Here is a 144,179-nt window from a genome sequence, read left to right as displayed (position 1 = left end):
TGCTGGGGACACACACACGCTCACACACGTATACACACACACCCCACACAAACGTAGACACAACCCCCACACACACGTAGACACACACACACACACACACACACACACACACACACACACACACACACACACACACACACACACACACACACACACACACACACACACACACACACACACACACACACACACACACACACACATCCCACACACACATCCCACACACATCCCACACACACATCCCACACACACATCCCACACACACACACACACACATCCCACACACACACACACACACACGTACATATACATCCCACACACACACACACACACGTACATATACACCCACCCCACAGACACACGTACATATACACACGCACACCCCCCACCACACACGTACATACACACACACACACACCCCCCACCACACACGTACATACACACACGCACACCCCCCATCACACTCACAGAGAAGCGTATGACATCAGCGAGTATGAAAAGGAATAGTGTATGAGGAGCGGTGGAGACGGGGGGGCTGTCACATAATTAGAAGGCAGGCAGGATGCTGCACCACATGCCACGCCCCGTGGGGTTCCACCGGGCCGGAGAACACCCTGGGGGGGCGGGGGGGGGGGGCTGACTTCCTGTCAGGTGACGCCCCCTCACATCGGGTCGACGGGGGGCGGCGGGGGGAACGCCCTGGGAATATTGTACAAGGGTCCCGCTGGGTGGATGATCAAAACATATTTAGACAGCTCTGTGCGCTCCACTGGGGAGCTAAACGTGGTCCTCGTTCTCCTCGTCCCAGTCAGCTCTAGAAGACAGAGGAGGAACAGACCTTCAGAGAGCTGGGGCAGCATTGGGCCTCGTCTCCTGGAAACATCAATCGTTTCAGGGCTCCTTCCATCTCAGGACGGATCCACCGTGCGGGAGTTCATTCTCATGGTCCTTCATGAATGTTCATGAAGCGTCCTCCCCTCTAGATGAGGACCACGGTGTTCCCTGGGCAGGCCTCTCCTCTGTGAATCAGTGTGCTGCAGCAGCATGCCTCTTACCAAGCGCTGGTCTCATCTCGTACCTCTATCTTTAAGTATCTTCATGCATCATTTCATTTAGTTATTGGAGGCTCCTGTGGCTATTTCTTTACTTTACAGTGATTGGCTGTTCAAGGACCGTAGAAAGTACACTCAATGGACATTTTTAAATACCAACCGAGCAGATAAGTAGTTAATGGGCGTCAATTTTCACATTAATGTGCCATGGAGGGATATTGGTAGGATCCCGATGTTTTGCAAGAAGTACCTAACAGGCCGACGAGTATTTTGGTGATTGCCCCCAAAACGGCTCAGACTGCAATCTGTCTCTCACACACACACACACACACACACACACACACACACACACACACACACACACACACACACACACACACACACACACACACACACACACACACACACACACACACACACACACACACACACACACACACACCTTGAAGTGAATGCTGATTGATAGCATCATCTAGTTTCTGGGTTTAGGACGTGACGCTCTCCTCACTCCGTTGAATGAGGCTGTTGTGATGACGCCGCTGCAGACCTGAGGATCTGCCCTGAGGTGACTCCTCAGTATACCTTCCCCTCCCGACGGCGGCACGCAGCCCCCCGACGGGCAGATACAGACCCCGCCCCCCCCCCCCCCCCCCGTTCTGCTGAGGGAGGGCGGCGGACGGTGGGGTACCCAGAGTTCCCCGGAGGTGGTGTTTAATCATCACAGTCCGCTGGGCACTGACCCGCTAGCGCTAGCAACTGGGCTACACTGACTCCCTACACTCTTATGAGAAATGACATTGGAGACATTTTACTGTAAAAAATAATAGGGAGGGAGTAGAGAGAATACTGATTTAAGAACCGCTCAGGACCCACTGCAGCCTTGGATCTATCGGGGCTACGGTACCCCACCTTCCCCCAACTGACCCACTGCAGCCTTGGATCTATCGGGGCTACGGTACCCCACCTTCCCCCAACTGACCCACTGCAGCCTTGGATCTATCGGGGCTACGGTACCCCACCTTCCCCCACTGACCCACTGCAGCCTTGGATCTATCGGGGCTACGGTACCCCACCTTCCCCCACTGACCCACTGCAGCCTTGGATCTATCGGGGCTACGGTACCCCACCTTCCCCCACTGACCCACTGCAGCCTTGGATCTATCGGGGCTACGGTACCCCACCTTCCCCCCCTGACCCACTGCAGCCTTGGATCTATCGGGGCTACGGTACCCCACCTTCCCCCACTGACCCACTGCAGCCTTGGATCTATCGGGGCTACGGTACCCCACCTTCCCCCAACTGACCCACTGCAGCCTTGGATCTATCGGGGCTACGGTACCCCACCTTCCCCCAACTGACCCACTGCAGCCTTGGATCTATCGGGGCTACGGTACCCCACCTTCCCCCACTGACCCACTGCAGCCTTGGATCTATCGGGGCTACGGTACCCCACCTTCCCCCAACTGACCTACTTAGAAATGTAGTATTTTATTTGTGTAGAAGTCATGGAAACCAGAATATAAACGTAAACCAACCATAACAGGAGCGATCTACACACAATAACTTGTCAGGAACATTTCAAAGTCAACTAATGTGGAAGGAATCAATAGGCTGAAATGAGGTGAGATTACTATGGATTTGATGGAACATAATTTTCTGATGCTCAATACACAGCTGACAATTATGGATTTCAGTTGTCAGTCACTTTAATCAATGTTGACAGAATGTGTTGCGTCCCACATCCCATTCTACAAACGGTTCGCCTCCTCCCCCTGTTCCTACTGCCATGCTTATGTTCACTTACAATCTGTAGAGGAATATAGAGGAAACACAATGTCTTCATTACAGTGTAGCGCCCTCTAGTGGCCAGAGAGCAAGGAACGCCACTTTAAACACATGATTCTTTGGAAAACAACATGACAAAAAAAACTATTTCTAGACGAAAATGTTCTGTCTGCTGTCTGTGTGTGTTCATGATGTAGAACGTTGCTTGTGTCGTTCCATAGCACTACTATTTAACCCACTGTGTAACCCTATATCACTTTCATCCAACATATTATTTTAGGGTTTGCTGTTCCTTTAATTGCTACCTAGTTGGGAGTTAGGATTGTTTTTATGTATTTAATTCTTTGAATCAGAAAATAATATGCTTTGCCTTGTTGTATTTCTGATCAATATTAATGTTGGTGTCTGAGTAGCAGGTCAGTTTAAAACCAAACAGCCAATTAATTGCTTCATAAATCATGTCTGAGCTTCTGTTTGTTTCAACACAGAAAAAAAGATAATTGGATCCTACTAAATGTGTCACTCACAGCCCAGTCTCTGATATAGCCATCATACAACGCTACACTTGGAGATTCATGCAATGATCTCTTGAAGGCTTTAAATCAATGTCATGGGCAATGTTAGGAGTTTACATAGTTAACAATAATAATTATATTTTTTCTTTTTTCTACATCCTGAATATTTAAAAACACTTTCCACTTTCTATTTCAGAATGACTTTGTGGCGAATGTCCACGGAATGGATTATGCCTTCGGTGAGCTAAGAGATAAGAAAGGCGAGGCTTAGATACACTAGATTAGCAACCATGGCTGAACAGCAACATAAAGTGCTTGGATATAGCCCGTCGATTTGAAGTTCCTTGGGTTTGCAGAGATCAGAAATTTCTCTCCTAGGGCGTCTGAAAGGCCCTCGCAGTGCAGGAAACAAGATCCACGTTCGGAATCAGTAAGCTTGCTGCTTTTAAATCAGTGTAAAAATAGAGTCCAGCTTACAAGTAGTTACTATTTGCATAAATGAACAAAACAACCCTCAGAGTTATCTAATGTTTGAGGAAAGATCCTGCACCAAATATACACGTGGGGTTGATAGGGCTAGGGCTGGGTGGGGGGAGGTTTGGGATCTATTTAGGGACAGGGTCATTCATATCCAGGAAACATTTGAAACCACTACATGGTGGAGATATGCCATGAAAATAAAGTTTGCTTTAATGATTCAGGAAAATAAAAGGATATTGTATTGCTAAACAAAAAGTCATCAAGTCCAATGAAGGGTCATCTTTACCTTAACCACACATTGTAATCCATCTATTGTGATTGATTTTGGTTGATGAAGTTGAATTGGTTATTTTTACTGAAGATGTCAATCTTACTTACTTTACGTTTTGTGTTTACATCCCCAGTTAAGTTTTCCATCTCTTTGTCGAAGCGTCCTTCAGTACGGTCAGAGTCACCGCGTTCGCTGTGCTCTACGGCCCAGCCCTATTCCAGACTGATTTACCTCTTCATTAAAAAGTATCTGAACCTTTTACTGAGGTCTGTGCTCATTTAGAATAATTGTGAGCACAGACCATTTAGAATAATATTTAGTTTAAGAGTTCAGCCGTCGTCCATTCAAACAAAGGCTGTGGACGTGTTAACGAGCAGCTTTGGTGTACAGAACACGACATCCAATTAACATGTCCCCTAAAAGCTTTATTTATGTCGGCCACAGAGCACTGATCCCATGAGCTTCATCTACACAAGTCGGTCGGCGCGTTGCCATGGGAGCACGCCGTAGTAAACAAGGGCGATATCTTTGGAAGAATTCAAACACAAAGCACGGAAAAGATAGATGTAAAAATGTATATATTAACATTACAAATCAGCTGTTGTGTTGCTGGATGTTAAAAACAATTATTACAGCAGATATATTATCAACAGCAGATGTTTACATGTAAAAAGTTAAAATAGGAAAGTTAGTGGGTGAGTGAGTGAGTTTAAACGTGTCACTAAATTGTCAGTAAATCCACTTTTTCTTCAGGAAGGCTGCCACCCTTCACGGATGAATATAACAAACAATTGTTATCATCATTCAAAGAATGACCCCGAGCAGCTAGTTCTATGGTAGGCTCAGTACAGTGCTCTCATTTCAAATGACAACAGCACCATGATATAGCATTCAGATTGGTCCCTGCTCCTAGTGTGCAGACTGTTTAGACGATGCTGTGCTCTTTGAACACTGTTTAAGGGACCGGCATTGCAGCACTTTTAGTGAGGAAGTGGAACAGTGGGCTGCTTGTTTCTATGGTAACCCTAAGAGCGAGTGTGTGAGTGAAAACTAGGGTGCTATGGTGGGTAAGGATACTTAAGGTGAGTTTAGGATGCTGAATGGTTTGACCATTATATTTTCCCCGCTCTCTCTAATTGGTGGTGCGTGGGCCTGTCTGTGAACGCCTTTGCTTGAACACATACTGGTCGTCTGGTGTGCAGCTTGAACCGAGTTAACCCTAATTTCTAAGGTGACGTTAATGCAACCAAAAAATAAAAACCAAATACCTAATGTATGGTAGGCCTATATGAAGCAGGCCGACGGCAGACTCATGTACATCCATGGTGGCGGGCCATCGGCTGAGATCTTCAATCCCCTCCTCATCCCCCCTCTTGTTTCAAAAAGACAGCAGGGCTTTGATCTTAAGATAATACTCTAGAGAACGCAGATGCATGAATGTGAGGTGCTTCATATTTAAATTTCAGGCAGAAACTTCACTTTTAAAACTCCTAAACAGCCACCTGGATAACTTGGTGGACATGGGTCATGAATATGGATCCGCCGTCATGGACCGCAGAGACGAGTTTCCGGCTGAATCCAGGGAACACCGGGATCGTTTCTTCCCAAAACGTCGGCTCAGTTTGACATTGAGAGACGCGTGTCCCTTTCCCCGCAGTATTTGTTGTAGATTCATTGTGTGTCACAAGTGAACCGACTCGCATGCCTCTTCAATATTTGAATATCTGACGTAAGAACAAAGCCGTTTGTGAGCGTTCCCAACTCTTTTAACGTCACTTTCCATGACCTTAAAATAACGACAAGGTTGCCCTCCGCTCAGAGATGAACCACATTCAGAACATGAGCTGAAAATATCTCTCAGACATTGGCATCTATTATCTTGGGGTCATTCAGCGAAAAGTGCCAACCCCATTTTGGTATGCAGAACGAGATACCACGATTGAACTTTAGTTCTTCAACAATGTGATCTGGCTGTAAGCACTTTCAAAAGGCTAAAGTATTTCAATTTGGTGATGCATGATCTGATCTTTGCCCTGGCTAAATGCTGTGTGGGGTGACAGATGGACAAATCAGAGAAGAGGAGGCATGCAATAGCTTCAGTGGGAAGTGGCCTGAGTTGACACCACACCCAGGACCTCAGATTGGTTTGCTCCATCTCCAAGATGTATCATTCAAAGAGCATCTCAACTTGAGTGGTGACCTCACTCTTAATCCACCTGGAATAAGTCCTTTAATGGCTTCATACCATATTTTAGGAGAATACGTACAGGAATAATACACAAATGTAGTCATTATTCAAAAGGCAATCAGCATTGACATGAGTGACGCCATATTTAAAACTTATTAAAGGTAATTTTTTCTGGCAAATTGTCTCACATTACAAACACATATCTTGTTGTGATTTGATGTGTATGCTTGGAATGATCAAATAAATCTATGGCCGTTATTAACGCCATCAATCTTCTCTGCAGTTCCGATTGTTCTTTTATATTGGGGACCCTAATGGATTCTGGTTGGTTTATAAAACTGTGTTCTGTGTATTCTCCACATCATTATACTTTATTCTTTCCTTATTGTTACTGCTCCCAGCGGACTAGTCTACTTAAACCTTAAACCAAACACAACCAGGATAGATATAACGAGCACATGGTAGAACTAATGTGTAGCTCTCAGGGGAACATATCTTCAAGGATAGGTATTTTGTCTTTTAAATCAATCCAGCACTCTGTTGGTTCAGGTCGAGGGCTTTTACACACCTCTGTATAGCATAACAACACACTCTGACCTTCAGGGGGCTCCAATCTTTCACTAATCATATCATTTCTTCACACCCTGGACCATGAATGTGACTCACTGCAGCCAGGGATGCCAATAAGCCATCAGGCAATAAATAAAAGTACTATAATAGAGTTGATTGAACAAACAACTTTGCATTAATCACTACATTAACAGGTTCTCTAGGCATACAGCAGACCTACTTATTATAGGATGGCATATTATAACCCAAAAATAAGCTTAGATCACAATTTTTAGTCAACATTCTTAAATCCCAGATCGTTCTATAGTATACTATATGATGACCAATATACTACTACGAGGTTAATCCTAGGTCATTTTATGGATAATGATCGGCCAGAAGGCTCCCTGTCCCACTGAAGTGGACTGCACTAACTACAAACAGGCTAGTAGCAATCCTATCCGAGACACCTAGGCGCTCGCCTCCCCGTCTCCCATACGACGGACTAGGACTGGAATCATCCCGTCCAGTGGCGGGCCATTAACGTCCATCCATAGTCGAGATGACAGACTTGACCCATAGCATGTTACGTCAGTCGCTGCTGAGATGCCTCTCTCGCACCTGGATGCAATTCTAAGTTTCAACATCGTCTTTCCTGTCCCTAAGTTGGAGCAGTGTGTCTCCGCTCTCCAGGGAGCATGGCCAGGTCCTGACCGTGGCGTTCTCCAAACGGAAGCCGCTCCTCGCTTCGCTGGGCAGCAGCGGGTGTCCAGGGGGCTTCTTGTTATTGGGCATTTGCTGAAGTTGTCAGACAAGGGTTATATAAAACTTGATATAACTGAAGCATGAGGATCTCCCCTGATCTCTCACCAGTGAGCTCCACGCATGTGAAAGCTCTGTGGGAGGTTAAAAGTTTGGTCATCGCATGCGACTTTCCTCTGAGCATATTCACAGACGACATCAATGCACTGTTACCGTGGATACGTCTCGTTTCCGTCGTTAAGTGACGGCTCCTGCAGATCACTTAAAACATCTCTCATGCAAGCCAGGTTGAACACCAAGACCTGTCTGAGGATCCTCTCAGAGCTGAAGGGATCTCTTCCTCCAGGCTCTTTGCCAGATCCGTTGGAATTTGCAGTTTAGGAATTGTTCCCACGCAGCCAGTTTTAAAGCTATTAGCGTCGAAGTCCATGCGAGGCCTGAATACCTGACCTATTTAAAGTATTTGCATCTCCATATCTGAGATTCCTCCACTAAATAGACATTTATGTGTGTTTCAAAGTTTGTTCTATCTTTGAAACCAGTAGCGTGCGGTGACCCTAAGTTTCAGTGGGTCAGAAACTACTGGCGTATGACCTGCACCCATAAATTGTTTTTGTAATATGTATTATACAATATTTTAAATTATTATTCATATATATATATATATATGCTTCACATCATTCAGATCCGTGGTCCATATATCCCCTTGTCCTGTGCACACACTTCCTCGAAAAAGTAGACATGGGAAACAGTGTTTCTCTTTGAGCAACCACATAGACATTATTTCTTTTCATCACGATAGTTATGTTGTAAGTTTTCCCCCTATCCTTCGTTTGTTGGATAATGTTTAGGTCCGGTTTGTCTGGGCCAAGATGTTTGATTTCTACCTTCTCTTCCAATTTTAACCTCTCAAATGTTTTTTTTAACAGAAACTCAACACTGTTAATCACAGGTGCAACACAACTCGCCGTATCTGCATCTGATATGGCAACAATGAGAGATACGTGCCGAATTATTTGAATTAAAACAACAACAGTTCTAGAATATGACCATGGGGCAGACTACTTTACGATCATATAGGGGTCTTTTAGCGTGGATTGCAATTCTTGTTGCAGACTGCAGGGTTATGCGATAAGCATAAGGAGGAACGCGGTCGATGAGCTATCCTGCCCCACATTGCATCCCATGTTAAACTCAACTAGAATCACCACAAAATTTGATGTCAAGAGACCAGAAATAAATTGGAAGGCCTACAGAAACTATAGATAGTTAATATGAAATTCCCATTACTAAAAATAGACTTGGAGCCATGATTTACTGAGGATTATTTTTTTGGGAGCATGCTTTTGCAAATAGTTCGCTGCCCCACCTTCCCATATATAAGGACGGCATGCGCATTTACTGACACATGGTCAGTAGATGGATTGCGATCTGGAACCTTTCCGCTTCTGCCTTTCAATTACTTGCTTTTTTCGTCCAAACCGAGGACATATCTGTGACAATGCAACTTAGATTGTTTCTTAAGAAGCCTTCATCCAGGCCTGCCAAATTAAAACACTCATTTAAAGCTAGGGCAGGGAGAAGCCAGTAACCCCCTCCCTCCTAGCCACTTGACCTCTAAACACTAGCTTGCTAGCTTTAGCAACAGGTCTGCCTAGCCTTATGAAAAACCTGGCAGGCAGCCATGTATATAGGCCATTCAATCGTCTCAATAAGGCCGAAATAAATGTTTGGACAGGCTTATTACAGGCCTGAGGCAGCCACAGATACAAGATTGCTTTTTTTTTTTGTCAGGGCAGAAGTTTTTTTTTAATGATTGCTGTCGCGATGCTAAGGGGATTTCAACAAATACGACAAATGCTTTATGAAGAGTAGATAGAATCAGCATCCGTCCCCTCTGTTAGTTCAACCAAACGAAAGAAAACATTGTCCACCCCTCCCTCACGTCACCTGACGCAGACAAGCTGCTCAGGCCAGAGTTTGGCCCTTTAAAGTGCGACAAATGCTCCACGATGTCAGACCGTGATTGAACAGACCTCATATTTGAGCCATTCAGTTCTCGGAGTTTAATGAGCGGTGTCATCTTTTTGAGGGATAATCTTTCCTTTGAGATTATGTATGCTGTCTGGTGCCGTTTAATTATATAACCTTGTACGGCAACATTTCCTTCAGTTTTTAAGAGATTTAAACTTCCTATTGTGTGCTAGCTAAACTGTCATTATGCTTTGAGATAATGAGAGCAGTTGTGCCATTCCCCGTTCCATTAACCCATTCTTCAACTACCAAAGGTATTTTGTCAGTCAGCATGAGTGTTTTTGTGTCTTTGCTTCACCCCAGGTCCATTCTTTGATGGCCGCTCGGGGTGTCTGTCTGTCGGGGTGTCTGTCTGTCCACTGCACACTGGGCTGCACCCCAGGGAACATTAATTCCCTGGGGTAATTAATGCATCAGTCCTGATCACGGCTGGTCCACATTTTCAAAAAAGTATCTGGGAACTTCTGGACAAAACATTAGTCTTGTATTCCGACAGCTAGGCACTCAAACAACACAAGAATGGCTGCTCACATTTTTTAATCCTCAATACCGAGATAGCATACATACAAGATAGCAGCGTTGTGTTATATTAATAACTCCTGACAAGCATCGGCCAATAGGCGCTCTTGAATCACATTCACCGCAACTGCAACCAGTGCTCTCGGAGAGCCCCCCCACTCTCAGGGGAATGATGTTCAATCTTCAATCAATCAATTGTAATTTTCTCTTTGATTTAAGAAGGTATTGTCAAAACATACCTGTTGTCCAGGTGAGCTGTCGGTTGAAATGAATTGACAGGTGAAGGTCAGATGCCAGCTCCTTATTAGTTTAGTTAACAATTGCTCTCTCCAACGACTGTTAATGTGATTTTTATTATATATATATTTCAGTTTGTCTCTGTTCTCTGTTCCTTGTTATCTCTTTTCTCTGTGGGTGTTCTTTTATTAGCTTGATGGCTTCAACCTATCCAGCCTGATATCCAAGTTTTCATTAACTTAGATTGTGTCGCCTCATCATGCCAACACATTAAATCAGGTAGCTACTTGCCCATATCTGTTGATCGAGCAAGTTGTTGTTCATTGTCTCTCTTCAAATTTGATTATAATGTATTCCAATTTGTTTATACATTCATATTCTTTTAGATTGAAAGAGTGAAATCCTTCCTGTCTGAAAAACAGACCTCAATAAATCAGTAGGTATGAGGTATAGTGAGCCGAGCGGCTGGGAAGCTGTGATCCCTGGTCCAGACATCGTCTGCAGGGCCTGTATTACTACATGCAGACATCAGCCATTTCAGTCAGCAAACGCTTTCCATACTACATCCTGCCGACGTCTCCTCTATATATCGGGCTGACGTCGGCAGACCGTAAGCGTCCTATCTTGCTATCTGAGCGGGCCGTCAGTTAACTCAGAGAAGGAGATCTTCCTCTCAGTTGAGTGAAGTAGCCTGTTGGCTGATTCTGAGTCAGCCCTTAGAGGAGATCCTCACAGCGCATTCCACTCCTATAGCTGATGGATGGCTCTGCCAATTCAAACTAATTATATTCAAATAGTAGCGCTTAAGTCTAATAACTATTACATATTTTCTGTAATTTGAGAAACAGCCGTGAGTTGCTCTGGTCTAGAACAACTCAAACATGCCGAGGTGTCCGTTCTTCTTGAGCCGATGTTTTGTACCTCATTGCCCGTAACACACGATTTAAAGAGTCACGACTAAATAACGATACAGAAGGACATGGAAATATATTTTTACTTGAGTTTGTAGAGAAAGTTAGATAGATGTGCGCTGGTTGGTTGTAGAGCTTCTGATGCCATCCGAGGGGGTCTCCAGAGATCCAACATGTGGTTTCAGAATGCATTGACGGATTTATCTCCCCTGTCTTTAAACACAGCAGAATGTGAAGCACAACAGGGACGACACTACGAGGCGCTGGCGACATCCCAATAAAAAAGGAATTAGAGCAATGCAACCCAGTGGAAATAATGCCGTTGATCTTTTGTTTCTCATCAGTTTGCAACATTATCATTCAGAAGTCTCTCCAGGTGAAACTTTGTGTTTTGTTTTTGGATGATCCGGTGCATTGCCAGCTTCCAACTCTTGGCATAAGTTAGCTTAAGCTCTCAACTGCTGCTGCAGCAGCCAGACGCGTCGATGCAGCGGTGTGAACGACCCAGATTCAGCCATTTGCAAGCGATCGTTGGGAACATCTGATCTAAAAAAGGCTTTAAACAAGGAAACGCTCAAAATGGATTCCACCGTATGATCTGCCTCGTTTATAACCTCACCTTACATCAACATAACCGCTAAAAGAGCCTAATGCGATATATATAACTTCAAGTAATATAGTGTGTGGTGATTATGTACATAGCAGTGTTGCTGGAATAAAATCCAGCACTAAAAACAAGGAAAAAAGGCCACCGCTCCCAGCATAAGCAGAGGTCTTTAGTTTGTATTTGTTGTGTTGGTGTGGAGGAGGCAGTTCAGCTTATATAATGCACATCTACGCATGTTAACTGAAAACTGGAAATAATTGGCCCATTACGACTGACGAGTATCAGTGGCTCAATTACCAGCCCTCAGTGCCCTCACACAGTTCAGCCAATAGGAGTAAGGAGCCAGAGCGACATATTTAGAGGCTACCTCGTTAACGTGTGAGTGACAACCGAGCTGCTAACTCTCACACTTGGAGGGTGAGACTCGAGCAAACACCCTTCTTCACACGCTCCACACCTCCAATCTCTCAATCGATGTTGCCGCCAACTTCTTGGACAGACTCCACTAGGGCTCTCCATCAGAGGCTCGGAGACGGTGAAACCATCTGGACAGGGGCTGAGTATTAGCCTACTAACACCATTACAGCTACTGCAGCTCATGTGGTTTGGTGTGGTTCAGAGTGGATGGCGTTGCCTGATTCTCCTGTGGATGTTAACCTCATTTGTGCCTGCAGGGGTTATTCATTGATCGAAAGCTTTGCTTAATGAGGCGCCCAAACGTTATCTGCATAAGAACAAATCTACATAAGGACAGCCTTTTGTCTAATGCGGACCACATCAAACCTCATGTAACGCGATATTATAAGGTTACGATTCAGTTTAGCTTTATATGCGTTTCTTTATTACATATTACAATATTATTATGTGCCTTGTCTAGGACTTGTCACTGGTGGTGAGGTTGCCTTCCCAACGGAAGGTGTCCTTTACTGGCCTGTAAGGGGCCAGTGGGTTCAATGGCGTCATCGTCTACGGCAGCATCAAGAATCAGAATCACTTTTATCACATCTTATTGTACACGAGTCCATTCAAAGGCTTGGTTCCTCAACAGCCACATAGCAGCAATTACGAGGTTAAGTAAATAAAGATAAGTAAAAGTAAACGGTTAAATAAGTGGCAGCAGCAATGGATCACAATAATGAATAATAAAGTAAGTAATAAGAAGTAGAAAAACTAAACAGCAGTAATAATTTATAATAAGCAATGGTTGTGTCTTAGGAGTGTTCTGGGTGCACTGGGTGGAATGTACGATTTTTTCATCTGAATATTTAAAATATGTAAATAAAAATCACATTAAAAATATATATTTTACAAAGCATGCACGTGCCTTCCTTCAATTTCTGATCCACCAGACACAGGGGTTCAGAAAGGAGGTTTGGTTTGACCCGTCCATGAAGGACTGTCCAAGCAGGACCATCTCCACACCCCCGTCATCTTCAGCCTCTCAGAATGCATCACATCTAATGAGGTCCACCCGGCGGTGTTCACCGTGAGAGCCATACAGAGCGGCTGCCCAAACCACAGGCCAACATCAACACGTTCACCTGTTCTCACCTGCCGTCTGTTTCTTCAGTCACATTCAACATATTAATTGAACACTTTTTTACTTTGCTCTTGTGTGATTTTGACATGTCTCCATTAATTGCGTCTTGTGTAGAACGGCGTATCATCTAGTGTTGAAACACACGTTCCCCGGCAGCTCGCTGAACTGGTCCCGGCCGGCCTCATTAGGAGCCGCTGGTCTGAGGTCAGCAGGGGGAGACTGAGAGTGGGCCCAACGCAGAGCCACCTCTGCCCTTTAACCCCCTGACCCAGTCCCTCAAGGTCCCCTTAACCCCCTGACCCAGCCCTTAAGGTCCCCTTAACCCCCTGACCCAGCCCTTAAGGTCCCCTTAACCCCCGACCCAGTCCCTTAAGGTCCCCTTAACCCCCTGACCCAGCCCTTAAGGTCCCCTTAACCCCCTGACCCAGTCCCTTAAGGTCCCCTTAACCCCCTGACCCAGTCCCTTAAGGTCCCCTTAACCCCCTGACCCAGTCCCTTAAGGTCCCCTTAAACCCCTGACCCAGCCCTTAAGGTCCCCTTAACACCCTGACGAAGCCCTTAAGGTCCCCTTAACACCCTGACCCAGCCCTTAAGGTCCCCTTAACACCCTGACCCAGCCCTTAAGGTCCCCTTAACAACCCCTGACCCAGCCCTTAAGGTCCCTTAACCCCCCTGAACCAGCCCTTAAGGTCCCCTTAACCCCCTGAACCAGCCCTTAAGGTCCCCTTAACCCCCTGAACCAGCCCTTAAGGTCCCCTTAAACCCCTGACCCAGTCCTTAAGGTCCCCTTAACATCCTGACCCAGCCCTTAAGGTCCCCTTAACATCCCGACCCAGCCCTTAAGGTCCCCTTAACACCCTGACCCAGTCCTTAAGGTCCCCTTAACATCCTGACCCAGCCCTTAAGGTACCCTTAACATTCCGACCCAGCCCTTAAGGTCCCCTTAACATCCTGACCCAGCCCTTAAGGTCCCCTTTACATTCCGACCCAGCCCTTAAGGTCCCCTTAACACCCTGACCCAGCCCTTAAGGTCCTCTTAACATCCTGACCCAGCCCTTAAGGCCCGACTTACATATCTGCATGTGTTCTGATATCCTGGGACAGATCCTCAATGATCCTCGTCTTACTGAGTTTACTGAGTTACTAAGTTCACAATCAATTTATGGCACACTATAGTTGTTGTCATATGCTGTATTATTATTAGAGTGCCAAGCACAAAGTGCGAGGCAACCTATTGTAATTGTTAGTTCTATTATTATTATTCCGCAACGTTTGACTTACACAGCCTAAACAGCTTTTTATGAAACTTACTACAGCTGTAGAAGCTGAATCAAGATTAACAGAGAACAAATATTACACTGATTGGCACTATAGCAACAGTCCAAAAAAAGAAACTTTGAGCGGTAATTTTTTTTACTGAAAATGCAACCTCTCCACTTTGGACGGACATATTTCTGACCCCTTTCACCTACAGGCAGAAAGCCATGTAGACATTTGTCCAAGAACCTGTAACAAAATGGTGGCTGGATGTCCAAATTAGCCCAATCAATGTTAGCTGAAAAAAGGCGGGGTTAACTTGAGTCAATCATCACCAACGTATTTAAAGGTCAAAGTTAACCAGGTTCAATTTCATCAGAAAAATACGATAGGGGGCGCTAAAGCCATCAATTCAAACTTTAAAGACTCACAAATCCTCAGTCTTTTGACATAAGGTCATGAAAATTTGTTTGCCATGACCAGATCAGAGCTGAGGCTATTCCAGTGTTAAGCGTATGCAAACAAAAAAGGTCTTAATTGGTCTTCGTCAGGGTCTTCATTGTCCTCATCATGGCCTAAATGGGCTATCAGGGTCTTCATGGTCTGCGTCAGGGGTCTAAATGGCCTGGCCTTTAGGCTTGACAACCGTAAAATGCTGCTTTCAGCTTTAATTATTATTTTTATTATGAATTAATAAAGGGTTTATATATAAACCAGGTACAAATAGTAAGGACATTTGTGTTTGGTCGATTTTTTCGTTGTAACAATGCTTCTTGGCAATAAATCTTATACCGTTGGAAAGCCTAAAGCCTCCAGCTTCAGTTTGAACAGCTTATTTTGATGTTGCTATCGAATCTTATTTTGAGATTCTGCGGCCTGTACTACGAACCTCGATTGGTGGGTTAGTGATGTATGTTGCGCTCAAAGCCTGGGTTAGCTGTGAAACGAAAGTCGATCTCTTTTAGCGTCGCTGTATCACCATGGTGACTTATGCTCTCAACCAAACCTGGGCGGGAGGCAGCAGGTTTTCAGCTAAGTCTATCGGGTTTGATCGGCATGCGCAGCTTCTTAACCGCCCCTTTGAATTTGTTTTTGTTCCGTGTACTCTGTGTGTGTTAAGAAAGCAATGATGCACTGTGGCCAAGACAAATTTCCCCACGGGGACAATAAAGTTGAACCTTGACCTTGACCTTGACAATGGCGTCACCATTACTGGGTGTTCCGGTGGACCTCTGAGCCCGTATTATCGTACAGTGGTCAGTACAGGTTCTCATCAGAGGGTATTCGCTATTTGATCGTCCTTGTTGGACCTTATGTAGACAATGCTTACTGCTGCGCACTGTCTCCGTGAAAGTGGTAGAGTGGAGGTAGCGCGTCAGTCCTTCGTGCGGGGTTCACCTGCCAAGTGACGCGCATTTATGTGAAGCTTAAAAAGTCCAAATTCTCATGCATATGGAATACTTATTTACTAAAGGTTATGGAATTATATTTTTGTGATTATTTCAAACTTGAACCCATATCCTCAAGGCCGTGCTGGCACCACATCTATGTGGTGAAAGGCATGATGATAGACCGGTGATATTTGAACCCCGGTCGCTGGCATTCGGGACTTCCCGCCACTACCTCTCAGCTATGGAAAACATATGCTATACATTTCTTACATAGGGTGTATTTGAAGTGAATTCCCTAAATTACAGAATAAGGCAGGTTGGACGTTGCTTATCCATTTTGAATTCCTCATCACTCTATTGGGATTAATGGCGAACAATTCTGCATTTGACAGTTATTTTATAGACAATATGCAGAATCGTTTCACTTAAAGACATTTATATAGGCTGCTGGATCTATCCAGTTTGTAAAGGTAGTTAAAATGACGCAATAAACACCCCTTTCACGTGAACGCGCATTGAACCTAAAGCGGAAAACCTGGCTCGACTGTTCTAATCCTAAGTGAGCTTCGTAGTACCATTTAACTCAAATCGCGAGTTGCGTCTCTGTCGAGCCAGGTTTTCCCAAGAAAGCCTGGGTATCTTCAGCGAGGTTCGTAGTATACCCCACTGGTACTCCCAAAAAATGAGGCTGGTCGTCATTGGAGGCAACCTCAACGCAGAGAGATATCGAGATGAGATTCTGCAACCAGTGGCAATCCCATATCTCCACAGTCTGGGACCGAACCCTATCCTCCAAGATGACAACGCTCGCCTCCACAGGGCGGGGTTTATCAGAGACTACCTCCAGAATGTGGGAGTGGAGGGGATGGAATGGCCTGCTAGCAGTCCTGACTGCAGGCACACACAGGAGCGTCTCCACCCGTGTCACGGTCCACGGCGTGTTCTTGCGTGCTGATCCTGCCATGTTCAATAACCAATCACTATTGTTAAACGCTGATGTTATTATTTAAAGATGTCGGATGTCAGGCTCGGACGTCGCGCTCATCATGACTCGTCCAGTGGCATCACTCTCTGGCCAATCAGTGGCCAGCAGCCTGTTTACGTCACTCAAAAGTATCAGATCAGCTCTCTTGGAACCTTGACTGAGGTGAGACTAAAAAAGTACCAGGTACCTAATTTTGGTGATCGAAACACAAAAAAAGCGGGCTAAGTTGAGGCGAATTCAGCTGGTACTGTCGGTGGAGAAGGGCTATAACATGAGAGAGACCAGGGAACTAACCGGCCCAGGGAAACAAACAATTTAATGACTTTTACATCTTGAAGAGAGCAGCAAGTCTGATACGGCAGTATTGCTGTTCTTTTTTTGTCGGTCTGGAATGAACTGTGTGGTCTGTGAAATTATGGTGGCGGCCTTGTAGGCCTACTGTATATCAGAATACATCATGGGATGTTTTGTAGGTTATTCACCGCCGTTGAGAGAGTTGTAGTTCTGCAAGATGATGAATATACTGTGACCTAGGCTTATGAATACTTTGTTTTGAAACGTCTTGCATGTTTAATCGCATGTCTACCCATAAGGACGAATAATATCAAGAATTACCCTGGGGATAACAACTCAAACATTTGTAATGTTTTGGGTATGATGTTTTTCAGGTGATTTTTGATTGATCCGGATTTCAAGGAGATGAGATCATCCCATTTTTTAAATGGTGCTTGAGGTGTTGAAAATGTATTTCCAATTGAAGGAGATTTCTGTTGAAGACATTTCCTCAGAAATAATTTGGTAATATTCTCTCTCTCTCTCTGTCTAACATACAAATCCATTACTACAATTTGCCTCACATGAGACATTCTTTCAAGTGTCACATGAAAGATGTGTCCTTCATCTGGTGGTGGTCAGGGGAAGAGAAGAGATCTATCCGTACGGAACACAGTGGGAGCTGTAAACAGTGCAGCCAATTAGCATGTATGGATCTTCACCATACAGACGGTGGTGTGGCAGATGCAGACCTTGGATTTTACTTAATTTGAGTCAACTATCATAAGAAAAGTGTGTGTGTGTGTGTGTGTGTGTGTGTGTGTGTGTGTGTGTGTGTGTGTGTGTGTGTGTGTGTGTGTGTGTGTGTGTGTGTGAAAAGCTATTCTTAATTTGTAAATTTTTAAAGTAAACGTCTGGCTCCATCATTTTGCTCCAGTCTGAGGTCTATGAATGCATCATTCTGAAGGCGATGTACGTATAATCTTGTTTCAGCATGCAGTGGCTGGATGTTGGCACTTTGAATTAGATCCTTCCCCCGAAGGAGCGCAAAATTCCCGCTGTTCAGAGGAATGAAAACAGTTTTATTGAGAAGGCCAGAGGTCCAAAGTCAGCATGGACTGGAATAAATAGTTAGACTTAAAATCTGAGCCACAAACCTAGAAAGAAATAAACTTGACAAGTTAATGTTTATTCTAAAATTGTCCTTTTTAGTCATTAACATTTTCTAATACAAAGACATCCTAATGTCTAATAATCATAATTAATACAAAAATCATGTTCTTCAGACACAATTACTCGCGAATGTTTGTTGAGAAACATTGTACCTTTAGCTCTGATGTAGCCATATGTTCAGCCTGCAACTCAGAGAACATCAGCTTTGTTAATTGTCTACAGTGTAATTAGAAGCTCTGTTACATTAATACACCCTTCAGTAATTATTGAGCTGTGATTGCCTTGCTAATCTTCAGCAACAGAACCGTGTTTGAAGTGGTTTCCACGCGTCTCTCCTCTAAGCACTGCTCAGTTCTTAGGATGAACAGTAGCAGCAGCCTCTCTATCTCTACTCCCTTTATTTCATAAAGAAATAATACTTTAAATGAAACCCATGAATGACACTTGTTGAAATGAGTTGCACCTAATTCAATAAAGGTATGTGGTTGTGGAATACTAATGACCATGTGCTAAATTCATTGCCCTCAATAAAGCATCGATATTCCATCAGGTTTCATTACCCTAACCAAACCCGGGGCTGATTGTGCCTTTAGAGAACATGAGGAAAGGAATTGAGACTTATCAGGATTAAATGACGTGTATCTGGGGGTACAATGTCTGTACGTGTAACAGCCATCGTTAACATTTCAGTGTTTTGGCGTTACATTGAAGTTCAATAAAAAGTAAAAGTACTGAACCTATCCCTTCATGTGTGATGTTCACCCATGATTTAGATTTGGCATGGTTTAGATGTTAAAATACAACTAATCCTGATCATATTTTCGTGGCTTAAATGGGATGGGCACCAACCCTTATTCTCCTAAATATGAGCCTAATCCCGCACTCTTGTTTATGATGATTATTTATAGGCTTCAGGCGTTGTATTTTCCTACATATTATTCCATGTATTATTGGCATGATGTTTATTGATACTTAAAATTTTGTTTGATAGTGACTTAGACAGGGGTGTGTGTGTGTGTGTGTGTGTGTGTGTGTGTGTGTGTGTGTGTGTGTGTGTGTGTGGTGTGTGTGTGTGTGTGTGTGTGTGTGTGTGTGTGTGTGTGTGTGCCATTTTTCTACACCATAATAAACCCATGTAAACATGTCACTTAGAACAGATTTATGAACTTCAGATGATCAAGGTATGTCTGCTACTGGATATTTGCATATATGTAAATATATACTCTTCATCAACACACTGTTTGTGCAATGATAATTCTTTAATTAATATTGCATAATAGGAAATTCATCAAAGAATTTTGACTTTGCAGTCAGATCGGGAAAGGGTTTAAAGGTGCTGAGGTACACGACGGGTCACTTCCTGTTCCCGCCCCTAATGACGGGTCACTTCCTGTCCCCTCCCATCATGGGGAACGTTGAAACACAACTCAAGAGCCGCTGAGTTGAGCCGTCTCTCGGGGGAGTTAATACGCAGGATTCTTATTGGAGCATTCTGAAATGTTCTCTTAACTGAACACAAATAGCTAAATGTCTCAAAGAAGGATAACGTGGGATCAACCCATTCCTCTTTTGACAGAAGAAGAAACGGCATATTACTCTAAAGGTTGACTCGGTCTCCCTCATCCCGGTGACACCGAGTCCCTCTCCTCCAGCGCTCACCAAGAGGGAGCAGGCACTGAAGTTTATTCAGTTTTAATTCATGATACATTATAACGTGAAAACTGGAGATGGGTGTCGAGAGGGGATGACATGTGTTGATGGTGCCCAAGGCGCTTTTAATTAATGAATCATCATTGATTTGCATCTTTATTTATTTTTCACCATATGCATTGATCTCTCCCCTTTACTGGTATTCCTTTCTATATCGCCTTTGTTTTGAAACATTAAAAAATATATATAAACTAGGCACAAAAAGTAAGTAAATTTGTGTTTGGTCGATTATTTTGTTGTAACAGTGCTTTTTGGCAATAAATCTTACTGTTTGAATGGCTGAAGCCTCCCCTTCTAAATGGTACCACATGTGTAAGGAACATGCATTTGTGGGATGAGCAGCAGAGCCGAGTGTGTAGGTTGGCCCAAGAAATTTGCCAAATCTTCTCTGCCAATGCCTACAGCCTACTCTGCGATTTACTCTTGTTTGGTGGATTGGATGAATGAAGTTTGAAGAAACAAGACGTATAGGCAATTTAACAATTTATTAATTTAAGAAACGGGAGCCTCAGTAGTGTTTGGAATAACCATATAGATTGAAACAGCCTGGCACCCCCTCCTCATGCCGGTCACATCGGATGGCATCCCATTCTTCAAGCAGCATTTGCCAAGTCAGCCAACCTGGTTTTGTTGGTCACCCCAAGCTGATCCCACAACTGTTCAATGGGTTAAGGTCAGGACTGCAGGCAGGCCATTCCATCCTCTCAACTCCCACATTCTGGAGGTAGTCTCTGATAAACCCCTCTATATGGAGGCGAGCCTGGTCCTCCTGGAGGGTAGAGATGGGCCCAGACTGTGGAGATATGGGAATGCCACTGGTTGTAGAATCTCATCTCGATGTCTCTCTGCATTGAGATTGCCTCCAATATTGACAAGCCTCATATTTCCAGTGAAGGAGACGCCGCCCCACCAAAAGATGTTACTCTATCGGAGCAGCAATCAGCATAGCGTTCACTGAGTCTTCTCCACACATTGACCCTACGATCCAAATGCCGTAGGCTCAATCTCGACTCATCACTGAACATAACGTTCCTTCACATGTTCAGGTTCCAGTGCACGTGTTGCCGACACCAAAGACTGCCATTCACCAGGCCACACCGTGAGGGCAGTCATAGCAGGCCTCCTGACAGCCCTCTGTGGGGATTGGCCCGGGCTTGGCGGCGTGCAGTCTGTACCCAATTGTCTGGGCAGCATACCTGTAGTGCTGACACTGTGAGGAAACAGTCTTCTTGGGGTGTCGTCTTCTTGGGACGCCCACTTCGTGTCCTGTCTGACATCCCCCGCTATATGGAACTTGGCCTTCCCTTTGGAGATGTTACTAGAGCTCACTCCAAATAATGCCGCAACTTGGATTTGCAGAAGACTAGCTTGAAGTTGCCCTATCCCACGAGCCCTATCCAGATCAGTCAAACGTGGCATGCCGATTCTTTGAGCAGACACCTAGGCTGAGTCTCAATTCAGGGGATGCATCCTTCGAAGGCTGGATTTGAGGACCGCTTGTGTCACAGAGGGGCGTCAAGGCTGTCCCATTTCGAAGGCTCCTTCAAATGCCGCCTAGAAATGCAGCCTTCTTCTCCCGGATTTGAAGGCTCCACTGGCTGGTTCCTTCACGGCCCAACGTATCCCAAGATTCATTGCGCGTTGGTTTTTTCAGAAATGGCGTCGGAGAGAGCAGAAGCGGCAGTTGCAGCAAATTACATATTTAATGACAAAAACATTTTTTTATATTAAAATAAAGTTAAAGGGACTATTTTAAATTTGCAACTTTATTGTCAAAGTTCAATGACCTTAACACGAGCCATATAACGTTAAACTAATTAATGTTATATTCCATATTTCTCCTCCGCCGTCCGGTTAGAACCGCCGCTGTCAGGGTTGCTAGGTGACAGGAGCGGCGCGTCGTCACGCGAGGTAAATGGTGTTACCGGCTCGTTACAAACTTGAAGTGCTCCGTAGGCCAGACAGCCTCATTTAATAACGTTTGGTCGGCCTTTGGTCCGGCCTTCACGATCAACAAATGCCACACCTTCATAGACCGCGTCCTATGAAGGATGCGTCCCCTGAATTGAGACGGAGGGCCCATGCTCACAGGTGCTGCCAATCAAGTTCCCTATTTGCATCACCTGGAAGTACCAGAAGCTCAAAATAAGCTGTTTGGCATTGGCAGAGAGGATTTGGTAATTTTTTCTTGGGTGCAACCAACATACTCAGTTCTGCTGCTCATCCCACAAATGCATATTCCTTACACATGTGGTACCATTTAAAAGGGGAGGCTTCATTCTTTCCAACGGTATATGATTTATTGCCAAGAAGCATTGTTACAACAATGAAAAAATCAAATCTGTTATTTTAGCATGAAGAGGTTTAACGGTCATTCCAAACGCAAACAGTGGAGATGTGGGCAGTCGAACAAGAAGACCTAAGGCGTCCGTCAACTATCAGGAGGCCGGCCTAACGTGGTAAGGACCACACCTACGTAACACTGGTGGAAAACCTCTCGGATTGCAGTCAAAATGTAATTGCACTAATAAAATATTGGGATCTTACAGCAAATTGATGCGGAGACAATAACACAGATACTACCTTCCTGCAGTCTCCTGTGTTTAAGGAAAAGCAAAAAGAAGAAACCGACCAAGATGCCGAACAAGCCCAAACCAGACGGCAGTCTTAGTTTAGGTACTCACAAAAAGTCTGTTTGGTCCCTCAGAACCAGATGGTGTTGGGTATTTTGTTCGGTGAGGATGTCTTATGATTTTAAGAAGCCTTTCTTCGATAGATTCTAAACTAGGCACAAAAAGTAAGGAAATTTGTGTTTTGTAGATTTTTTTGTAATAATGCTTTTTTGCAAAACATTTTACACCGTTGCAAAGCCTGAGGCCTCCCCTTTTAAATGGTACCACTTGTGTAAGGAACATGCATTTGTGGAATGAGCAGCAGAGCTTTGAGTAGGTAGGTCGCGCCAAAGAAAAATGTGCCAAATCTTCTCTGCCAATGCCAAACAGCCTAGAGTGTTGGTCACTCCGGCACAAACAGCTCGCCGCAAGCTGACCCCACAACTGGGGTTTGTTTCCCAAAAGCATAGTTTTTAACTTCCTTAGCAACCTACATCTTAGGGACTCAACAGTTAATAGGAAAGTGTTCCCCCAAAAGCATTTCACCTAGGCTACATAGTAAGCTCATAGTATGGAGGAAGTTATTAAACTCCATAGTACTAGCAAGATAAGGCTTCCTGACTGTTTCCCAACATTATAGTCTGGCTGCGTCCTTAATACCCACAATACTCTCTCTCGCTGTTGTAGGTCCATATTAGGCAACATGCTTCCCGGATATTCATGGTCTCATGACCGAATTCAGTCTGTCTTGCCAGACTTCAAAAATAAAAAATCCATCATTAGAACTGAGGAAACTAGACACATCTGGCAGGGCATGAAGCGGTGGCAAAAAACAACGTGTAAATCTCAGGTCAAGTGCTCTAACCACTCAGCCATTTGCACAGAATCAGGGAGAAATGTAATTCATTCATTTATCCATATCCTAGAGAATCATTTAGACAATGCAAATTTCTCACCAAATTCATTGTTTGAATTATCTTTTTTCCATAAACGTGTCACCCGTTTGCAGCAACCATATTGAATTCATAGATAGTGCCTATGCTGACGAATACGCTAGCGTCATTAAAAATGTGTGTTACGTTTTTTCCAAACAAAGAATTATTTCCAAAATTGTTTCTAATGTTAATACAAAGGATAGGTAGGCTATACACAATCAAGTTGGCGAATATGAACCACAAGTGTATAACAAGCATGTAGTGTAAACATCAAAGTTTGAGGCTTCCACCTGTGAATGATTGAACGCCTCAGAGCAACTCTGAACTCCGCCTTCAGAAAACCCCTGTACGCTGTATTAGCTGATAAGTGCACAGCTAATCAACGAAGAGCACAGCTACGTAATGCTATTTTAGCTGGAGATTTCTGGGGAACACTTGTACTTCGGCTGCTGCATAGTACAACTGGGCTTGGTAATAAGTCGGCAAAATGCTAACGTCCTGACTGTTTTGGGAAACACACACCTGGAGAGGACTGTTGATGGCAAGTGTTTTTGTGACTTAAGTCCATAGTCTGCACAAAAAGAACACTAAAGGTGACATATCCCATTGGTGTGAAGCCACCTTTGAACAAACAAGGATAGTTGGAATTTAAACTAGTTTGGAGGCAACATCGTTGTATCCTATAGTGAGCTAGCTACTTATTAGCAATAAATGCTAACTCCATGTTCTGCTAAGGTATTTACTTTCTGCCCCAAACACCAACTGTCTCAATGGCAGAGCCTAAAAGGGATTGCACAGACGTTAACGTAACGACTGGAACCGCGGCCAGCCTCTCAGCTGTCAGCTGGACTAAACATGGACAAGGGGCTCGACTTGACAAAGGGGACTGAAGACCCTGAGAGACAGAACCAACAGCATTAGTGGTTTCTGCACCCCAGAGGCAGTGACCTCTAAACAGGAACAGACTGCTAACCCCCGGAGGCAGTGACCTCTAAACAGGAACAGACTGCTAACCCCCAGAGGCAGTGACCTCTAAACAGGAACAGACTGCTAACCCCCGGAGGCAGTGACCTCTAAACAGGAACAGACTGCTAACCCCCGGAGGCAGTGACCTCTAAACAGGAACAGACTGCTAACCCCCGGAGGCAGTGACCTCTAAACAGGAACAGACTGCTAACCCCCAGAGGCAGTGACCTCTAAACAGGAACAGACTGCTAACCCCCGGAGGCAGTGACCTCTAAACAGGAACAGACTGCTAACCCCCAGAGGCAGTTACCTCTAAACAGGAACAGACTGCTAACCCCCGGAGGCAGTGACCTCTAAACATACTTTAACCCCTAGAGGCAGTGACCTCTAAACAGGACCCACTCTCCATACTCGTTTATTATAACCCAATGTCAACTTCACATTCCCTCACATTCCCACATCTGCTGTGCTAATCTTTGATCTTTTGTCCTTCTCAATACTACAGAGTTCATTCCCCACTCAGCTCCAGTGTAACTTCTCTTTGTTTCCTCAATAACGTCTCCTCCTCAATAACCTCTCCTCCTTCTATCAACTCCATGTGACTTCTCAGCCTTCCTTTTGTTCTCGCTCCTGATTGGTTAATTGATAGCAGCTGGCCCAGCCCCACACCTGTAGGCCCTTATCAGATACTTCCTGAGACCACACACAAACTCTCCTCTGGTCTGACGCACGCACGCACGCACACACGCACGCACGCACGCACGCACGCACACAAGAACACATACACACGAGAACACACACAGGAACATGCACACACAAACAAGAACACATCAGACACACTCACACTCACACATGCATGCATTCCTACAGTACACATATTCAGCACATACACCAGAAGTATGTCACGCCCCAGGTGTTAGCAGGTCCCTGTATGCAGTATCACGTCCATGCTCTGTTCAGATGTATACGACGTAGCGCAAACATGGTGTGTACTAACCAAACCTCTTTCTTTGTGTCAATGCAAATAAAAAAACATGATTCATAATGTATAGTGTGAACATGTACAGGGTTTCTGCAGGTTCTCGAGACGAATAGATGAGGGGAAACATATGGCAAAGCACCAAGCTGCCCGTGGATTCACCTCTCTCTCTCTCTCTCTCTCTCTCTCTCTCTCTCTCTCTCTCTCTCTCTCTCTCTCTCTTTCTCTCTCTTCCCCCCCACACACACACTTGTTCACCTGTGTCAAGTGGCACAGGTGCTGAAACCAGCGTCTAGCCCGACACCGTGAGATGCAGCAGCCAGGCTGAGTGGTTCTGCAGACAGGTTTTCAACACCTTGTGGAGAGTGAGAATTGCTTTCTCTCTTCGAAGGGACGGCAGAATATACATTGACAGCTCAAGTCGTGCTAACATATGATAAGTGTTTGGTAATGTCACTTGGTGAGTGCTGCATGCAGCGCTCAACTATTGCTCATTGCTCATTGAAGGCTGCATTCTTTTTCTTTCTTATTCTCTACAAACTTTGGGACCCTACTCCTTCCACAATGAAGGTGACCTTGGGTGTTTTGAAAGGCGCCTCTAAATTAAATGTATTATTATTATTACAATGCATCCACTTTTAAAATGTCCATATTAGCTTCGAATTGGACACTACTACTATTCAAATTTCAAAATGTAGGATTTTATAATAATAATAATAATAATACATTTAATTTAGAGGCGCCTTTCAAGACACCCAAGGTCACCTTACAGAGCATATAGTCATCATAATGGAAGTCCTTCTCTGCGACTTTGCAACTCGGTACGTTTTTAACCGTTAACCTGCGTTCAAACATTTAAGCTTTAGCCCAAGGAGACTATAACAAAAGCTAAGCCTTGTGGACATCGCAGAGCCTAACAACGTCAATATTTAAACTAGAAACACAATGTCAACCTTAAGGCTCTCAAGTCACGCAATTCAACCCATGCACACGCTCACACGCCACACTTCGTATTTCTCAGGCAGAGAAATTACAAGGATAGCGACCACCAATTTGGGCCGCTATTTAACAGTGGAACAGGTAGGAATCAAATGGGTTTCCCGTACGTAGGGTAACCTCTTTTTGAGACACTTTAAAAAGGGTTAGGGTGTGTGGCGGAATTTCAAAATCGTCCGGGATTTTATTAAAGCCTCATTCATGTTCACATTGAACTTGCGTTGCGTTTCTCTGGGTCGTTCACAATTCACATCAGAAATTAGTTAGGCTACGCCCTCCCCTAATAAGTTCTGTTCGCTTTGCATTGGTGGAAGTGAGTAGGGGGAGTGGTTAGGTAGAGCCTTCAGATTGGACGGTTTAACCTACTTAGTTATCGTCATGTTTTGTATTTTTTTTCTTTTTATCATTATTGTTTTATAGGGACAAACATTAACAAATGTATCCTACTGATAAAGTTCTATCTATTGAACAGAAAGAAACACTTGGTCATACTTTACCACAGCATTGGCCTACTGAATGCCACAGATATATTTTAAGCATTGGACTGAATTCCACATAAATATATAATTATGTTTTTGCATGTTTGCAACGTTTAAAAGTTCAGGGAAAAGTATATGCCACTACTGGTGTTGCTTAAGCCAATAGCCTTTTGAGGCAGTGTTGTTTCTGAATATCAGTGTTAAGGACCAATAATGCTTACCATTAGTCCATCGCCATGTCTGTGGACACATTTGTATGCCGTCACATGTTAATATACCCCCCGCCCCCCCCACACACACCTTAAACCGTTACGGTATTTCTTGTATCACTGGCGCTAAAATGATTTGCAGATTGGAGAGTGACTGTTCAGCATTGTGCAATTGTGTCCAACCGTTGGACATGTTTTAAATGGGGTGCATGTTTACAATATTTGCTCCATTTACAACTTCAAATAGGCCTACTTTTACTAGATTTAAGCCATTAAACATGTCCTCACGTCTTAGACTATGTGGCTTTACTAGAACATGTTTCAACCTCACTTTGCGCTCCAGCACCGCCTGGTTTTCTGCAGGAAATCCATTTTCTAGTTTCATATATTACTAAAAAAAAGCTAGTTCACTCAAATAAACAGATTGTTTGAAATGTTGCCTCTGTCCTATTCAGCGCACTCTATATCCAGAGACATCACTACGCAATGAAAAGCTGTGATGCATTATGAATTCATGAAACAAATAATCTAAATGTAACATTAATGTTGAAGGAAGGTGATTATAATTCCTCTAATTATAGCTTGAGTCTGAGGTGAACCAAATCCATATTAAGGAGATAAAGAGATTAAGTCTGCAATAAATGAATGATTAGCTTCCTACACAATGTCAACCATGCAGTCTCTCCTAATGGACTGAATTAAATCTGATTGTTCTGTCTTTTTGGATTACAGCATCCAGAACCCAGGCACGACCACTAATCACAGCACTTAGAAAGACTCTGCACAGATCCCCAAACGACAGATGAATGTTCAGGTCTGTGATATCGCTCACGCACAGGGAGTTCCTCAGGGCACAGCGTTAATGTTTTATAGAGCTCTTACTCAGCCTCCACACTGCACACACACCAGCCTGCGTACTGGGATCCACCTCCTCTTCCCTGGAGCAGAACCCCTCCCTGTGCATCCCGTTCACTGCCTCAACGCGCTCAGGGTTGTTTCTGAGATGAAGATCAGGACAGCATGGAAATGACTATCTGCTCTCCCATCGATCCTCCCGTCGTGTCTGCCGTGTGTTTGTCTGGGGTCAGGGGGGACCCAGGGGGCATCCCTCTGGGGTCAGGGGGGACCCAGGAGACATCCCTCTGGGGTCAGGGGGGGCCCCTTCCCTCTGGGGGCTGGCGGGGGCGAGACGGAGCAGAACAGGGGGCCAGACGCCCGCGGGGCCCGCCCCCTCAGACAGCTGTGTTCACCTGAGGACCAGGAGGACCATGAGGAGGACCAGGAGGACCAGGAGGAGAAGGAGGAGAAGGCACCAGACTGAGGAGGAGGAGGAGGAGGACCATGAGGAGGAGGAGGAGAGAGGAGAGGGAGGAGGAGGAGGAGAGAGGAGAGAGGAGCAGACTGAGGGGAGGAGGAGACTGAGGGGAGGAGGAAGAGGAGAGAGGAGAGAGGAGAGAGGAGCAGACTGAGGAGGAGGAGGGAGAGGAGAGAGGAGAGAGGAGAGAGGAGCAGACTGAGGGGAGGAGGAGAAGAGGAGGAGGAGAGAGGAGCAGACTGAGGGGAGGAGGAGAGAGGAGGAGGAGGAGAGAGGAGCAGACTGAGGGGAGGAGGAGAGAGGAGGAGGAGAGAGGAGCAGACTGAGGGGAGGAGGAGGAGAGAGGAGGAGGAGAGAGGAGCAGACTGAGGGGAGGAGGAGAGAGGAGAGAGGAGCAGACTGGAGCAGACTGAGGGGAGGAGGAGAGAGGAGAGAGGAGAGAGGAGAGAGGAGAGAGGAGCAGACTGAGGGGAGGAGGACCACCAGGAGGAGTGCCGGACCTCGGCCCGCCGGGATCTGCTGCTGAAAGGCGTTCCAGAGTCGCTGCCTGAACCCACGGATGTGTTCCGGCTGCCGTTGGTGTTCCTGTTGTTTGCCAACATGTGTGCGCTCAGCGAAGGCCTGTGTTGGGTTCATTAGCGGCGGTCGGGGTAATAAAAACAACTACAGTTAAAGAAAACATCTGCTGAATGAGATAATTAGCACTTCAGATTAAAAACGAATTTGGGCAGACGGGACTTAAAGGAAGTGGAAGCCAGACTGGGCTGGTGCTCACGAATCATGAAACGGCCGCTAATGGAGAAGAGGAAACAGAACGAAGTTCAGATCACTGGGGCGGAATTTATGAGAGGAAGACAGACCAGAACTATGGTGTGAAGACACCTTCCTCTATTAGTGAAGTGCAAAAACACGCCATTATACGCCTGGTCTGAATAATCATTTGGCAATACTTGGAATATAGACCATAGGCATTTCCAGGTATTGCCCAAGGTAGGAAGAGAAGATAGGGACATGTAAGGGCCTCCACACACACACGCACACACACACACACACACACACACACGCACACGCACACGCACACGCACACGCACACACGCACACACACACACACACACACACACACACACACACGCATACACGTTTACCCTACCAACAGGGGACTATCGGTTTTCATCGACCAAGTGTGGACCTCTATTTCTGATCATTTATAAAATACAAAAACATAATACAGAGTTTAGTTTTTAAGTTATTTTGTCATAATATAACTTCAAATGTGATTTATTTTAAAGAAGTTGCCAAGAGGGGACTTGAATACTTAAGCGATATTTACATATCAAAGGGGGGACTCCATTCACTGCAGCAAGGGAGCTGTCTGTGCCTATTGTTTCACTCAATGAGTGTTTGCCAACTGCAACTGTTGCTTCTGTCAATGTTTTACATGGGAAAATATAAAAGATGGTCCCCACTTGGATTGTACAACATGACAGAAGTCCCCTGTTAAATGGTATGGGGCGACCCTCACACTCCTGCATGGATCTATTCATGAAGTGTGGAAAAGAACAAATGTAATTGTGAGAAGGTGAAATCTCACTGTCTCCCATTAGAGAAATTATTATTATTATTATTATTATTATTATTATTATTATTATTATTATTATTATTATTATATTGTGTGTATATATTATATTGGGCTGGTGTAAGATTGGTCTTCCGTCCGTGTAGGGGGCAGTATGCTAAGGGAGCTTAGGATCAGAGTATCAGGGAATAGCCCAGGGGGGTGTTGATAGAAACAGCTGTTTTGTAAATATCTTTAGGTTGTGCACAGGGTGTGGGTATATATGTATTTGGTGATTGTTTATTTAGTGTCATGTTTATTTAGTATTCACACAATGTACTTTATGTTCAGTTATGTTGGATTGGTAGCTTTAGGTAAATAATGTTCCCCCAACTAATGGTCTGGCCCATACGGCCGTGATTGGTCCAATTGCCATTTCCCTATTTAAGGGCTTTCTCATTTGGTGTTTGGGGCTGAAGGTGGTGCTGGCTCGACGTGAGGCCAGTACGAGAGACGTATGGTTAGGCTAGGTTAGGCTAGGTTAGGCTAGGTTAGGCTAGGTTAGGCTAGGTTAGGCTAGGTTAGGCTAGGTTAGGCTAGGTTAGGCTAGGTTAGGCTAGGTTAGGCTAGGTTAGGCTAGGTTAGGCTAGGTTAGGCTAGGTTAGGCTAGGTTAGGCTAAGGTCCCTCACAGTAATCCTCATCAATAATCTATAATCATATTTTAAGATATATTTAGAAGGATTAAAAAATGTGTTTAATTTGCAATTTGTAAGTTAAATATGGAAAATAATGCGATTAATCACGATTAAATATTTTTATTGATTGACAGCCCTTGTTAGCCCTGTTATCTATAAGTCTTTTTTCCTCATGACTAAATGTCTCTCATGAACTATGGAAGAACTGTGTAAAGGCTCTATGGCAAATTATTTATTTTGTACTACAGAGAAAGCAGTTAACATTTATTTTCTACCCTAATGAATACATAAATGCTGGAGTGTAAGTGTCGCTCCATACCCTTTAACAGGGGACCAGTGTCATTTTGAACAGGCAAAGAGGGGACTTCTGTCATTCTGTACAATCCAAGAGGGGACCATCTTCTCTGTTTAACAGCAGCAAGTTAAAAACAAAATTCTACACATCAAACTTTCTTTGATGGTCTGTATACTATTGTGCAGGTTCTGACATATGCTTTAGGTAACTCCATCAAAAAGACAGATGATAGCTTTAAGGCGGTTCAAGTGCAGGGAACAGTGATTGTTGATTGATTGAACCGTGATCAATTATGGTAGTTAAAACTGAAGTCATGTTATTGTGGAAAAATGTAATCTAGAAAAAACTGATTTACATAAATTCACATTCAAAGAACAGACAAAATTTGTGCTCTAAAATATGAAAGATGGTCCCCGCTTGGGTTCTGTTTAGGGTGGTTCCTTAAGGGTTTGGACCTTTGGATTGGTTCCATGTTTTTTTTTATGTTAACACTATTCAACATCCCCACAGCACACTTTCCACTGCCCATATACATAGGCTAATCGAAAGAATTGTGTGTTTGGTCAGTAGTTCAGTTGGTTGGTCATGTTGGTTTGCTGATCAGGTTTGGTTTGTTGCATTTTGTTTGGGTATTTCCAACATGGTAAAGATGGTTTGTTGTTCCCAGTATTTGTTTTGTCTGTCTGGGTTAAGTTTCCTCCGTTCTGGCTCGGTCGGTCCTTGTGATTTTGGTACTGGTTTTCTGTCCAAACCATATAATCGCACATTTTCTAATCTTCCATACGCTACACTAATCCCTTTACAGATTTCATGATACTTACTTTATTCTAATAAATAACTTTATCCCTCATCATGTGTGGATCCCGATCTTTGCTCTGACCCGAGCCTCGTCTTAATGCAGCCAAGGAGATGGAAGAGCGTTATGAATAATTATTAGATGGTTGTACAATGAAAGACAGTAAAATTCAATATGAATGGCAAAATAAGGATGGGATTTTATTTGAACAATAAATATGTGTTGGGCAAATTATAGAGAGGCTGAGATTATAGATTTCATATTCAAAAGGTGAAGGGGTGAAAAAATTTAAGAAATATATTTAAGAAATATAGGCCTACTCATAGCCCAAATCATTGATATCATACCCTATCCAATAATAAAGAAATTTGAATTTGAATGGTAACAATTCCGTTAAATCCTCGTCCTCGTTTTGATAGTCTCACTCATGGCCGTTCAGTGTGTTCTTTCTGATTAGCTCTTAATTGAGATCACCTGTCACGCACCCCTTTATTTAAGGTGAACACAATGGGTTTGGTTTAGTTTTCGCATCGGCCTGTGTCAATTGAGGTTGAGTTTAGTGAGGGTTGAAAGTTTTCGATCTAGATTGCAGATCACTATTGTCACTTTATACAAACTGAAAGCATGCGTTGTTGCGTGTTTGTTTTTGTGGGCATTTGACTGAACAGCCCAGAAAAATATTGCTACCAACATGCCACTTCGAAACAGACCACCGCAGTGAGTAAAAGTTATTTTCCTTTATTAAATGTTGACGTTTTTGGGCTGTCTCCTCAGACACAAGCCATCAGTATCCCTGCTCTTTGCACCTTGACATGCATGTCACCGCTGTTTGTTAACCTAGCTTTGCTGATTTGTATCTTGTGATGTGTGTGTGTTTTTCTTAACAGGTGTTAGATGACTGACAAGATCTATGGGGGGGCCCCCTTTGGGCCCCCCCATACTAACTTAGTCTTCAAAGGAATCTAGTGCCATGGGACTCCAGTGTCTTCAAAACATCCTCGGAATACATGTGTATGAATGGTCCACCGAAGGGTTGATCTGGAAGCCACCGCGGTCCACGCAGTAATCTGCTGCGTGGGCCGTAGTGGCTTTCAGAGCCATCTTTCGGTCTAGGTCAGGTACAGTAACGGTTGCCCTTCAATGTAGCAGGCTACGGGTTTCTGAAGAAGCCTGCTTTACGTAGCATTGGAGTACAAATATTGTGCAAAATGCTCATGTAATTGCACTAGCACTGGTAACCTGTAGATTAGCTTAGTTTAACGTCATTCGGTGCTGTCTGTCAAATGTGTGGCTTACTTTAAGTCCACAAGGCCCTCTGGTAAACCACGTTGGAACACCCCTGGACAAGGTGATTAGTCACTGGGTGTGTGCTCAAGTTTTGTTCCATTTTTCACTAGTTGGTTAAGGTTTGGTAGAATTGTTTGGATGCTAGCGACGTGATGGCGTATGTACAAGAGCCTACCGTGGCCAGGCCACAGTTGCGACGGCCACGGCCAGATGGCCTAGTGTGAGTGCAACCTTGATTGCATTTGTATACTGTTTACCATTGGATGTTTATGCAATTTGGCTTAATTCATCCACTGTAAAGCTGCATTTGACTATTCCAGGGTCGTTTTGTACAGGCTTTCAATTTACCTTGTTGACTAGTTTGTGGGAAGTTTTTTTTTTCTTTTTTTACCCTTGCTTACAATCCAACGGTTGCGACCACTTATGCAACTGGGCTGTGAACCTTGCAATTCTAGTTGCATATTTGTACACGCAAGCTTGTCCATTTCTATCGCCATCACTAACACTAGCTTCAGCATTTCCTTGTAGGCCATTAGCTGACTTGTGTATTGGAGCGATGATTTGGGTATTTTAAGATGCTTGAAAACCTAAAATAAAGCAAAGTGCGTGTCTGGTGTGCAAGAGCCAATTTGTTGGCTTGCAGTAGTCGAGGAGTTGCCGTAGGTCGTAAGCCATCTGGAGGTTGTGGCAATGGAGGCTTGTGGTAGATCTGCCATCCAAGAAAGGTTAATTCTTCTGAAGCATGATTAATAGTTTAGTAAATTGAATCTATTCATATAGAACTATAAAATCCAAGACTGCAGCCAGTAACTTGGATCGCAATATGTGGCAAGTATTGGTCTTCATTTGTAACAACAGAATAATTAACATGACTAACTGGGTTTCTTCCATTTTCTAACTAGGGGGACTTGACTGGTGAGTCTACTGGATTAATCAGTAGCGGTACTTTGCCCAACAGATTTGATGGCATGACTACAGGGTGACAAAGACAATTATTCCCTGCCTATCAAAAGAGACTTCTAAAACATATCTGCTAGAACAGTTCCTATACTTTTTGTATAATTTGGTCATGCTGCAAATTTACATTTTGTAGTTGCTCCATATTTAGTTCTTTGACAGCCTCGCCTGCTAGAAAAGTCTATTCAAATCGGCTAAATATTATGAACTAAATTAATAGCCATGAAATGTTGTCACTCATACTAATGGCAAATACCCCCTTTCAGTTGGTGGTTCAACACTGATGTCTCTCTAGGCTTGAGGGAGAGCTCACAAGTAAATTACACAAATGTCCTGGAGCAATTGGGAATACACTTTTATTTAGTCTACCTGACCAGGGACATCTTTGAACAATAGGTCACCTAACCCAAACTTTTCACTCTTGTTAGGTTGTCCTTTTCTCTTGTTTTAACCCGAAAGGGCTGAAAATATCAACATTTCAGGTATTCTGTTTGGATAATGTGCAAAACTTGTGGCTTCACTAATAAAAAAATTAACGAATGTATTTTTCTTAATGTGGTTAAACTATTTAAAGATTTGTATGCAAAATATTTCTGCTCAATTTGTGGTCAATGAAACTCAAATTTTTAAATTTGATAAAACACAACTATGGGTTAAAGGTATTTGCTTTGGGCATCTTTTGAAATTTTTAGAATCTAGCTCCATTGCCGTTATAAATGGTGTCTCCCAGTACTGCAAAGTGCTTCCACAAGTTTAAAAAAGAATGGGCAGAAAAGGAACTGCCAACTAAATCTATTTAACATGGGTAGAAAGTTTCGATGGAAGCTCTTGGCTGCTGGTTCCCAACACAGCTCCACTGTTAGTCTGTGACCTTGCGTTTAACTTTTTTGAACTTTTGGTGACTTTCACAAAAGAGAAATGAACTGGTTAATACAATAAACAAGACATTTGAAACTTCAGCTACATTTTTATCCATTTGTACTGCCTTTGATTTCAACCCGTGACATGTTTGTCAGGTGATAACTATGTACCTGTGACCGCATATCATGGTACCATTTTGAACTGTTTGGATATTGCATTAAATCCATATGCTTGAAACTTTTCAATAATGCATATCAACGAAACGATGGAATGAAATAAATGGTTCAAGCAATTTGTGGGACTTGGCTGCTTTTACATTATTACTCATTTTGGGGGTTATTTCAGTCTCTCCAACATGCAGGTCGTGCGAAGAATCATGTGAATGGGAATATTCTATAAATGTCTTTATCATCTTTCGCCTCAACACTTCTGCTGCAGCCGCCTAAAGTCTCACTCCGAGAACCTTAAAATATGAATCAATCCATTAGAAGTATGAAAATATCTTCCCGGTCGTGCAACAGGGCAAACAAGGTGTCCTTTGACATCTATGTTTCGAGACGATTGCAACAGTGCCACACATGATCATATTTGAATATGTTTAATTAGGGTTGTAATTAGCTGTCGATTTTGGAGGCCTTTATCAATAATGACCAGCTATAGATTTGCTTCCCGATGGAGATTTCTGACAAATTACATGTTATTTAGCATCTACACGTTAAGCCAATGAGAGTCCAATGAGATCAAGCTCGCCCTCTTGCTACACCGAGATCATGTCCTAGACCATAGGTGTACCATGTAAAATACATGTTACCATTTGCTAGAGTGTCATGCTTGGTGTCTTTGGACTCAGCTCAACTAGTACATGTTGAGCTGGGGATCGAACAATTTCAAAGGTCTAGACCCTTATATTGTATTTTAATTGTATTTGTTTATCATTTTTATTGATACAAATGAATAGATAGGTTTTTTGTTAGAGAATTCTATTCCTAAAAACACACTAACAATTCAAGTTTGACAAATTATTATTACATTAGTTGAGATTGCTATCTTTCCCTTACAGTATATATAGTTATTACCTCTTTTCATAAAAGAAGGAGTGTGAATGTCGCTCCATGCTATCTAAGAAGGGACTTGTGTCATTTTGTCATAGCCAACAGTGGACCCCGGTCATTAGAAAAAGTTATGTTATGCAAATCAACAGATAAAATGCATTCCTTTAACCGTAGACTAAGCACACAAGTTTGTAGTTGTCAAAAAATAAAAACCTTATTAAGTTTAGATATTTGTGTTCATGACAACATTGTTGGGGCAACTTTAATTGCAAAATAACACTATGTATATACATATATAATATCATATTTTATTTAGATTGTTATTACCTCTTAAGAACTATCCATTTTGCTTATTTATTTTTTTACTCATCCATGATGGAGTGTGAACGTCACTCTATGCTATCTAAGAGAGAACTTCTGTCATTATGTATCAGCCAACAGTGGACCCCTGTCATTCCATACAGTACAAGTGTGGACCATTTTCTGTGATGCAAATCAACAATTCAAATGCATTTCTTTAGATTGGGGACTGGAGTACATTGTAAAATGGTAAATTAAGGCTAATTTGGGGATTGAACCATTTCAAAGGTCTAGACCCTTATATTGTATTTGTTTATCATTTTTATTGATACAAATGAATAGATAGGTTTTTTGTTAGAGAATTCTATTCCTAAAAACACACTAACAATTCAAGTTTGACAAATTATTATTACATTAGTTGAGATTGCTATCTTTCCCTTACAGTATATATAGTTATTACCTCTTTTCATAAAAGAAGGAGTGTGAATGTCGCTCCATGCTATCTAAGAAGGGACTTGTGTCATTTTGTAATAGCCAACAGTGTCATCCAAATTAAATGTATTATTATTATTATTATTAGTGGACCCCTGTCACTACATACAAAAAAAGTGTGGAACTTTTAAAGCTCAGCCTTTTTTGTGTGCATGTTTCAAGAGACCTTACTAAGTAGTCTGTTTAACAGCCCTCTACACGTGTACGACTGCAGGTAATAGAGGAGTGTTTGAAGCGACGTGTGTGGATTGGTCGTTGAAAATCAAGCTCTGGCCAGCAGAGGCGCTATAGAGTATGGACTAAACACTCACACACTTTCAGGTCCCCTCTTGGCAAAAGTTGTGAAAATGCGTAAAAATATTTTAGGCATGTTTTTAGGTTGATTTAAGGCATGACCAAAAGGGGACCTGAAAAATGTCCCCTCTTGGCTCGGAGGTCCCCTGTTGGTGAAGGTGTTACGACGCCGAAGTCCACTGTTGGATAGTTAGGCGAGTACACACACACACACACACACACCAGCACCAACAACCAATTTGGAACCCTATTATGTTGATTAATTCTGCAGGAGCATCAATAAGCTGAACTTTAGGAGTGATGGAGCAGTGAGCGAGTTTCTGATCCGACGCGCTGTGAGCACGCAATGAAGGCTCTGCAGTCGTTCATGTTCACGGTGCCCCGTAGAGGAGCCGATGGAGACGGAGAAGAAGGCAGAGTAATTACGGTGAGTGTTTAATTAGCTCTGCCTTGTGTAGCGAGGAGCTATAGCTGACCTTTGATGTGTGCAAACCCAGCCACGCAGCCGTTTTTTATTGTAAAGAGGAAAGCTTGCTGCTGTATACTTTTCAGATTAATTGGGGGTACTTTGTGAATTTCAATTAAAGTAAAAAAATTAAAATTTGACTCTGGATCCAATCAAATTAACATGTGTTTTCTATTCTTACAAAACAGTGAAATAGCACCACATGAGATTTATTTCACACATTAGTAGAAACTCTACCACACACATTCTGCATGGCGGGGCTGGTGAATTACTTATTTCCCTGCAAGCTGAATTCTCGTTTCGCGGCAGCGCTGACTCCGTCACAGGAGGATCGTCATCCAGGCTTCAGGCCGGAAGAGATCTGGGGGAAAACCTTTCAGCAAAGGTACCTTTCTATGTTTATCAGATGCAACAGATGCTACATGAGAAGAATACGGCGACAGCTGCTTCAATCAATGGGAGCTGTAATTTATTGAACTGCCTGTAGCTTCCAACGTGTTTACAGGAAAGGTGAGCACAAATTCTTGTCGTGATATTTGCTTCAATAAAATATTTCCCTACATGAATATGTATTTTCTAAGCTAGTAGCACCGTGTAATGGTCCAATCAACGAAGGGGTAATATTAGATATTAGGCCATTTTCATTTGATCAGTCTAGCCATGCTGATTTGATCACGTTCTAAAGGTCTTGTTGACCAATCAGGTGCTGTGTCGGGTAATTCCAATGAGATAATTACACATTCTGCCTAATCTATGACTAACCTTTTCCTTTCATGATCTAAACTAGCGATTGTCCGCTCGCCTCTCTCTGCTTGTAGCGCTGTTTGCTCTCACATTCAGCGCCAACTTTCCGTCTCTTATTCCTCCTCAGGTATAAATGACAAAACCCCTCATTTATTTCCAACAAATAACCATTTATTCATCACACATTTACTGAAAATTACGGTTTATTGAAAGGGCACAGAAAGGTCAGATAACACAGATAAATGTAGCTAGGAATAACTACTCAGTGCATGGCACGTTCTCATGGAAACGACTCAGTGTGAGTCTCGGCCCCTAGCCCCCGTGTGTTAAAGGCATAGAGAGCTCTGAAATATTAAATGTTCAACAGTTGGCCAGCCAACTTGAGGCTATATATTTCAAAAATGTGGAGTAAATTAACCTTGCTACAATGAATGACAAATGATAGTCAAAGTTAAGTATTAATACTTTTTTTGTATTTTTTGTATTTTTTTGTAAAATTGTGTTCTTACCACAATATACAGTGTCAGACCTCACCAGTGCAAAGGGATTTTACTAGAAAGTTCACACATTAAGAAAGCAGTGTCCTCGCTCAAAACAAAACACAACTAAAATCTATTTAGTAAACAACAGATGAACAATCATGAACGTTACCAGTGCCATTACTACCTCAAAAGAACTCTAGAATGCATGCCGTTTACTATGGGGTTTCCAAACAGGTGGTCAAAACAAAGGGCTTGATCAAATCATGGACAGTTTTAGTGTTCCTGCGGTCGCAAACAAGGTATGTATATGCAGGTTTGTGTGCACTCATGTGTGTGCGTGCTTTAGCGTGTGCTCTTTAAACATCTTCCAGATAATGCTAGGGTTCGGATTTCCATGGACAAGCTGTCCACTCAGTGGTCTGTGGTTGTGGTTGGGGGGATTCATGTTGCTTTGTCTTTTTTGGTGCCGTCATCATCTACCTCCTTCCTGTCGTCTGGGAGAGCCGTGGTTATGTGTCCAATCTGCGTCGGGCTCCTCTGCTGTGGGGAACAGAAGGAGAAGGACTGTGAGCGAGATGGCAACACAAGTATAACACAATTATAGTTTTACACTCAGGAAGCATTCTGTGATCCATCAGCTGGGGAAAAAGGAATTGCACCTTAATGATCAGACATGTTGGTTTAGCCAAGCTAAATTCTATTTTATTTTATTTTATTTTTGGTCATTATTCACACCTTTTTCTATTGTGAACTCCCCCAAAATTGTTCCCTATGTAAATTGGTTCCACAATGTCATTTTCCATAGCAAACCTTTTTGTATCTCCAGGGAGTCATTTGGCATTGTGTCTCCAGCTTCAGTGAGCGCTGATGCTCGGAGCTGGTAAGTAATGTTTAGATCTCTCTCCCTTTGATTTTTTTATAAACTTTTTGTTTGTTGTCCTTAAACAATTATAGTAATTCACACTGCTTTGTGACGTGCTTTTGGGCATGCGGGAGAAATTCCCGGTGTGCAGGCAACTTAATGACTGAATGACTTCAGTCATTACAATTTTGTAAAAACTGACTTTTAATTGTGTTCAATGTTTGGTGATCTGGCTTAAGCTACCCGCAGTCTACTACGGGGTTTCCCGGACGCTTGAGATTTACCATGGGAAAAATTTAGCTGCATGTCTGTGTTGACATTTTGAATGCAGCTGTGTGATTTAATATGTGTAGTCAAATATTTGTTTCCTTTATTTTGTACAGTGGAGAGAGATTCTGTGGATTGTGTGTGACGCCAATGTTTTTTTTTTCTCCTCTTAAAAAAGGTATGCCTGTTGCCATGTGTTTTTGACATTGCTTATTGTATAAAACGCAAAATGAGTTGAGGAAAAAGACAATTGATGCACTGTGTAAAAAAAAAAAACTTTTTTGATTCTATTTCTACTACCTAATTGGTTTATATATCTTATATACTGTCTTTTTATTTAATTCATTTCTTTGAGACCGTTTTATGCTTTGCTACATTTTTATAATTTATCTTCCGCATGTTTTCATTATTAGTTAAAGAATATATTAAGCTAGCTTCAGTGAGCACTGACGCTCAGAGCTGAGTGGAGAGAGATTCTGTGGATGTTTTCGGACGCCCGTGTTCTTTGTCTCTTAAAAAGGAGTAAACCCTCCTAACTCGACTCCTGTGTGTGCCTCACTCAATGTAAAAGACACCACGCAGAAACCCCTCAGTTACATTGGCATGATTGACTGCATTGCTTACATGTAGGATTTCTTTTTGTATAATAATATTGATTAATTACACTATGAAATACTATTATGAGAAGACTTTGTTTGACTTTCAATTGGTAGCAGTACTTTGTAAAACTAAACGCAGTTTCTCTTTTTTCAACATTACCACACAAGATATTTGTACAAATAGCAAAGTACGATACAATTAGATTCTCCATCTGTGTAAATACTTGGTTGATCCTGGTCTGGTGTCACTAACAACAGATCCCAAATGTACATCAGAAGAAAGCCAGCACCTGCAGTGCGTTGGTATTGGGTGACCTCTGGGGCTTAGCGTCTCCATCTGACGGAGAACCACGTCTCCCACATGGAGGAGGCAGAAGGAACGGAGCAGGTCGCCTGGCCTACAGCGCCTCCATCTGACGGAGAACCGTCTCCCACATGGAGGAGGCAGAAGGAACGGAGCAGGTCGCCTGGCCTACAGCGCCTCCATCTGACAGAGAACCACCGTCTCCCACATGGAGGAGGCAGAAGGAACGGAGCAGGTCGCCTGGCCTACAGCGCCTCCATCTGACGGAGAACCGTCTCCCACATGGAGGAGGCAGAAGGAACGGAGCAGGTCGCCTGGCCTACAGCGTCTCCATCTGACGGAGAACCGTCTCCCACATGGAGGAGGCAGAAGGAACGGAGCAGGTCGCCTGGCCTACAGCGCCTCCATCTGACGGAGAACCGTCTCCCACATGGAGGAGGCAGAAGGAACGGAGCAGGTCGCCTGGCCTACAGCGCCTCCATCTGACGGAGAACCGTCTCCCACATGGAGGAGGCAGAAGGAACGGAGCAGGTCGCCTGGCCTACAGCGCCTCCATCTGACGGAGAACCGTCTCCCACATGGAGGAGGCAGAAGGAACGGAGCAGGTCGCCTGGCCTACAGCGCCTCCATCTGACGGAGAACCGTCTCCCACATGGAGGAGGCAGAAGGAACGGAGCAGGTCGCCTGGCCTACAGCGCCTCCATCTGACGGAGAACCGTCTCCCACATGGAGGAGGCAGAAGGAACGGAGCAGGTCGCCTGGCCTACAGCGCCTCCATCTGACGGAGAACCACCGTCTCCCACATGGAGGAGGCAGAAGGAACGGAGCAGGTCGCCTGGCCTACAGCGCCTCCATCTGACAGAGAACCACCGTCTCCCACATGGAGGAGGCAGAAGGAACGGAGCAGGTCGCCTGGCCTACAGCGTCTCCATCTGACGGAGAACCACCGTCTCCCACATGGAGGAGGCAGAAGGAACGGAGCAGGTCGCCTGGCCTACAGCGTCTCCATCTGACGGAGAACCACGTCTCCCACATGGAGGAGGCAGAAGGAACGGAGCAGGTCGCCTGGCCTACAGCGTTTCCAGTGCTCAGCCGCCACTCAAACCAACACTTGTTCCGCTTGCTTTGACACAAATCAAGTGTCTGCGTGTGTACAACACTTAATAAATCCAAGCGACCAATCCAAGAATATTTGTTTAGCGTCCATCGGTCTTATGAGCGGAGGAGGTCTGAGAGACCGGGTCATGTGGATCCGCTGATGCTTTAGCTCCAGGCCCGTCTGCGCTGACCAGCTACGGGGACCGGCCCACGGGGCTTGGTTAAGGCTTTCTTAAGGACACACAAGTATTTCTTAGTTATGAATTGAAATGAGTTCAGAAAAAAAAAAGCAGATGGGCTAGCCCTAACCCTGGTAGAAGATAAGTCAGTGGGCCACAACGTTATGATAAAAACAGTATTTACTCGATGAAGCACATCTCACTTGTGCAGTCCTATGCCACTAGCCTCCAACTGCCTGCGACCCATTGTGTCTGCAGCCCGGGTGGAAAGTATCTCATCAACATTAACAGCACCTTCCCATGCAGGCAGGTCGCTGCCGCCCCAACGTTTATCAGGGGTGAAACACATGCTGCCTTCCAGGGGCGGAGTGGGACACTAACAGCCACCGGGAGAATCCTCCCCGGTCCGGCCCTTCCCCCCCCCCCCGCCAACAACGTTTTTTTTGGTTTGAATTTGAATGAAGAATTAAATGAAGTAAAAAATAATAATATAAAAAAAAAAACATGAATGAGACATAGAGAGTAAGCAAGTGGTATAAATATTGGTTGGATGTTCACGAGATATATATTGTTTATTTCGGGGATTTTCGCGGGGTCTTGACGGGGAATAAATTATGCTCAGGGCCGGCTTGCAGACGCTTCGCGGCCGCTCACAACTGTGGGCCGGTCCAACTGACTTCGCAGGCCGCTACACAATTGCGGGCCGGTCCACCTGACCTCGCCGGCCGACCGGGAAATCTCCCGATCGTCCCGACGGCCACTCCGCCTCTGCTGCCTTCTGCTTCTGCACTTACCTCGTGGTTACGCAGAACGCAACTCTGAAATCCTAACGTTTTTCAGTTGTATTGTCGTTCATGGAATCCTGCCCATCAACAAGACTTCTCCATCGTTTTGGAATGCGGTCAAATTTTTTCATCTAACCACAACGACAATATAATTCAGCCCCGAGCACCAAATGCAGTTATTTGGACCGAAAAAAAATAGATTAAAAAGGTTTTGGTGGCGGTATAAGCAAAGGTATAACCTTTGCTCACACAACATGACAATAACCCCCACTCTAAAGGTTATACAAATGTAATTTATTATTTTTACTCTCCATGTCGTAATCACACTAACGATATGGCTACGTATCGTCAGTGCCTAGTTTGTCGCCCCCTAGTGGAAGCAAGAGGGCGAGTGGATCTTGACCTAAATGGTGCAATGAAATATGGAGTCCACCTCGGGCCAAAGCTTTCCCTCCCCCCTGTTGAGGAGGACGATAAAGAGAGTTCACAGGCATGTGGTGGGGCTGCAGATAATACCCCTGCTGTGTTGTTCGTTGGCCGGGGGAGGGGGGGGGGGGGTATGGTATTGAGGACATTAGCACACTAGCATGTCATACAATGTTTTGTCCTATGGTGAGGGCGCCTCTGATGGATTAAAAGTCACGGCGAGTTCAGTTTGCGGAGTGCTCCTCAATGCGCACACACACATCTGCTGTTAGGTGTGTGTGCTGCACATTACTCACTGTGTGCTCACAATGCGGTTTCCTAAGAGGTCCCTTCTGTTTGAGGGCAAAGTCCATCGAAGGCTTGTTCCCTTTAATAAGAAAGAAGCCAGGTCGGAGTAGGTTGGTTATGATTGGGTTTTCTTTAGGAGGTTCTCACTACCTGATGGTCAGACTCATAGATTGTGGAGATTAACTCATTTTAAAAAAGCCACACTTTGGCCTTTACTCTTCATTTCTATTCAGCCGCTTGAGGAGAGACGGTCCTCCTGGTTAATTGGCTCCATTAGCAAGGAGATGATTCTTTAGCTAAACCATTAAGCCAGTACAGCCTCAAAGGTCACAGCTTATGGGAAGTAGAACATCAGCAATGCTAAATACAATTAAATGAGCACAAGCGTGCACTTTAAAGAAGGTAACCTTTGGATGTACCATTGAGTGATTTAACTGACGCCACTATCCAAAGCAACTCCTACATCCGAGCTAGTGAATGAATTCCCGATTCTCCAGAGATAAGGAGGGGTGAAGCATCGTGGTCCTGGGACCACCGGTACGCCGCGGAGACGGACCACTGGAGGATGAACTCAGAAACCTCTCGCTCAGTCCATCCCGCCCCGATGGGTCATGGAGAAGAACCGGGAGCAGCGGGCCGAGCCACTTTGTGCGAGGTGCAGGGGTGGCCGAGGGCATTAGGGGAGACACTATCAACAACCTGAGACGTAACGGAGGATGCAGGCATCCACGTCCGTACGCACCATCCTCCACGGAGGAAACTAACAGAACCATAAACCTCACTTTAGTCAAACAACTCGGTGTAATGGCAAAGGTGGGACTCTGTCTTGCTAACATGAACCATTTTGTGTTTTGCAATTACCACAGCAGCTGAGTGCCATCGCTCGCGGCTGACCTTAATGATAAAAGTGTCAGTTTATACCTCAGCATCATCATTGTTGGTGGATTGTCCTTGATTAGCTAATCAAATAAACACACAATAGGCCTACTTATGTTTCGATTTGTGAAATATAAACCATCAAAAGCTACAATGGAGATTGCTAAACAGATCATAAAAGACGACATTTAACCAAGACGTTGATGATTATCTTGCTCAGGGGGGATCCTATAGTCGGATGCAACTTGTGTGGTCTAGCAGAGCAGGGGACCCTGCCCAGGTAGGGAGAACCTCCTACAGAAACCCCAATCATAACCAACCTACTCCGACCTGGCTCCTCTCTTATCAGAGAGCGCCGTGTGTATTAATAGCAGGCGGGTGGCGGGCCACAGAGCAACACTTCAGCCCCGTGGCGTAACGATGACAGAGTACTGACAACACTGGTACAGCTCAGCCTACAGGGACCCATGCAAATCAATGCGGATATTACTGTGTTCTAGGGCATCCACTGTCCTACATGGTAAATACATCAAGGAGGATGGATTTCAACAGGATGTGTGCTCCATGTGTTGAAAGGAAATGCACAGAATAATTAAGAATGTGTGGGTATAAGTGGCGGTTTCTAAAAAAACGTTATTTCCTTCTTTCTACGCACTCATATTTCAAAGGATGCTTTATTGAATGCAATACCCCAGTATATACTCAGTGGATGCTCAGTACCCCAGTATTGCTGAACCCTGATATATGGTTTGTGTTTGTTTTCCTGCCTATGCATCTGCTGCCTTGCTTATTTCCAACACTAAGTAATGAGTGCTAACAGAAAGTGATTGCGTCAGCTCTTCCCCCGGCCGACCTAAAGCCTGAAACCTCCGCATGTGAGCGAGCAAACGTGTAAAGCTGCACCACGATGTTCTCATGCACCTTCCTAGAGCTTCAGTCTCCAGAGGCGCCCCTGGACCATGAATAATATATCTGTCAGCACATCATCCACACATCTTTAATTTGCTCTTGATTAAGCAGCCAACAGAAGCATCCTTTGTCTGGATTAAATGAAGCCTATTTACCTGATGACTCTCAGGCAGCGTCCTGCTCTCCAGGAACGCGTCCTTGGTTTGATTTGGGAAACAGTCGCGGCCCGTCTACAGGGGCAGAAGAGGAGGTTCAGTGTTACACTCTGTACACGCGTCACGGGTTAAATATCCTGGAAGGTGAGCGTTTTGGTTTTCGGAGTGTGGTCTCAAGCGGTCTCTTGCTGCCGTTTCCGTTTCCTGGTGCAAAATGCCAACATAGAAAAATGATTTGGAAAGTCCATTTATTTTACCCTCTGCATCAGACATGCAGGCAGGTTTCCCTTTGGATGTTTATGTGCATCTAATAGAACGGCACACTCTCAGCGCCAATGTCATAGCACATATCACATATACTTCCTGATAACGGCACGAGGGAATAATCAACCCGATGGCTTGTGCCTCAAATGTGAAAAATGTGGTGTATTTGGGATCAGGATCAGGATTATTGACTCAAGCATCCATATTGACAATGACATTTCATTTTCACCAAAGTACATCATGGTGCAATTAAAAGACTAACAGGTGAACATTAAAAGCCCACAGTCCCAATAAAGTCCACCAGTAAACAAAACACTCCATTGGAGCATTAGCTCGAAAAGCTGCTGTTGTGCCTCCATCCTGTGTTGAAGTGCTTGTGGGGGGGGAGGATTCGCTGGATCTTCTGAACGCGGAGAGGCGGCAGCGATGGTAATCGGTGAGAGGCTGGTATCTATAAACAGCTCTTCACCCTGTACGCAACGGGACATTTGTGGTTCGACGGGACTGATAGAGCTTGCTTTCCTGGAATAGTAGAGTTAGGAGGGGGAAGCCGAGCGAGGAAGACCTGGTGTTACCCTAGGAGGGAGGAAGGCCTGGTGTTACCCTAGGAGGGAGGAAGACCTGGCGTTATCCTAGGAGGGAGGAAGGCCTGGCGTTATCCGAGGAAGGAGGAAGGTCTGGTGTTATCCTAGGAGGGAGGAAGGCCTGGCGTTATCCGAGGAGGGAGGAAGGCCTGCTGTTATCCTAGGAAGGAGGAAGGTCTGGTGTTATCCTAGGAGGGAGGAAGGCCTTTTCCAGCCTCTGCTCCCAGCTGGTAGGCACGCCATTCTGCTTCTGGGTTCCATTTTTATTTGCTGAAGATTTGCGGTCCTCGCTCGAAGAGAACAGCACACAACAAATAAACGCCTTCCAATTACAACCGGGGAGAGTCAAATATTTGTTTCTGAACTCGGAGCGTGTTGATACGCCTAGGACTTAATGCGTTCTCCAGGTTTCCTGCCACTGGTCCCGTGTACGTTCCAGGGCCCATGCCGGTCCCCGACGGGTGTTAGCAGGGCTCCGCCGCTCGGCGCTCCGCCGCTCGGCGCTCCGCCGCTCGGCGCAGGGCTACCCCCGGACCAGCCCTCGGCGCAGGGCTACCCCCGGACCAGCCCTCGGCGCAGGGCTACCCCCGGACCAGCCCTCGGCGCAGGGCTACCCCCGGACCAGCCCTCGGCGCAGGGCTACCCCCGGACCAGCCCTCGGCGCAGGGCTACCCCCGGACCAGCCCTCGGCGCAGGGCAAACCCCGGACCAGCGCTCGGCAGGACGCCGCCTTTTGACGCCAACACAAATCTGATTATAATTACCCTGGACCAACCATCCATATGTTGATTAGCATATCTAGACTCGCTCTCTAGACACCCAACAAGTTTTCTACTAGCCTAACTTTACCTTGACATTGGCCACTCTGGTAAATAACAGCATTGCCGTGGCCTGATAAATAAGTTCTGTTCCTCTGGGAGCTCTAGAAACGGGCCAGTGCACACGCGACAGGGCCCCCAGAGACCGTATTCATTCATCATTGTTATTGGCCTTATCTCACCCAGGATGAGGCATTAATATGCATATTCTCCCTGCTTGGGGCAAGCTGCAGCACTGTACAGCAGTGTGTTTAGAAGCCCTTTAAAGTCTGTGAACAATCTGTTAATTTCTTAATTTGTGATATAATTTGTTATAGTTATATTCTGTAGCTTTGAGCCATCCTATTGTGAAATCACATGATGGCTCTGGTTTTTTCCAGAATATATTAAAAACGGATATTTGACCAAAGAAATTTGGGCCGTCGATAACAGCAAAGTCTACTCAAATTACAGATTATTATCTTTCATTTTTAAATTTATATTGAGAAAATGATTCTGGCTCTTAGGATTTGTCTCTCTCTACTTCCTCTGAGCCAGCAGGAAGAAAAGGGGAGATGTGGTCATGAGGAAAGTACAATATCTGCGTCTCCTGCCTCCATGTGTCCCTTCTTATCTCGATCAAAAAGCCTCTCCCTCTCCGAGAAGGATTTTCCCTTTTTACCAGCTTGCCAGAAAGATGTCATCAATTATAGTACACCAGCGAACATTGTTTTTGGCAAGATTTCATTACGGAACAACCTCTTTGACGGCTCTTCCGCAAAGAGTAATTTCCTCCGGAGATGGCATGCGCCTCCACACATCCCATCTTCTGAGCTTCACCGACGGACCCAGGACGGGTTATTGATAAACAAGTTGGAGGAAACCCATTCAGTCTTTCTGTCTTCAGTTTGCATCCCTCCCATCCGCTTAAAATCATTAAACCCTCTTGGAGCCATGCAACCAATCACGCGTTTGGCAAGCTCAGCATCCCTGGTCTAAGGTAGAATGCGGTTCTACGCTGAATGGAAACGCAATTCAATGGCTGCTTCTGAATAGGATAATCTGTTGAGTTGGGCACGATGATGGCCGTTTGTTTCAGCCAATATTCATGAGTCCCAGAGCAACAGAACTGCTCACCATGCTCCAGTGGGATTGGGAAATAGGGTTTGTGTGTCTGGTGTGTCACCACACAGACTCCTTCTCCCTCTTCAATGACGCTGCTGCTTTGAGGGAAGTGCGTGGGTGATTCTACACGATGTGAGCGACCCGCAGCCAGCTCTCTACACTGCACTAGGAGGTCCACATGTGTTTTATAACCGTTGTTCAGATTACAAAACCCAAATTATCACCGAAGCCATGGAAACAGCTAAATGTTTGCGTTCTGAAACTGAACGGAGGAAACCAGCAGTAGAAACGGGCTGTTTGGAGCCCGAAGAGAAATCCAACGAACAGATGAAGCTGATTGGCTCTGGACCCGGTCATTACAGTTTAATTACTCCGAGGGCTCACCTTCTCCATCTGGCAGGCCGGGAGGCTGCCGTTCTCTCTCCTCGTTACGCCCGTGTCCCCGGGCGCCTGGCTGGGCTTCACCAGCCTCCGCACTTTGGAGATATCCTGAAACACGTCGAGAAACAAAGACAACAAACAGTTACTCTTTGAGGTTAAACGGCATGATGTCGTCTTTGCTGCTTAATTATACTTTCATCTGGGATTTGGTTATCAAAAAATCAAAAACACAAAATGTAATTATGTCGAATTATAATTTACATTGTGGCAGAATAATATCTGAATACGTTACAAATTATTTTTAAAAAGAGATAACATCTTGTTTTGGATGTGATCAAGGGGAAAGAGCATTGATTGATGACACTGGGACTTTTAACACGACGGAGAGAGGTCGGCTCATGACCTCAAACATATCAAATGTGAAGCGTAGCGTTAGCAGACAGTGCATCCCTGGTAAAGAGTTAGCATACAAGGGACCCCTGGTAAAGAGTTAGCATACAGTGGACCCCTGGTAAAGAGTTAGCAGACAGTGGAGCCCTGGTAAAGAGTTAGCAGACAGTGGAGCCCTGGTAAAGAGTTAGCATACAGTGGATCCCTGGTAAAGAGTTAGCAGACAGTGGAGCCCTGGTAAAGAGTTAGCACAGTGGAGCCCTGGTAAAGAGTTAGCAGACAGTGGAGCCCTGGTAAAGAGTTAGCATACAGTGGATCCCTGGTAAAGAGTTAGCAGACAGTGGAGCCCTGGTAAAGAGTTAGCAGACAGTGGTGCCCTGGTAAAGAGTTAGCAGACAGTGGAGCCCTGGTCAAGAGTTAGCAGACAGTGAAGCCCTGGTAAAGAGTTAGCAGACAGTGGAGCCCTGGTAAAGAGTTAGCAGACAGTGAAGTGGGTCTCTTCTCCCCCCCAGCTTCCGTTTCTGCCGTTTTTGTTCGACTGATCAATGCACAGCCCATATGAGTGGGTCCTCGTGGGCTGAACACCCGTCACTTCAACTGGTGTTTGTTTGGCCTTGAGACTGGAATCCTGATGGCTGATGGCCAACGTACTGAATTATACATTAACAACATATTGTGTTACTACAAATAGGCCAGTGGGTTAAACACTCTGCAGAAATCCTATCCTTCTGGAATTAAATATCAATATAGTTATTGGGGGAATCCAGCGCTACGGTATTACCAAGCAGATCATTACGTTTCTACAAAGGATGTTCTTTTACACCTCGCCCACCTTTCATACCAACAACAGCACATCCCACAGACCCTGCAAGTTTCCACCCCCTGTGAATCGTCTTTGAGTGGTGTGGGTAAACAAGGCTGATTGGCCGTGTCATTTGAACAAGAGGTTTGCGCTGATGTCTCTCAGTGTTTGCAGCTTCCTCTCCCTTCTCCTCCACATCAGAGGATCCGCGGCAGAAGAGTCGACTTGGCTTTTCTCTCAAAGCAACTCTGCCATTGCAGCCCCTTCTTTCTGAATCCTTTTATTCCACACACAATCCTTAACTGGGTCAAAAATGGCCTCCTGAGAACTTAAGTGATACATTGGCAACATGAGGCGAGAGCGCCTCAAACTGTCACTGTCAACACCGCTCTCGTTTTGTCAGCTGACGACATATCTTCCAGAATATTCACTGAACTAGGAAGCACTTGAGAAAGTGGCCATTTTGGGGCTTCAGAGGATCATCCATTATTACTCAGCTTTAAAAGCTCCCACCCTGAATAAACAGAATCCGACTCCGGAGTTTAAAACCAAGCGATGCACCTCGAGAGGCTGAGGTTTAGAACGGCTAGGGGAGGTTCTTCAGCACCTCGCAAAGCAGAGTATATAACAGTTTAATAAATCGGTTGGTTAAACGACATAGCAGCGAAATCAACATGAAACAGTTACTACTATAGTCTACGAAGTACGTTTTTAAAAAAAAAATGCAAATTTTAAATGCTTCCACCAAAAATATAGCTCCTCATGCAGCAAAACAAACCAGAGATGCTTTAAAGGTGCAGTTTGTAGGATTATCGACGTCTAGAGATGAGGTTGCGGTTGCGTCCAACTGAACACAAACACCACCTCACCCCTCCCTCTCCAACAACAGAGGTGCTACGGTGGCCTGTATGGTGCCAGGTACTTCCACACATATATTGTCCTGTGCAAAAGCATCGAGTAGCCAAGTGTCAAGTGATGAGGACCCTCGATAGAGACTGACTAGACGCGATGGAGTCTGTAACACAAGGGGTCATGGCTTACAAGTTAGATGGCGAATTTGATTAGTTATTTGAAGCATTATTGTTGGGGTATTTTAAAACAACCTTCGAGCCATCAGAATCAAGATCAGAAATCCAGGACTGGAACCATCCGTTTTATAACCATGCAAACACTGACCCGCCGGTCAGAAAGTTAGCTGGTTAACTTGTAACACTAACAACAAGGGAGGCTCCCACCAGTCCTATGTTCACACGATGATCAAAGCAAAGATTATTAAAATCGATCTTGAAGTTCCACAACATACAGCATCAGCTCCTGGCCCATGAACACCCCCACAACCCCCCTGATACCCTAACCCCCCCCCCACAACACCCAGTCCGTGGCTGAGATGTCTGCCACGCTTATATTTCCTGAGACAAGGAGACCATCAGGAGAGGGCGGCGGGGAGGGCGAGCACACGGTATCTCCGCAGGCTTCGAGAGCCATCATCTCTCGTTACGGAGATGGAAAACGGCGCTTTATCAGACCAGGAGGACCGCCTCTCGCCAAGGCCGTTAAACATGAAGCAGCCTCTGCAGCCGTCCTGCTGATCTCTGCAGCTCGCTCTAATGAATCTCTCGACAGCACGTTGGTGTGCGTGAGTGTGTGAGTGTATAAGGTAAGGCTCTGGTAAATGCTCTGCTTATCTGTAGTGTTGTATTTACCAGAGCTTAAAGGCCATTACAGTAACTCACACTTCAGACATTAGGCTGAAAGAGGGCGGCGGTATGCTCTGGAACAAATAGATCTACCCTTATCCACTTTGGGATTCCCAAAAAACAACACAAATCAAACTATGGGAAAAGATTTGAGTTTGATGGTGCAACTTGTATTGTTATTATTATCCAGAGAAAGCAAACCCACTTTCCGCTGGGTCCCACTTTAGAATAATCATCTTGGGAGAAATACTTAAGAGTTGAAGGTTTCTCTGCTCATCCAGCAGTGTGCTTTTATGATTGACTATCAACTAAATAATTGCCTTTTGATTACCACCAGAAAAAAACACACGTGATAAGTCATGCACTCAGCTACTTTTCACAAGTATTAAACTCTTGATAGATGGATAAATACGCAGCAGAAGCAAGGATAACCGATTTAATTATGTTCTGAAGCAAACTGAGCGCACTCCTGCTGTTTGGCAGAATAATAAAGCACAGCGTACGTCTTCAAAGAGCTGAGGGCATGACATTTGCCTTCCTGCGAGTCCAAACTCTACAATGAGCCTTATTCTGCCCGCACCGTCCGGGTCGTCTTTGTACTCGTTAATATCGTTGGATTATTATTTTTTGGCAGTGATTTAAATGAATTGCTCCCCCTTCCCTGCACCCCCCCACAACCCTCACCCCCCGACAACAACACCTTCACCCCCCCTCCGATCCCACGCATCGCAGCAAGGGCTGGGAGTCACCTTACTACAGCAGGCTCCCCTGAATAAATCACAAGGGACCAGTCTCCAGCATCAGGGCAATTACGCCGGGTGCGTCCTCTACAGGTGGCCAGAAGGCGGCTGACTCCAGAACAGCCAGCCATGGCTGACTCGAGGTCTGCATGTCTCTGTAACGTTTGTCAGCGTACATCATGAGCGTTGGCAGACAATAACTTAATTAGCGCGCTATCGATGCCGCAGCGTGTAATTGTGGTGGGAAGCGATCCTAACTGGCTGCTTGTGTCGGTTTGGCTCAGGCTGACGATGAGAGAGAGAGATCGTCTGGAATGAACTCGTCTCCTTCTGCGTTTTTCTCCCCCCTGGAATGTAGGCTGAGAGGCGTCAGTACTGAGGCTCAGAGGAGTCAGTACTGAGGCTGAGAGGCGTCAGTACTGAGGCTGAGAGGCTGAGAGGCGTCAGTACTGAGGCTCAGAGGAGTCAGTAGAGAGGCTGAGAGGCGTCAGTACTGAGGCTCAGAGGAGTCAGTACTGAGGCTGAGAGGCGTCAGTACTGAGGCTCAGAGGAGTCAGTACTGAGGCTGAGAGGCGTCAGTACTGAGGCTGAGAGGCTGAGAGGCGTCAGTACTGAGGCTCAGAGGAGTCAGTAGAGAGGCTGAGAGGCGTCAGTACTGAGGCTCAGAGGAGTCAGTAGTGAGGCTGAGAGGCGTCAGTACTGAGGCTGAGAGGCTGAGAGGCGTCAGTACTGAGGCTCAGAGGTCAGTACTGAGGCTGAGAGGCGTCAGTACTGAGGCTGAGAGGCTGAGAGGCGTCAGTACTGAGGCTCAGAGGAGTCAGTACTGAGGCTGAGAGGCGTCAGTACTGAGGCTGAGAGGCTGAGAGGCGTCAGTACTGAGGCTCAGAGGAGTCAGTAGAGAGGCTGAGAGGCGTCAGTACTGAGGCTCAGAGGAGTCAGTAGAGAGGCTGAGAGGCGTCAGTACTGAGGCTCAGAGGAGTCAGTACTGAGGCTGAGAGGCGTCAGTACTGAGGCTGAGAGGCTGAGAGGCGTCAGTACTGAGGCTCAGAGGAGTCAGTAGAGAGGCTGAGAGGCGTCAGTACTGAGGCTCAGAGGAGTCAGTAGTGAGGCTGAGAGGCGTCAGTACTGAGGCTGAGAGGCTGAGAGGCGTCAGTACTGAGGCTCAGAGGAGTCAGTAGAGAGGCTGAGAGGCGTCAGTACTGAGGCTGAGAGGCGTCAGTACTGAGGCTCAGAGGAGTCAGTAGAGAGGCTGAGAGGCGTCAGTACTGAGGCTGAGAGGCGTCAGTACTGAGGCTGAGATGCGTCAGTAGTGAGGCTGAGAGGCTGAGAGGCTGAGAGGCGTCAGTACTGAGGCTCAGAGGAGTCAGTAGTGAGGCTGAGAGGCTGAGAGGCGTCAGTACTGAGGCTGAGATGCGTCAGTAGTGAGGCTGAGAGGCTGAGAGGCGTCAGTACTGAGGCTCAGAGGAGTCAGTAGAGAGGCTGAGAGGCGTCAGTACTGAGGCTGAGATGCGTCAGTAGTGAGGCTGAGAGGCTGAGAGGCGTCAGTACTGAGGCTGAGAGGCGTCAGTACTGACGCCTCTCAGCCTCACTACTGACGCCTCTCAGCCTCAGTACTGAGGCTGAGAGGCTGAGAGGAGTCAGTACTGAGGCTCAGAGGAGTCAGTACTGAGGCTGAGAGGAGTCAGTACTGAGGCTGAGAGGCGTCAGTACTGAGGCTCAGAGGAGTCAGTACTGAGGCTGAGATGCGTCAGTAGTGAGGCTGAGAGGCTGAGAGGCTGAGAGGCGTCAGTACTGAGGCTCAGAGGAGTCAGTAGTGAGGCTGAGAGGCTGAGAGGCGTCAGTACTGAGGCTGAGATGCGTCAGTAGTGAGGCTGAGAGGCTGAGAGGCTGAGAGGTGTCAGTACTGAGGCTCAGAGGAGTCAGTAGTGAGGCTGAGAGGCTGAGAGGCGTCAGTACTGAGGCTGAGATGCGTCAGTAGTGAGGCTGAGAGGCTGAGAGGCGTCAGTACTGAGGCTCAGAGGAGTCAGTAGAGAGGCTGAGAGGCGTCAGTACTGAGGCTGAGATGCGTCAGTAGTGAGGCTGAGAGGCTGAGAGGCGTCAGTACTGAGGCTCAGAGGAGTCAGTAGAGAGGCTGAGAGGCGTCAGTACTGAGGCTGAGAGGCGTCAGTACTGACGCCTCTCAGCCTCACTACTGACGCCTCTCAGCCTCAGTACTGAGGCTGAGAGGCTGAGAGGAGTATGAGGCTCAGTCAGTACTGAGGCTGAGAGTCTGAGGCTGAGAGGCTGAGAGGAGTCAGTACTGAGGCTGAGAGGAGTCAGTACTGAGCTGAGAGGCTGAGAGGAGTCAGTTAGCTGAGCTCAGAGGAGTCAGTACTGAGGCTGAGAGGAGTCAGTACTGAGGCTGAGAGGCGTCAGTAGTGAGGCTGAGAGCCGTCAGTATGGAGGCTGAGAGGCGTAACGGTTCAGGGCTTAGTGGAGGCTGCATTGTGAGGCTGCTTTGTGAGGCTACATTGCGGCTGTGGGGTGACACTGATTGGTGACAGCGGTACGACGAAACGATGATGATCCGACAGAGATGTAAAGAGGAGAAGAAACCTCTTGCTGGCCCCCACGGGCGGGGGGGGGGGGGGGGGGGGGGGGTAGTTGCACTGATGAGAGAAAAGCCTCTTAAAGAGAATTTCTCACCAGGATCATGGATGGCAGATAGGGCACAAGGTTCTTACAGTCGGTTTGATGAGTTAAAAGCGACTACAACAGATGCATTTCAGGAGAAAGAAGAAGAATAAGGAAGCTAAGGACATCTCTGTGGTTGGGGAACAGGGCGAGGAGTAGATGGGAGTAGAGAGGATTCAGAGAAACAAGAGGTGACCAGAGCTCTGAGGGACAGCGGAGTTCACGACGTTCCACTGAGGGCTGTTAACAGTGATCTGTAGTGAAGTAAATGGTCTTTGAAATAAATGACCGAAATAAACTTTTTTGCGGGAAACCTAAATCCAATGTGAAAGGGTTTTGCATAAAACCTGTTCTTTAGAATAAAGCTTCCTTTGACTGCTCTAGGGAAGGCATTTGGGTGCTGTAGATGTTTGTGAGGAACACCTTATTAAGAGCAGCTGATGGCCCCAGTGTTTCCACCAGGCTGAGAGCTTCAGACTCCATTGCCAAGGAGACGGACGGCGCTAAAAGACCGCCGCTTGGTCCAGGACATGTCCATGTTTCCGGCGAGTTCTTTGAATGTCTTTGCCCCATTGTTATATCTAGTCATTGTTTCCACGGCGATGTCTCTCTGAATGATGATATCCAGGACATCTGGTTGACAAATAGTCACTTAAATTGAAGTTAATGACGCCGAGTGCTTCATTGATATTGCAGAAAGGGTATTATGGGAGCTCTGATGTGCAGCGAGGTGAACTCTCTGGCATGGTATCAGCCTCCATTACACCGTGCTGGGACTTACAATTCATAACAAATCTAATCAAAGAGTTCCGTAACCATGAACAGGGGACACGTTACAGAGTCTGACGTGAAGTCAGTCTGATGGGTCGCTTCACTCGTCAGACGTCACTGGGACGTGGATCTCATTGTGCCGGTCATGCGGTCGTACCAAAGCATCCCAAAGCCTGGCCTGTTGTAGACCTTCTCTCTCATGCTATGCTTGGCGATGCTCATGTTTCTGCCTCACACTGCTGTAATGAAATAGGTAATTGGTTTCGACAGAAACTGACAGGCTACAGGAGAAGAAAACCAGATATTCTTTGGGCTAAGGCACAGAGTATGCAAAACATTTGTAATGAAACACTATCATATAATGGCTTGTGCTTGTCAGAGAGTTATGTGCCATGGTTTGGCTTCCTATAAAAACAGCAATGAGGAACATTTCAGGTACTGGCAAAGATAACAATATTTGGTCTGCAGTTGCTTAGTGGTAGTCGTACAATTGACAAACCAAATCATATCTGTGTGGTTCCGTAATATGAAAGAAACAAAACCAATTAGCACAAGGCTGGATGGCACAACACTTCTCATCAGACTTTAAGATGCAGATCTTTGGCCCAAAGTGGTAAAGAAAAAGAAGAAGCTTGAATTGAGTAACAAGGTGAATCATTTCGGTGTCGCTGGTACCTTGGCGTGGGGCTGCTGGTAGGTGACTCTGGAGCTGTTGATGAGCGGAGAGTATCTGAACAGCTGGGCCGAGCTGGCAGGGAAACGATGGCTGCCGCCGTTGTGCTGGTTCTGCAGGACGGCCGAGAAGCAGATGTGGACCGTGTCCTTCAGGGCCTTGAGCTGAGACTCCTGGTGGGGAAGAACAGGACATACCGCTCAGGAACCTGCCCCTTTATATTCACTTTAACTTTCACTTTCGCTTACTCTTCCTCTCAGAGAGGAAGATAGTAAACCTCTTTTACAGAGAGTCTCTGTAGAAGAGGTTTACTATTCAGGCCAACCTATTCTCTCCAAAGAGAAGCATAGAATCAGTGCGATTCGTTTTGTTTCTGTGATGGCTAATTTAGCTGGTGCAGGCAATGACAAGAGGTGGCAGCCGGGCCTAGGTGACCCATTATAAAATGGTAAACAACCTAGAGACCTGTACAGTGATACGGGCCATGGAAGGTACTGTGAGCGTCCCAAGATAATTGAGTGTAAACAATTCTCTATATATACAGTATTTGGCCATTGCATATGTTATGTGTATCGATCGAGGTCTGATGTCTTTGTTTGCACATCAATCCGAATCTTGAATAAAAACAAGCAAAGAAAAACACATTTTTATAGCGATGCCTGCTACTGGTCGGAATACAATAGTTATATTTATTTTATTCAATGTTTTTATCCTACCCACACCCCAAGAAAATATGAGGAACAGCATCAGTTTCAGAAGGCTAGTCTGCATATTGAGACAGGGGGAGAGAGGGAGAGGGGGAGAGAGAGAGAGAGATATAGAGGGAGAGGGATGGTGGTTGGCGAGTTCCATTCACCTTGTCCAGCGCAGTCTTCTCCAGCTGCTCCTTGGCTATTGTTAACCTGTGCTCCAGATCCATGAGCTGCTGCCCCTGAGAGAACACAGTTTATTATAAACAGCTTTACTCACTTTGTTAACCCTTCTCACCTCCACCATCAGACCAAACACGCAGAATAACAAACACAATATTACTTTTTGTGAATATTTTGTTGAATTGCCTTGGTCCGAGACTTTAGGGGTCTTTTATGAATACATTTTCCGATAATGCTGTGTGCAGGCTACTGTTCTTTCTCTGGTAATGGTCGGGATCATTTAACCCATCGATCAATACATGTCCTTCAGTCTTTTAGAATATCCAGCGGAAAAATTATTTTATCCTTTCCCCAGGTAACGACTTTTACATTGTGTGGCAAATGTGTAACCATCTGGTTCAGAAGCTTAGAAAGTACACGGTTCACGAGACGCACAACCCCCGCAACACAAAGTACAAGGTTCAGGAGACGCACACTCCCCGTAACACAAAGTACACTGTTCAGGAGACGCACACCCCCCGCAACACAACATCACCTAAGCCCCTTTATGTGGGGAGTGTATTACAAGGACTTGTGATCACTCTGCTCAACTAGAAAAAGGCTTTGGAGAAACCAGCTGCGGCACATTTACTGTTCACTGCGTGGGACTAAGAACAAGACTTATTTCCACTAAGTAGGGAGTGCGCGTTGGTGCCTTGAGAAGAACTCTTCATTTGTCATATTACCAGACTCTGGGAGAGGGCCAAGGTAGGTGAGAGTTGGTTACAGCCTCACTTTAATCCATGAAACCAAGCACACACACGGAAAAGGCCTTCAGTCGCCCTCACCCATGAGATCTTATAATAAAACCGACGGAGGTCTGTGAAAGGTCTCCAATTACATGTATGGATTAATTCATCAGCAAGAATGGGTATGATATTTATTACAGAAGGATATCGTTTTTTCGCCACCACGGCAGTCATCACCGGCCTTGGGATGAACTTAACAATGTGAGATTTTATGTTGGATCTTTTAGTGGCCTCTAACAATGATATAGAGCAGAGCTCCCCCTGGAGAAGCCAAGGTCAGACGGCCTAGGAGGCAGCAGGCGGGGATCCCAGGACCAGCCTCAGGGAGCCTCCGGGGGTGGCACTCTGATTGATGGCTGGATGAAAGTTCTCCGCGTTTATATGTTCTGGATGTGATGGGGCCGTAGCTCATCTCTCTCTCCGCATGCACTGAGGTGAGGGAATCTGTCGCCGAGCTCAATTAAAGGACGTCAGCAACAGCCCGCTTTCGGAGGGTTTCTATGGCCTGATGGGATCTGGTTTTAATGCACTGCCAAATCCCCAAAAAGGTTAAGACAACACTTTGTTTTCAGGGAGGCCAGCGTCTCTAGCGAGAAGGGAGACAACCATTGTTTCTCGGAGTATAGCGGCAATCCGTCGCTGTCAAATTTAAGTCATCGGTAAATGTAAGAAAGCGGCGCGGTGAAACAATCTTATCCAGAGCAAGTGTTTGGCACGCGCGGCTGGTGGAGAGGGAGGTGTTTCAGGCACGTCCAGTGGGGAGGAGACCTCGGGGAAGACCCAGGACTAGGTGGAGAGATTATATCTCAACACTGGCCTGGGAACGCCTCGGGATCCCCCCGTCAGAGCTGGTCAATGTGGCCCGGGAAAGGGAAGTCTGGGGCCCCTGCTTGAGCTGCTCCCCCCGCGACCCGACCCCGGATAAGCGGATGACGATGAGGATGAGGATGAGGCTGGTGGAGACCGGCAGGTCAGGCCAGAGCGGACGATGGCACGGCGATCTGAGACCCACTCTTTGTTAACTGGTCGCATCAGAACATTGATACGGAGGTCTCTGTGTTCTCCAGGGAGATTAAAGAGCTGAGATGAAAATACCATATTATAGAAACACCGACATTTCTTCCAAAGATGGCTATCGAGTTCACACAATAATGTGTTGAACGCTCTGTGTTCCCGCTGTATTTTCAAATGCGCAATGTGTTTTCATACATGTCCCATATGTTTTCATATGTGTTTTCATATGTCTTTGGGTGGGTGTTAATAATTGTATGTGTTGATATGTGTTTGGGTGAATGTGTTCAGTTGTGTGTGTTTTCATTTGTTTGTGTGTGTGTGGGGGGGGGGGGGGGGGGTCTGTGTGTGTGTGTTCAGTGTGTCTGTTTGGATGCCCTGAAGATGAGAGGCTCTCAGGTTAAAGTAGACCTCCTGCCCCCCCCACCCCCCGTTGTTCTGCTCTGAGGGCTGCGGGCGCTGAACCAGAACCAGAACAGGGACCCCATTACAGGAGGAGGAGGAGGAGGAGGAGGAGGAGGTTGTGGGTGGGTCAGTGGGGCACCACAGGAGTCACTCAGAGGGACACGCTCACGCCCACCAAACTGCCAACTCCTATCACTGACACAGAGAGAGAGAGACGTCCTGTCGGCTCAGGGCTGCTCGCTCTGGAGGAGTTTTAGTTCTTCTACAAACTTTAGTCCATCAATAGAGCTCCTGATTGGCCCGAGATAACAGAAACCATCACTGAACAGCCTTGTGTCTGTGATGAGGTGATGGGTTCAATGTCTCCATCTCTAGTTATCCCGGGATCACTCCTGCTTCAAATTCAACTCAGCACACGATTGTGTTTATTCTATTATGGAAATTGCATTTCGTGCATTAAAAAGCTTATTCCATGACCTCTGAGGAACACATTCTAGAAGATTATGGTTGAATAAATAAGGGAAACTGAGAAAGAGAAATTATCTATAATTGAGGAAAAAGTTTTGATTCATTTCTGCTCCACTTAAAAGCTGCTGTAGGTAAGGTTTTAGAGCTGTAATTTAAGTGTAATTTGTTCCAAATGCCAAAGCCATCCGTCAGCGATTAGCAATGAAATGCCTGGTGAGGATCTCCGTTGTGGCCGGCTGCCTCAGCATGAGACCCTTCCATCCAGACTCCTTCACTCTCTGTCAGACTGAGCTGTCCCTGGAGCCACCCAGGGTTCATCAGAGCTCTCCCCAGCAGGGGGGGGGGCGTTACTCTCGCTCGCGTTACGTCTGAAACTGACAGATCTGGCAGACATCTGTTTGTGACGGAACCGAATCGACGTCTGTAAGAGTGAACCGCTATGACAGACTGGGTGTGTTTGATACTGGGGTGTGTTTGATCATGGACAGAGGTGCGTTTGATACTGGGGTGTGTTTGATCATGGACGGAGGTGTGTTTTATAATGGACTGAGGTGTGTTTGATGGTGTGTTGGATGATGTGTTTGATGATGGATTGGGGTGTGTTTGATACTGGACTGAGGTGTGTTTGATGGTGTGTTGGATGATGTGTTTAATGATGGATTAGGGTGTGTTTGATGATGGACTGGGGTGTGTTTGATGGTGTGATTGATGATGACTGGGTTGTGTTTGATGACGTGTTGTTTGGGCGACACACCACCAGTGGATTTGAATATTTCTGAAGAAGTAATAGAATAATTTTCATTTCATCCTAAGGCGTCTCAGGACTGTGAACCTTTCTATGCAGCATATTGTTTTAAAATTTTCTGCTCTCTTTTCACAAAAATAATCCTTCCGACAGCACCTTTAATTAAATTCCTACAAAGTAAAAGTTTGCATATTGTCTATAAAAATAACCTCTTATTATTCTTTCAGTGATTGTGCAGGTGAGTCACAGTAGAAGGTGTTTGATCTGACCCTCAGAGCCGGCCTGTTGCCTCAATGTGCCTGACCCCTGACCCCCCTGGTGTTGACCCCTGACCCCCCTGGTGTTGACCCCCGACCCCCCTGGTGTTGACCCCTGACCCCCTGGTGTTGACCCCTTACCCCTGACCCCCTGGTGTTGACCCCCTGGTGTTGACCCCTGACCCCCTGGTGTTGACCCCTTACCCCTGACCCCCTGGTGTTGACCCCCTGGTGTTGACCCCTGACCCCCCTGGTGTTGACCCCCGACCCCCCTGGTGTTGACCCCTGACCCCCTGGTGTTGACCCCTTACCCCTGACCCCCTGGTGTTGACCCCCCTGGTGTTGACCCCTGCCCCCTGGTGTTGACCCCTTACCCCTGACCCCCTGGTGTTGACCCCCTGGTGTTGACCCCTGACCCCCCTGGTGTTGACCCCTTACCCCCCTGGTGTTGACCCCTGACCCCCCTGGTGTTGACCCCTGACCCTTGACCCCCTGGTGTTGACCCCAGCCCGGTGGCTCCTGACCCCTGACTCCCTGGTGTTGACCCCAGCCCGGTGGCTCCTGACCCTTGACCCTTGACCCCCTGATGTTGACCCCAGCCCGGTGGCTCCTGACCCTTGACCCCCTGGTGGTGACCCCAGCCCGGTGACCCCTGACCCTTGACCCCCTGGTGGTGACCCCAGGCCGGACAGAGCGGACGCATTCTGAGTCTTCGCCGGAGGGGAAACCACGCGCCCCGTCTCTCTGGCGGTCTGGGCCGACCAGAGGCCGCGGGTCACTTCCTGTACGCGGGGCGCGGCGCATTGTTTGCGGTGCGATGTTTGACAAGTCAAAGAGCGACGTCAAATTAGCTCCTCCACGGCGCGAGCAAATCACCTGAGCCCATTACCTTTAGGGCTCAATGAGAGCCGAGTGACACTGAGGAATAGGGTTGTTTTGGGCCGAGCGAAGGATGCAATTTAGTACCAACGATTTACGGTCGGTGATACCGGCAAAACATTCCATGGATCACTCATCCAGCGTCTAGACAAAGGACCGGCGGCCGAGGGCGACGCTTCCCTCAGCCAGCCGCCGCGGCCGCCGGCAGCTGGCTGAAGGCCGAGGCAGACACGCCTCTATTTTTAGCCATTCCGAAGTGGCCTCATAAAGGAGGGGTCAGGGAGGGCGTATTATACATTTTAAAAGTGGCGAAATGTCAACGTGCATCTTCGGGAACTTAACTCGACAAACACGCTCGGAAAGGTCAGACGTCGGAAGAGAAATTGTCAATAAATAAGCTGGGAGGTTGCAGGAACACGGGAACGCCGGGGCCCAGTGAGGCCGGAACGCCACAGACGTCGCGTTCCGATGCTAATATATCCGCAGTCGTTCCCCATCGTCACCGAGACATAAATCCACAGTTTGGTAAGTGGCAATTTGTGCTGATGTTCATAATAAATGTCCTCTGTATTGAACGGTTGCGATACATAACGTCATTTGCAATTCATCCCGGGTGAATTTTCCAACGGCTAATGCATACTTTCCTATCTGCATGATTATATGCTGTCAACACCAGCGCTTGTTATTGGGCTGCAGAGTGACGGGGAGAGGAGAGGAGAATGTAGCGTTTGACATTAGGAGCGCTTGCTCCCTGCACCGCTGTAGCCTGACTGGAGGGGACTCTGTAATTGTAAATTGAATTAATTGGCCTTTCTGCGGGGCGGCGGTCTCAAGGTGACCGGCACAACCTGTTGGTCCGCCACCACAAAGCCGTCGAGTCAAGCTTACCTTAAAAATTAAATCCTTTTTCCCGTACCGGAGTTCCTTCAGTTGGGCCTGGATTTTTTTGGACTGCAAAGGAAAGATAAGGAAATAAGTGTTAGCTTATTCAAATGGTGGAATTGGTTTTAGATCACAGTGTGGGATTCAGCGGGCTGTGGCGGGAGCCTCCTTTGTGTGAGTTCTCCAGGTCCTCGTAAGGGAGAGAAAATATCAAATCTCCCCTTCACTAAACTGCAAAGCCCACACAATGATGCAGTCATGGGCCGGCCGTCTGCCCACTGTCCTGTCCCCGCAGTCTCCCCTCTGTGTGCGCCACACGCACACTCACACGCACGCACAAACACGTACACACACGCACATGGTACACACACGCACATGTTACACACACGCACAAACACGTACACACACGCACATGTTACACACACGCACAAACAGATACACACGCACACTCACACGCACGCACAAACACGTACACACACGCACATTTCAAACGCACGCACAAACAGATACACACGCACATTTTACAAACACGCACAAACACACGCACACTCACACGCACGCACACACACAAACTAGCACGCACAAACACATACACACACGCACACTCACACGCACGCACACACACAAACTAGCACGCACAAACGCATACACGCATCCTCACACGCAAACAAATACACGCACACTCAACTTCATGTACACGCACACGCACGCACCCTCACACGCACGTGAAAACACATACACGCACACTCCCACACACGCAAAAACACATACACGCACACTCCCAAACACATGCACACACCCTCAGCCCACACATGTAGCGATGAGGCACAGCGCACAATGTGCAGGAGCACGTCCAGGGGTTCTCCTTGACGTGGTTCTGGCGCTGCATCACTGCTGGCTGATGCAGCGCCAGCCGCAGACTACACAGAATTACATTTAGAACGAGGAGCAGACCCCCGCCCGCCGCGGAGGAAGGAGCCGCGCTCGGAGGATTCAACCACGAGGTGAGCAGAATGTGTGAAGAAATAAACATACATTAATAAAAGAGAAGCGGTGAGTGCGGCCGTAAGGACGGTACTGAGAGTAATTAAGGAGTGGATGGAAGGAAATGAGGCTCTATCTAAAAGTCCCTGTTCAACAAATATCACCCTGAATAAAACATGGCATCATAATGTCCTGGTAACCATGCCCTCTCCAGCAAATACACAATGAGAAATTGTTTCATTAACTTGTGCTTTTTGCTCTTATGTCTGAAATAAAATAAATACACAAAATAACAAAATAATACTGTTGATTTAAATACTGGGCGAGGGAAACAGTAAATGCTCTCTGAGAGAACAAGATGAAGAGCTTTGAAGAGCCTTTTCATTCTCACTGTGACTCAATCTCCCGGAGCAGCAAGGAACAGGACTGGTAGCTTCTCTCCTCCAGGGTAACATCATGTTCCATTTGGAGACACGGTTGGATAATGCATGCGTCATAGGTATATCGTCAATAGCTCTCATCTTTACTATTAACGAGGGGGTAAAGCTCTTGCACAAAGTAATTAGAGTGACCTTACTGACAGCTACATTTTGTTTATTTTACTTCTTTAGTCAATAAATTAACGAAAGGCCATTTTTAAATACCAGGTCATTTTTAAAAGCCTGCAATTGTTGCTTTGGCAGATCTGTTCTTCATAGCAATTCGACACAGAAAAATTGTTGAAACTCGCTATATTCCAATAAATACATGCATTCTCAGAAACCTTCATTAAAGGCAAATAACATGCAGAGTCATTGTGCATTTTGTGTAAACAAAAAACACTAAATTCCATCTATTGTGGATAACACACTCTGCAGTTACGACCATCGGTGATGCTAGGGAATGCATTCCACAGCAAAATGCCTTTGTCTCCAACTATATACTATTATACCAAATCCCCACAGTAACCTTCCCTCACGTGCTATCTGAGCTGACGAGCTGGCTTGATGCTTGCTTGACTCTTGTCGACATACGTTTCCCACCCTTTACGTCAGGGAACCTGAACGCACCCCCGCGTTATGTAAGACCCTCCCGACCAATCAGTCAGTGAGTCTGACGTACCACGTTTCTAAATGGAGCAGTGTTTCCCCATTAAAGCTCGTACAACCCTGGTATAATTAACCCTTCCCCAGCCCCCTCACCTCCTGGCCCGGAGACGCTCTCTTATCGTCTAGATGCGCTGTGCACCACAGCCCTTCATTTGTGTTTCTTCATAACAATTCTGGTTTATGGATTTGATTTTTGGTTAGGGGACCTGCTGGGTTTTACCGCCTTTTTACCGTCTGCCCGCAGAACTACCAGCCTCATAAACGATAGCGCCGCCGCCGCAGCCAGGAACAGCACTAAACGAAAAGATAACCAAAAGTAAAAAAAGGAGAAATAAATAGTAAAGCGTGCAGCGCCTCTCCTCCGCTCCTCCTGGGAGCGGGATGAAGTGTGTCAGCAGGAGGCAGGAGGCCTGAGCTCCATAGATCAGGTGTTGGAGACAATACTACATGACAGCTAACTACAGGTAGAGCAGCTGTTGGCTGCGTGCGGCCGATATCCCGGCAACGCGCTGAGCCCTGATTGGTGGTTGTCTGCGCTACAATGTTCTCCGTTTGATACACGAGTCCTCTCCCTCGTTACACCGACCTGTTCCTCCACTGGAATGCATTTGGATATGGAGAACCGATTCTAGTGTTGAGGAGGAACGGTGTGGGCTGCGCTAGAAGTGATTAAGGCTCAGATATATATATGTGTATGTATATATACATATATAGACACGTATATATATAGTTATACACATTGCGCATTTCCATTCGCCTAATGTAAGGCTCTTCTGGAGGGAGGGGTGGAGGAGGCTGAAGCCTCTGAGATATTTATTTGTTTTGTGCCGCTGTTTGAACACCTGAAGCTCAGCAGCTCTGAGAGGCTGAAGGACTGAGCTCCTCACTGTCACTGCACAGGGTGCACCACCCACAGGGTGCAACAAAACAGCACCTACAGGTTGCACCACCCACAGGTGCAACAATACAGCACCTACAGGGTGCACCACCCACAGGGTGCAACAAAACAGCACCCACAGGTGCAACAATACAGCACCCACAGCCTACAACGCTCAGCAGGACGCTCAGCAGTAACAGAACGCTCACCAGAAACAGAACGCTCACTACAAACAGAACGCTCACCAGAAACAGAACGCTCACCAGAACACACCAGAACGCTCACTACAAACAGAACGCTCAACAGAAACAGAACGCTCACCAGAAACAGAACGCTCACTACAAACAGAACGCTCACCAGAAACAGAACGCTCACCAGAACACACCAGAACGCTCACTACAAACAGAACGCTCACCAGAAACAGAACGCTCACCAGAACACACCAGAACGCTCACTACAAACAGAACGCTCACCAGAAACAGAACGCTCACCAGAAACAGAACGCTCACCAGAACGCTCACCAGAAACAGAACGCTCACCAGAAACAGAACGCTCACCGGAAACAGAACGCTCACCAGAAACAGAACGCTCACCAGAACGCTCACCAGAAACAGAACGCTCACCAGAAACAGAACGCTCACCAGAAACAGAACGCTCACCGGAACGCTCACCAGAAACAGAACGCTCACCAGAAACAGAACGCTTACCAGAAACAGAACGCTCACCAGAACGCTCACCAGAAAGAGAACGCTCGCCAGAAACAGAACGCTCACCAGAAACAGAACGCTCAGCAGAACGCTCACCAGAATGCACCAGAACGCTCACTAGAAACAGGACACTCACCAGAAACAGAACGCTCGCCAGAAACAGAATGCTCACCAGAACGCTCACCAGAAACAGAACGCTCACCAGAAACAGAACGCTCACCAGAACGCTCAACAGTAACAGAACGCTCACCAGAACGCACCAGAACGCTCAGCAGAACGCTCAGCAGAACGCTCACCAGAACGCTCACCAGAAACAGAACGCTCACTAGAACGCTCAGCAGAACGCTCACCAGAAACAGAACGCTCACCAGAACTCTCAGCAGAAACAGAACGCTCACCAGAACGCTCACCAGAACGCTCACCAGAAACAGAACGCTCACCAGAAACAGAACGCTCAGCAGAACGCTCACCAGAAACAGAATGCTCACCAGAACGCTCACCAGAAACAGAACACTCAGCAGAACGCTCAGCAGAACGCTCACCAGAAACAGAATGCTCACCAGAACGCTCAGCAGAACGCTCACCAGAACGCTCCCCAGAAACAGAACGCTCAACAGAACGCACCAGAACGCTCACCAGAAACAGGACGCTCACTAGAAACAGAACGCTCACCAGAACGCTCACCAGAACGCTCAGCAGATGGCTCACCGGAAGCCGCCCTGCTCAGCCCCAGAGCAGCCCTACCATGCAGCCTTGGTTCTGCTTTGAATGCATTCCTTTGTGGTTCTAAGCTAGCGTCAGCACATGAGCCGTGTTGTCCTCCCCGTAACATATTCAACCGCCGCCTCTACATCAGAGGAGAGCTAATGTCAATTAACTGAAACTTTTTGTCAGCTTTGTCAGCACAGCGGTAAGACGGTTATTGGATGTAAGAGAGTCTCTGCCCTCCCCCTTTCCCCCTGACCTCATGTTCACACAATCATCTGCCCCCCCCCCCCTCCCCCCTCTCACCTGATCCCTGGAGGGACGGGGGGGGCATTGTATAAGCAGGTCATTCATGCTCTTGATGAAAGGGAGAGAGAGAGAACGAGAGAAAGATAAGAGCGAGATAGAGAGCGAGAGCGAGAGACGTGGACGATGTACAGCATATCTTTGCCCCCCCCAGGAGCCGGAGCCATCGCTAGGAGGGCCGGGATTGGGAGGAGTTGCGTCAGAGAAAGAAGCTGCGTGGCCGGCTGGGAGTGATGGGACACACAGCCCTGGGACCGGGCGTGCATGCGTGCGTGCGTGCGTGGTGCGTGAGTGCGTGCGTGAGTGAGTTGCGTGAGTGCGTGCGGTGGTGAGTGGTGCGTGAGTGAGTGGCAGTGCGTGCGTGAGTGCGGAGTGCGTGCGTGGGCGTGAGTGGTGAGTGAGTGTGAGGTGCGTGCGTGAGTGCGTGCGTGCGTGAGTGAGTTGCGTGGTGCGTGCGGTGCGTGCGTGAGTGAGTGGTGCGGTGCGTGCGTGTGGTGCGTGCGTGCGTGCGTGGTGCGTGTGCGTGCGTGCGTGCGTGCGTCGTGCGTGCGTGCGTGTGCGTGGGTGGGTGGGTGCGTGGGTGGGTGGGTGGGAGTGCGTGCGTGGGTGGGTGGGTGGGAGCGTGCGCTCGTGCGTGCGTGCGTGTGTGCGTGGGTGGGTGGGTGAGTGGGTGTGTGGACCACATTAGCATTTTCTGTCTCTTTCTAACTTCTAGATTCAAGAGGAACTCAGAAGTGTTGATATGGATTCTCTACTTCTTTAATGCATCAAGTGATGCTGTGGGGCTAACCTCAGGCGGGGTCTCGTGGAGACCCCCACCTGCTCCATCCCGTCTGTCCTTCTGTGAACAGACAGAGGAACAGAAGAGAACTGCAGGACGTGCCTCATCTCAGGATGAACCTCAGATCAACGTCAGCGTGATAAAGGACTGCATGGATGGAAAACCAACTGAAGACAATCCCATGATAACAAAGCAGCAGCGATACAAGAGAAGACAGCATAACAGACGGCCTTCACTGCCTGAGCCTATTCAGTCATTCAGAAAACCCTTGAATAGAATCAACTACCTTTTATGACTATTCACAGGTGGTGTTGAAACAAGCTCCATTGTAAGCACATTAGCAGGCCCTTATTCAGCCTTAGTAGCCACTATCATCTCCAGTGACTGCAGACCTCCCAGAGCCACATCCTCTGAACGGATGTGTTGAAACAACTACTCCTGTACCGCTGAGGGACGGTGCTCTGAGGCGCAGCCCCCCGCCCATCAGAGCTTATTGTCCCGGTCTCTGGAGGGGGGCTGTAGGGGTCTCATAAGACCCCTACAGCCCCCGACGCAGCCTGTTTACGGCCAGACCACAAGGAAGGCCTGGAGAGAAGAGTGAGCTCCTCTACAGAAGATTACAGGTTAACAAATGTTATAACTGGGATTAGTGGTTTCTGGTTTACCGCCAGTATCCCCCCTAGCTCAAAGGCTCTTCTTTAGACTGGCCGGTTCCGGTCCAAACAGGTTGGAGGAGAACAGAACGCTAGCTCAACGATGCCCCCTCGATCAGCTATCATCTCTGACGGTGTCCGTCACCGACATCAATAGTTTCCAAGTAACCGTTAGAGAGAGAGAGAGAGAGAGGAGAGAGAGAGAGAGAGAGAGAGAGAGAGAGAGACTCTGTTCTGACTCTGTTCATCCGTCCATCATGACTCCACCTGCCAGCCTTATGATGGGGGCTCTCACAGAGGTCAGTGGGCCTCATTATACCGTGGCCCGTGGTCATGGATAACATCTAGCTCTGAGAGGAGGAGCACTCATTCAGAGACAATGACCACGGAGAGGCGCTGAAGTGGACCGGACAGCTCTGAGGATGGCTCTGATCCAGCCTTCATCCCGACACTAAGTGGGTCAGCTGGTTGGGGTCGGGCCTTCAGTCCCACTCTCTCTTTGGTTGATGAGAGGCTCTGCTCTGCGTTTAGACGTATTCGAGCTGTAACCTGCGCTGATGAAACTGTAGATAAAGGTCTCAGCCAAAGAAAGAAAAGGCAGAGTAGGTAACCATGTTTTAAAACGCTGTTCTGTGTGACCGGCCCCCGAACAATAAAACGTGTTAGCCTTACGAGAGACCATGAATGGTAAAATAAGAAATCAGACATAGAAACCTGTTGTGCAAAAAGAAAACCTAAATGACTTTGACCTTTTTCTGCTCAGTGTTCAAAAGTGGTCTGAAACATGTTGTTGAGCAGGTTGGTTTTGACAGAAGCTGTTACAGAAATATGGAAGTGGATGGGCCCTTACCTCCTCCGTATGGACGTCACACAGCTTGTTGCCTGACAGAAGCTTGTTTTTCAGGCTCTTGTTCTAAAAGGAGAAAAAGACAGGAAGAATAGTACTCGATGAATTGGATTTGTCTCGTCTCCGTCTAGACTGCCTCATCACTGACCAGTAACGTCAGACAGTGGACCAGAGCAGTGTCCAGAGGTTTACTGACGAGAGAAGAGAAGGATCTGGCAGGAGAAATACCTCGGAGAAATGCAGCCAGCGGCCTTCACTGGAGCCTCATGCTCCTGGCCTACAGGTTATCTTGACATTGAGCATACATTACGGGCACAAAAGGTCCTCTTTGATGTGACAAGCAAGTAAAGCAGTAAACAGGGCATCCTCCATGACCTATAACATATTCTCAAAAAGTCGTTCGGAAGTACATGATTGTACGAAAGGAAACTAATGTAATACTAAAGAATATTCAATTAAAATGTAACTTTATTACTTTTTTTCTAAATGTTTCTGTGTCATTGCTGGTATTTCCTACGGAGCCACTCAATGTCAGTTCGGTCTTTTAGCCTCTATGCTGGACAGAGGGGCCTAGCCTTTCATCACAGTCTACAGAAGTTACTCCATGTTGGATTAAAGGGGAATGCTTTGTGTGAACCTGACCCACTATCGCCAATAGAATGATGTGTACTAAATAATAAACTTACAAATACAAATAAAAACATCAAAAGAAACATCAAAATGTCTATAAGGTCTGTACGTCTGGAGGACATCAGACCCACAGGTGGAGCTCACTGGAGCATTGACTGACGGACATTCCGTAGCCTCAAGCTGCTCTTTAAGGACGCTGAGCTGGGGGTTGGAGCGATAGCATGCTAGAGCTAGAGCTAGCGCTAGAGCTTCTCCCTCCTAGCGATAGCATCCTAGAGCTAGTGCTAGAGCTTCTCCCTCCTAGCGATAGCATCCTAGAGCTAGTGCTAGAGCTTCTCCCTCCTAGCGATAGCATCCTAGAGCTAGTGCTAGGGCTTCTCCCTCCTAGCGATAGCATCCTAGAGCTAGAGCTAGAGCTTCTCCCTCCTAGCGATAGCATCCTAGAGCTAGTGCTAGAGCTTCTCCCTCCTAGCGATAGCATCCTAGAGCTAGTGCTAGAGCTTCTCCCTCCTAGCGATAGCATCCTAGAGCTAGTGCTAGAGCTTCTCCCTCCTAGCGATAGCATCCTGCTAGGGCTAGAGCTAGGGCTTCTCCCTCCTAGCGATAGCATCCTAGTGCTAGAGCTTCTCCCTCCTAGCGATAGCATCCTGCTAGGGCTAGAGCTAGGGCTTCTCCCACATAACGTCCAGTGGGATGCTAAATTATCCTGTTTAGAGTAGCGGTGAAATCTGAACCCGCTGTATAGACGCGGGGAGTCGTGGGGAATTAAATAAACACCAAATATGAAAGGGCAAACTGGCCCACTCCGCTGTCTCCTAATGTTTACCAGTTATGACTTCGTAATAAATGGAAGTAAATAGAGCCATCGTTTATGTACTCCAGCCATGTTTTCCACGCCTGGCCTGCTGGCCTTCATAAATTGAACTACAGACACAACTGGGGGAATTCATTTGATTGTAAACCAGAGCGGCAGTAAATAAGTGTTGTGAGCAGCCCCTGTGTTGTCCTTTGCAGTCAGCCCAGTGAGGAGGATCTATGGCGCTGGGCGCTGCCCTCAGACCCCAGGCCCAGCCGCCCCTCAGGTAGGTCAGCCACTGAGACTCAGTCTCCTAATGGGTTTAATGTGGCGCGTGCCGGGGGTTCCCTTGAAGCGCTGAGGCCGAGGGGGCTGGAATACTGAGCGGTAAAACATTGGGGCGTGGGGGGCCAGGGGGTCAGCTCATCGACAGAACCCTGCTGCCGAAGGGTCGCGCCGACTGCACGGCGCTCACACGCTAACCGATAAGAGGACCACGCTTTACCGCCGCACTGCCCTATCAGTGCCAACAAGCACTCTAAAATTACACCGCTTCCGCTGCGGCTGTTGTGATTGGTCTCCCTTTAGAAGACGGCCGAGGCTGCAGGTAAGATTTAAGAGCCATGGTTTGAGGGTAATTTGTAAGAAATGGCAGCACCGCGAGTCAGCTCTTACTGAGTCAAATGCTCTGTGAGAAGATGTGTTTCAGGTTGACTGGGCCTCTATGCAACCACATTTAGAGTTTAGAGTGCTCCCCGATTATTTAGGGCCAATCAGGCCATCTCTTCCCTGATTGGTTCAGGGGAATCTATTGTGCCTGTCAATCACAGTTGCAGGAGTGCAACACTTCTCAATGGTGGAGAAACCGAGGGAGGCGGAGAGCAGAGAGGAGGGACGGTTAAGTTGTTTATTTTCCTGCTCTCTTCTGCCATCTCTCTTTACAACTCTCAGATCCTACTTAAAGACGCTCTAAAAGAGTCTACTATCTTTAGTGTTTGAGTCTATTTATATCATCTGTCCAAGACATTATACATTTTGTCATGTCTGCTTCCTCCTAAAACAGGTCCTTTTAACTGAACTGAAGCTGCTTGTCGAGGTAGAACTGATCAAGAAGGCTGATGATCACTTCTGACAAACCTGCTTATCCTAACCGGCCTGAGTCGATGAAACATATTGACCAATTCAAATGAATCAATAAAGTTGTGTCACTGAGGGATAGTGACAGTCATCGAGACGACTGTCAATGTGATGAAACACAGCAGCCAGTGACAATATTATCATTGGCTTCATATTCCTCATAAATAAAATCGTACTCCGTTTGGCTCGCCTCCAGGGTCATAATTCACTGATTTTAAAGACTGTCCTTTTGGAGACACATATTGTACAATAAAGAACCGCCTTTCATAAAATACTGGCTTCATACATTATGAATTAGTTATTCTTTCCCAGTAAAAAACATAATTCAAGTGTCCTATTAATTTGGTCAGCAGTTTAACTTTTCAGTTATAGGAGATAATCATTTTAAACGACCACAAGCCTAGCATATACTAAGGTCAATGCCACACCAAACATTACCTTTCACACACACACACACACACACACACACACACACACACACACACACACACACACAAACACACAGGAGTAATGAGCTGATGTTTTGGGATGCGGCGAAGCAACATTGGCTGAGTAGTTATCAATTTCCAACACTGGCCCCTCCTCTCACCTCTAAAGAAGAGTGACCCCCCCACCCTGACTCTGGGACATAAAGAAGAATCTGTCACAAACGACCGGCTTTACCCTGACAACACCGCCCAGTGTAAATGAGATCCCGGCGTGGCTGTGTGTCAGAGTGCATTATGCTAAATGAGATAGAGCCAGCCCATATGTCAGAATGTATTACCCGCAGAAGGCTTTCACCGCGTAGCTTAGGGAGCTAAGACGTTCTGTGGCATTCTGATGTAGGGCTGCGTTCCCATTTCTAAACACGGCCATTGTGGCTCGTCGATGAGTGGGTCGGGTTGTGTCCGATGGGCGGGCCACAACTGGAATGACATTGTTAGCCTCTGTTATTTTGAGTATATATGTTCAACCACGAAGCAAGTGTATAACAAGAACAGCCAGGCTGGACGCCATCTTTCAATTCAAGAATCAAACGTATTTACATATTACTATTAATTCATTTTATGTGGGTTCTTACTACTACATTATTGTCTCTCTGCCCAAACATTTGCCATAATTAATATATTTGACCTTACACATATTAACACGGGGTTGTAAGCAGCAATGCATAATTACCTCATTTCCATTTTCACATAATGCACTAATTATAAGTTACACAAAGCGAATGGTGTTTACAGTCTGAAGTCTTCAGACTCTCTCTGAGGTACAATGCATTACCTTTGGGTCGGCCAGTTCACAAAGCGAATGGTGTTTACAGTCTGAAGTCTTCAGACTCTCTCTGAGGTACAATGCATTACCTTTGGGTCGGCCAGTTCACAAAGCGAATGGTGTTTACAGTCTGAAGTCTTCAGACTCTCTCTGAGGTACAATGCATTACCTTTGGGTCGGCCAGTTCACAAAGCGAATGGTGTTTACAGTCTGCAGTCTTCAGACTCTCTCTGAGGTACAATGCATTACCTTTGGGTCGGCCAGTTCACAAAGCGAATGGTGTTTACAGTCTGCAGTCTTCAGACTCTCTCTGAGGTACAATGCATTACCTTTGGGTCGGCCAGTTCACAATGTGTTAAACATTGTAATCCAAATGTCTTTGAAATCCTCCAAAAATGTTGATCCAGTGATCATTCATAGAAATGGTGCCTTTACTCGTTGTTTATACATTATTAATTATAATTAATAAGGCTCAAATGATCTAATGCTTTTGGTCATCACATCTGTTTCTAAAGCAAGACGTGTTTAACCTTTATGTAAAAACAAACCAGCAACCAACCTTAAAAAAATAGATCTACATTTCTCAGTGGAGGAGGGTTTCAAATAAATATACAGCACCGAAAATCACAACTCTGTTATGAGGACTTATTGAAAAAGTGTAGTTAATGTAGTTAATGTAGTTAATAAAGAAAAATAGTTAGGTAATAGTATTAGTACTTTTCTAAAAAAGGCATTTGCTGAGACGGAAGGGTCGGTGTGGAAGAGGAACACTAAATGGTTCGAGGCACCAATAAATATTCAAATTCATTCACATTCATATTCAACAACTTTTTAACTAGCGAGAAAATTACATGAGATTTGCAAGATTAGAGTAACACAGAAAAACGCAGATCAAACAAAATCTGCTAAATGTCTGTGATGCGGATCAGAGAACGATCAGACTCCTTCACTCTCGCCTCGTCTATTCTTTACTTTGAATGGATCATCTTTCTTCCAGATGTCGTTTCTTTACATTGAAATCTTTGGTAATTGTTTTATATTGCAACATTGAAGAATAGGCCCATCTTAATGTTTCAAACTTCATATTGGGATAAATGTTAGGGTACGATTGATACAAATATTACAAGCTGATTCAATAACTCAATAAAACAAAGAAATGTTGTATTAGGGAATCTTAAACATCTTTAAATGGTCTATTTCACTGATAAGCGTTTCCAGTAGTTTCAGTCATTACAGGCAATTGGATGTTCAATCAGTAATGTAGCATCTGGCCCGCTGTCGTTCTGCTGACTCTTACAGCACAGCGGCTGCTGGAGCAGTGCTCAGACTGCCCAGCAAGCAGTTTAGACCTACACTCACCCACGTGGTTTATCATTATCACACACACACACACACACACACACACACACACACACACACACACACACACACACACACACACACACACACACACACACACACACACACACACACACACACACACACACACACACCCCATTTTGGATAGAGATTCAAATCCTGATTTGGGAGCTGTATGTAGATCGAAACTCTAGCAAAGAGCGGTTTTCTTTCCGGGTAATTAGGCAGAGTATATCTAAATTTTTTATCCCACATGGGGAAGTGGCGTCCATGATATTGAGAGATGTATATTGCATGTCGTGGAGAGAAATCGCTGCTCTCTTCATGAGAGAGGGGCCCCTCTCCAGACCCCCAGGGCCGGGCTCCATGAGAGAGGGGCCCCTCTCCAGACCCCCAGGGCCAGGCTCCATGAGAGAGGGGCCCCTCTCCAGACCACCAGGGCCGGGCTCCATGAGAGAGGGGCCCCTCTCCAGACCCCAAGGGCCGGGCTCCATGGGAGAGGGCCCCTCTCCAGACCCCCAGGGCCGGGCTCCATGAGAGAGGGGCCCCTCTCCAGACCCCCAGGGCCGGGCTCCATGAGAGAAGGGCCCCTCTCCAGACCCCCAGGGCCGGGCTCCATGGGAGAGGGGCCACTCTCCAGACGGGACGCGGACCTGCCCTCAGGGGGTCCTGCGGGCCTGAGCCAGCCTCTGGAGGGTCCTGGGGGTCGGGACGCATTCCCTGGCCCCTAGGTTCCTGGAAGGACTGGCCCCGCTGGGGGAGCCTGCCCATCCCACCAGCCTCCACCCTAGGCAGGGCCCTGACTCTGAGCTGGTCAAACTCCTCACTAACCCTAACTGTATTGATCAGGGGGGTCCATGGATGATATCAGCTGATTCAAGATTCAGCGTTACAGAAACGACCACGAGGATAGCTTGCTATCCAGCTCCTAGCGCACAATGTGACAGACTGTTAGAACTTCTGCAGCCGCCTGCTGCACACGTCCACAGACCAGATCCTCCTGAAACGAGGATCTGTCTGTCCCCCGAGACTCGGCCTCTGTCTGTCCGTCCTCAGACAGATGGCCTCAGTCTGTCTGTCCAGTCCATCATTCGGTTCCCATCATCTCGGTGACCTTGGTTCTGAGCAGGACACTCCATCTCTTCTCTCCTATAATCAGACTGGGTCTGAGATGTCCCACTGGTCTGCTCAGCAGATCCCCGCCGGGCACCTCCTGCTACATTTCTTTAACTAGATTACCTAGAATAGCTAGTTAAGATCTTCTACCCTCACAAAGATAACAAAAGAGACGACATCCTTACGAGATGATGAAACAAAGTGCAAATCTAATGCCAGCAACAGCTCAAATTAAATACAAAAGAACAAACTAGTGTAGTGTCTGGCTATGTCTTGAGATGCGATATCCATACTCTACATATCAGACTAATTATTGCTCTGATCTCCATCACCCCTCCCTGTTCACAAGCTGTTGTGTCAGCGTATCTCTAGAGTTTCAGAGGAGATCAAACAATCTGTTTGTGTGGAGCAAATAAGGTTTACACACCAAACCACTGTAGGAGTGATGTGATGTCTTGGCTTCAGGGATATGGGCTTACTTGTGAAACTGACGGAAAACAGCCGGGCGTCAGTCATATTACTGCTGCAATAGCTTTTTGATTGAAACGTATAAGTTATTGTCTTCCGGCTGTTATAGGAAAGCTGCCGTCTTTTTGTTTCTGCCACAACAAATATCCTGCACAAATATAGCTGCAAACAGCGATGAAGGCATCCGGGCTCAGAGGAAACGGAGTACTCTTATTTTTAAAATGTGGCAGATGTCAACACATATCTCAAGTACATGAAAACATCATCGCAATCCAGGGGAGCACATGATGTGTGGACATTGATCTAAATGCTGCCCACGGGAAAGCAAAGCATTTCTACATGTTCGTAGCATGTTACTCGTCTATGTATGAATGATAACAGCAGTAACATCGTCAATTATAATCATATTAATTGATCATAACTGAGCTACGAGGTATCATGATAAGAATCATTATACACCATAGGATACTGGACAACCTTTACTCTGCTCAGTAGAACAGGGGCCAGCAACTCAAAGCCCTTTGGAGGCCAAGCCCTTTGGAGGCCGAGCCCTTTGGAGGCCGAGCCCTTTGGAGACCGAAGCCCTTTGGAGGCCAAGCCCTTTGGAGGCCAAGCCCTTTGGAGGCCGAGCCCTTTGGAGGCCGAGCCCTTTGGAGACCGAAGCCCTTTGGAGGCCAAGCCCTTTGGAGGCCAAGCCCTTTGAAGACCGAAGCCCTTTGGAGACCGAAGCCCTTTGGAGGCCAAGCCCTTTGGAGGCCAAGCCTTTTGGAGACTGAAGCCCTTTGGAGACCGAAGCCCTTTGGAGACCGAAGCCCTTTGGAGGCCAAGCCCTTTGGAGACCGAAGCCCTTTGGAGACCGAAGCCCTTTGGAGGCCAAGCCCTTTGGAGGCCAAGCCCTTTGGAGACCGAAGCCCTTTGGAGACCGAAGCCCTTTGGAGACCGATTCCTCTGGGGCAGTGGCCTGGCGAGGTCTACCTCCATGGCTGTGAGCACATGCACAACCCACACGCACGTGCACAAAGAACTATTATTGCATCACTTTACATGCCCTCACACGCTGTAGAGGGCAATAATAAAGGCTGTGAGGAGAAGATCATTCATTGAGCACACACATAAAGTGAGGCAGCACCGACTCAATCCCCAGTGCCACGGATGCTGCATCTACTGCTCAGACGGTGTCTTCGTGCTGGCTCTGATGTTCTTTCTCCAGTGGCCAGGCAAGGATTCTTGCTTTTCTCTTTGGTACTAAGTGAGCGGCACCAGCCATGACCGGTTCCTCTCTGAGTTTAATTGGTTAAATGTTGGCGCTCCAAACACCTACTCACCTTAAAGTGAGTTCTTGATTAACATCAAGCAAGCTCAAATTCAACATTTAAAAGAGCCTACTCAAGCTCTGAGCATGCTTTGGGGAACAATAAAGCCAGTTCTGCGCCTCAGACTGCTTTCGGGTAACATAACTTATTACCATGCTGGTCATGAATAGAGCAGGATCATCAGACGCACTGAGCCATAGCCAGCCTCGGAGATTAGCAGTACGTAAGTGTATAGAATATCAACACACCAGGAAATATAAACGTCTATATTCCGTACATAAAGCTGATCAGGGAGAAAATACTGCCATCCCCTGTAGCAAGTGTAACGTCGTTATTTATCGGAATGATGAGGCAGCGATCGCCTAATGAAGTCTAATAAATCAGCGCGTCGCTACGCTTGCATATCTGTCTTTATATTTCATAGTAATAACTCAACAGACAAATGTGAAAGCCCCACATGAGGAGCTTCCACGGATATCTCTCTGAAATCGACGTCTAGATATGATCGTTGAGAGCAACACATCAGGTTTAGGGACACAATGGCAGATGGACAATATCTACACCCACATATTCCCTAAAAGATAACGGCAGAAAACATATCTGAGCGAGAGCAAAGACAGCGACTGTGCGCACGTGGGTGTCGGCCGTGTGGTGCTTCATTTTATGTGCGCGACCATTTCTCTTTTCTTCCAAACAGGCGGTGTTAACCCCCCAAACTCTACAATGCTAACATGATAGCACTAGCTGCTGCAGACCCTACATTCAAATGTGTACTTACATGCTAATGTAAGCATGCTAATACGCCAGCATGCTATGGTCCTAAGAGGCTAGCATGTTCTTGTACTTAGATAATCAATTGAGACGAGCAATAAACAGTTTAAGCCCAACAGTGAGATGTATAATGTGTGAGAAGTCTAAATATTGTGGGAGTTTTCACAGTTTATACATCGGTGTGACATCTTCAAGTCTACACTGGTGTTTGAATGCAAGTTAGATTTGTGTTTAATATTTTAAATATTTTTGGTCAATTGGCGTGCAAAGTGAATCCGTGGTTCCTTGGCAAACCTGAGGATTACATTCTGAGATCCTGTTCTACAGACGGACACAAGCGGCTGAAACACAACCCCCTGGTGGAGGTAAACGTTCTCTGGGGGAGAACAGAGCGGTAAAGTGAGCGTGGCTGTGAGACAGCACAACGCTGGATCCAGAGCCACCAACACGAATCAATGATCAATACAAACGGCAGCCTGTGAGACCCAAGTGATGCTCGTGAGTAACAGCAGCACTTTAAATGGGCGGGCCCATTCCTTACTCGGCTAACCAGGGTGGGCTAGTGCATTCTGGGTAATAATACCGCAGATCAACTTTCTATATGCTTTCCTATTGAAGAAGACACAACAGAATTTTCAGATAAATGACAATGTTAAGATAACTTTCACTCATGGCAGAAATATCTGTATATGATTACAATTAAGAATTCATTCATTTTTTATATTGTTTGTATTATGATTTGATCCGTGGACAGTAAAAATTATGAGTAAAAAGTAAACATGAGGTCGTCGTCTCCCTCCCTCCCTCTCTTTCGCACTCACTCCATTATGTCTCTCTATCTACCTCTCTGTCCCCCATCTCCCTCCCTCCCTCCCTCCCTCCCTCCCTCCCTCTCTTTCGCACTCACTCCATTATGTCTCTCTATCTACCTCTCTCTGTCCACCATCTCTCTCTCTCTCCCTCACTCCCTCTCTCTCTCCTTACCCCATCTCTCCCCCTCCCTCTCTCTCTCTCCCTCCCCCATCTCTCTCCCTCCCTCCCTCTCTCTCTCCCTCCCCCTCTCTCCCTCCCCCATCTCTCTCTCCCTCCCCCTCTCTCTCTACCTCCCCCTCTCTCTCTTCCTCCCCGATCACTCTCCCTCCCTCCCTATCTCTCCCTCCCCCATCTCTCTCCCTCCCTCCCTCCATCTCTCTCCCTCTCTCTCTCTTTCCCTCCCTCCCTCCCTCTCTCTCTCCCTCCCTCCCCCATCTCTCTCCCTCTCTCTCTCTCCCTCCCCCCCCATCTCTCTCCCCTCTCTCTCTCTCCCTCCCCCATCTCTCCCCCTCCCTCTCTCTCTCCCCCCATCCCATCTCTCCCCCTCCCTCCCTCCCTCCCTTCTCTCTCCCTCCCCCATCTCCTCTCCTCTCCTCTCCCTCCCTCCTCCCTCTCTCCCTCCCTCCCTCCCTCCCTCTCTCTCCCCCCCTCCCCTCTCTCTCTCTCCTCCCCCATCTCCCTCCCTCCCTCCCCCTCTCCCTCCCTCCCTCCCTCTCTCTCTCCTCCCCCATCACTCCCCCTCCTTCCCTCCCTCTCTCTCTCCCTCCCCCATCTCCCTCCTCTCCCCCTCCCTCCCTCCTCTCCTCCCTCTCTCTCTCCTCACCCCCATCTCTCCCCTCCTTCCCTCCCTCTCCTCTCTCCCTCCCCCCCCCCCATCTCTCTCCCTCCCCCTCCCTCTCTCCCTCCCTCCCTCCCTCTCTCTCCTCCCCTCATCTCTCTCCCTCCCTCCCTCCCTCTCTCTCTCTCTCCCTCCCCCATCTCTCCCCCTCCCTCCCTCCCTCTCTCTCTCCCTCCCCCATCTCTCTCCCTCCCTCCCTCCCTCCCTCTCTCTCTCCCTCCCTCCCTCCTCTCCTCTCCTCCCTCCCTCCCTCCCTCCCTCCCTCTCTCTCCTCCCTCCCCCATCTCTTCCCCTCCTCCCTCCCTCTCTCTCTCCCTCCCTCCCCCATCTCTCTCCCTCCCTCCTTCCCTCCCTCCTCCCTCCCTCCCATCCTCTCCCCTCCCTCCCTCCCTCTCTCTCTCCCTCCCCCATTTCCCTCCCTCCCTCCCTCCCATTATCATCCCTTGCCCTACGGGACGCTCATTTGTAACAGACAAAATGGCCGCTGCAGTCAGACAGTTTGTGGAACATTGTTTCTGAGTCTGTGATTAGAGTTTCCACAAGTATAGACTCAATGCCACGGCTGGAGAACCCAGGGGAATGCTTTTGATCGTTTGGTCGCATCTTTCAAAGTGAACATTTAACGCTCACTGGGGGGTCCTCACCTCAACAGTGGCTTTATTCTAGTGGCATCGTCATAGGTCTACATGCCGTGCTGACATGATTCCATATACTACGCATCCAATGCAAGTTTTTATTGTCTTAAATATGCCTTTATTATGTTCATAGAACAGATACAGCAGTTCAATGTTAAATTCATTTGACGGGTCCTTCAAACCTTCCAACATTCAAAACACAATGCAAGAGAATGTCCATTACATAGCTGAGGTGTGTTTCCCATAATATCGCCCATTTCTCCCCTGCTGTAGTATTCTATCATACACAGCTCCCTTCCAGAGTTACCTCACTATCTGGTCAATAGTCCTCTGCCTCCCCACGCTGGGCTCCAGCCACACACTGGCAACGTCCTTCAACTCAATCTTACATAACGTAGTACGCAAAGGTTCTGCATTAGAAGTATTCTTGGCCTTTTCCTTCCTCTTGTTTAAAAGAGCATTACGTTTTTTAAACAGATAGAATGTATTGTATTAACGTCCAGGGGTGATGGCGGCTCCAGACTGTTTATGTGTTCATCATGAGGCTCTTGATTCCTCCCCCTGCTCTCTGTTTGTTTATCTCTTTCAACGCAACGCAACATATAGGTGAAGGAAGAAGAAAAGAAGACAATGACAGGAAACCATTTGTGACTAAACACATCAGCGGGGAGACGGCGCCGGTGTCTATTACGATCCTCCGACAGCCTGATGAATCCCAGCAGGGCCGAGTCAATCTGTATATCATTTCACTCAAAACACTCATAATGGGCAATCATGGAGAATGCTCTGAAAGACGGTCATTGATTGTGACTTTCCGGTGAGGAGCGGCCCGAAGCACCTCTCTCGCGGCGGTATGCCCTCTGTGAGGATGCGCAGTGGGAGGTTATCGGTAATGGAACGGGCGGCGAGGGTAAGCTGTGGCAGTGCTTTAAGACGTTCCTCGCCTCAGGTGCATCAAAGCACACCGACACACCAGAGGCCGCGACGCGTGGATGATAGCATGTTGCCTTCCGTTATCTCTGGGAAAATGTCCCCTTTTCCAATGTAAATGCAAATGTAAGGTCAACGTTCCGCACATTATGTCGTCTCTTCTCTTAGGTCTTCTGATGTATTGATGGGTAGGTATGTAGGCGCCAAGGTGAGCACCCTATGGGAATCTGGTTCTTATTTAGGAGCAGTAAAGCTACTGTTTCAGATGAGCTAAAAACTGGGATTTCAAAGAACATACTTTGGTCTGTGTGCTGCCCCACGGCACCTCTGCGATGCTTTCTAAGTACCGTTGTTTTGTTTGAGCGTTATGAAGACTGATGTTGCGTATGAAATGTGTTATATGACTAGTGTCCAACAACTTTATCCCTCACAAGGACATCATCGTGAAAACGTCCAGAACGATCTCTAAACACCAGAACCTCCACACACCGCGGGTTAGACTATTCATTCACATTTACGTTCAGGGCATTTAGCAGACACTTTGATCAGGAGCCACTTACAAGAACCAAGTGCATAGAACCAAGAGCCAAGCACTAACAATCACTAGGTTAACCCGTTCCCCGAATACAACAAAGATAGGCAGGATAAGAAGCTACAGAATGGAGTGAGGTTTGCCGTCCCTTAAGGTCAATCAAGTATCGCCGAAAAACATTTAGACAGTCATACATCCACAACGGCTTTTAAACCTGTCGGCACAATCATGATGGAGTGATCGAGTGTTAAAAAAGAAAGTCTTCATGTGTTGTGTGGGACAGCAAACCACAATACACAACATAATGTGTTAGATGTGTTCTGATAGGACCACAGAACTATAGACAAAACAGCAGTAATCCCTGATGGATGGATGCATATTATGTTTATACTAGTTATATTATATTAGCATATTATGAATCCTAAATGTTTCCACGAGTCAACACCATGAAGAAATGATAATGACATAACTGTTATTGTTAAATGTTGACACAAAATGAATATGCGTGCGGTAATGGTTTGAAGAGAAGCAACCCCCATCTCTCCCAGTCGTGCGATCATTAGAGGCTCTCTGTGTAGATCAGTACTGGGAGCATCATTCAACCCCACTACAATGACTGGATCAGTACTGGGAGCATCATTCAACCCCACTACAATGACTGGATCAGTACTGGGAGCATCATTCAACCCACTACAATGACTGGATCAGTACTGGGAGCATCATTCAACCCACTACAATGACTGGATCAGTACTGGGAGCATCAATCAACCCCACTACAATGACTGGATCAGTACTGGGAGCATCATTCAACCCCACTACAATGACTGGATCAGTACTGGGAGCATCATTCAACCCACTACAATGACTGGATCAGTACTGGGAGCATCATTCAACCCACTCAAATGACTGGATCAGTACTGGGAGCATCAATCAACCCCACTACAATGACTGGATCAGTACTGGGAGCATCAATCAACCCACTACAATGACTGGATCAGTACTGGGAGCATCATTCAACCCCACTACAATGACTGGATCAGTACTGGGAGCATCAATCAACCCACTACAATGACTGGATCAGTACTGGGAGCATCAATCAACCCACTACAATGACTGGATCAGTACTGGGAGCATCATTCAACCCCACTACAATGACTGGATCAGTACTGGGAGCATCAATCAACCCACTACAATGACTGGATCAGTACTGGGAGCATCATTCAACCCACTACAATGACTGGATCAGTACTGGGAGCATCATTCAACCCCACTACAATGACTGGATCAGTACTGGGAGCATCAATCAACCCACTACAATGACTGGATCAGTACTGGGAGCATCATTCAACCCCACTACAATGACTGGAGGGACAATGATCTGCGTTAAATGACCTTGTGTTTGTCTTAGTGAATCACTCTTACTAGGCACTGGGGCTCATGGGGTGTTTCAAACACACCGTCCCACTTACAGCCTGCGTCCTCAAACTCACTCCTCCCTGTTTGTGATTTACAGTGACGATGATGAAGGACGATCAACGTAATGAAACGCCGTTCGGACCTGACAGCCCACAGAGCCCAGTAGACCGCAGAGACAGTGAGCGCCATGCCAGGGAAACCTTTGATAGTGGGAGGACTCGTGACATTCTGCTGTGATACTTCCTAAGTGTTTTTTGTGTCTGTTGTCAGATTTATTTGGAGTGATTTGATGTTTGCTGGTTTGTTCACTCTCTCTCACTCCCTCACTCCCTTTCTTGCTCTGGTGACTCAGGAAGTTGTCACGTCTTTCGCCGCCTTTTCAGATGGATCTTGGAAAAAATGTAAGCGTTAATAATATGTCATTCATTGTTATAAATAGTGCAATATTTATTATAAATGAATCATAATTCATCATTTACAACGGTATTCTACATATTGTTATTACACTTCAGTTAGGTTCTAGAGTTGGACAAAGGTTATGTCGATAAAATGATTCCTTTTTATATTACTCCCCATAAACAAAAAGCTTGACTGGGGCGACCTGCGTTTGGCCTTTAATCCTCTGGTCTCTCATGTGATCACATCAGAGTGCTCTGGGAGCCACATCCTGAATGCCAGCACCAGAGTACGTAAAGTTCACACACTTCTGGGGACCCAGTCGGACCGTCCCGTCCCCCCCCTCCCCCAAGACTGATCTGGAACAGAGGAAAAGCCCAATCTTAAAATGTCACAATGCCACCGCGCTTAAATGACAGATGAGGTGGGCTGGTCCCGGGGGGGGGGGGGCTCAAATCAGCTCTACTTCCATGTTACAAACGTTGCCATGTGCTATGGGAATCAAATCAAACAGAACTAACACTGCTATAGTCCTGTGTGACCGTCCAGAGATGGGTTTCAATCCCCAATGGATATCAGCATCGGCCTCGCAGGGCGGCAATTGATTTCCAAATATGGGCATGATCCTACGTTGCTCAAAAAAGCTCCAGCCAATCAGAATCCATAACTAAGTGACGCTGGCTCTCTTGGCCGTATCAGGGGGTACAATGTGAAGCAGAAACACCTCCTCCTCTAATTGGAGTCAGGGTTCCACTCTGGTCGGCATATCACCCTCCGGGTATTTTCCAATTCATTTTCCGTTACCTTTCTGTGCTCACAGAGTTTCCTTGTTCCCTCTGAGCTGACGGTAGAGGCCGCCTCCATCTCTACTGAATGACGATCATGATATACTCTTTAACCAATGACGACGGGGAACCCACCCGGCTGCAGGCTGATGGGGACTCCACCCTGCAGTACCTCTATAGACAGTGTGGCTCCACCCTGCAGTACCTCTAGAGACAGTGTGGCTCCACCCTCCAGTACCTCTAGAGACAGTGTGGCTCCACCCTGCAGTACCTCTATAGACAGTGTGCACCCTGCAGTACCTCTAGAGACAGTGTGGCTCCACCCTGCAGTACCTCTATAGACAGTGTGGCTCCACCCTGCAGTACCTCTATAGACAGTGTGGCTCCACCCTGCAGTACCTCTATAGACAGTGTGGCTCCACCCTGCAGTACCTCTAGAGACAGTGTGGCTCCACCCTCCAGTACCTCTATAGACAGTGTGGCTCCACCCTGCAGTACCTCTATAGACAGTGTGGCTCCACCCTGCAGTACCTCTATAGACAGTGTGGCTCCACCCTGCAGTACCTCTATAGACAGTGTGGTTCCACCCTGCAGTACCTCTATAGACAGTGTGGCTCCACCCTGCAGTACCTCTATAGACAGTGTGGCTCCACCCTGCAGTACCTCTATAGACAGTGTGGCTCCACCCTGCAGTACCTCTATAGACAGTGTGGCTCCACCCTCCAGTACCTCTATAGACAGTGTGGCTCCACCCTGCAGTACCTCTATAGACAGTGTGGCTCCACCCTGTAGTACCTCTACCACCACCGGCGGGCTGACAATAATCCTCAATATGTAAACAGAGTGCGCTGTCCTGAACCAGACAGACGGCAGCATACGGGGGCGAATCGTTTGATATCGGCCCGACTGCAGCTGGGACCTTGACTCAGACGGGACGTTTTGCTGTGCTTGCATTGTGACGACACAAAACAAATAACAGCTTTCCTTTGATTGTAGTCTTCTCCTCATGACTTAGTCATCGTTTGATTTGGCATTCCAGGCTCTCTAGATGACAAATATTGAACGGCGTTCAAATATTATGAAAGATTAAAGTGACTGGAGTTAGTGTGCAAACCGTTCATACATGGTAGTTAGTTTTACATTTCTGATTATTCTTTATCCAATTCTAAATTATATCTTTCATTAATTTGGGGTTACGTCATTTTACTTTTATATATATGCCAATTCCTCTCTCTTTGTCTCAGCCACTTGCATTATGAAGCAGTCGATAATTAAAGGTCTCCTGCTTTATTCTAAGTTTCATAATGTATGAAGGAAACAGTGACCACACATGAGCTGCCGACACCAGATCGTGCTACAGAGGAACAAAACGGGAACTCGAGAGTTCAGGATGGTTTAACGAGGCCAGCAACGGTGGGGTGCCCAAAATAATATCATGTTTGTGAAATAGTTTAGAAATATGGATATGTTTAGTCTGGGGGATGAGTTACAATGTTTAACTGGATGGTTATGCTCCATATAGAAGCAGATGGCATGGAAACGCCAGATAATAATTCTGCTTTGATGCTTAACTAAGTGAGGGATAATCTAAGGGCTCAGTTTAGTAAGAATCTGAATGTGCTAAAGAGCATTCACAGTCCTTCTGTCAACCCAGCTGGTGAAGGCTCTTCTCTTCTCACAGGGGTTTTGTTTGCATCAATCGGATTGTCTCGGAGAATAGACCCCATTTCACAGAGGTGTCACCATCGGACAAACACAGGTGTCAATCAAGTCACTAAGGGTCTGTGTTTATCTACGAGGGCACAGGTTCCATGGTCTGTGTGTGACACAACACTGAGGCCTGACGTGTTCTCTGTTTGGGGGAGGAGAATCCCATGAGTGCTGATACAGAGTGCAGCTGGGACTGTACTGTACATACTGAACATTGGTCACTCCGATTAGCCACGCCCTTCCACCCTTCCGACGCACCTATTTTATGTTGTGCGTCCTGGCACTCAAAGGAAAGTTCTTAGATGTGTATCCTCTTATCCTAGCTATCTTTGCTGTATACAGGGAATGGGCTAACCTAGTGATTGTTAGTGCTTGGTTCTATGAACATCCTTACTGTCCCGTCAGAGATATATTGTTGTTTCTCTTCTGACCAATGTACTTCCAGCTCTGCGTGCATCACTCAGCTCGGTGTCTCCAGCCGCCCTGAAGCAGCCCTGAGTAACGACGGCCAGCTGACGACCCTCGGGAACCACAAGCGTCCGCAGACTCTGATCCAACGGGTCGCACGGTGAGTGGAAACAGAGAGCTGAATGTACATGATATAGTGGAGGCCTGCGGGACGGCGCGGCGAACAGCGAGCAGCGCGCCAGTGGGCCGGACTCCGTTCACGGGTTGCTTGGCAACAGGCCAGCGGCAGAACTTCATGTGCTGGCGGAGCCAAATACATGATAAAAGAAACAAGCGAATAATAATCTGTGGTTGCTTATTACTGTTTACTAATGAGAAGCGTTTGTAGAACGGAGGAAGCGATACCCACCCGAGGTCGCGCTGTTATTGAACGGTTCAAATCATTTCTCCCCATAAACGCTGAGAACGTAGCGTGGTGGGGGGTTGTTCTATCAATGATTTTATATTCTAATTATTCTTATATCAATATTATCATTATTATTCTAACTGAGAGACTCATTCATACTCATTAATAAACCCTTTTTGTAGTTAGTATCAGTACTGTGTGTTACTGATGGCCGTTCCTTTATAACATACAGAACCACGATGGGATTCTGATCATCTGATCACGAAGACTTTGAGGTTCAGTCCGTTTCCCTTGAGGAGGCTCAAGCCTGTTGAAGCAGAGAGCCGTTTAGGAAGCTCTTTGTTTCTGTTTCCATCTGCTTCTACGTCCCGCTCCTAAAACACTGACAGATAAACTGTCACGGTAATGACAGCAGCCTCTTAGTCTCTGATGTCTCCTACGAGAGTTCACATCCTAAGAGCTTCAGATCTGGAACGCTGGGAGATGTGATGACAGCATTTCTGTACCGCGATCTGATTTTAGAATAACGGCAGAGCAAAATTACCAATAATAACATAATCATGTTTCTTGTTTGTGTGTTAACTAGCAAATACCGATGTTTACTCTAAAAGCATAGATGAGAGTCGGATAAAGGGTTTCAGAGCAAAAGTTATGTTAGAAATGACAGCCTTGATGTGCATCTCTTGGCACACACACACACACACACACACACACACACACACACACACACACACACACACACACACACACACACACACACACACACACACACACCAACCCATTGACATTGTTAGTCATGTTGCATGAGGTGCTACTAGATTATTGACTCATATATATATTTTTAATATCCGTTGGGTTTATATAATGCGTTGCAGCAGAAGCTCTACATAAGAGTGTGTGGGGGGCATGACACAGTGTCCACCACAGGGTGAACCGTCGCCCGATGAGGCCGAGCTGCCAGTCGCACGAGGAAGAGGAGGGACAGAATCCAGGAGATATCAGACTCATAGTAAGAGCATATCAACAGCTATGTTTAGCAACTCATTTTACTCTGCTGTTCCTCCTTATCTTTATGACGTCACCTTGGATCTGGGAACAGCATTCAGCATCAGGTTCATTATTCACTCCCTCAGGAGGTCCAAGGGTTTCCCGGGAAGGAGGTTTGATGCTAACCAGGAGGAATACGTCTGGAGTCCTCACGTTGGTAACGAGGCTAGCAAGCAGCATCAGAAATACACAAGAACACCGTGGTGTCACATGACAACCACCTGCCTCTACTTGTAGCTTTCAAATGTTTGTTTAAAAAGGAAACGTGTGGAAAAAGTCCTTCACGACAGATCCCCCTTTGTGAGGTAGTCGTGGAACAGTTGAAGAAGAGTCTCAGAGAAGGTGGGACCCTTTGGATCTACAGGCTCAGGTAAGAGGTCTCAGTGCACCGGGGCACATGAAGGCTTATGGTCAAATATTACCATTTTACTGTACTGCTACTTCTCTCCAATAATATCACGCTGACAAAACAGTTTTGGTCCCACAGCGTTTCAGAGGATTCATAAACAAGTCTCCCAGCCTTTACCTGGGGAGCAGCCACTACTGCACCACGGTGGAGAGGGGAGCAACATTAACAGAGGCACTTACCTCTTGCTGGAGATCTTTAATGACTTTGGTCTTTTTCTCCATCTCGGTCTTGAGGTACTTGATCTAAACGAAGAGGAACAGCAACCAGAAAACAAAGAGAAAACTGTTAAACCAATGGAAGGAAGGTTACACTGGGAAAAGATTAGATTATACAAATAACTTGTGAGAAGTGGCAATAAAGTGACTATTATACTGCTAGAGAATATGTTCATGATATTGGATTCCATACTTAACATTGCATATACTGTGCTAATTGACACTGCAAATTGACAATATTGTGCCGTTTATAAAGTGCAGTTTTACTGCTAGCAAATATTTTCATGATGATATTTGATGAACCACGATACAACTCACTAAATCAATAGTGACTTAGCTAAACAATAAACAAATGACCTGTATTTATTAAACATTTCAAGCCGAGCAAGGCTCCTCCTATATCTTTAAAGTCTGGTTCTGAGGGTTTAGGAAGCGGTTAGGTAGGAGTTGACTTCCATCCTATCATTTCTTCATAGGATGTCTGAAACAATTTGAGGCATACACTGCTTGGAATCCGGCCCAGCATGGAGCCAGCTCTCAGCCAGGTCTCCACTGTGTGACTGATTGAACACTGTTTACTGGGTTCTGTCCTTCTGAAGTACCATTTGCATTTGCCCCCTCCCTGCCTCCCCTTTCCTGCTCAAGTTCTAAGTGACGGCATCCATTATGGTTTGTGTTTAGCCGCCTGTCAGGGCCGCAAATTAAGAAAGAGAAATAAACCCCATCCTGTTGCCTCTGGCTCAGTGCTCTAGTGAGGTGAGGAGAGCAGACTAAAGCCTGGTCCCTCCTGTCTTCCACCGGGAATAAAGAGACCTCAGCCGGACTGAAGGTGTCCTTCAGAGAGGTCGTCCTCCGTCTCTATCGGCCCTCGTACAGGAGGCTCCAGCCCTGACACCGTAACGGCCTCAGGGAGGGAGATGGTAAACTAGACCTCAGCCGTTGACTCACATCGCCCAGCAGTGTGTGATAACATCACAGTTCATGTTGGAGGCTTTCCGTCACTGTCACGGCCCACGGGCACGCCTGGGAACATCTCCCAGCACCGGTGATCGTACTTTTCAGAGCTGAGCCCAGGGAGTACATAATACAGAAAGTAGAAAACGGCCGAGAGAAGATGGAAACTGTCTGCTCAAACTTAGGTTTGAGATCCAATGTAAATGTGTTCTGAGCCCCAGACTGCATCTCTGATAGAGAGAAAAAAGAACTATCCATGTGTTATATTAACTGTGGAACATGAATAAAAAGCCCAAGCCATTATAGAAATGGATAAAGTGGGGTGTCAGGTGCTGGAAGGTGAAAGTGGGCTCTTGAATTAATGATGAAGCCTTGTTAGAATTAGATTGTGACTTCTAACGACCTACTTAGTCGTCATTTGTTACCTGAATCGAATGAGGCATTTGTCAGCTAATGTAAGCTAAACGAGAACGAATAATGTCAAACCTTTTAAAAAACAAAAAGGCGTTTATCATTTTAACCGTTGAAAGAAAATATGAATATATGAATTAAATAAAGTTCAGAGTATTTTTCCTCATTGTTCTGATTCGTATGTCGCTGTGGGAGCCTTTTGAACAATATTCCAAATGAATCAATAAGTGTTGTTTGTAGGAAGATAAATGTCAAGTCTAACTGATCACACCTTCCTGTGAGAATTGTCCTTTCCTCATGAAAGGCTACGGATGTTGGAGTGATGTTTCTTTGTTTTCTGCTCCTTACATCGTGTTTGACAAACTGATGTTGATGCTAATGTCAGGCTGGACGTTAAAGGACAATACGGTGATCAAACCAACGTTGCTGCCTCGCCTAGCTGCACTAAAACATGGGTTACAAATAAAATCTGTCAAAAATAGTTCCCTGTACCACCTGCCAGGAATGTGAACTAAGAAAACATAGCACTCTCGGAATCAATGTGCGTCAGTCAGGGTAGAGTTTGTGGACAACATAACTGAATCGCAATACAAGTGCAATACAACATTTCCAATCACAACAACCAAAGTGCTATATTTCTATTGTTTACATTCGTGGCACGAACACACCACGTCCTCCGAGCCGATTCGGCACCTCGAAGAGAATTTGGTCTCACATCTTTTACATAAGGAGAAACCGGGAGACCGGTTGGGTCAACCAGTCATGTCCTTCAAACGTAAATGTTCTAATTAAAAGGAGCAAATGTTTGGAGGATCCCAGAAGAGCTCTGGCCAGCTGTCTCTGAGCTAACGAGACCTCGTGCTGAGGGGTGGTAATGAGTTTCATGGCAGAACAAGAAACCTTCGCTCACATCGTCAGGGGACAAAAGTCACCGCGTTCACAGAGTACAGGGAGTATATATAATACATACATATATATGTATAGATAGTACATAAGCACTGCAACTCAAAGGCCCCTTACCACTGAACCGATTAAGAGTCCTAAGAATAAATGCTTCATTTGGGCTGAATGTCTGACTGCTGAACAGCACTCTGCACTGCAGGGAAACACTAATGCTGTGTTGATGGAGAAATAAGAGTTTCAAGGTAATCCATTGACTAAATATGAATAGGAATAGATGTTGGGTTTAAACATTGACACCACTGCACCACTTTCAAACCCATAACCATTTTAACCCCAAAAGCATGAACATGGACTGTGTTTGGTCTGTTCAAAGGGGAAGAATGTAACAAAGCAAAGACTTAACCAGGCTCTGTGTGTGTGTGTGTGTGTGTGTGTGTGTGTGTGTGTGTGTGTGTGTGTGTGTGTGTGTGTGGGTGTGTGTGTGTGTGTGTGTGTGTGTGTGTGTGTGTGTGTCTGTTACATTGTGTTCCCTGTGCGTGTGTGCATGTGTGTGTACGTGTGCATGTGTTCCTGTGTGTTACACTGTATTGTGTTCAGTGTTTGTGTTGGTGTGTGTTTGTGTGTGTGTTTTGCACTGTGTGTGTGTGTTCAGTGCGAGGGATTCTCTCTCCCGCACTGCCTCCTCTCAGGGCGTTTTAATTAAGTGGCGCAGAACAGCGCCCGGGAGGCGCTCGCTAGGTAATGAGCGGCGGCCGCTGACAGGTGACAGAGCTGCTTAGCGCTGAGCAGACTCTGGGAGGTCAGCGGCGTCTCACCGTGGCCTGCTGCTTCTCCTCCCGCTCCCGCGCCTCCTCCAGCTGCTTCTGCAGCGCGGCCTGGAGGCTCTTCATCTCCTTCCTGCACGGCCCAGAGAGGGGGGAGGGGGAGGAGGAGAGGGGGAGGAGGGAGAGGGGAGGAGGGAGAGGAGGGAGGGAGGGGGAGAGGGAGGGGGAGGAGGGGGAGGAGGGGGGGAGGGGAGGAGGAGAGGGAGAGGGAGAGGGGGGAGGGAGGAGGGAGGAGGAGGAGGGAGGAGGGGGAGGAGGGAGGGGGAGGAGAGGAGACAAGGTTTAAACCCAGCAGGAGCTCCTTGTCCTCGTCGTTGGCAGAAAGTAGACTGAATGTCTGTCAAATGTGATTTGTGTTTGTGTTGTGTTTGATGGGTGAACTGGGAGGTGTTTGATGGGTGAACTGGGAGGTGTTTGATTGGTGAACTGGTCTGTGTTTGATTTGTGAACTGGGAGGTGTTTGAGGGGTGAACTGGCTGTGATGTAGCTGAGCTTAGAATGAAACGTTGTTTATACTGAACAATGGAATGTCATTCTAAAGCGGCTTGAAAGTGTGTTGATGTTCTGACATACGGCAAAACCACACACACACACACACACACACACACACACACACACACACACACACACACACACACACACACACACACACACACACACACACACACACACACACACACACACGGGGGTCGTAGGGGTGCTGCAGCTCTTATTAAGGCGCTGGCGTACGCGTGTGAACAACACACTCACTGATGAACCTACAGGCCGAATACTTTAGGAGGTAATGTATGCATGTGATGTGATGGCTAGTAGGTAGCATGCTATTTCCCCCGTTAGCACTGAAACCTACATGTAAACCAGAGTCCGTAGTGACCCATGAATGATCAACCAAATCGCAGTTTGATTACTGAAACAGTGAGCTCTTCCCATTTCAATCATCCCACGGCCCCGTTGGGGGTACCGTGACCACAGAGCTCGGAGCAGCGCGAGCACATCGGCTGTGTCCTGCCCAGCCGACTGTGCAGTCAGGCTGATGTCATGAATCAATGCAGCCACACTGGGTGGCTCAGGGTGGGATTTGACTAGAGTGTGGTCATGCACTTCAATGTTGTACATGCCAGAGACCTGTCCCCTGGAAGCAGCCCAGCGACCTCCGCAGCACCACTCGACCCCCCCACACTCACTTTATATTCTGCTCCGCCACGGAAAAAGAAGTGAATCCATTTTTTAGAAAGGTTAAAACCACCCAAACAAAGGAAAACAGGGCGCAGAAGGTGAAATCCAAAGGCAAATATTCCTATTTTAGCGTTATGCCAGTCACTGCTGGGTATGAGGTTCGTGTGTGGAGGGAATGGTCCAGACGTCAGTAGGATAAAGCCGTGCTGAAATGTCTCTGACTGCTGCACGTCCTCAGCACATACTACACGCTAAATAACAAAGTTTGGAGCAAACTCATTTTTAGAGGGTTATGGAATTACAGTTGTCTAAAAAGAACTTTTCACAATGAATCACGTTTCCTATGATGAAGGAGCAGCCTAATTACAGCCGACAGCAGCGAGGAGGGGCCGCATTAATAACACAATAGATTGCTGTATTCCAGTGCAGGTAGTGCTGGCTCGGCACCATTCTGCAGCCTTCCCATGTTTCTGGGCCTGACGCGTCAGACCTGTCGCCCGCTTTTGATGGGCTATTGATTCGTTTTAAAAGATGGTGACCACGAGGGGCAACGTTCAGACGGCGTGAACACCGCTGACGTCCCCTCGGCGTCGTTCAGGAACGTTAAGGAACGCTGAGGAACATTCAGGAGCGTTCAGGAACATTCATGAACGTTAAGGAACGTTCCGGAACGTTCAGGAACATTTGGGAACGTTCAGGAACGTTAGGGAACATTAAGGAACGTTAAGGAACGTTCAGGAACGTTAGGCAAGGGGCTAAAATCCACACTGCTCTACTGCGCTGCGTTAGTGAGTTAAAGGTGACAGGGGTTAGTGAGTGACAGGGGTTAGTGGGTGACAGGGGTTAGTGAGTGACAGGGGTTAGTGAGTGACAGGGGTTAATGAGTGACAGGGGTTAGTGAGTGACAGGGGTTAATGAGTGACAGGGTTAGTGAGTGACAGGGGTTAGTGAGTGACAGGGGTTAGTGAGTGACAGGGGTTAGTGAGTGACAGGGGTTAGTGAGTGACAGGGGTTAGTGAGTGACAGGGTTAGTGAGTGACAGGGTTAGTGAGTGACAGGGTCAGTGAGTGACAGGGGTTAATGAGTGACAGGGGTTAATGAGTGACAGGGTTAGTGAGTTACAGGGTTAGTGAGTTACAGGGTTAGTGAGTGACAGGGGTTAGTGAGAGACAGGGGTTAGTGAGTGACAGGGGTTAGTGAGTGACAGGGGTTAATGAGTGACAGGGGTTAGTGAGTGACAGGGGTTAGTGAGTGACAGGGGTTAATGAGTGACAGGGTTAGTGAGTGACAGGGGTTAGTGAGTGACAGGGGTTAGTGAGTGACAGGGGTTAGTGAGTGACAGGGGTTAGTGAGTGACAGGGTTAGTGAGTGACAGGGTTAGTGAGTGACAGGGGTTAGTGAGTGACAGGGGTTAATGAGTGACAGGGGTTAATGAGTGACAGGGTTAGTGAGTTACAGGGTTAGTGAGTTACAGGGTTAGTGAGTGACAGGGGTTAGTGAGAGACAGGGGTTAGTGAGTGACAGGGGTTAGTGAGTGACAGGGGTTAGTGAGTGACAGGGGTTAGTGAGTGACAGGGTTAGTGAGTTACAGGGTCAGTGAGTTACAGGGTTAGTGAGTTACAGGGTTAGTGAGTGACAGGGTTAGTGAGTGACAGGGGTTAGTGAGTGACAGGGTTAATGAGTGACAGGGGTTAGTGAGTGACAGGGGTTAGTGAGTGACAGGGTTAGAGTGACAGGGTTAGTGAGTGACAGGGGTTAGTGAGTGACAGGGGTTAGTGAGTGACAGGGGTTAGTGAGTGACAGGGGTTAGTGAGTGACAGGGGTTAGTGAGTGACAGGGGTTAATGAGTGACAGGGGTTAATGAGTGACAGGGTTAGTGAGTTACAGGGTTAGTGAGTTACAGGGTTAGTGAGTTACAGGGTTAGTGATTGATAGGGGTTTGGTAGCAGTGGGGGGTCAGTAGTCATACCGCTGCTTGCTGCTGAGCTCCAGAACACGCTGGATCGCCTGCTTGGCCACCGGGTCCTCGCCTTTCAGGACCTGGAACAGAGGAGGAGGTTCTTTAGAGGTTGATACCAGAAGAACACGTGGTGAACAGAGGAGGAGGTTCTTTAGAGGTTGATACCAGAAGAACACGTGGTGAACAGAGGAGGAGGTTCTTTAGAGGTTCATACCAGAAGAACACGTGGTGAACAGAGGAGGACGTTCTTTAGAGGTTGACACCAGAAGAACACGTGGTGAACAGAGGAGGAGGTTCTTTAGAGGTTGATACAAGAAGAACACGTGGTGAACAGAGGAGGACGTTCTTTAGAGGTTCATACCAGAAGAACACGTGGTGATGAGAACACTGCATGAAGGATTAAAGCTGCTCTGATCTGTTCTTTTGCAGACCATCCTTTGCTTTGATAAAGTGTGCTCTGATTGAGTCTCGAGGTTCTCATACAGTCATCCCCGTAGCGATGGCTAGCCGTCAGCAGACGTATGAGAGCCATGAGACTCAATCACAACACAACTGAATCAGAACAAAGTGGGGCGTGCTAAAAGTGCTGACTGCAGATTGAGTCAGACAAAGTTAGGTCATAAGTAAATCCTATCCTGCTCAGATTCAATGTACAATGGAGGACTTCTTCCTACAAAGTTTGTGAAATAGTAATATCAGCAACATTGAAAACATCAAACGATTCTGCACCAAAGATTAACAAATTAACCCACATATTCAGTGCTAAAGGAAATATCTTTCAACAACACACAAACCAATAATATGAACTGCAGATGTTACCCCCTCTGGTGTAAAATTGCCCTCAAAGGAAAATCTTCTACGAAAACCTGACGACAAAAATAAAGAATGATCACTTTGATGCTTCTTTTAATCCATCTGTGCTGAATATGCAAAGGTCTCTTGGGGAACTTCCTCTACATGTTCACAAACAATTAGTAAGTTCCTTTAAATTAATGCTTCTTTATCATGCAGTGACCTAGAAAAGTCCTATAATAAAATAAGACAGGCTCCGTCAGTCCCTATATCGCTCATAATAAGGGCTCTTGACATATCCCACTGTGGAACCCATCCCCAGTTTGGGAAATGGATTTTACCGGACATCACATCTTGATCACATTTTGACCTGCATCGTCTCTCTCTGTCGGCAGCTCAACTGTGTAGTGCAACTTGTTTTGGTTTCAAATACAAACAGCGGTTATCAGCAGTTATGGGATATGGGTGACAACCTTTGGTTTGCAATTGCAGTTTCTCCAACGTTACCAATTCCAACCTGTTTTGATGTTGGGGGCTGGATGGAGCATTGAGTCCGGCTTCAGAGACCCCCTGTCCATGGTCCCAATAACAGCCACTGTCCCACTTATGCCTTTTGGGGATCAAAATTTTGATCCAAAAGATAATTGGATGATTTGCCACCCAAATCATTTTTGCGTAGCCAAAAGGAGATGTCGGGGTACAGAGGTCGACGTTCTTTGAGATTGACCTAGGCATCAAAATCAGTCAACAATTCTGATGAAGAAAATTTATCCGATTATTAAAATCCATTCCTGAATAGTCCATAGGACTTCCTTGATACCAGCGGCTATATGATGTCCTATAGACGCGGGATACATAATTTAGACCTAAATACTTCTTACTTAAATAAAACCTGTTAAACAGCCATAAATATTAACTGAATTGTTTTTCAATCATGTTAATACCACCTATGTACACTATTTAAAATATTTCATATCTTATTGGACTTAACTTGACAGCATTTTAGTGTAGTAACAGTAGTAACATTTGTTCACAAAATTCACAATACATTACTTGATGCGCTCACCCTGAATAGGATGCGTGTGTCTCTTACTACAAAGTCCACTTTGTTGTAACTCCATCCATCCTTCCTTCACTCCATGGAGCGATGGATGATGAGCATACTCTAAGATCCTTCTCCACATGCGACCGAGCCCTGCTCTTAGTCCTTATTGCAGTGGAGAATGAAGACTCACAGGGGTCAGTGGTATGAAAGGGAAACCATGTTGGAATGGCCTCTGCAGTTAGGTTCAGATAACTCACGTGAGAGGTGGTGCCTGAAGTCCCTAACCGCCCCTAACCCGGCTGAAGGCCCTTCAAAGTCCTCTCACAGGTCCTCTCTGCCTCACCATTCAGGCCACTTGCTGCAACTGGGGCAAGGAACCCACAGCCACTGTTTGACGAGGATCTCAGCTGGGGGAGCATGTCCATGACTCTGCATTGTATCCTTCTCCATAGCTCTGTTTTCTTCCTGGAGGCAGTGTATTTGTCGCTGACTTTCAGGATGGCTGCATCGTCCTTGGTTAGAGGCTGTTGAGATTGTTTAGGCGGTTGAATACGTCTGCAAGATCTGCTTATTTGGCTACACACTCGGTAGGAAAAATGTCTTCTCAGATCAGATCTGACATCTCACTGCGTGGCTCAAACAGCCGCTGCAGAACGTGACCACGAGAGAGCCATCCCACTTCAGTGTGATATAGAAGCGTGTCACGCCTAGCCTTCCTCTCCCGACAAAGTAGTCCCAACAAACGACTGCAGTGCCCTTGACTTTACAGAATGAACTACGGCCGCAGCTGTGCTGAAACAGAGGGCAGGGGCCGTTCCTTTGGACGTGAGCACCTGCCGATGCAGCATGCGGTACGAGCCGTTCCGTTTGGGTTGACCCCGGTTCACGTCCATAACCCCCTGCCCTCGGCCCGTCATCACCGCGGGTCATTCGTGTCAAGGACCACACATCTCTCCCAGTTCATTCCGGCATTCGTCAGGAAAGAATCCAGCAGTCTGATATTTCCTAACCCTCTGTCCTGTCAGCTGCCTCCATCAGAACAGAAAGTCCTCCAAAAGGTCCCCTCCCACGGAGAGCGAACCAAAACAATGACCTGAGCCTTTCCTCATCACGCTGCCGCTTGAGAATGGTCCTGCTTTCACTTTAGTAGCTCCCTCTGTCTAGAAACATGACTTATTGTGCAATAGAGCGTGGCGTTTTAGTTTAATGTGCCTTTGAGACACCAAAAAACAATCTTCTTTCCTTTCTCTGGAGTTGTGGCGAGGTTCACCTTCAGTGTTTTCTGGCGGGCGTATTCCTCACTCTTTCAATAAGTGAGTGTTGCCTTTACATCACGGGTCCTTTGTAATCAGATGCCACTATGGCTTGGCTGGCTTCACGGCTTTGTTTGCTAGAACCTGATGACAAATGGCGCGTTAGGTTGTCCCATTGCTGTTTTCAATAAAATCCAACTCAATATTACTGTTGTCATATTTTTCTCAATTTACCTACTTTGGTCTTAGTGTCACTTGACAATATTGAATGACTCCTACATTTATCCAACTCACCACTGTCGCCACCTGGCCTGCTGCCAAAAAGAGCAACTCAAAGACATGGTCATTGTGAAAAAGAGTTTCCTTGACGCACAATGTTTTTGGTAAAAAGCATATTTTTACTTAAAACAAACAATAGCACAACCGTCGAGTCAATTGCACAACTCATGCCTCCCTCCAGTCTAGAACTCTTCACCTCTTAATGAGCACCAGAATGAGTGTGGCTCAATTAGCCTATGAGCCACAGCTGCAGACTATTACGACTAACAGCCAGACAGGAATATGTGCATCTTTTAAAACATGGATTTACACTGTGAAGATTCCATTCACATCTTCACAGTCATGGAGACTTGAGTGAGGTGAATGATTCATGATAGATTGACTTCAATATCACAATCATTATCATAATGAAGTTATATTGATCAAAAGCTAGTGTATGAGAATAATGGACACAATCGAGTTGTTTAATAGGCTCAACGGCCTCCATCTATAGATATGCACTCTTGAATGATAAAGCACAATTTTATATTTTATAGGAAATCCTTTTGAGGACCCTGTTTTACCTTTCTATAGGAGGTCCTTCACACCAGCAGGCTTATTGAACCAACTGGGAACTGGCTGGTTGGTTGAACCGGTTGACAACGGAAGGACAGTGAAATCCCTGAAAATCGTTTCTTGTTTTTCTGTCTGTATTTTTGACAAATGGTTCATATCTGACCATCTTAAGTCCAAACTGTACCATGTGGACATTGAAGTCTTACTCTCCTGTAGCTTACTCATTTAGAACGGGGTCACCATAGCAGAACCTGAACAGTAGTCAGTGTAGCCAACGTTGCTCATCCATCACCCTGTGCCCTAAACCACTCGACAACATACTAATATCATCTCATGTTGCAAACAGATTGTACGTTTTTAGTGATCAGCAAACGGTTTGTTATGTAGAAATGTTTTTTCAATATTAAACCTTGGTCACATAACAGGACGCGTTCCACGGTCGCTGACTGGACCAACTTTCCCGGCGGAGGTCATATATAGTGCCTCGAAGAAATCATCTAATGCCACGCGTTTATAGATTCAATCACTACTACAACCGCTCACACAAAGTAACAGCAGTGTACCCTATTGTACATAGAGTTTTGATGTATGAATCCGCAGTGCACTTTAAGTGTATGTGATTTATATTTCAGTACTCGGTCGCCCCCGTGCTATTCAACTATGTACGGAGTGAAATGTTTTATGGCCGAAGGGTATAAACTAACTGTAAGGGAATGCTGATGTGGCAGAAAGAGAGGAGGGGGTGGGGGGGGTTATCTCAGTACAGTTGAGTATTGTTGTTACTCACACTACCATCCCCAGAGACTACATTTCACACAATGCACTTTTATAGCAGCTCAGAATAGATGCAAAACAACCCTGAGATGCAAAGCCAAAACATAGCTGTTCCCCGAACACCGACCACAAACTAAATGTGAACAGGCAGCATAAGGGCTTCAGCATATGGCCTCCTAACTGCAGAGATGGCAGCTCTCCTCCACCCACCTGTCCCTCACAGACTCCATCTTAACATCATCCAGAATTTTTCAATATCTGCATATCTGTTTTTCCCCTGTATTGATGTAGCGCATCAATGTTGATTTGTTATAACAAAGATGTTTCACCCCTGGAAAGAAAACGGATTGGGCATCTAGAAGGGCGTAGAACACACACACACATAGAACGCACACACGTAGAACACACACACACACATAGAACACACACACACACGTAGAACACACACACACGTACAGCACACACACGTGGAACACACACACACGTAAAGAACACACGCGTGGAACACACACGTAGAACACACACGTAGAACACACACACGTGGAAAACACACACACAGAGAGTACACACTCGTAGAACAACAAGCGTAGAACACACACAGGTGGAACCCATTCACACAGGTGGAACAAACACACGTGGAACACACAGAGCCTGGAGGGGGGGGGGGGGGGGGGGGGCATGGAGCCCTGGAGGGGAGAGACCACAAAGACAGCCTGGGAGGAGATGGAGAGGGAGGGGGGGGAGGAGGGGGGAAGGGGAAGAGGGTGGAGGGGAGGAGGGGAGGAGGGTGCTGCTTGCACCCATCAGCTTTATTATACCCTAAACGTGATGCTCTCTGTGTATAGATCAGGATGCTCTCTGTGTATCGATCAGGCTCCAGGACAACCGTCTGACAGCCTGCATGAAGAGAAGCAGAAATGGTCCACCCCCACCCCCCCCCCCGTCTGATGACAAACCTTAAGCAATATATTTTCCGCGGGAAACCCTGTTGTCGTTAAATATAAATAGACTTCTTTATAATCCAGTAGAAAACATACAGAGCATAGAGAGCATAACACAATCAAAGTCTGAGTAGATTGAATGTCGGCCTATACTTTGTTTAATAAAAGGCATCTTGTGAAGGACAGAGATGCCTTTCTTTATTCATATATTTATTTATTTCACAGCTGCGCTAAACACAATGTGTATGTTATTGTAACAGACAGGGCTTTTTGTTCTTCCAGATCTCTCAGATGTGATGCATTGAGCTGAAGCCAGAGGAGCAAAGAGCAGCAGAAGGGCTTACAGAGCCGCCCTGCTTCACTGCTCTGCATCCCCCTCAGACTCAGAGTGCCTGAGTGTGTACCCCGTCCTGGCTCCCAGAGTGCCTGCTAACCAAGATGGAATCCATTTGAGTTATTCTGCATGTGATCGGAGCTGTAACGACAGATGCGGTTTTAAACAAGGGCCGAGCTGGGGTTGGTCTGTTGTCACGGTGATGCCTCCTCTCCCTGGGATCCGTCCACCCCTCGATGCACCCTCACATCTCTGATACGGGGAGGGGCTGCCAGCGGGCCTCTGCATATTCATGAGTTATAATGAGGATCTGAAGTGCTGCAGGTGAGGTGTAGAGCAAGAGAGAAATGTAGACAACAATGATGGGATGAACTTGTGGGGCTTCTCTGGTGTAAAGGATCTGCCCTCAGCCCACTGGCTGTTCCTTCTTTTGAGCCTGGCTGGAGTGTTTGAGGAAAAGAAAAGGAAAAAGAAAGTAAAGTAAAGAGTCACCGACCTGCAGGTTGCCTTTTATGCTGTCGAGCTCCTTTGATGTCTTGGAGAGCTGCTGAATGCTGCTCCGTTCACTGAACACCTCCTTCAGCTTCTTCTGCAGCCCCTCATAGCCTTGTCTGGGAACAGAGACAGGGGGAGAGTTACGGGAGATTTAGAGACCAATCCAACAGCCCAGTGTCCAGGAGAGAAATCACTCTTTATTGGCACCTTGGCAGAATGAGGTTTGTTAAAATGGATTAAAAGGTGGAGTTGTGGAGGCTCGAGGGACGAGGATGGAGGAAAATGAATATCTGCTAAACACAGTCCTTGAGTTGAAAGATTAAACACCTGCATCGTCCTTAAATGGGCCAATCAAAAGGCTGCAGAGATGAGGTACTCTGGAACCAAGGACTGCTGCGACCCTTTCACTTGAATATTCATACCACTCAATTATGCCATTATTGCATTTTGACCCGTCAATAGAAGGTGAGAATATATTACGCTCTAGTATTTTTATTTGAAAGCTTTAGTTGGAGTATTTCCAATGTTCTTCTGAAGATAATAATAATAATAATAATACATTTAATTTAGAGGCGCCTTTCAAGACACCCAAGGTCACCTTACAGAGTATATAGTCATCATACATCACTTAAAAAAAAACAAGAAATTGTGGAAAAAAATAAATAAATAAATAAACATGATAAATAAAAAATAAAAATAAATAAAACAAAAAGACAAAACAAAACAAACAAACAATCACGTTAGACGTTGTGTGCGAGTTTGAACAGGTGAGTTTTGAGTTGTGTGTGTGTGTGTGTGTGTGTGTGTGTGTGTGTGTAATATGCTGTAGCTGCTCTGATGGCCACTAGCTCCACCTCTCCTCAAACCATCTCACCAGTTCACATTTCCCTTCTCTCTGCAGAGGCCCGATCAGTGCGGGCTGGGGTGTAGGTTCATGACGAACCAGGAGCATCGTCGTCTAATTAAAACAAGCGATGGCAGCACCATCGTGTAGCACTGTAGTCATCTTCTAAATAGACTGAATAACTGCGTAGAAAGATTACAGAGATCTGCAAAGAAAGCTTTTCTAAGAGAATATGTGTTTGCTTCCCTTACAACCAGATTCGACATGAGCCAAAAGAGTGGTTCCCTATAGTATTGACTCTACTCTAACTCTCAGCCTCTCTCCTCCAGTAACGCTGGTTCACTATAGTATTTACTCTACTCTAACTCTCAGCCTCTCTCCTCCAGTAACGCTGGTTCACTATAGTATTGACTCTACTCTAACTCAGCCTCTCTCCTCCAGTAACGCTGGTTCACTATAGTATTGACTCTACTCTAACTCTCAGCCTCTCTCCTCCAGTAACGCTGGTTCACTATAGTATTTACTCTACTCTAACTCTCAGCCTCTCTCCTCCAGTAACGCTGGTTCACTATAGTATTGACTCTACTCTAACTCTCAGCCTCTCTCCTCCAGTAACGCTGGTTCACTATAGTATTTACTCTACTCTAACTCTCAGCCTCTCTCCTCCAGTAACGCTCATTTGCAGAACACGGTTCCGGTTGTTCCGTTGTGAGAGAGAACACCAGGAAACGAGGTTCAGAAACCTGTGGTTAACGCATAATTATTAACACAGAGCCAGAGCTCTGCACGGCCGACAGGGAATGACTGACCTTATAGAGCGCTGGAGCGCCCCACACTATCACTGTGTCAGATTTATCTCCTAAGAAAGAGACAGTGAGGCCCGACCCGGTTCATTATCCCAGCACTGTTCCCTATACGATGCTCTCTCTGAGATACACTTCCAAGGGACCCCATTATTCCAACATGAAGAATGAATCTGGTTCCAGCATTCCCACTATGACTCAAATCACATCCCAAACAAAGGCACCTCTCCGTCTCGCGTTCCACTTGAAGCTCTGAGACGCGTGCGGCGGGAGCCATGTGGCTCCCAGGATGCACCTGGCTTTGATGCTGCGGAGTAAACATGCCAGTAATGATCAAGAGGCAATCGAAGGCAGAAATACATCTTAAAACAAGTATGGATGAGGAAATGATAACAATGAATAAGCCTCTGTGCTCGGTGGGGGGGCTTGTTAAAAACCAAAACAGACTTTGTTTCCCCACAGCTAATTAGGAATAGTTTCATTGAAAATAATCCCAAAACAAAATCAGTCACTCAATTTTGATATCAGACTCACTTTCTGCATCCAACCTCAGCCCAAAGCCGCCGTCTGCGTCAGGGCCGACACTAAATTATCTTGCATTCTGGTTTCCAAAATAGACTTGTCCTATCAGAAGAGTTGAAGGAATCCCCCTGCTGTGCTTTGCTCCTCATAATCAATGTGATCATATTTCTTTTTTAGGGTCACGCTATTAATTTGATCCAGAATTTGCTCTAAAGTACGTCCTCTGCTACAATTCAAATCAGAAGGAAATTGAGAGAGGAAGAGCCTTCGCTATGTTGGGTTCAGCCTGCCTGATTCTCTCTGTCAAACAAACAAATGTTCTCTTTCCATAGATTGTAAATCTGTGAGCCACAACCTGGAATCTGTATCCTTCACAGTCTGCACATCGCGGCACGGATCAGCACTGCAACAAATAAATCAGCACCAAAAACCAGCACTAGGGATTGAATGAATAACACATAAAACAGCATATTGAGGACACAGGCCATATGGCGCTGGAGAGACATGGAGGATCACACATGGAGGCCGAGGGAGGTACGGCGTACTCCGTGGGTTCATGCATTAGTCAACGTTACAGACCTTTCTCTAGGCGGGCCTGAATTAGCTTTAGAATTCATGGCCCACTGACACGAAAACAGCTTCATCAAGGGACTTGGACACATAAAGATGGTTTGGTTTGTACTTAAAAGTGAATCTTGTGTTTCAGCTTGAATTTCAACTAAAACTAAACTAAAAAGAATGAACTGGGATGAGTGTTCTAGGAAGGAGGGGGACACACATCCAGGGTTCCACCAGTCATAGTTCGGAGCGGAGGAGAAGGTTCCCAGAAGGATTGGGCGGAGGGAAAACATTTGACATCAGTTGTTTTCCAACTGAGGGTTTTATTTTAGCTACAGTAAAACCTTGGTTTAGATGTTATGGTCTCGCTGGCTCTTTGAAGCATGTCTCTGTTGAAATGGTCCCAGCTCCACCACCACCACGAACACACAGACCGTAACCAGCAGTGATCAGATAATGGGAGGTGTCAGCGGGCGTTTATTAGTTATTAATGGAAAGGCCTCTGTGCCTCTTTAGCCCCAGAGCAAGACGTCATTTATGGATCTGAATCCTGGGGACAAACACGCCTCTGGCCTTGGAGTTATATTGGCCCTCTGAGCTCTATAAAACAGACCACAGAGTAATAGAGAAGAGCTGAGGCGAAGTAGTAGAGGATGGAGGTGGTGGTGGTGTTGGTGGGGCTGGGGAGGTTGGGGAGCATCAAAGCCATCCACTAAGAAATGTAAGCGAAGGTGAGGCTATGGCACTCTGCCTCTCTTCTCGTCGAGAGCTGCCAGAACCTCTGATTCACTGTTGGAAGGGCTGTTCTGGAGAAGTGGAGTGGTGAACTGAACTAGAACTGGTGCAGATCGTCTGGTGTTAACTACCTCACCACCAGAACCAGTGGGACTTATGCAGATCGTCTGGTGTTAACTACCTCACCACCAGAACCAGTGGGACTGGTGCAGATCGTCTGGTGTTAACTACCTCACCACCAGAACCAGTGGGACTTATGCAGATCGTCTGGTGTTAACTACCTCACCACCAGAACCAGTGGGACTGATGCAGATCGTCTGGTGTTAACTACCTCACCACCAGAACCAGTGGGACTGGTGCAGATCGTCTGGTGTTAACTACCTCACCACCAGAACCAGTGGGACTGATGCAGATCGTCTGGTGTTAACTACCTCACCACCAGAACCAGTGGGACTTATGCAGATCGTCTGGTGTTAACTACCTCACCACCAGAACCAGTGGGACTGATGCAGATCGTCTGGTGTTAACTACCTCACCACCAGAACCAGTGGGACTGATGCAGATCGTCTGGTGTTAACTACCTCACCACCAGAACCAGTGGGACTGGTGCAGATCGTCTGGTGTTAACTACCTCACCACCAGAACCAGTGGGACTGATGCAGATCGTCTGGTGTTAACTACCTCACCACCAGAACCAGTGGGACTGATGCAGATCGTCTGGTGTTAACTACCTCACCACCAGAACCAGTGGGACTGATGCAGATCGTCTGGTGTTAACCCCTTCAACACCAGAACAACCGGGACTGCTGCAGATAGTCTGGTGATGGCGACCTCACCACCAGAACCAGTGGGACTGGTGGTTTAAGAGGCAGGTAATGTGCGGTCACTTCCCTCCATGTGGGAGGTCAGGACATTTATCAGTTGGATCATTTATTAGACCCAGTATCCAAAGCAATGTAGAGAATGAACATTTACGTCATTAAGTGTTTTTATTTGTACTTCCCTCCAACAGTTTTTTGCTACAACACGACACGAGTAAGTGGAAACTAAGTGATAACCTTTGTACAATCCCAAGGCTGCAACAACAAAGTAAATACCGAGACATTCTCCGTTATAGAATCAGCATTTGGCAGAAAGGCTGAACAATTAGTTTGTACATTTTCCAACAAAAACATGGTAATGTGCAGCTTATGCAGTGTGAATCTCTTTTCACTCCTCTCTAAAGAGCCATCATTTTGTCAATACTTATACACAATCGGCGAACAACAAAGCACCCTGTCCTGCACTAAACAACAGCCTCCCTCCGATGTAATTCGACAGAATAAGTCATGTTCCCATGATGTAACATTAGAATCTCTGTTAAGAAGCATCCCCTGCTGGTGCAGCAGTAAAGAGCAGGTGGAAGGCTGCAGAGTGGCGCAACGCACATGACATAAGAATAGATAATACAGATGATAATAAAGTGTGTTTGATTATACTCTTTTAGGATTTCTCGCATCCCTGCTGGTCATAAAGTTATCATGTTCCTGACTGTAGGTGGGCCTTTATCACTGGATATTATTAAACAAAAATGAAGTCGTTTGTGCATACCCTACCAGCAGACTGAAGCGTGAAAACGTGTGTATCAGCCATTGTATATATTACGATCAGATATTGGTTTATGTGGCATTTCCAATTTCAGGGTTAATTAATTATGCCATTAGGAGGGTTCAAATTGTTTTAATAAGGCGGAAGGCCCAAGGCTTGTCAGAAATTAATATATTCCTCTCACAGAGCATGACCACCACGGACACCTGCTATGAAAATCAATCCGTCATGTTTACAAAGTGCTGTCTTGTACAAACATCAGACGCCCCAGGAAAAATAATTGCCCGCGTGTCAATCTGATAAGTGACCCCAGATCCCCTTGATGGTTCTGAGGGGGGCCTGATGAGAGAGAGGGCGATGAGTTGGCTCGTTCGTCAGACGCAGGTCAGGAAGGCCTGCATGTCCCCCAGCTAGGGGACGTCCAGAACGTCCAGAACATTCAAACGATGCTGTTATACGTGTTAGGAAGTATTTACAAGGTGCATGTTCAGTCGATTGTGACATCAAATATAAACATTATATGTATTAGGTTCATTCATTGATATAATAATACTATACGTATTTAGATATAGGAAGAAGAGGAATCATGGATTGGTGCAATAAACAGACGATGAAGGTATAGGAAGATGAATAGTTTCCTTGCGTCGCGACTAAACTCATAATTGGTCCGTCTTAGTGATAGATTCTATGAAATCACAATCCTCCCGCTTTCACACACCGTGCTCACTGAGCCCCTGTAATTTACTCATCGCTTAAATTATGTAATTCCCCACCAAGGAGGTTTAAGGCATTGAAATAGAAATACTTAGCATATTAGATGAATTATTCAATACAAACTTAAAGGCTTTTTCATGCATAAGTAGTTTGTGAATTATTTTCACTCAACATTCTACGCTCCATCCCGATTTCAGATAGATTCTGTGAATATATATTTCTTCCTTCTTTTACGGATAAAAAGATAAATGTAGATGGATAAGCAGATGGAAACACATATATAGAGCGATAGATAGATATAAGATAGGTATATAGATATTTTAAAGTGCTGGGGTCATGGTTGTGAACAACATTTGACTCATGAAGAAAGCCCAAGGCACCAATCGAGTCTTTCCTATTTCCTGTGTTTATTTTCATACATACTTTCTTTTCCCTATATCGTCTGAAAACATCACTGACAATGGAAACAATCAAACAAACCATCTTTCTAGGGAAGTCTTTGTGTCTCCCGGGGCGCCCAGTGACTCCTCTATTCTGTTTATCTTAATATGCGGACGTATATCACACAGATTCTGCCTTAAAGAACCCGTCTGGGGAATCTGCTGCCGCTGCCAGATCCAATTAGGCCCGGGATGAAGTGAGGATCTAATGCCATTCCGCCCATCTCTGCTGTCAGAGCTGCAGAGGGCTGTGCGGGTAAATCATTGGCCTCTTTTTGTCTCTTTCCTTTCAAAGAGCCCACGCTGCTCAGGCCGACGGACGTTCGTACGCAGCACAGAGCCGCTCTCTGTGCTCCAGATGCTCATCCCCGCCGCTGAAAGCTTTTCCTGGCGACATCTCATCCACTTTCGCCACCGATGTCACGTTGCAAAACAAACCAGCGCAGCCATAAATCCTCTGCTTTTATAGGAGCGCTGGTTTGTCCTGCGGTTTGTTATTGCAGTGTGGTGGACTCAGAACAGGCTAGCAGCGTGAGAACAGTATACAGCCTGGATAGTGGGCCTGCTATACGCGGACCTACATAAAAAGAGGAGATTGCGGTGATGAAAGACAACATGGAGCGGCCAAGGACACATCAGAAAAGACAATTTCAATTTGAGGTGGCAAAATAAAAGATGATGTGTGTTTGGAGCATCCATTCACTGCAGAGAGGACAGGGTGGTTAGGGGGGGCGCATGCACTCTGACACCATGTCGCTCGCTGGTAGGACGGGATAAACACCAGCATATCAAAGCATTCTATCATTCACAGAGAAAGAATGTTTTCTACTTTTCCACGACTACAGGTTCATAGTCATAGGTAGACGCAGAATGGTAATAACTCCTCCATTTGTTTTCAGTGGAAGAGGAGGAGGAGGTAGAGAGAGAGCTTTGATGCTCTTATTGAATGCCCTCTGTACCATGAAGAGTCTGTAGCACAGGGCTGAGGCGTGTAGCCCCTCTCTCCGCTGGGGGTCCTCTCTCCGGGGGTCAGGCCCCCCCCCAGCCCTTCACTGCTAACTAAGAGGTCTGAAATTGGCAATAAGCAGGTAGACGGCGCCGTCCACATCAGGCCTGCTCAGCTGACCAGTGTTGAGCGGCCCTGAGGGCAGGACCAGCACTGGGGCCGGGCGGGGGGGCGGGGGGGGGCGGGGGGGTGAAGGGAGCGAGGGGAGCGTTTCTGATAGGATGACGGATGGGAACTAGGCTTGCTGCTGGTGTACCACTCTCATTTCACTGAATAAACCACTGGCAGCCAGATTGTCAATTTGGAGCTGGCCAGAGCCTGTTTAGACCTATGGTTCCAGACCAGTCGAGAGGACAGTTGGGACCCAGTGCCTGGACCTGGGCCAGGGGTCGCTTGTCGTGTGTTTACCGATCCCGATCGGCCTCTTCACCTGCTCCTTGATCTCTCAGAACGCTCTACATAGACTGTTACCATACCAAACACAAACTGTATTCAAATGATTTCCTGTTCTAACCCTAACACATATTTCATTACATTACAGTTCAATATAGATCAATGTCCATATCTAAGGATGGAATAGCGATTCTTCATCAACCACGTTGCCCTGTCTGAGTAGTCCAGCTATGACAGCGTAGAGAACGCTCCTCTGAATCAGAAGACTTCAGTCAGGGCTGCATGCTGCAGCCTCCCCACCAATGCAACGCTCACATCCGCTTTAAAACTCTTTGAAATTGCCCAGTGCTCTAAAATGCAAAAACGTTCATTCGATGAACTTCTGCTTCAGCTCTTGGAGGACGATTCGATGTCAGCTCATCATGCATTCATTCCACATAGACTAGTTATTGGTGAATATTAATGATCTAAAATAATTTAAAATTGTAGCCGAACAGGCATTTTATTCTAAATCTATATTTATTCCTGTAAGGACTGAGAGCACCGTGAGAAATTGAAATAAATCTGTTTTTGTGCATTTCTAGCTGTTACAAAGTCACACACACACACACACACACACACACACACACACACACACACACACACACACACACACACACACACACACACACACACACACTAGCATTAAACTGTATATCTAGCTGTAGTTTCTATTTCCTCTAGTTTGGACTGCATTTGTTGAGTCAAAATGTCACTCATGGACTATAATTTCCTATTGCACTATCATGACCCTGCAAAAACTTGTTCTCACATCGTACCTGCAATATTCATTTCAATAAGCGTTTGTCTGGGTCCGGTCCATAAGTGTAAATTATATATATGGACTGCATCTGAAACGCACTCAAAGGGAAGTATTCAAGATTCTGTTTCTCAAACCTTGAACTAAAATCAAGAGCAAATCGCCCTCCTTTTCCTATCTACTCTAATGGTGATGCACTCAAGTGGATGTCTTTTTGATCTGATCCATCATCACAACACATTTTAAAAACACTTTCCAAACTGCTTTCAAAGTGCCATACCATTTTTGATAACACACTGCGTCTCTCCAGGATGTGTCTCCAATCATAAAAGAAAACACTTTTTTGTTATCCATTTCTTACTCGACAAACGTTGTATATCTGAATTGTTCCTCACAACACTCAATAAGCCATGTTCAAGTATCATGGCCTCGGCCCTCACACACAGCATCAGGTCGCTGATACACACTGACCTGACGTTGTGTGTGAGGTCACTGATACACACTGACCTGACGCTGTGTGTGAGGTCACTGATACACACTGACCTGACGCTGTGTGTGAGGTCACTGATACACACTGACCTGACGCTGTGTGTGAGGTCACTGATACACACTGACCTGACGCTGTGTGTGAGGTCACTGATACACACTGCATGCAGTGTGTATCACTGGAGCACGCTGAAAAGCGTATCAACCCCGTATGGACCGATGCCCAGGAGTATCAAGCTCAGTCAGCGATGCATCAGCACGTATCAGCGTGTATCAGCAGGCATCAGTGTGTATCAGCGTGTATCAGCGTGTATCAGCGTGTATCAGCGTGTATCAGCACGTATCAGCACTTATCAGCACGTATCAGCACGTATCAGCACGTATCAGCACTTATCAGCACGTATCAGCAGGCATCAGCGTGTATCAGCACGTATCAGCGTGTATCAGCGTGTATCAGCGTGTAACAGCACGTATCAGCGTGTAACAGCAGGTATCAGCGTGTATCAGCGTGTATCAGCAGGCATCAGCGTGTATCAGCGTGTAACAGCACGTATCAGCGTGTGTCAGCGTGTAACAGCACGTATCAGCGTGTAACAGCACGTATCAGCACGTATCAGCCTTTATCAGCGCATCGGGGCGTCACTGAGAGGTGCCGTTCTGGAGACACTTGATGTAAAGAAGAAACATATGCAGAGAACACGAGCCATGGAAGGTGGAGTGATCCTGACTGAACGGAAACGAGGAAAGGCTCTGCACCATAGGGGCCATGATAGGAGCTAGGAGGGAGGAGCTAGGAGCTAGGAGGGAGGAGCTAGGAGCTAGGAGGGAGGAGCTAGGAGGAGCAGCTAGGAGGGAGGAGCTAGGAGTTAGGAGGGCAGCGGCAGAGCCCAGTATCAATAACAAGATGCTACTACTATCCCAACCATCTCAAACCAAAGTGTTACGCTGACAGATCTGAATGTTTCATTGGTGACTTTCTGTTAAGAGTGTAAATATACAAGGTTTTATATAGGGTCATTTCTTCAGTACTACGAGCCGCTATGAATAAAGTGGGTGAACCTGGTACCACCACCCCACTGACCGTCGCCCCCTTGGACAGTTGTTGCAGACGAGCCTTTTGAGTGTAATGCCATGGTAACGGCGGCACTGTGTATCAAGTCCAGTTGGTCTCTGAATACCAACGAGGCTGGAGCCACCGTATGGGCGCCATGAAGACACAAGACTGCAGAACAGCTTCTAGAGGCTGTTCCAGCTACTGTCTCTGTAGAAACATTCATTCATTTACTTAATCCACCACCTTGCCCATCAGACCAGTAGCTTAGTACGGACATTAAGGACATTAGACTGTATAATCACAGAGGTGTGGATGAACCATTATAATCCAACTGACAAGTTGATTCCTTTGGGATTTAAAATCTAACTAATTCACCTACCTACTGTAGACTCTACTTGTTTTGAAGTGAATCTTGCTATTTGAATTGATGTTGTCGTTGTCTTTGCACAGGGCTCATTGTAAGTCTGCATTGAGTTGTTCAGATAAAAGGTTATAGGGCGGTATCACAGAGGAGCAAAACGTTTGTTCCTGTGCCTGCCAGCAATTTATTAAGCCGTTATTTAACCAGGTAAAAGTCTCATTGATGTCATTGATCAAATTAAGTATATTGATAAGCATTTAATTAATTGATACTGTACAAAAACATGACATCATACATTGTAGGATAGACAATAGATTTGTATCTACAGAAATGTTTTCTTCATATTAATGCATCATTATTAAACATTGTTTTCGGTCGATCAGCCCATCACCGCGGCCCTAGGAGGAGGCTGAGGAGGGATCTCCCTGATCAATACCAGTGACTCCACCAGTGCCCCTGGCCAGTCAGCACGTCGCATCCCCAATACAAACCAGCGGCACCAGTCTCGGTAATGGGCTGTTACACGTCTACTGGGACGCTACACTGCCCCTCTCTGTAGTAATCCACCCGACATATGCTTGATGAGCCCGATTCCTCTTCCTAAATTGAACAGCTGAAGGACAAACTGCAAGTTGGCCACAATTGCACCACTCATAAATGTCACCTCATCTGCATATTTTAATTTGAGTCCAGACCAAAAATAGCCCCACGACCAGGCTGTCCGAAATAAATAAAGAATGCAAGAAAATATGGCAAACATCCTCTTCTGACCCCCGCCCACCGCCCCAGTTTTAATTATCTGGTCATTACTGAAATATTTATTCTAATTACCTGAATTCAATAAACATTATGGTAATGTGGGTGATGCAGATTCTTACAAGCAGCTGGGGGCCTCAGAGACGGGCTGCCAGATGGGGAGCTCAGGTTGTTGTGGTCTGGCCACTATTATGCAGTCATGAACCATTTAGAGCTACCGCTACAGTAGTGGCTGCCCAGCCGCCCCCCTCCCCAGGGGTTCAGGACTAGCCCCCCCCCTCCCCCCCGCTGGGTCAGGTCTGAACTCCAACATTAAACATGGCCGCCGTATAGACGTGGATAGGTTCTGCTGTGGTACCCTGGCCCAATGTCTTGTTCATCCTTCTCTAATATATGTACAGCTATTTCTCTGTAATATGTATGATCCATTTCACTCAGGGTGACGCTGTGTTCACTGTAGCTTCTCATCCTTGCAGCTGGTAACCAAGGCGATACGAAGAGGCTTTTTCCTCTCAAAGTCCCCATCACAACCTCCTCCACTGTCTGTTGGTGTAGCCATCAAAGCTGGAGCGCGGCCAGCGCCTTCCTCCTCCTCCTTTCCCCTTGGAGCCCGCGTCCCCATCGCCTCCTGACCTTTACACCACCCACGGCCCACGCTGCACCCCTGCCCCTGCCCCTCCCCCTGCGCTGGGCTTGTGTTTTCTTTATTGCGGTCTTGGAGGAGCCCTGCGACGGTGGGCGGGATGTGAAACAACGACCACAGCGACCACGTCCGTGTGCGCATGAATCTGTTGTAGGAATGTAGGCGTGAAGTACGAGGAAAGGGTGCAGAAAGACTTAAGAACAGGACGAAGAGGCCTGGAGGAAGACGAAACTCACACAAACCAAATCCACATCTGTTTAGGAAGACGAAGGAGGCCCATGACTGCTCCATCAGAGTCTTAGAGAAGTATTGGTTCTTATTAAAATAATAGTGAAAAAGATATAATAATCACGTTTTATACTCCGCCACCCTATTCATAAATGCTAACTATCCTATAATATGCGCTAATGCAATTTGTTAAATGTTCTTGGAAGAGGGCATAATCTTGATGAGAGCATCTATAATGAAGCGCCTTCTCTTCTTGAGTTGGTCACATGACAGCTGATCCCAGCAGTGTCTTCATTATGATGATGTCTTCCTCTCATTCTCCAGATAAGGCCTTTTTCTGCCTCATCTGCTTCTTCGGCTTCTATTGCCGATGTTATGCTGATTTTATGCATGCCTTTGTGCCCAGCAATAGCGCCATATTAGCAGATCTATTAGAAGTATAAAACAGATAACAGTGAAGCACACAGCAATAGAATATGTGTATCGACACATATTTCTCTTTTTCTATGAGAATTTAAGAAATCCATTAAATTGAGTCTCACTCTGCTTTGCAATTCACTTCATATTGAGTGTCTTATTTTTGAAACCCGTTGAGTGTGTATTTGTAATAGTTTCAAACTGGTTGGATTGCTGATGACAAATATTGTCACCAAAAAAAGCTTCAGATAACAAAGGCTCCCCATGTAATTTAAACATAATAAATAATAAGTTAATTACTGAAGTAAAGGAAGTCATTATGAAGAAATGAAGAGAAATGAAGGAAGTCAATTAAGGTTAGAAAAGTAAGGAAAGAAAGGAAAAGTCTTAAAGCAACTAAACTAAAACTTTAACCTCTGGGATTTAATTATGCATTGTTTGTTTGTCGTTGTAAACAACTTCTAAGGCAAGTGTCATTAAACAAAAAAATACAGCACATAATGTGATGTTGAATGCAGGCTTCGAAAAAGGCGAACGCAAAACAAACTAAAGCTCACGATTATTAATAGCATCAAGTCGGATCACAAATAAATAATTAACAACCCCGAGCTGAAAAGCCCCATTTAAGGTGCCAGTAACTAATTACTCAGACTCATTAACACATACATGCGACTGTTAGGGCCCAAAACGCTTTTAGACACGTGCATATGAACACACAAACATCGTTTTGCTGGTCTGAACTGTGCTTACCAAGTGTAATACGCAGACGGTAATTAACGCGCTCAGCCGGAAGAGCTACCGAGCAGCGCTCCACTTAATAACACATCACGGAGGAAAGCGACCTCGCTCACCGTCTGACCGGCCTGGGCCCAGCCGTCAACAGCTGTCTGAGAGACGCCCAACACTCCTCCACCTCCTGCAGGGGGGGGGCAGGGCCAGCTCTACTACTGGAGAACCCTCTCCGATCGGTCTAGAGGAGGCCAGGTAGAACCCCTCCCCAGGGAGAACCCCCCTCCCCCCATCGGTCTAGAGGAGGCCAGGTAGAACCCCCCCCCCAGGGAGAACCCCCTCCCCCCATCGGTCTAGAGGAGGCCAGGGAGAACCCCCCGCCCCATCGGTCTAGCGGAGGCCAGGTAGAACCCCCCCAGGGAGAACCCCCCCCACCCCCCCATTGGTCTAGAGGAGGCCAGGGGGAACCCCCCCCCGGGAGAAACCCCCCCCAGGGAGAACCCCCCCCCATCGCTCTAGAGGAGGCCAGGGAGAACCCCCCCAGGGAGAACCCCCCCCCCCCCATTGGTCTAGAGGAGGCCAGGGGGAACCCCCCCCAGGGAGAACCCCCCCAGGGAGAACCCCCCCCCCCCCCCCCCCATTGGTCTAGAGGAGGCCAGGGGGAACCCCCCCCCCCCCATCGGTCAGGAGGACACCAGGGAGAGGTCTCCACCCTCCAGAGGCTTGACGCCTCAAGCTGGCCCCAGAAGGACTCCGGCTCTGGGGGGCAGAGCAGAAGGGCCAGGGGCCCCAGAGCTCTGAGGGGAGGGGTGACGGCCAGTGACTAGGTCTAGGACACGGGCACACACACACACACACACACACACACACACACACACACACACACAGGCATTAGCCTGTATATCCTCTCTAGATCACGGGACTAAATGGCCTTTTATTCCGAGCGTTTCTGGAATGCCATTTGGTGAAATGTGCTTATCATCCGATATGAGAGGAGAAGAGGATTAGGTGTAATGCTTCTGAAGCATTGTGAAAGATTGAACAGATCGTAATGAGAGACGGTTAGGTGCGGGGCGGCTGGAGCTGTTAATCTTCAGTCTTCAATTTGCTACGGAATCATATTTAAATGTGTCGGCGGGTGGATTTAATAGCTAAAGGCAGTAAGAGGGCCACAATGTAGAAGACTCAGGGGCTGAATCTTAATGAACACTGACACCCGCGTTTCAATTCTCTGGAACAGAAGAGTCATGTGACTCTTGGGGAAGAATCAGGCCTTATACCCCATACTGGAATATTAATCTATATGATGGAGTTATACTTCAGAGCCTGGTTGAGGCAGAACGATATCTACTGGATAGTAATTGGCGTGTGTGTGTGTGTTATATATGTGTGTGTTTTACATACGATGGCCTGCAGTGAGGAACAGACCGTGCAGAAACGTTCTCAGGAGGGCAGTATGTAGATGAGACGTTTCCCATGATCCATTTACTACAACAACAACGTGGACTCTCTGCATCGCTGCCGTTATCAGTTCAGGGCCTCTAGTCCGCAGCAGTCGTTTGGTGGTCACCGAGGGGGAACTCTAAACCAATTCATTCCACAGCTAATCTCATAGGATGACCGCTGGCAATCCTGTTATAATTTCTTCGACCTGGCAAGAGAACCCCATCGCATTGTTGACACGCTTCTGGGCGTCATTTGGACCTTCTCGGTTCTGAGCCGAAGTGAGTCTGAAATGGGAGTTAACACACAGAGCCCTGCGAGGCCGATCATTCCGGGGGAATATCCCGGCGGCAGCGAGCTGCACGCTCCACGTTCTCAGGCCATCACACATCACGCGTGACGTCTCTCTCAGCTATAACCACAGAGCCCCAGCCCACCCTTCAAGCTCTGAATGAATCAAACAGAGGACCTCCCGTTCCCGGGCCCACACTGTCACTCACAGCCCGCTTGTCCATCAAATACTGCTGGTGATAATGAAGGAAGGGGGGGGGCGAGGGGGGGGCGAGGGGGGGCGAGGGGGCCGCAGAACAGTCCTCGAGGAAGGCACTGAGTCTTGTCTTGGCCCGCCATGGTTCCACGCTATACAATAGAAGCTGTAATGTTAACTAATTAACCTTTATAACAGCGAAGCTTACCAGACGTTGGTGAGTCATACAGCAGGAGCAGCAGCAGAGAGACGGGATGTTTGGTCTGTTTGGTGGACGCTTTTACCATCCGTACAACAGCCTACACTTGTGTTAGCAGGACGACCAAACGTCTGACCTGTCATTGTGAACCTGCCTCTTATGGAGCCATAATTGAGCTGCACTAAATCATGATATTTAGGGCTTAACAATAAACATTAAGAACTGAAGCCATTTGTATTTTTGACAGTAAAAGCCAAATAGTTCTGCTTCATTCTCAAATAAATGTCACCCTTCCAGTTATTCAGTAACAATGATTTTAACAAACACCCGCTGGAGAATAAATCTCACAATGGGTTTGTTTTCACATCAAACGCAATGTACCGACGAGACTCTTGTTCTATTCAGGATGCAGTCCTGGTGAGGGCAGGGAGAGAATCTGAGTCTGGGGAGGAGAGGAGAGGAGAGGAGAGGAGAGGAGAGGAGAGGAGAGGAGAGGAGAGGAGGGAGGAGAGGAGAGGGAGGGGAGAGAGGAGGAGGGAGAGGAGAGGAGAGGAGAGAGGAGGAGAGAAGAGGAGGGAGAGGAGAGAGAGGAGGGAGAGGAGAGGAGGAGAGGAGGGAGAGAGAGGAGGAGAGGAGAGGAGGGGGGAGAGGGGGAGAGGAGGAGGGGAGGGGAGAGGAGAGGAGAGGAGAGGAGGGGAGAGGAGAGGAGAGGATGAGAGGAGAGGAGAGGAGGATGAGAGGAGAGGAGAGGAGAGGAGAGGAGAGGAGGAGGGAGGGGAGAGAGAGGAGAGGGGAGAGAGGAGGAGGGGAGAGAGGAGAGGAGAGGGGAGAGAAGAGGGGGGAGAGGAGAGGAGAGGAGAGAGGAGAGGAGAGGAGAGGAGGAGGAGGGGAGAGGAGAGGAGAGGGGAGGAGAGGAGAGGAGAGGAGAGGAGAGGAGAGGAGGAGAGGAGAGGAGGATGAGAGGAGAGGAGAGGAGAGGAGAGGAGAGGAGGAGGGAGGGGAGAGGAGAGGAGAGGAGAGGAGGAGGGAGGGAAGAGGAGAGGAGGGGAGAGGAGGAGGGAGGGGAGAGGAGAGGAGAGGAGAGGAGGAGGGAGAGGAGAGGAGAGGAGAGGAGAGGTGAGGAGAGGAGAGGAGAGGAGAGAGAGGAGAGGAGAGGAGGATGAGAGGAGGGGACAGACTGAGTTCCTGGGAGCGAGGAGCACAATGCTCAGACTCTGAGGGACACAGCGGCTGCTGCAGCATGTGGAGGCGAGACACCTTCCATAATTCATGGCCTACCAGAAATGGGCCATGCTTCTGGGATTTTATCTAACAGACATTTTTAACCTTCTGAACGGCCATGACGCACGTCCAACTGCAGAACCTTTTTTCTGGCTTTTCTAATTCACTCTGGCACAGGGGAGAAACTCTCAACACAACCGGCGGGAGACGGGCAGGCTGTCACCGCGTGCCCCAGTTGATCCAGTGTCCCTCCAGTGGCTCCAGTGTCCCTCCAGTGGGTCCAGTGACCCTCTAGTGCCTCCAGTGACCGTCTAATGGCTCCAGTGTCCCTCCAGTGGCTCCAGTGACAAACACACTGCATGTAGAACAGGACACTCTGACCACCTCAGTGGGACATTAAGAGCAGATCAGTCCTCCTCATCTGCTGAAGACCCTCTCTGCCGCTGTGGATGTGTGAAGATGTGTGCAGATGTGTGTGTGTAGATATGTGTGTGAAGATGCTACAGATGGCCCATATTTTTATTTTTTCATTTAAATATTTGATTTGTATTTTCTGTTCGCTTGAGGTGTTCTCCGCATCTCGGTGAGTTCCTCACAGAGCAGATGGCTTCACCAGGGAAACTCTTCAGGGCACACAGGACGCTGAGGATTCAAATCAACCTTTGACCTTGAGGATGTGGGACCGTAGCGGCTGTCAGCACTCACACATGTTCAGAGGATAGGAAACAGAACTATTCTTAAAAAGGTTGTTTTACGTGGTGCCACACACACACACACACACACACACACACACACACACACACACACACACACACACACACACACACACACACACACACACACACACACACACACACACACACCTTGTGGTATTGATCAGGTGTATTGCAGGATGATTATAGCATGTAGGTTATGTGCAATATTTCTCTAGATTTCCATAAAGGAGCATATTGGTGCTTGGTGCGATACAGTTGAGCAGGCTATGTTTTCATAGTTGGCTTTTTTTAATCCGGAATCCCAAATAGTTTTCTAATAAATAAAAAAATTGTGCCTAGAATTGAAGCTTGATCCCTCCATAGTACCTAGCTTGATCCCGCCATAGTACCTAGCTTGATCCCTCCATAGTACCTAGCTTGATCCCTCCATAGTACCTAGCTTGATCCCTCCATAGCACCTAGCTTGATCCCTCCATAGTACCTAGCTTGATCCCTCCATAGTACCTAGCTTGATCCCGCCATAGTACCTAGCTTGATCCCTCCATAGTACCTAGCTTGATCCCTCCATAGTACCTAGCTTGATCCCTCCATAGTACCTAGCTTGATCCCTCCATAGCACCTAGCTTGATCCCTCCATTGTACCTAGCTTGATCCCTCCATAGTACCTAGCTTGATCCCTCCATAGTACCTTGATCCCTCCATAGTACCTAGCTTGATCCCTCCATAGTACCTAGCTTGATCCCTCCATAGTAGGCCTACGTAGCTTGAATATCTATTCTCAATAAAGAAAAGAGAAAAGAAACACAACAAAATGTTAAACCTGCCTGCTATTCCCTGTTCCCAGAACGCTTTGTGCAAACAATCACCAACAGGATTACAAGGAATGGTTTATAAAAAGGACCTCACTGGGGTTCTAAACCCAGTGTGTGTGTGTGTGTGTGTGTGTGTGTGTGTGTGTGTGTGTGTGTGTGTGTGTGTGTGTGTGTGTGTGTGTGTGTGTGTGTGTGTGTGTGTGTGTGTGTGTGTGTCTCCTGCCTTGCAGGCATAGCAGGAGCAGAGGAACATGATGTCATGGCCGTCTAAACCTGGGGCTAAAATGAAGTTGAAATGATGCCAGGTGAATCTGTTAGATGATCTTAATTTAGCCATTGTTACTCATTATTCCCGTTTAATTAATGCATGAGGCTGGTAATCGCAAAGCCACAACTGTGTCTCTGTTCAAAACGTTCAAAGAACAATCGATCTTTTGATCCAAGGACACACATATTGCACCAGCCACAGCGCTGTGTGCTGAGGGCAGTGTGGACCACAACACACCTCCTCCTGTGACGTTACACAACAAGATACTAGAAGAGGAGTGCAGCGCCTCTGTATCATCATGGTGTGATGTATATATGATGCTGTATGGGGATGTGTTACCCAGCTCCCTCCACCTTCCCCGTCGACGTGATTCAAACCTTTAATAAGTACTAGAGGGTGGAAGACCACCTCAGGCCGGAGCAGCGTTCTGCAGCACGGCATGATTGCTTGTTGTCTCCTGACAGTAATCTTCCTGAAGAGCCAGGATGACATTGTCTGCCGTCCCCTCGCCCGCCCCAGCCCTCATTATGGGATGCCATTAACCTTGAGTCATGACTGGCTCACTGTGCTGCGCTCACAGTAGTGTGAGGCAGAATACATCGAGTTAAGTGTTGTTGTTTGAACTCTTGAAACTGAAACATCAATGTCTCTGTCTAAGATAATGGATTAATAGTTTGAGGCAAATGGATTATTGCTCTCAGATACTTTGATCTCCAAACACATCCACACAGAAATGAAACTGCTCAAGTGATTCTGATATTCAAGCCCATATTTCAGCTCGATGAGGAGAACTTGATGCAGAAGTCTAACTCTAACATTTAACTGAAATACCATGTTGCCAGTCGTGTTACAATCATCTATTTTATTCACTTCTCAAACCTGTGAATGATTTAATAACATATATCGACATTTACATGAATCCATTCAATTGACAATTAAAGGTCAATTATAACAGGCTGCTTACTAAGACAATTAGTACAACTGACTTATTTTGCGGCGCCAAACCGTAGGTCATTCATTAAGTTGCAAAACATATTTTGTTGATTAACCAAATAATCCCCTAAATTGAGTGGATTCTGCATTATACCAGGAGCGAGAGGACAGGGTCGATGGACGTCACGATAATGAAGAAAGAAAACAAAAAGAGGCAAATCAATTATAATGTTGGCCACTAACGTAATTAAAACATGTGGTATTAATAAAGGTTGATAGGACTTTCATTATTGCATTAACTGTTGAGGCTCAATAATCGATATCTTAATCAGACACGTTTGGAAGGAGATAAATCTAGATGTAACATTATCGTATTGCATAGCAACCAGATCTCTATCACTTCTGTAGCAGGATGTGTTCAAATCTCAGCAGACGTTAAACACAGTGTGACACCTTAACACACCTTTCAAAAGTTATATCCAAACAAAAGCACAGCCTCAAATGGCTGGCAGAGTCCGAGTATTTCTGAAGGTCAGCCACTGAGTCAAGTCCTATGAATAGTGTGACCTTCAAGGCCCGGGCAGAATCAATGGAATAATCTAATCAGACGATGTCAACCAGGCCGCACAACCAAATTATGTCAAAAGGCAGCAGCGGGGAAATCACGGTGGAACTGTAGAACGAGTTCAGAGTTTGATTTGATTAATTGAGCGGCACAAAGTGTTTGTGCTATGCATCTGCATTAGGCCAACACCGGGCCCCTCGGACGTTGGGAGTCACTAATGATGAGGAACGATCAATGCAGGAACAACTTGTCCCTGGCTGCCGTCCTCCAGGTCTGAGAGCGGCAGCAGGTGATTCAACGACACCGAGCTACTCTGCGACTCAGGTCATAGTTCACGTGCTGCCCAACCCCTGCCGCTTTCCTTTACAGTCAAACCTAACCGAATTAAACAAATGTACTACAGAATATCATTTTAACAGTTATTCCCACATTCTGGGCATTGAATTATAGGTTGCAAGATAGCTAAGGCTAGGCTAGGCTAGGCTACCAACCATCACCTAAATTCTGTCACAAACTGCGGACACGTAGCCTGAACGTATGCAGCTCGCCACTTCCAGTCATCCGTGAACACTTATGAATAAAATTATGAATAATGACCAAATAATGAAGTGACCATTAACTGTAAAATGCTAGGTGCTATACCCCTCTCACAGTATACACCTATATAGGTCTATACAATATACCCGTGTGTTGAGCTTCTATGTGTGACACATATAGGTCTTTATAATACTTGTGTTTTGAGCTTATATGTGCGGTACACATATAGGTCTATACAATACATGTGTGTTGAACTTCTATGTGCGATACATATAGGTAAGGGATAATGTATAGAACGCCCGTCATTATCGGGAAAATAAGGACAGTTTCATGCCAACATAGTGAATGGTTATCTTGGTGTTGTTCAATTTGTTTCTTGATTTAATAAACACTATTTAGCAGATAGCACAAACCATTTGCACAAAGATTAAATGGTGCCATGATCTGTTTTGTGGTCACCTTTACGCATGTCATCTGGTGATCTCTGGTTTGAGCGATGATCACTGCAAAGACAACCGAGATGAACCAGTCTTCCACCACTGGGATCAACCAGGGCTCCCTGTTCCTCACCTCCACCTCTCCCCTGCACTCTGCCGCCTGCTGACCCGTGGATAAGAGGTGTTGATCCACATGTGGTGAGCGCCTTCCTCCTCGGCCCTGAGGTCGTTTCTCTGCTGCTTTAACTGACATGTGATGTGTGCTGATAGCGGGCAGGAGGGAGGCTGTGGAGGAAGAACCACCTGGTCCATGCGGCTCCAACGCCAGATCTTTGGCTGATGATAAAAGACCGGGGGGAGGGGCTTGACTTAGTGCCTGGACTGCATTCAGAGTATCTGCTCACTTTCTTAAGGCTATCGCTCCATTAAGGCCTTTTAGACCATCCCCACACAGAGTGGCCCTGGAGTCTCTCAGTCCAGGGTGAAACAGTGGGCAAAGTGTTCTCACTGAAGAACTGGTAAATCGGACTGCGTGTTCAGAGGTTATCCGTAATAGTAGCCCAGAATCGAGGTGGCCATCTTTAGCCTACAGCCAGAGATTTAGATTTCAATTAAATCCCCCACACTGGGAGTTTCTGGTTGTGCTTTCTCCTGTGGTTAACGGCTGTTCCTGGTTTAAAAAGGCACTTACTGTACATCGCCAGTAGAATAATGGAATATGTACACAATGCACCATTGATCTTTAGAAACATCTCGCTGGTGTTTCATGCTGTGTTCTCTGTCACAAATGAGGGGGGAGGTTTACAACAAATAAGGTTTGGTCGTTCATATTGGACGGTCCACAAAGCCGAAGATCTCACAGATCTTTACAAAGCAACACGAGTCGTTACACAAACCCAGCCACGACAACACAATCACATCGTAACAAACCCAGCCATGACATCACAATCACATCGTAACACAAACCCAGCCACAATAACACAATCACATCGTACCACAAAGCGTATGGCTCATTCCACAGAGATTGAAGAACGTTGGATCTTCCTTAACCATTTTGACTTTTGTACAATTTAAACCTATTTTGTCGCTGAGAGAAAACTGGGGTTGGTTGAATAACAAAAACAGTCGGTCAAAGATAAGGCAGATTGGAATTGGCTTGAGATTAAGATTTGGTTCCGTGTCATGTCTGACGCAGTTTCATCAGGCTTCTCACACAGCAGATACAGGCTCACAGATACATGCCGTCAGATGCAGGCCCTCAGATACAGGCCCTCAGATACAGGCTGTCAGATACAGGCTCACAGATACACGCTCACAGATACAGGCTGTCAGATACAGGCTGTCAGATACACGCTCACAGATACAGGCTGTCAGATACAGGCTCACAGATACAGGCTGACAGATACAGACTGTCAGATACAGGCTGACAGATACAGGCTGACAGATACAGGTGGACAGATACAGGCTTATAGAGGCAGGGCTCTTACAGGCTCTTATCATGGATTCATCAAGGGACCAACACAGGACAACCCTTAGCATGACTCTGCTACTCTTAGGTACCAAGGCACATAGTAGAGGGAACCAGGGTAGACAGGACCAGCCCCGGCCCTGGGAGAAGACAGCCCGCCATGATGAGGGGATGAGGACGCCTGGCTGTCCTTTGACGACCCCTCAGTGAACGGCGTTCATTAGTCCAGCCTCTCATCGTCTGAGACCTCTCATTGCTACACCGGTTAAACTGACCAACACAAATACCGTCTACAATTGGAGTTAATACGCAGTTTTAACCATGAGATGAAAAAAATAGACTCAATAAAATAACCAAAGCGAGCGGTTTCTTCAAGAGCCACATGCGACTAACCCGATGAATTACCATTCAGCTGCAGTGAGCTCCTCAGAGCGGCCTTCTGCTCTGGGTCCAGGATTACAGGGCTGGTGGAACGGCGTCTCTGGGGAGGGCCGGATGATGTGCCAAGTACAGGCCAGGGGATAATTAACTCTGCTTTCCAATTAGGACAAAGCCCTCCCCCTGAGATTACACCAGGGACAGGATAAATATCCCGGCATTAGAGTCGGTGGGGGGTGGGGGAGAGGAGGCTGCATAACAGGGAGACCTTTACAGACACCAACAACCAATGACGGGCCTGGATACTGCACACTGACACCAAACAACCAATGACAGGCTGGGATACTGCAGACCGACACCAACCAACCAATGACAGGTTGGGATAGGGCTGCTCGATTATGGATAAAAGTATAATCACAATTATTTGTCAGTTTTGAAATCACGATTATTCAAATGCTTATTTTGGAGTATGAAAACATGATGCATTTATTCCGCATTTCTCTCAAAAAAAACACTTTGTAACTGAGATATTGGACATTTCCGTCTATAAATTACACAATATGTTCAAATAGAACATATTCAAACCAAAAATAATGTAAAAATTGTTTACAGCCTATTGTTTACAGCCTATTTCTGTAAAACATTTAATGAATACTTCTTACTTTAATGTCTGGTTTCAGCCCGACCACTCAGGGGGCGAGGCGCTCTGTTCATAAAACACATCCCATAATGTCATTAAGAGTGGTGAGTCGCCTCAGACCCTTGAAACAAACCGCCCGATGGCGTCGACGCGTTCTGTCAGCGAGCACTACCACTAAGACTCGGCCAATCAGCAGCCAGCCCCGCCGCTGAGGGCCGAGTCCTGCCAAGGGCCGATGGGAAGTCGATACCTCAGCGGCCGCTCAAGGCCCGCTCCGTCGCCCTAACAGCCCGCGGCCTGGGTCAGGTGACAGCCTGTCACTTTACCAGCCTCCAGAGCCCAGAGCGGCCAGCCTCAGTCACACGGGGCCTCTGATAGGCCCAGCCTCAGTCACACGCTGCCTCTGATAGGCCCAGCCTCAGTCACACGCTGCCTCTGATAAGCTCAGCCTCAGTCACACGCTGCCTCTGATAGGCCCAGCCTCAGTCACACGCTGCCTCTGATAGGCCCAGCCTCAGTCACACGCTGCCTCTGATAGGCTCAGCAGGAGACTCCGCCCAGAATTGTTACTGCTGCCTTTTTCCTTTTCCCGGTATTTTTTTTGGGGTGAAAATCGATTTCTGCTTTTACATCCATTAATCATAACATGCGGCCATGGCCAAAGCTCTCTCTGTGTGTGTGTGTGTGTGTGTGTGTGTGTGTGTGTGTGTGTGTGTGTGTGTGTGTGTGTGTGTGTGTGTGTGTGTGTGTGTGTGTGTGTGTGTGTGTGTAGGGGTTTTGGCTCGAGCCTTTGTCAATGTAAAATCCAAATCAAATGATGTACTCAGACACCGGTTGGCATGGAAACTCTTCCCAAACTCTCCTGCCAGCTGCCACACTGAACTCTGTGCAGCGTTCATCAGCTCATCATTGTCCAAGGAGCTGACCGTCGTGTTGACACACACACACACACACACACACACACACACACACACACACACACACACACCCACACACACACACACACACACACACACACACACACACACACACACACACACACACACACGTCAATGTCAGGGACCAATAGAAACAGGCCCTCCACTGTGTGCCACTGTTCACTCACTCCTTTATTTAAAAAGAGACCTTGGAGTCACGCTCATGTGCTCATGGAATTTTCTGGAAGTTCTGAGTCGACCATCAAACATTGAAAATAAAAGGGTGTGAAAGAAAAGCCGGCCTTAAAACCTTGATAATCAGCGTTATCCCGCCAATTAAAAGTGTCATCAGTTTAAGAGCCAAAATGTCCTGCTGGCAGTATGTGTGCGTGTGTGCGTTGGCACATTTCATAGATTAAAGTGTGCCGCACTTTGAAGGGAGTGTGGTCTCACTCCGGCTGTGTTGTTCTCACTTAACCCCTCGCACTTCAAAATAAGAGCGTGTTATACCGTAGAGTCTGCTGCAGCTCCCTCCCTATGGCTCAGGGGACGATGGACCTCTGAGGGTGAGAGACGCCAGGAGGCCCTATGGTACCAGGTGAGAGGGTGAGAGGGTGACTCACGGACAGCTGAGGGTGAGGGACGCCAGGAGGACCTATGGTACCAGGTGAAGGGTGAGAGGGTGACTCGTGGACAGCCCTGCATTACCCAGAGGATTCACACCTTCCATCACTTGAAGTCCCTTTTTTTCATCCAGACTTAAAGAATTGAACGCAGCACTGAACAATCTCCCCTGCCCCCAGCCGGGACACAGTACACACATCTTCATCAGCACCTCTGATTGAAAGGCGTCTGCGTGCTTCCTAACAGTGATACGTTTTCAAATCAAATCACTGGTTTGGTTTCAATGTCTGTATACCTCTCCATGTGGCCTATTAAAGGATTTAAAGAATTGTAAATCTACCAATCAGGACCTTTACGTAGACATGTGTATTTTAATCCATCAAAGCGTGCCCCCCTATTGCAGAAAATCATTCTCCACAACCACGGCAGGCATTCCTATCATGGGCACATGCAAAGAGAGAATAGAATAAATATAATGAGGATGATCTAAGGCTCAACTCTGACGCAGCTGACAGAGCTGAAGCCCTTGTGCTAAACATGCATTCAACTGACAAAACATCTTACATGGGGAAATGGTTCTGGTAATGAATGTATATTTTAAAATCTGTTCTCCGCTGTTCTTTGTGAATACTGTGTATTTCACCGCTGTTTATGTTGCACCCCCTGCAGCAGTTATGTAGATACATTACAGACAATTTGCACAGTTCATGTTTTCATGGCTACAATATCCATAGATCAGTGAGTCGTTTTAATGAATGATCTGCCTCTTATGAAATGCTATTCTTACATTCTGCCTCCAAAACCTACAAAGACCAAACAGACATTCAGACTAGGCCAGCCCCATCTGTGATTGTTTTTATATAACAGAAACGTTACACAAAGCACTGAAACAGGTTTAAGACTGGCGGCTCACGCCACCAACCACCACCCTGCGGTCCATCTGGACCTCGTGGAGAGACGACGGCCCGGTCCCGCCCACATCCTCCTCTTAGCCTCACTTCAGCACGTCTTTCAGGAGGATTTTAAACTGTTTTCTGTTAGGAAGCTAGTAAACCGCTGCTGAAAGGAATCATTGTATTGTTGTGCCAACATAAACAAATTGTACGAGATTATTGACAATATATGCTTATATATACGCTAGTTGATACACAGATTGTATATACATTCATGTTAACGTGAATGTGTGAAAGTTGACTAGGGGTCGTCCACGGCAAACGGAAAGCAATTGTCAATACATTTCACAAACATTAAAAAGCTGTTCGATGCACACCTAATAGCAAATAGAAAACATTCCTGGATTTTGAAGGGTAGACCAAGTAGTCAATAACCACAACACTTCTGAAATATGTGTTTTTATGTTTATGTCCTAGAACGGACAAAAACATGAAACATGTTTAGGCGTGTTTTTTTTTGTACAAATATAATGAGATGAATTAGACGATGCTTCAGTCCGTACACGCCTGCAGATATCAACAGGGTACGAACTAGACATCACTGGAGAACACAGCATGATAACCCATCAAACACACCCAGGATCTGGGTCAATATTTGACTATCAGCCTTCTGCTTATTTTAAGCAACTGAATCGTAACAAAATGGGCCTAAACAACGTTGAATGTTTGATTAGGACGAGGCCTTGGAGAAGCCACCTGGGGAAGTACAACAATTAGCAGATCATCAACAAACCAGATCCAAATATACCCTAACCTCGTCCATTTGTAGAAATGCTGCAACATACAGGCATAGAGCCTGTTCATTGATATGCATAATTAATAATAATGTATCACTGTACTTCAACCACAGCATCCTTCCACATTGTTCTGCTAACAGAAAGCGCCAAAACTGTGTATTATCCACGTTGAAATGGTTGCTTCTGTCAAATTATGTGTTAAAAAACAAATGCAAATGAATTGATTGATTAGGCAATAGCATCATAAATCACATCTCTTTTGGCAGAGGATGCCATATTTGAAAGAAAAGCATAAAAAACTCAAAAGATATTAAGATGGAAAAATTACCCATGTGTTACTAGAAAGAGGTGATTATCTATCCCACTCTCCCAGACTACCATATACCAACATCACCCACGAAACCAAGAACACGCTCAGTCATCTCAGTAGAATCTAAGTCAACTTGTGTTGGCGCCCACTTCACTCATCCTACCATACGAACACAATGGCGCATACATTAAACCCACACTGCAGAACCGTCAAAAGGCCTCTTCATCTCCTTCAGAGCCCCACAAACAGACATGATGAAACCACAGACGCGCTTCGCTCTGCCCTCCCGCTCTGCCCTCCCGCTCTCCCAGAGTGTCGGGGTTAAAGAGGCCGGATGTTCCCCGCACCCAGTGGCCGTAGGCGTCAGCCTGCTGGTACAGACGCCCGCTACAACCCCTCCGCTGTGTGTGTGTGTGTGTGTGTGTGTGTGTGTGTGTGTGTGTGTGTGTGTGTGTGTGTGTGTGTGTGTGTGTGTGTGTGTGTGTGTGTGTGTGTGTGTGTGTGTGTGTGTGTGTGTGTATAAAGTAATTCATCGTACATGGTGTTACCTTTTATATCCGGTATGCTTCGCCACGACATTCCAAGCGGTTTTAGTGGCAGCTTTATTTACCACGGCAACAAATGGATTATCCGCAAATTTCAATAATTTGCCTACTTACAAGGACAAAATATTAATTCCTGCTTTGGATTTTACAGCCAGTGTTTTTTTCCTTTGCTTGTTTGGCCAACCATTTTTCTTTCGACAATCATTTTTACGGCGTATCAGCTGAAGCGTGGATGGTGCGTCCTGATCTCACATCAGTCCGAGCCGTGACCTTTCCCCCCTGAGGCGCTGAGCTAAAGGAAGCTCTAAAGGTCACGTCGTGAGCCACGCCGTCGTACAGTACTGCCAAATGTCACCGGGACAATTAGCTGGCGGCAAAAATAATTGTTAACGTCACCGTTTTGAGCATACATTAGTAGATCAGCGGGAAGGTTAAATTCATCTGTATTCACTTTGTTTGTTACAAAAAGTACAAAAAAACAGAATAAATGTTCGCTTCAGGTTCTGTGGCTTTATCCACTACTGTGATGCATAATGGATCAATCAAAGAATGTATGTTGGTAAAGGGGATGTGCATAAATTAATGTGTCCTATCTGGCACTAAATGGCCAGAGATACGTGATTTGATCTACTAAAAGCAATCCAAATTTGAACAGAATGTCCGTGGAAAAGAACACCGAACTACAAAGAAAACCAATTAACCCACGGGGACGGACGTTGGCTCGCAGTGAAACGATGCAGCAGCAGGACTACGATCCAGGCCTGCTGAAGGTGATCCTGGAGCTGCTGTCTTTGACGAGGGTTTGACATTGGAGATCTCATTATGCTAATATAATTGATTGCGGGGGTCATTTCATCACCATGGGGGGCCCTCAGAGCTGCTACAATAGTGAGAAACAAAGTAAATATATTATTCATTCTTCTGATGATGAAGGTGATGCTGCCGTCGTCCCCGTCTGTATGTCTGTCCCCCCAGTGGAGACTGTCTCTCTGTCTGTCCCCCCCGTGGAGACTGTCTCTCTGTCTGACCCCCCGTGGAGACTGTCTCTCTGTCTGTCCCCCCCGTGGAGACTGTCTCTCTGTCTGTCCCCCCCGTGGAGACTGTCTCTCTGTCTGACCCCCCCGTGGAGACTGTCTCTCTGTCCCCCCGTGAGTGGGCGACGCCCACTGAGGGGATGGACTTAGGGGGGGTGAAGCCCACTGAGGGGAGGGACCGAGGGGGGGCGACGCCCACTGAGGGGAGGGACCGAGGGGGGGCGACGCCCACTGAGGGGAGGGACCGAGGGGGGGCGTCGCCCACTGAGGGGAGGAGCCGAGGGGGATGGACCGAGGGGGGGCGACCCCCACTGAGGGGAGGGACCGAGGGGGGGGGCGACGCCCACTGAGGGGAGGGACCGAGGGGGGGCGACGCCCACTGAGGGGATGGACTTAGGGGGGGTGAAGCCCACTGAGGGGAGGGACCGAGGGGGGGCGACGCCCACTGAGGGGAGGGACCGAGGGGGGGCGACGCCCACTGAGGGGAGGAGCCGAGGGGGATGGACCGAGGGGGGGCGACCCCCACTGAGGGGAGGGACCGAGGGGGGGGGGCGACGCCCACTGAGGGGGACGGAATTAAGGGGGGGGGGGAGTCGACCCCGATGCTCCTCCTTCCATCTAGGAGGAGGAGGTGCCACGGCGAGCATTGGTCTAGATCGGTCTGCAGCAACAGGGTCACCTTAAAGATGAGACCACGCCGTTTAGAAGGACCTGCTGCCTTTCAGTGACTTGGATCAGAATGTTCCACACACACGTCCACCTCTCTACAGCCAGGATAAGCAGCCAATAGAAAACGACGAGCCAATAGAAAACAGCCCCCGTACGAAATAAAATACATTAACCTACACTACTGAGCCCCAAACGAGCCGTTAACAACTGAAGAATCCCATTTTGCACGGTTCCTTAGCCGCTGATCAGAGAACGCGGTTCCTTAGAGAACGCGGTTCCTTAGAGAACGCGGTTCCTTAGAGAACGCGGTTCCTTAGAGAACGCGGTTCCTTAGAGAACGCGGTTCCTTAGCCGTTGATCAGGGAGCGAGCTGGTCGGCTGCAGGGGGCCCAGCGTCTCACGGGGCGGGGCGTCCGTTAAACAAAGGCCCCGCCCAGTGAGGGGGGGGGGGCGGGGGGGGTTGGCCCTGTGCCCCTAGAACAAGTGCCTCAGAGCAGCGGCCAATGAAACGATGGCGTGCAGCGCCGAGCAGGCCGGCACCACGGCGCCATATGGGCCCGCCGAGACACAGCGGAAGGAAGGAGCGGCCCCCTGCAGCAGCGTGCTCATCAGACCGGGCCTGGGCTGCTGGGCTCAGCGCTACTCCTTCTCCAGCTGGCAGGCCGCTCCGTCCTGCAGCTCTGAGACACTCTGGAGGGGTTGGACTCTGGTGGCGTGGAACCTGGCTCCGAAGGGAAGGGCTGGCGCCTCCCTGGGGGAGCGTATGTCTGCCTGGTCCGCCGGGTCGCCCGGCACCTGCGGCCCCAGTCCTGCGTCAGTGCGCTGCGTGGCTAAAGCTCAAGCTACTGCTGCGTTCTTTTACAACGACACCTTCTAGTTGTCGGTTCAGCTGTGGTTATTAGCATCTATGCAACAGGATGATAAAACGCTCCGATTCTTCTTCCATTGCTAACATAACTCTATAATTGTAAATCTAAAGTACACACGTCATAATGCCAGATCCGTGTCTTGCTTTCAGCTCCACCATCAATATTAAGGTGAAATCTAATTCTGGTTTAACGCCTTGAGCCTGTGCTGCGGGCGTGAGCCGTCCTGTGGAGCGCGGCGGGGGAAGCCTTGTAGAGATGCATTAATTACAGACGCCCTTCCTGTTAACGAAGCATCTCAGCACCAAGTTCTGCACGGTTCTGTTCTTTGTGAAGCTCAGGCTGCTCTGGCTTCATGTAAACCGTTTAAAATTCAATTAGTGGCAATGTCAAGGTCTTTCATTTAATGCCACATTGTTCGATGAACCCAAATAAGCTTAATGCACCACGAGGTCTTCATGCCCCGATGGAGATTAATATGAGTGAGCAGAGAAGAGCGAGCAGGAGTGAGCAGAGCGAGCAGGAGTGAGCAGAGTGAGCAGGAGTGAGCCTGGGGCGCACTCCAAAGCCAGTCTGGGTGCAGATGAAGGCCAGGTGCTTCGTCTGAGTGCGTGGATGATACCCAGTGGGGGGTCCCCTGGTCACTGTAATGAAGCAACACCAGGTGTGGTTTGAGGATCCTCTTTGAGGTCTGTGGGTTTCCTTTATGATTTAATTGCGTCTCATTACCATCGGCCCGCTCTGCTGCGTTGCCTCTGTGTTCTCCTGCCTCTGTTCACCAGAACACAGGACCAGTATGGCCGATCAGCAATCACATCCAATACTAAAGGTGATATTGAAAGCTTTTGAGATATACTGTATATTCTATATATCTATCTATCTATATATAATGTATATGCAGCATCGAGAACCCCGAAGGGCGGCTCTAATGACGTCCCTAAAAGGAGCAATTATTTTTGAATTATAAAGCAGCTGATTGGGAATTCCACAGGGTTCTTCTGCTATAATATTTTACCGTTTTTATTTAATAATATATTAATATTTATTTGCTATTTTATCTCTAAGCTAAGACATATAATTTTGCCGACTCAATAACTAAATAATTTACAAGAAACCTCACTAAACACTAATCGATGCTGTTGTAGTCAGTCATTATTTTGAAATGCCATCGTAGCTTCTTCTTCGTGGTTGAAAGGATGAGATGGGGGAGGTTATTCAGTTAGTTTCAAAATACAACCCATCTCTAGGTGCCACGAAAAGTAGCCTTAAAATGAAACATTATCTCTATCCATTGGCCTGCCTTTAGTTGATATACTTCAATAACAAGATATAGTAGAGGGAAAGAGGTCAAGGTTTTCCTCCGCCCTTAAACTGCCGTCTGTAAACAGAAGAACGTTACACTTACGTCTGGTTCCAACATGCTTTTACTCTGTGCCCATTTCTTATTGTGCACCACTCTTTGTGCTGCTGAGAAGTACTGCTTTATTATGAATTATTTGGTTTTATATGAAGGACAAGATTTGATATACTCCGAGTAAGAAATTTCCTGACTTGTTGCCAATCTCTTCATTGTGTGAGTGCAGCCTCTTATAGGGAATGCATTTGAATGTGAACCCAACGACAAGATGCAGTCAAAACATTATTGAACAGAAAAGACAGATCTCTTAAATATTACAACGGCAAAATAAAGAGGCAATTGTATGTCAACATATATAACAAATTCAATAGAAGTAGACCCAGGCTATAACAAAATATACATATGATTCCTGAATTTATGAGAACACAATGTGCATGTAATGTAAATAAAGTAGTATATCTAACAAGGATAAAAACAAGAAGCTGAAAAGAATCACGCAGGATATAAATGGAATTGAATTATTTGCAATGCTGAAATTGAAAAAAGAATTAGGATGGAATACAAGAAATAGCAGATAGGAAGAACTGAGGAGGCTGATATTAAGGACCACACGACGCAGACAAAGGTCTGAGAGGAAACGACCAGCGTCCGTCTCATCGTCGACCCGGCCCCTGGCCCCACTCGCTGGAGAACGAAGTCCGGCTCCCACCGGTTTTATGCAGACGCCTCACAAGGGGGGTGCGTGTTAATTAGACTCAGCCTCGTTAGGGGGGGCTCTGTGGGCTGAATAAGAAGGAGGGGGCGTGCTTCCAGAGCGCTTCTCAACCTCCTGCCTCCGTCCAGCCCTCTCCATCCTCAGGCTAAAGGCTACTGCCACATTCCGTGAGTTAGGAGATAAAGCTGAGTGGCAGCCTGCAATCGCCATCCCACGATAAAGCCACTCCCCTGAACAGAAAGGGGATCCACGCGCCGATGTGCTGGCGATGCACATCTCTGAGGACTCAGCCCCCCCCAGGGTCAGGCTAATGTGGGCTCATTTAAAGCGTTGGTTTGAGGTCAAGATACTCATGACCTCTGATTAGGGAGGGTCAGAATAACCAATTATACACAAGGGTCAAAACCACATTTTTTAATTGGGAAAGTTAAAACTTTTTCCCATTCAAATAAAAACAGATTAACAGACTAAAGTTGGTTCTGTAGCACTAATCGTTTTTTTCTTAATACGTGAACATAGCGTCATATTTAACAAATCTCACTAGCAGAGAAACAATGACTGGAACGGATTCACATAAACGGTCACCAGGGTAGGTAGCAGAAGCAAACTCAAACCTACATAATACTTACATCTGTAAACATCTGTAGTAACAACTTAGCTGCCTGAAAGTAACGTAGAAGTCAACAACCCGCCATAGATGGACCGTACAATAAGCAGAGAAGGAGACTCTGTTCCCCTTAAAGGGCCAGTGACGTCAAACAGGTTAACTCCATTACATGTGCGTCACTATTCATTCTTGATGGAGCATAAGAGAGCATACTGTGAGGGGTAGGGGTAAAGGGACACCAAACCGCTCACACTCCTACGCTACATCCTTTAGTTCAGAGGAGAACAAGGCAGAGTAAACCGAGGAGTGCCTCTACTATCATTACACTTACACACAATTCAGTCACACTTCACCCGTGGCATTTAACGGGTCATTTTTGAATTAATTGAAATGTAAATGTATGAATGTAGAACATGGTAAATGTATGGTAATGAGTTATGGGGAGCATTATGATTTAGAACAACCATTAATCATGCTCGTAAGCATAAGAACGCTTGATTAAGCCCCATTTTTTCACATGACCAACATTATAAACGCAAGCGTACGACAGGATTAACAACTTTCTGTGGGAGCTCTTGATGAACGAGGGCCCTGGGGTTCGAGGGTTTGAGGAAACGGGCCCGAGTGCCAAGGCGTTCTCCAGGGAGAAACACAACTTGAGGATGGTCAGGATGGTCTCAGGAGGTGAGCAAGCGCTCTTCATTTTAGGTTAGATGGTAAGAAAACGAGGCCTAGGTTTGAATAGAGCTCTCGTTCTGGCGTCACACTGAGCATCTGCTGGATCAGATCAATAAAGCGTTGGACGATCCAAACCACTGCACCGTGATGGACCAGCTGCTGTTCACACAGACTGTTCAAACGGTAAACACCCAGCAGTCTACTGCCCAAGAGAGTCATTATTATTATGCCTTATTCTGCCAGCATGCCTATAAACTTTGGAGCACAGTTCTTGACCAGCGTTTTACTAATCAGTACAAATCATTCACAGCAGTAGACATGCTTTAAGCCACAGGCTGTTGTGTGTGAGTGTAAAGAACAATGAGAAGTGTGATATATAAGGCCCTATTTTAACAGTGTGAAATGCAAGTGAGAAGCGCCAAACGCAAGTAGATTTCTGGCGGTTCTATGGCGATGTTGCTATTTTACGGTTAAATGACTCTTGCGCCCGGCGAAAATCTAAAAAGGGTTGGTCTGAAGTAACCTAATTACCCGTAGGTGTGTTTTGGGCATAATGTGCAATAAACCAATGAGAGGGCCATCTCCCATCCCCTTTAAGAGCCATGAGCGCATTTGAATCTGACGAGTTGATGTTTTGACAGCGCGTTTGCAGTCTCCGATGAGACAGATGCATGACCACTTGAATTTCAAACTTCAAATGGCTCAGTTTATGGCCAAATAATATGCCATAATTCACACATTGAATAGCGTTTCCTTCCACAACTTCAGAAATACTGAGTCCTCAATTAAATTTCGGCAAAGAAAACTTAACACATATGATATGCGGTAACTGTGGTTCTATTTAATGATATACGCAATACATTAACAAACATAGTTTCTTACCAGTATTGTATGCATTATCGTTATTGACTTGCATGTGCTAATTTGCATGTGCCCCCCGTTAATGCATTGCCATGGACTGTATTACGCGTCACGTGTTTAATTTGCGTCTATTTAAACAGATGGACGCACACATGCGCGCCCGCATTCATTAATTATTTTACGCGCCCGCATTCATTAATTTTTTTTTAACACTCACTCGCGATAAAACAATGTTTTCGCATCAATCCTAAAGTTATGGGCTTGTACACGATGTCGGCGTCAAGAAAATATGTGTTTGCTGTACAGTGTTTGCAGATACATTGATTTAAAAGTACAACTTATTACCGCTGTATCAGCTGTTCTTTATAATTTACCAAGAATGTGAGGCTAGGTAGATGAGAGAAACAAGGTTTATGCCCGACGTGCACAAGCAACATTATGCATGCGCCCTTAAAATAGCATCTGAACAACGCGACACTGACTTTAAACCAGCCATTTCCTGGTTTGCGGCAGAATTGTTTTCTGAAACTGCAAAATAGCACCAGGGAACGTTTGCGCCAGAACACGCCTCCTCCTTTCGCCGACCCGCCCCTTGAGGCGCAGGATCATTCCCTTATTAACCGACGCGTGGCGGTGAAGGGAAAAGAACGCTCCGCACCAGTTGGAAACTAACAACGACACATGCGTCAGTGTAGAAAGTCAATTGCGCTGGATGCAAGATAGGGCCCATAGACTATATATAGTGTCCCATCTATACTGGAAACACTTTTGTTCCTAATAGGTAATATGAGACATATATGTGATCAGTAAGGATATTGGTAAAGCGGTTAGCTAATCGCTTCTTCTGTTCCGAACAGAATCCACAGTTCTCCGAGCAGAGTCAACAGAGCAGAGAGGTGCGGGGGCAGAGAGGCCGGGGAAACGCCTTCCTGCCTCACAGTCTGAAGGACGAGGTTACGTCAATAATGACGGTGGAAATGAATTCACTTCAAGTTATTTACACATAGATCATCTTAAAACAGAACCAGGGCTGGAGTGATGGCAGAAACGTCCATGCTAGCTCTCCGGGCATCTATTCAACACCAAAATCACTTTATGGATGCTTGGGGGTAAACATGTACAGGTTACAGCAGAAAAAATACAGCAGAAAAATCGAGGTCGAAATTAGCTTAAATTAAATCTTTCGATGGAGGAGATGAGCAACCATCCTCCCTCCAAAAAGGATCTCTGCTGTAACAGAGCTGTTCCTCCCTCTTAAAGGATCTCTGCTGTAACAGAGCTGTTCCTCCCTCCAAAAAGGATATCTGCTGTAACAGAGCTGTTCCTCCCTCTTAAAGGGTCTCTACTGTAACAGAGCTGTTCCTCCCTCTTTAAGGGTCTGCTGTAACAGAGCTGTTCCTCTCTCTTAAAGGGTCTCTGTAAAAGAACTGTTCCTCCCTCCAAAAAGGATCTCTGCTGTAACAGAGCTGTTCCTCCCTCTTAAAGGGTCTGCTGTAACAGAGCTGTTCCTCCCTCTTTAAGGGTCTCTGTAACAGAGCTGTTCCTCCCTCTTAAAGGGTCTCTGCTGTAACAGAGCTGTTCCTCCCTCTTTAAGGGTCTCTGTAACAGAGCTGTTCCTCCCTCTTTAAGGGTCTGCTGTAACAGAGCTGTTCCTCCCTCTTTAAGGGTCTCTGTAACAGAGCTGTTCCTCCCTCTTAAAGGGTCTCTGCTGTAGCAGAGCTGTTCCTCCCTCTTTAAGGGTCTCTGTAACAGAGCTGTTCCCTCCCTCTTAAAGGGTCTCTGCTGTAGCAGAGCTGTTCCTCCCTCTTTAAGGGTCTGCTGTAACAGAGCTGTTCCTCCCTCTTTAAGGGTCTCTGTAACAGAGCTGTTCCTCCCTCTTAAAGGGTCTCTGTAAAAGAGCTGTTCCTCCCTCTTTAAGGGTCTCTGTAACAGAGCTGTTCCTCCCTCTTTAAGGGTCTCTGTAACAGAGCTGTTCCTCCCTCTTAAAGGGTCTCTGTAACAGAGCTGTTCCTCCCTCTTAAAGGGTCTCTGTAACAGAGCTGTTCCTCCCTCTTAAAGGGTCTCTGTAACAGAGCTGTTCCTCCCTCTTTAAGGGTCTCTGTAACAGAGCTATTCCCTCCCTCTTAAAGGGTCTCTGTAACAGAGCTGTTCCTCCCTCTTAAAGGGTCTCTGTAACAGAGCTGTTCCCTCCCTCTTAAAAGGTCTCTGTAACAGAGCTGTTCCTCCCTCTTTAAGGGTCGGCCGTAACAGAGCTGTTCAGCAGGTGTCAAACATGCAAGGACAGCCTTCGCTCTCCAGGCAGAGCCGTTGTTCGGCGGGCCTTTCCTATCACACGGGTCATCAAGTGGCCACTTTGGCTGATAGATGTGGCAATATTGAATTAGACCCATGACACCAACAAAGGCTTTACTGTAGATCAGGGCTTCTCACCACCCCCCCTCCATACGGTCACTAAGGCAGGGTGCACTCTGACTGCAGGGAAATGCACCCGCTGCAAACTCAGCCATCAATTCAGCCTTAAAGCCTTCTGTAGCAAAGTTCCCACACTTCATCCGAAACAACAAAGCCTGATGGGAAAGCTGACTGGGCGGCTTGGGGGAAAGCAGCGTGCTCAGCAGATGATGAATGGTATTACATTAACAAAACAATACACCCAACCAATTTAAAATTACACTGGGAGAAGTAAGTAATGTGGTCGCAGTACTCATATGGCATGGGAGTATGATGGGTTGACTCTGTGTGGTTAATCATGAGTGGGTTTTACACACATAGAATCAATACTTTGCAGGTCTCCAACTAGTTCTGGTCTCTAACCGTATCTTTCAGAGATGTGGGCCAAAACAGCTTCTTGAGCAGTTTCACTGAGCCATATCCAGAAATCCCTAACTTCCACATGGAAAACCAGCTACAGATGTGACAATGTGCCTCTCTCTCAATATTGATGGCCTGGGTAGAATAAAACCTCATATATAAATCCTCATATGCATTTACATTCATGTACGGCAGGATTATCAAACCTCATATCTCTATATATAACGTCACCTGCATCAAACCTGTTTCCTTTTCAAGATGTCATTATGTAGGAGTTCCCAGGGTGCCACAAGCAGTGGATAATAATTAACCCCCAGTGATTTAGGATAAAACATTACGTTGAAAGACGTTTAAGGGCCGTAATGTGGATTCACCTTGCTTGTCGGCCATGTATGAACAACCTTCCCTCTGTGGGCACAATGAAGCAGAAGTGAAACAAACTCACTTAAAGGCTTTGTACATATAAAGCATTTATGTAGAAAGTCCCCAGAGTCCCGGATCATTGTTAATCCGGTTAGGTCCGAAGCAATGTTTTATTATTAGTACTTTCCATTTAGGTAATGGGATTCTGCTTGCAATGCAGCCATGCACTATATTCATGATCTGTTGTCAGCCCAGAGTAAGAGATGGCGGATTTAATGAAAGTACTAAAACACATTATACATATTATGCAGAATTCCTTTTGCTGCACAATTTTTGCAGAACACTCTGTACCATTTTCATCAAGGAGAGTAATTGAATAGACTGCAGAGAAAAAAAATCATCGTTTAGTATTAAATTGTTTATGATTGTTTATATATTGAAAAATCCTAGAATGTAATTTGTTATATTTATTTTGATAACTCATTCTAAAGGCCATATGAAGAACGCCAATATACAAAAAATAGATTGTCACCATATTCATAACGCCATTATGTACACTTTATCTCAGACACAATAAACTCTAGACGTAGCTCCTTAGTGCCCATTTGAACGTATAATTTATGTATTACTCCCAGAACAATAAAGTGCCTCAGAGGAATGTTTAACTCGATTGGATTAAAGCATCGGAAGCCGTGAAAAGGGACCATTAAAACGCAGTATTGGAAATGAATGGCATTGAGAATGATCAGATAGAATAGAGATTCGCTGAAAGACCAAAACATTTTGGAATCTCGTGATATCTTGTGAATCAAGTCAAGAATGTATCAGGTAAGGTATATTATATTTAGTAGAAGTATGGGTATAAAATAATATCATGAGAATATATATAAGTGGTACAGGCTGAACTCCCAGCATACCAAATTCTCCATGACAACAAAACCTGAAATCGTGATAAATTAGCAGTATGTCACACTGTCTATCTGAGAGATGAAAATTATTGCATTTTCAATACAAGTCAAAATAATGCAGCAAATGAGTTTGCTAGAGCCAGTATTACAGATGCAGAGGAAAGGGACATGTTTGGAGCTTTATGGAGGATGCATCACCAAAATAGAAAACTATGCACAATCTCAAAATCTCTGAAATCAAGAGAGGAAGGCGAGAAAGGGGAATGAATCATCAGGCGCGGAGCTCCCAATGTCTCTGCGTTATTTAAAGGGAACCACGGTTCTTCTAGTACCGGGTGGAACCAGAAACCTAGTGAGAAGAATGGTCTATTAGATAAAGGCAGATAAAATGGCTTTGCTAGGATTAATGAATAACACCGTTGTGAGCACAATACAGATACGACCGGTCTGGTATTTTGATAGCATAGAATAAGCAGCCATCATAAGTCGATGGTCTTCCAGTCTCGGTTTATTCACAAAAAGATATCAGTTGAACTTAAAATTTAAATTGTCCTGCAGGGGATGTCGTGGAAGCAGAAATTATCTCCATGTGCGCAGAAGAGATCATGAGGTCTGCCTCTAGCTAGAGTAAGTGGAGAGTTGAATGGGTGAATGTGTAGGTCACTCCAGTACCATACACAAGGGGGTAGAAAGATGTTGATACGACACAATCACACAAATAAAAATGGATGCAATAAATGACATTTATTTATGATTGTTCATCCGAGAACCAACGATATCTTTGTCCTCAGTGGCACAAGTGACCAGGCTCACTGTTGCTGCTGCCTGTGAGGGTGTAACGCAGTCCTGCGTCTAAAAGGAGAGTTCTCCAGTGGAGAAAGCAACACTTCCAAGACCAAAAGTGTGGGGTGCTAGACTTGGCACAAAGGAATTTAACTTGGCAGTAACAGAGCAGCACTTGTGAGTGCTTCCATCATTACTTGCAGTGGGACTGTGTATGGAAATGAGATAGATGCTGTAATACGCTACAATGCATATCCTCTCAGCGAGACTAATGCCTTTTGTACACCGTGCCTGACAGATATTCAAATCAACTAATCAAGTTGATTGATTGAAACTCAAAGATCGACTGAACGTGAAAACTTGAGACACTGCAAAGTCAAACGAGGATCCTGCGTACACAAGGCCAAGAGGTCTGGCTGTCAATCAGCTGAAAGGGAAGACGTCTGGTTGGTGTTCGTGGGCCACAGTCCAAGTAAACAAACAATCAAGCTCACTGAATACAAGAAAACACAGAAGGAAATGATTGCACAAAATTAAGTCTCAGTAACAAAAATTGCATTCTAACCTCGGAAATGTTCAGCTAATTAAAAACAATTATTGTGTCTGGAAGAGGTCTGTGCCGTGGCTGATTGCTGAGTACAGGTCACACAACAGCAGTTCATTAGAGCTTTGATCTACAGCAGAAACATCTATGTTGAGCCACGGATTAGACCCAAGATGACTAATACAGCTAGAATAAACGCCATGATTGGAAGCAAAGGACTCAATTTGTTTTTCCTGTGAGAAATGCGTGACTTGGACATACATTTTAACTTGTTGAGAAACATTGAGGAGAGACTTAAAGATCTGCAGAGAGCGTTAGTGTGTTAAGGGGGTCTCAGACGGAAGCATGTGGAGACCGTGATTAACCCGCGCACGGTGCTCTGACCTCAAGCACGGCTTGAGGTCAGACACAGAACAAGACCCAACATCTCCAACACGTACCATCCTGACCGATCCCAGACGCTCATGTAGGAAGAACCTTCACCTCTGAACCCTGGTCCTTCTCAGAGACATGTGGAAATCAGAAACTACTGAACATGTGTTGGACAGGAAGAGGGAGGGAAGCCGTGTGGAAAGACGTGTAGAGGAAGCTCTAACTACCTTTACAGGTTGGGTTTCCATAGGAAGCCGTCCATGATTGTTTGACACTTGGAGTTCACTGGGCTGCAGTGTGCTGAGCCGATCAGCGCGGCAGGCAACTTGGAGCCGGAGGATAAGAACAAGACCTGAAGAACGTTAGCCATAACGATGGAGGAGTTCATATTAGCATGGTGAGCTTTAGGCGATTGGCGCGCTATCGGTGATAGCGCTGCTGCAGCAACTTAAAACTACGGCTGCCACTGAGGATATTTTTTTGATTGATTAACTTTATTATAATGATTCTTTATTCAATTATTTTTAGAATAATTTTATCGTTTAATCGTATAGATTAATTTCCTCCATAAATGTGTAAAATTAATTCAGATGGCTTGCTTTAGACTGGGAGAAAGACATCCTACTTTTACATATAGTAATCAGTCAGACTCGGTTAGTATCTGTTTTCGTAAAATATCTAATTTATTAAATAAATCGGCACAGCCCTTTTCATGATGTCTTCAAAGGCATCGGAAAGTCTTTCATGAAATTGTGAAGTACCCCATGGAGTGTACAGTACCCCGATGGTGCTGTAAGGTACCCCCATGCTTCTGTAAGGACTCCCATGGTGCTGTAAGGTACCCCCATGGTGCTGTAAGGTACCCCCATGGTGCTGTGAGGTACCCCCATGGTGCCGGACACACCCGAGAGCCTTTGTCGGCGGAGAAAGAGGCATTGACAAGGTCACACGCAGAGCAGCTCCATCGGAGACGCAGAACGGCGCTGCTCTTTCATAAATGTGTTGCTTATTGACTGCTCCAAGCATGCCGTCGCTCTCCAAACACATCCAGGTCTTTCCTCCTGAGCCAGGGAATGAGGAGCCTGCCGCCGGGGAACGCGACTCATTCCCGCGCCGTGAGCATCGGCTGGTCTATGTTTGTGTTCGGTTGTTCATTCAACTTTATTACTGGTCATACCATGAGTACGAAAAATGACTGTCGACTATTAGGTTTAGGAATTTCATTAAAACTCACAATGAAAGGGTTCAAAGGGCGTGATAAATTACATCATTTGTCTTAAAATGTGACTTTAAATAAAACAACCTGACGTCTTACACATATACAAACTCCTGTATCACTTCTACTGTTTGTATTTTTGATATACATTTATCCTCCAGTATTATCATCTGAGGATCAGAGAGATGAGTTCATCACGTCATAACTAACGTGATCTCCTCGTTTGTGCGATTAAACGAGGAGAGGAACGTTAAAAAGCATCCGTGATCCACGAGTCAACGCAGGCCGGTCGGCCGAGGGGAGCAGGCCGAGCCCCAGGAATAAACACTGTGTCATCCTGCGATAGGGGGACGGCAGTGGAAGGCTATTTCCATTCTGCTGGTGTGTACCGTTTTGTGCTGTTGACTGTGTATGGTGTGTGTGTTTATGTGTTTGTGTATGTAATGTATTTAGTGCATATGTGACCATCTGCCGTTTACTTCACTGTTTACCTGCAGAATGTGTCAGGAGCTGCACATGTGTGTGTGTGTGTGTGTGTGTGTGTGTGTGTGTGAGTGTGTGTGCGTGTGTGCGCGTGCGATGCTGTGGATTGCCTGCATTGTCTTCTCCCCCCCAGCTCGGCTCCTGGTTTAGCATGCGGAGTGTCTGGCTCCGGGAGGCAGCGCCCCGGCAGCCAAATTGACATTCACTGGAGTGTGCTCCCTCCTGTCACTTTGTCAACACCGTCCCCGTGTGGAGCTCAGCCAAGCAAGACGTCGGACAGACAGGCGAACGGAGAGGTGGACTTCAGCAACATAACACCCTCGCTCCACGGCCAGCTCTGGGTTCACTGCCCACATGCACACCCCACACGTGCACACAGACCCACCCACACACACAAAGGGGGAGATGTCCTGTAGAAATGATTTCCTCCGTTCATTTTGTCTTTGCTGCAGGAAGCGGATAAATCTGAGAATGACGATTCCAATTTTTAAGGGCTGAAATGGAAAAGAAACGACCAAGATGAATTATAGCCAAATAACTAAGCTGCTAATGGTAATTATCTATCGGTATAGCTATAGATCTGGTTGGGGATCAATAATGGCAGATATCATGGTCGGGTGTGTAACAAAGTCAACGTAACCCATTATGTTGCAAACAGCA

General features: G+C 46.5%; 1 protein-coding gene across 1 annotated transcript; it reads right to left on the bottom strand.

The window, feature by feature from the left end:
- Positions 1-38,743: 38,743 nt before the first annotated feature.
- On the bottom strand, positions 38,744-103,911 carry luzp2 (leucine zipper protein 2). The gene is made up of 13 exons (XM_056607989.1): positions 103,859-103,911; positions 101,989-102,103; positions 98,904-98,972; positions 95,529-95,599; positions 92,375-92,456; positions 89,256-89,318; positions 69,911-69,973; positions 62,966-63,028; positions 57,509-57,583; positions 56,655-56,825; positions 48,910-49,014; positions 45,756-45,830; positions 38,744-39,547 (listed from the first exon to the last, which is right to left on the bottom strand). The coding sequence occupies exons 1-13, from the start codon at positions 103,909-103,911 to the stop codon at positions 39,449-39,451; spliced, it is 1,104 nt and encodes a 367-aa protein (XP_056463964.1). The 3' UTR covers positions 38,744-39,448.
- Between the last annotated feature and the right edge of the window lie 40,268 nt (positions 103,912-144,179).

Source organism: Gadus chalcogrammus, chromosome 14, assembly GCF_026213295.1.
Source record: "Gadus chalcogrammus isolate NIFS_2021 chromosome 14, NIFS_Gcha_1.0, whole genome shotgun sequence".
In the NCBI taxonomy this organism is placed as follows: Eukaryota; Metazoa; Chordata; class Actinopteri; order Gadiformes; family Gadidae; genus Gadus; species Gadus chalcogrammus.
The sequence above is the reverse complement of the archived record's forward strand: the minus strand, read 5'-3'. Positions and strand labels throughout refer to the sequence as shown.

Excerpts from the sequence above, each read along its gene's own strand:
- luzp2 (XM_056607989.1), bottom strand. The coding sequence starts at position 103,911 with ATGGCTCCCGCCGCACGCGTCTCAGAGCTTCAAGTGGAACGCGAGACG. Across the intron at positions 98,973-101,988 it reads GCATAAAAGGCAACCTGCAG|GAAACTCTTTTTCACAATGA; the intron begins GTCGGTGACTCT and ends TTGTGCGTCAAG. Across the intron at positions 92,457-95,528 it reads GAGCTCAGCAGCAAGCAGCG|GAAGGAGATGAAGAGCCTCC; the intron begins GTATGACTACTG and ends TGGGCCGTGCAG.